At 42.6% G+C, this 124498-nt stretch overlaps 3 protein-coding genes across 5 annotated transcripts in view; 1 reads left to right on the top strand and 2 right to left on the bottom strand.

The window, feature by feature from the left end:
- Positions 1-49577: 49577 nt before the first annotated feature.
- Positions 49578-50999, top strand: FAM181A (family with sequence similarity 181 member A). Its single transcript, XM_008933602.3, has one exon. It carries the CDS (start codon positions 49612-49614, stop codon positions 50479-50481), a length of 870 nt encoding a protein of 289 aa, XP_008931850.2. The 5' UTR covers positions 49578-49611; the 3' UTR covers positions 50482-50999.
- A 2280-nt stretch (positions 51000-53279) lies between these two features.
- ASB2 (ankyrin repeat and SOCS box containing 2) lies at positions 53280-95508 on the bottom strand. 3 transcript variants are annotated; one of them, XM_018082402.2, is made up of 13 exons: positions 95426-95508; positions 93529-93640; positions 88379-88430; positions 85382-85704; positions 79228-79492; positions 77572-77676; positions 72183-72349; positions 71369-71524; positions 69093-69338; positions 66808-66979; positions 61469-62030; positions 57600-57753; positions 53280-56865 (listed from the first exon to the last, which is right to left on the bottom strand). In XM_018082402.2, the coding sequence occupies exons 5-13, from the start codon at positions 79470-79472 to the stop codon at positions 56729-56731; spliced, it is 1944 nt and encodes a 647-aa protein (XP_017937891.1). In that variant the 5' UTR covers positions 79473-79492; positions 85382-85704; positions 88379-88430; positions 93529-93640; positions 95426-95508; the 3' UTR covers positions 53280-56728. The 3 variants fall into 3 exon arrangements, with proteins under 3 accessions (XP_017937891.1, XP_017937892.1, XP_017937893.1); XM_018082403.2 differs by lacking the exons at positions 88379-88430; positions 93529-93640; positions 95426-95508 and having other exon boundaries at positions 85382-85790; XM_018082404.2 differs by lacking the exons at positions 77572-77676; positions 88379-88430; positions 93529-93640; positions 95426-95508 and having other exon boundaries at positions 85382-85702.
- Positions 95509-122477: 26969 nt separating this feature from the next.
- DDX24 (DEAD-box helicase 24) overlaps positions 122478-124498 on the bottom strand; it is a 16894-nt gene continuing 14873 nt past the window's right edge. The window contains exon 9 of the mRNA XM_018082141.3: positions 122478-123949. Coding sequence (XP_017937630.2) covers positions 123717-123949 — 233 coding nt within the window. The 3' untranslated portion in view covers positions 122478-123716. The remainder of the gene's footprint in view (positions 123950-124498) is intronic.

Genomic DNA, 124498 nt, shown 5'->3' on the forward strand with positions numbered 1-124498 from the left:
ACACCCGAGGGGATGAGCGGGCGGCCGGAAAAGTTCTGGGAGCGGGCGGCAGGGGAAAAGGGGCAGGCCGGGCGGAAGCCTGAGGGGCGAGGGCGAGGGAGCGGCGCGGCCCGCAGCCCGGGGATTGCATCTCCCCCCTGTCGCCCGGCGCCGCCGCTGCTGCTGCAGTGATTTTTCAAGCCCATCAAGGCAGTCCCTTCCGCGCACGGCTCCCCTCGTCTCTCCCTCCCCGCCCGGGCTCCTCCCGGCGGCTGCCCTCCGCTCAGCCCCGGCGGGGGCGGCCCCCGGGAAGCTCGGGCACCTCCGGCAGCCGGGTAAGCGCCGCACCCACCCACCGCGCCCTCCCCGCAGCCGAGAGCGGGACCGAGCCAAGGGGAAAGCGCGGGATCAACCGGCACCCCCCGTCCTGGAGGAGCCTCATCCAGAATTGAGGCCGGGTGGTTTTGCGGTTGGTGGTTGTTGGTGTTCCCCCCTTCGCTCACGAGTGATACAAGGGCTTGTCCTGCGACAGGCGGGAGCTGGGGCTGGGTCAGCCCAGTGTCTCTGGGATGTAACAGGGAAGACGCTTCATGGCATTTGTGTTTCTATGTTCTGAGAAAGCACGAAGAAATGTGTAACAGTGCTTGGGGGGAAGTGGATAGACCACCTTCCCCTTCCCCACTCCCCCCCCACAACAGCAAGGCACCGCAACCCGGCTTCCCCACAAGAAGGAAACAGTAGAAAATCAAGAATAAAGTGAAGCAGTAAATGAGCAAAACAACTGCTGTGTGAATGGTGGCCGTTGCTGGAAGTTGGGCTTTGTGGGTATCAGAATGACCATCAAACGTCTGTTGTTGGATCAATGGCACAGGAGTCCTGTTTTCAATGTTTCGAATGCAGTAAGCACGTGGGTTTGAACAGAATATTGAACACAGGGTTTATATTTCATATCCTGAGATGAATAGGTTTGAGGATACTGAATTTAGGTTTTTTTTGTATTTCTTGCACCCACTGAGTCAAGTTTAATAATCAGTTTCATAAAAATCTGCTCAGAGAAGTGGGAATGGAAATACATTCATTTCTCAGCTGATACACAGCTAAAATTTTCTTTTCATACCACTGTTACACTGCCATCTCCATTCATTTCAGCCCCAACAGGTGCTGTTTTAAATGTCAGGACTATAAGGCCCAGCAGCATCTTACAAATGAGAACAGCATACTGGAATGTGATGGTGTTCCACCTGAGTTGAGGTAGACTCATTGAACCTAGACATTTATTGTAAATCCCTGCCTTGTGGTTTTGTGAGGGCAGAATACCGAGAGGTAGAGACATTGTGGGCAGTAATTGTACAGCAAATATATTTTCTGTAATGATGCTGAAAAAGATGGTGTCCTTTTCTGTAAGCCTACTGTGTAATACACAGGGCTTAATATATTGTGCTCATTCAATTATAGTTTTAGTGAGCTGGAGTCACAAGAGACAGCAAAGCTTTTCAGGCTTTCTGGTGATTTCCTGAAGGTATTTCAGCACTTGGTCACAGTACAGAACATAATAAATTGCACCATCTGTATACATAGTTCTTGGTTCTTGACAGAATGAGAGATAAGGCTTTAGGCATTGTACGCCAAAAAAATACAACACAGATTTATTTTCTTTCAGTATTTACAAAGCCTTAATGTCTGAAGAACTGCAGATTTGCCTGCCATTAGCAATTGTCCAAGTAGCTATTTGTCCATCTCAAAGCACTGTTTCTGTGGTTCCAAGACAACCCAGGGAACTGAGTAGACAGAGCCAAACTCAACCCTGTCGCATAGAAGCAAGTGCAATCAGGGATATTGTTCTGACACAAAAAAGAGCAGAGTTTAGCCCAGGTAATCAGCATCCTTTCTGTTTCACTCTGGTAATTGACAATTCCCTTGGGAAAATGATTGGTCTGCAGATACATTAAATCCATCCTTTGGACCCAGTCATGTGGTCCACATACAGGCATATTTCCCATTAGTCTGAATGGCTAAAGAAAGGGCTGAATATGTGCCCTGTCCTTGTCCACATGACACCAGTGCTTTTAATTAATTACATTGGCTTCTCTTCTGTAGTTTCTATGGAGAGAAAATAGAGTCCAGGAATTTTTCCCACTTACAAGGAAGATAAATGATGTAATGCTTGCAAGACTGAATCAATGACAGGCTTGAAATATGTTTTGCTTAATAACGCGTTAAGTATTTTGTAGCACCAGGACTGGTGTGTGCAAGAACAGAATGATTTGTTTGTAGCAGTCACACTACTGAAGTGTTGAGCAGGATAATGGCTAGGGCTACCATCCCTGAACCAGAACCAGGCTTTCCTGGTTACTGCTACCAGCCACAACTTCCCTGCCACCTTGGGCATATTTTTAAAATTACCTACACCAGGTTCCCTGCCTGTCAAAACCAGCATGACCAGATCTAGCTACCTGAAATTTGTATTGTGTTTGGTGGGAAAAGCAGTAACAGGGTCCTGTCCTCCAAAATGTTTTTAGCACATCACAAAAATCATGACCAATATCAGTTCCTTTGCTGGTGTGATCAGCAAAGGTCCATGCTCTGGCTCAGTGCTCTGGAGATGAAAAGTGTGTTAAAAGTAAGTGTTACAGCTCAAAATAATAACTTCAGCTATTTTAAAAGGGGTTTTTTATTTGTTTTCAGAAAAAGACTGCACAAATAGCATCATTCAAGCAGGTTTTTTTAAGCTTTAAGTTGAATATTAACACTCGATAGAATGATGACCATTACTTTTTCCTTTTCATCTTTGGTTTGATTACCAAAGGAGTATTTATGTTTTTTACTTTGTGGCTTTTTTTCAAAACAATTGCTGATAATTGAAAAACTTGTTATTAACACTCCAGTGCAACAGCTACTCAGGAAACATTAGTAAGGACTGCTGCACTGATTACCTGTGCAAACAAATATTACTGTACTCCTTTAATCTAAGTAGCCATAACTTTATAATAGACTTTAGGAGGCTATTTATTTTGTTGGTATTGATGGAGTTTACAGCATGAATTCAAGTGTTCAGAGGGCACAGGAGTAGGTTCCCTTCGAGGCTGACTTGTCAAAACTTCATTAAAATCAACAGATATTCCCAGTCTGACTTTAGGCAAGCTTTGTCCCTATGTCTTCTGAAACATCAGAGTGGAGTTTTAGCTGGAGCTAGTGGCAGAGGAAGTGAAGGCGACCTCTTCTCAGGATCTGTGGTCAGTCAGGCCTAGGAAGAATCCACTTAAGCTTTTTTTGCTAATGACATTTCTGGATCTGCGTCAATGAACTGAAGAAGAGTGTCCAACCTGGTGAAATGCTAGCCAAAACATAAACAGAAAATATTTCAGCACTGAATTTTCAAAGCTTTCTGCAGCCTGAAAGCATGGTCTGTCTCAGATGAATTTTTGGGTTTCAGTCTAGAAAACCATCAGCAAGCAAGTAAATGTACAGCATCACTTTGGCTTGCACTGAAAATATTTTTGTTGCTATTTTTAAAATATATTTTTATTGCTCCATATATCTAAAGCAGTGCTTTCAACATGTGGAAAGCAAATTTATTGTTTTTAGATTGAAAGTCTCTGCCAGAAATCCACACCTTATTGGGAAGGTTTTAGAAGATCAGAAATCAATAAAGGTCACAGTGCCCGAAACAGTGGAGGAATTTGCATTTCTCCAAACACCGTCATCAGTTCCCAGGAAGGGGATAGGATTCTTCTTGATGATCCCAATTATTTGATAAAACTGAGGACCATGCAAAGAATAGATTTGATTTTTGGAAGATTTGATCATTTAAAATTTGATTCCTAACTTTGAGCATATTTAGAATAAACTGTTGTAACATCTGATTCTTTGATTTTCATTATACTTAAGGATTGGAAATGAGTTTTAAGTTTCATTAGTATCCAAATTTCAGTAAGTGCTCTTCAAGTTTTCTTTCACATAAATATGGGCTACTGCACTGCATCTGGAAAACAAAAGCAGGGTGTTTCCTTTTCTTTGCCATAGATCAGGAATACCTTAATCAAAATCGATGGCTCCATGTCAGTTTAGGTGAGGAGTGAATAGGACCAATGTTGGAGAGCTCCATCATGTCGTCTTTAGCTTGTACTCCATCACTTGAAATTACAGGACATAGCAGATTCATGGGCAAAAAAGCTGTGGCTATACGTCATGTAAGCCTGTTCTTGTCTTTTCAGTTTTCTAGCTCTGAGATGCTGCATTCGGTGATAAACAGGCCTCCTGCTTACTCACTTTCAGTAGTTTCTCACATTTTGTTCTCTTCAGCAAATGGATTTGCTCAGCAGTATCCCTACTCTTTGTTTATAAAGATAAAACGTGTGGGATTAGTTATTAAAGTGTCCAGAAGAGTCCTAGATGTGAGGAAGAGCTTGTATGTCCCAAGAATGTCTGTTTTTTTCAGCTTTATCAATTGCTCACACAACATATTACTACTTCTTAAATATATTACATTCTTAGTCCCTTATGGCTATTATAATGAAGTCCCTACATCCTGAGTGAACTACAGGTTGCAGGAATCACTGAAATGCTATATCACTTTTCGTTCATTATGTATTGCTGCTTAGGTCTCATCTGTCTTTACAGAAGATTAAATACTTGTTATTTGAATGTGTAAAAGACAGTATGAAAACACTGCCTTCACATTTACTCTTGGACTCTGTTTGGTTCCCTTGCAGATTCAATATAAAAGGCAGGGCTGGTTACACATTTCCAAGAGGAATTCCTCATCTGCTTTATAAGGGAAATCCAGTACAAATGTCTAATAGTTGTGGTCTGTAGCTGCTTCTCTGGAAAATGACTGGTCAGGTGATAAAATTTCAGCAAACCCTAGTAAGCCCTGAAAAGGTACCTTGTTGTTTATTCCATACTACTATTAAGGATGTGTTTCTGTACTATCCTTGAGATTCTTGTGGATGAAGAACGATATAAGACCAGAACCATGGTTGCCAAGACTATTATGGAAACAGATAGCAAGGACAGGACTGAGTAAACGTACAGGAGTCGAAGTAGTTCCAGATGAAAGGCAAGGATGGAGAATCACTGCTTCTAAAACAAAACTATCAGTTTAGCTGCCTTTTTTTTTTTTAAGTCCCCCTTCAAGGAGAAACGGGCATATATTTTAGTCTGACTGATATAATTTTGATTGTCAGTTTAGTGAATCCCAAGCATCAGAATATTCCCCAAAACTACAAGTCCAGCAGTTTCTATGCCTAGCAAAAGTATGATTGAATTGGGGACTAAAACTACTGTGTGCAGGTCTGTATATTTGACAGTGTTTCATTAAAAAATGCTTGAAAGATGGTCCATTTCACAGAACATTGCTTTCTCTTTCTTCTCCCTCTCTCTGTTTTTATTTGACATGATTCCTAGTCTGAAAAACTAGTAACCAGATTTTAGTAAGCTCTGGGTCTGCAGATCTCAGGTATGGGTTGTCCAACCTGTCTTGGTGGCTGTGAGCACATAGACCATCTAGGTTCATTTCTGGGTTCCAAGCTGTGGGGATGCTGAGAGGAAATCATGAAGGTGTTATTAATTGTTATAAGAAAATACTGGTAGAAACACACCCAAAGTAATTTTTGATTTTCTTCACTTACCCATATGTTCTCATTCATTCATTCATGGCTAGGCTTCACCAATGAAGATTTGGGAAGGGCTCTACCCACATTTGTTACAAGCACGTTGGTGGCTAAAAAGGCCAATACAAGACAGGCATGATCGGTTGCAAAAGGCACAGCAGAAAGACTCCTTAGATGGTGTATTCTGCAAGACACGATTCTTTCTGCATTGTCTTTTCTCCTCAAGGGTGATCCTGTGTGCTTTCTCAAAGGCATCAGCAGCGTTATAGATGGTGTGTCTCCAGACCTCCCGATTGGAAGCCAGAGTAGACCAGTTATGGTGATCAATATGGCCAAGGCTGAGATGTTGTTTCAGGGAGTCCTTGTATCTCCTCTTTGGGGCTCCTCTCTTGCAGCAGCCGGTGGCAAGTTCACCATAAAGCAGGATCTTAGGGAGGCGGTGGTCCTTCATCCTGGAGACGTGTCCTGCCCAACGCAGCTGTGTTCTCAGTAACATGGCCTCAATTTTCATTCATGGATCCATATGTTCTAGAGCAGTGGATTTTGGTAAAGAGCCATTCTGCTGTTTCTTTAACAACACATTTGAAAACGTGGCATCCACTGTGGTGAGGTGGATGAGATAATCTGTGCCACTGACAAATATGTGACATTTGTTAATGGTACGGAAAGAAATACGAGATTGTGCCAATGTTCAACACAGAATTTTGGTGAATAATTTATATCAGCCGAGGTTAAGAGTTAAGAGCCAGACTCTGAGCAGGTCACATTGTAATGGGCCCATCTGTCTCATAACAAGAGCTATTGATTGGTTATAAATCACAGCTGGTGGGGGACTATCACAAAGATACCACCGGCAGCAGAGCTTGCCACTGAGATCTGCTGCGGTCGTATAGCGCTGGGGTTAATGGGGAGAGTTTCTTTCCAACATCTGGATGCTGAGAACCAAACACTGCTCTGGGACAAACACTGACAGCTGTCACTGGCATTACTGGTAGCAGCTCCCAGCTCTCCCAGCAGGTCTTCTGGTCCATAATACAGGCTTTTGTTTAATATATTGATTCAAATCTGTCCAGCACATTTGTACTCTCCTGACAATATATTGCTTCTCTGTTTGCAGCTGGGAAGGAAGATCCAGCAGTTTGTCAGTGTTTTCTAGACTTTTACAGGGTGTTAAATCTCTCTAAGTCTTTTGCATCATCTGTGTCTGAAGTCACCCTGAGGCACACCAATCCAGTTGGCCACTGCTGTCATGTCTTACATCCTGTGTGGTCTCTAATGTCTGAAGAAAGAGAAGATACCTAAATTGGTGCCTACGCTTTTTGGTTTGCAGAAGATATACTGGGATCTGCCTGCTGATCATAGGTGGTAGGTTATCTTAGTGTTTGGTAAGATACTGCTAGGATCTTGTTATATTAGGTCAGTAGGTAGGAGGATGGTTCTTTGTGGCTTAGACTAGCTGTCAAAGAGCCACACACACATAGACTGCCTGACAGACCATGCCTCCTTCCTTGTACAGAAGACAGCCAAACATACAGGTGTTTCAGAACTGAAAACTGCACTAATCCTTGCTTGGCCATTGAAGAACAGATGAATGCTGGTACAAAAGTTAACATATCTGTATTATAAAATATTTTAAACATTGAGGTACTGTGGGTTGCTCTATGTATTTTCTAGGGTCAGAAGGCATTTTTCTGGCAGCAAGGCCCACTGCAGAGGTAGGCCTGGAGGCATACGCAGTGCAAAGAATTTTCTCAGCTAGACATAAAGGAAAAGCAACAATATGTTTAGGCAACAATTCTAAGAAAAAAGGTGTAAGTTCTGAAATCATCTCTTATTAATAAAATCTCAGTTATTATCTTTATGTTTCTGAGAGCCCATCTTTTTGGCAACATTCAAACCCTTGATATGTTCTTTTTCCTTCTTCATCTTAACAAATACGTGTTCTACCAAATACTAGGTAAAAGAAGAAAGTTCTCAACAGGGCCTGGCAGTCCACAGTTCCTCCAGCCAAAGCACTTACACCTTGGAGTGCTCTGTATCTTGCAGTTCGCTTTGTCTCATGAAACTGAGAGAGCTCTCAAGAGGTTCCAGGAAGACAGTGGTTAAGGTTTCCATCTTCATGTCCCCTAACATCAGTGCCTACACTCTGTTCCACACAGACTGAGGTGTACTCTCTCTTGCTTTAAAATGCCACCATCCTTCTCAGCCTACGTGAAAAGGGATGAAGGAACGTGCTGCAAAATTCCCATGCTGTCTTTGTTGTGATGAGTGATGAGCCACATCATGTTTTTTCTGGTACTAAGAATTCTTAGCTAGTGAGGAAATTTTTGGGGTATTTTTGTATATGCAACATATTTGCTTGCTGCTTACTTGTGGTATAATCAGAGAGATGAAAGAGGCTTGATATATTTTTAAGTACTCTATCACTGGATATTTTAAAGGATATTAGAAATGCATCTGTAAGGATCAACAGAGGCTAAACCAGTTTGAGGACTAGAGGATGGATCAGATCCATCTTTGTCAGCCCTTTCTGTTCCCCAGACCATCAAGTATTAGTTTGTGCCATATTTTCACAATGGTTTTATTTCAAAGTGGGCTAGGTTTTGAATGATGCTGCTTTCACTTTTTCCATTTTTCTTTGCTTGTTAGTTCTGCTTGTCTGTGCAGGAGGTGGAGGAAGAGCGTGTGTCTTTTTTTTTTCTTTTCTTTTTTAATTTTGCAATTTTTTTTTCTTCATTCTGATGTCTTGGAAACCCCTGGGAGGCCCTGTTTTGAGGAACTTTCCCATCAATTTATCTGATGCAGTGGTGGAAGATAACTAGTGTACAAGGTGTTATGAAGAGATAATGGAGGCAGCAGTAGCTGATCTTTGCTAATGACGACACATTTCAGCTTCTCCTGGCACAGTGTCCACCTAAGCACACAGCCACATGCAGCCTTAGCAGTGTTGGTTGGGGTCACTCACTCCCAGAGGAGTAACATGCTGATGTGTGGTATGTCTCACATTGCTGACTGCCCCTCACACCATTTTGTCTGCCCCCTTGTCTTGTTTAACTGACTGTTAGGCTCTGTCTTAAGATGCTTCCTCTGTCCTTTAGCTTATCCCTTGCTTCAAATCCCAAATGCAGGACCTTCCACTGGTTGCTAATTTGAGAAGAAACACACCTAAAGCCCCTCTGCAAGATTGACATTATTTTGCATTCATCTCAGTGCCACCTAAGCATTTTGAGATCCTCTGATGAAAGTCATTACATAAATGCAAAGCATTGTATTCTTCAATGTTTAAATCATGACAGATTTTGAATACAAATTTTTTTCGTGAGTCAGTCATGAATAATTACAATTTGCATTTAATATTTTCCTGTATTCAGCATACCCTCCTTCTCATTTAATCCTTCTGACTCGTGCTGCTGTAATAACTCTAAACCTGAATTACAGAAGCAATTGTGGATTACCTTGCTGTTAACTTGGTGATGAGTAATCTTTCTATACCTATAGGCAGGAATAATTGGCAATTGTCTGTATGAGCAGGGAGAAAACCCATAACCAAAGGAAACATTTCTCTGTTTATGAACTGGTGAATCCATTTTACTTGCTTTGTATCCAAAGCTATAGTGACTGTTTAATGTGAATATCATTTCCTTTTCCTTATTGCTGTAGTGCCAAGGGATGAACTAGTATTGGGCCTTCACTTAATATGGCCCAGGTCAAATGCTAAGGAATAGGCAGGGATGCCCCAGTGCACTTGCAGTCTTAAAGAGCAGAACATTGAGAAGGTATATATTTTACCCAATTGTATATGGTATTAAATTATATAAATTATATGGTATTAAGGGAAAGTGATAAGCAAACTGTCTTTGAAGTATCTTTGTTTGCAAAGGGCAGCTTATTTTTTCTTGGAAACACCATGTTATTTATCTAATCAGCTCCTTAGCTGCCATTTTCTGGTTTCCCCTAAAAAATTGACCAGGTGACAGCAGCAGTCCTGCTGAGTCCCAGCTGTGGGAGAGGAGCTGAAATGCCTGCAGCAGCCTGTGTGTACCCGTGCCTGTAGAACACTGTCCAATGAACTGGAAATCCACAGTCCAGCTCCATACATTTGTCCTAGACATATAGGAATGTAATTCTGCCATTGCATACTGGATATTGCAGGCAGGAGCAATTCTTTGTTGCTTTCAGGTAGCAACACGACAAGAGTTAGGACCTCCATGGGCCTGCCATGCTGCTTTCCATAAAAAAACCCCACTGTCCTTTTGAATGTCTTTGCAATGAGTCTTCCCACTGGGAAAGGAAATAGAGTCCTGAAGATGGTATATCCTATGGGTCTTTTCATTATGGAGGATTTTAAGACGGATGACTTCTTGCTCAGGGGAACAAATGTTTACTCTTGAGTTAAAAAATTGCCTCATAATAAAGCTGTTTTACCAGATGCTGATTTACCCTATCCTTCTCCTGCACTTGAATATATTCTCATAATGCTCATTTTTGCTGGAATAATCCAGCATCAACTATGCTGATAGTCCCACACAGAACAGTTTAGAACAGCTAAGAGCTGCTTTGGGTGCCAGAGCAAACAGGCTGGTTCTCTTTCCCCTTTTTCCTTCCTTTTTCCTTCTATAGGTTAACCTGGTGCTGATATCCTCTTCTCCCTGGCCCTGGTGGTGGTGGAGGGGTAGAGCCAGTCCCGGGGTGCAACTCCAGAGTCCCAGGACATTCTCTCCTGGCCATGTTGGTGGAGTTTGGCATCACTGTTCAGCGTGTGCATTAGTCCTTTTCTCTCCAATTTTATGGTGCTGGAGCATGATTAGCTCTCAGCTAGTACAGATCTTACCCCTCTCATCTTTTAAAACGTAACTCAGTCATCAGGCTGCTTCCCAAGCATCTCATATGAGCAGTTATTAGATCCCATTTTGGTGTTTGAATCTGGAAGCTGAGCTCTCCACTGCCAGTTTGGAAAATAAGACACCACGCAGATGCAGAAAGAGAATAATTGCACCAGAATGCATTTCCTGGAATGTGAGCCGGTAAACTCAGTGGTTGCATTTTCACACAGAGGCTTCAGTGGGGTCCCCTGTCTGCAGTGAGCCACCTGTACACAGAGGCCTCCAGGCACCTTCAGCTCTGATAACATCTGTCTCTCACAATTCAAACTCATTTCTGTAACTAGCTCAAGTGCACGAAAACACTGCTTCTCCTCTCCTTACAACCACTTTTAGTTAGAACCAGGTCAAGTTTCAGCTTTGACTTGATTCAAGTAGAGAGTTCTGGTGTGCCCTGTCAGATCCTACTGGCACCTACAGATTGGGAAACTCCGTCATCAACAGGCACTCTGCATATTTTCATTTTGGAAAAGGGGAAAGTTTGAGTCCAAAAGCTTTCTGTAGTGTCAACCATCTGTTTTCAAGAACATTTCTCTTTGTGCTATTTCCAGTCTGAACTGGGGGTGAGGTGTAGCCTTTTTCAGTTATCCATTCATTCTTCCTTTTCATTTGTTTAAATTGCTCATCCATCTTGTTCATCAATGTGTTGCTTTGCTCACCACAAAGACAATGAATTCCTGTGCTCATAAAAACTTTGGTGCATTACTTCTGTAACAGAAATATGCTTATTAACTTTTCTACAGAATGACTTCCATGAGGAAGATGGCATATGTGCACACTGGAAGGAAGATAAGAGTCTGAAGTAATTGGATTAGCTGTAATAGAAGAATGGGTGAGCTGCGGGGATGGAATTCACCCAAGACTAATTTGGAGCACAGAATATGAGAGTGCTGCAAATCTGATAGCAAATGATGCTTGCTTATATTGTAATTAAGGAGGCTTCGTAAGTGTATATCTAACGCTGCATCTGTGTATCATCTATAGGATGTAGGGTCCATGCACCTACAGATACTTGCATACAGTATTCTTTGATGAAAAGGGGCCCTGATGAATACATTTATTCAGGCTAAGAAAACGATAGGAATTTCGCCACACTTCATAGTCCAGTAGAAATAGCTACAATAGCTATGTATACTTCTTTCCTTCTCCTCCTTACCTTTAGCTCTCAAATCTGAAACAACTCCTGCTTTCTCCATTGGCATTAGCTGGAGGCACTGCTTGTAGGAAATCCTGTATGTTTAGTTATGGGGGAGGTTCCTCAGAGCTAGCTCAAAAAGAAGAGCATTGACCTTTCATCCAGAAAAGATAATTTGGAAACAAGTTTTATAGAAGGCTTCAATAATGTGATTCTCCCAGAGCACTGACTGCAGAAAGATAGAGCCAGGATAACTCACACATTGGGTACAAACACATGTGACTCATACACATCAACCGGAAACGGTGAAGTTTCTCTGTTCTATTGACCCATGAGGACCAATGTGACTCTGCTATGTTCTCCATGTTCCTATTCCTGCTCTCCAATTACTCCTTCCTCCTCCTGTTGACAAAAAATTCAGCTTTCCTACTGATCTCCTTCCTGGAGCAGAGGTAATTATTCCCCACAGTGGTCTCCAGGACCCTGCATGTGGCCTATGGAGACCTGAAGCTTCATGTTCAACCTTGCTGAAGGTGCCCCAAGAGTCAGTCCTCTGGAGCCTCCTGACAGCTGAACTCAGCCAACATTGCCAAAATGTCTGCTGAGGGCTGTGTTGCCAGTGATGGAGCTTTGTTTCCAAACTCTCTTTACCCTGTTTCACTTTCATTCAATTTATAGTTGTCTCTGATAGTTGAGATTAATGTAGATTTTGTTTTACAAGCCAGCATGGAGTTAATTTGCAGAGTATTTATTGCTCCAGCCACACAGAGGACATAAATCACCTTTGAAAGAAAATGCCCTGTTGCACGCAATGGGCTCAGTAAGTTTGTCTAAACCTGTAAAAAGTTGCCATTTAATCTCTGCCTGAGGTTAAATCCTGTGAAACTAAGACTGAGCAGTAAAACAGTGGTAAGCTTCCATCTTTCAGTACTCAGCCCTTACTTCTTTCCACAGGCTCTTAAGCTTTTATTCAGTGCTCAGTGGAGATAAATATAACATGCCCATAGCCCTCTCTTGAATGGAATAAATTAATTTATATATTTACTTACATGGCTATATATCAATGTATTTTAATGTAATACAATGTAATATAATGTATTTTTAATGTAATACAGCAATGTGTTTTTTTTAAAAAAACTCCTCACCTGCAAATGGCTCTCCACATTAAAAAATCAAGATCTCCAAAGGCAGTTAATGATTTTGAGCAGCATTGTTGAGTGCTCAGCCTAAGATAACAACATCAACTTCATTGAGACTTTTGGGATATAACTCAAGCCATTCACCAAAACATTTTTCTGGATATCATTCATGCCTTCTGTATTATACCAGGCCTGACCTCTTACATTTTCAGGTAATTTTCCACCCAGGCACATATGAATCTATCAAATATTCCTACTTCAACATTACCTAGGAGATGGCTTGATATACAATGACCTCTCAATCTGGCTAGGATTGGCCATTTTGAGACTGATTTATTGTAAAAACCTTGATTTTATTCTGTAGTATCAACCAGACTGTTCCATGTACTTGTCCTGTAGTCAGTTTTGGTGTTCATTTAGAAGTACCAGAAACAAAAGTGCCTTGTTACCTTTCTCAGTAAATGTAGTGAGATAACCAGTTCTGGGTCATCTTGAGTGGCAACTACATCCACTACCTGTATGTTCCCGTACCTATTTTGCTTTTGGACTTTGCAGTCCTTACTGATTTTGACAGACTTTCATACACAGAATAGTTGCTGTTACTGACTACATGGCATCCAACAGCTCCATGGGACTGTTTCTATGCTTATAAGACTTTCCATTATAATGCTAAGTAAACGCAAGTTTTCAAACAAATTTAACAGATTGTTTTTATTTGTCAGCAGTTTACAATGTAAGCCCAATGTTTTTTTTTATTTCTAAAATTTGTCATGTCTCCAACCCTGGCTATTGCAATATTGGGGAAAAACTGGTGTTTGTTTTCAGACATTCATTCATTCAACTGCTTTTGATGAATATCCCAAAATGTCATGTTTGATTTTGCTTTCAGCTTCTCACAGAAAACCTGCCTGTTCCAAGGGGACCTGTTTGATAAAATTAAATAACCATTATATGAGGGGTTGTTTTACTGTGATTTAGTAAAGCAGAGCAGGCTGCTTCTGCATCTCAGAAGAATAAGAATCAATCTCCTGCTTTCCCCAGCGCTGTGCCCATTCATATCTGGATATTTATGAACAATATAACTCCTAAAGAAGAGAACACTGTAACCGTATTGCTCAATACATACACATTTGAGATGTATATCGTTTCAGCCTCTCTGTGCTCAGCAGAACAACCAGAGAAGCCTGCTAGTGTACCAGATAGGAAAATAGCTAAACACAGGGACTGGAGTGCACAGATAACCATCACAGATCCAAACATCTGATGTGCTTACTGTATATCAGGAGAGAAAGGCCACCTTCTAAAATAAAACAAAGCAGAAAACAGAACAAGTGTGAGCTGAAGTGATAAATTATAGAGGACTTCATGCAGAGAAATCAAATAAATCTCTAAATATTTTTAGCAAGCTCACTTTCCTTTCAATAGCTCACCAGGAGGTTCAGTTGTCTCACCTGGCATCTTATTAATACTGCACTGATTGGTGAGCGTGCAGGGATGGAGCAGCACTGGTTAATCGCGTCTTCGAGGAAATTGGGAAAATAACACAGGAGATACTTCGCAAACAGTGAGCTGAGCTTTTGCTGTGAAAAAGGGTCTGTTTTCACAACAGGTGGTCAATAAATCTAGCAGTGTAATGGATCATAGCTATAAGTCAGGTTTCGAATGTTCCCAACTGCAGGGAGCGTCTGTCTTATTTGTGAATCTGATCACAAACACTCTTTGCTGCAAATGCAAGATGGAGTTTCTCCATTTGACTTGCTTACTTTCCTTTGTGTCTTTTACTTGGTCTCTTCTTTGGATCCTGATATTTCAGAAGACTATTTTTGATGAATATAATGCTAATGCAGTGCCTAGTGATTTCTTTATTTTGAACTAAAAATCTCTTTCATAAGCAATTCCCCCTAGAAAGGTTCCTTTTAGTATAATGCACTACTTGGATTTTTCCTCAGGAATGCAATGTTATTTTTCTTTTTAATTCTCTTTAAACTGATGACACTAATGCTCTCTATAAAACTTGTTGTGGGCCCTGCTCTGTATCTCGTATATATTTGGGATTAAGGAGAATTTATTATCATGTGGTCCTAAAGCTTTTTCAAAGTCTTGAGTAAACTCTCCTGTCAGGTGAGTGCCGATTATATATTATAGGGAAAAAAAATAGTTTTAGAAATAGATCCAAGAAAGATCTGAAGGCTTGAGATGAACAGTTAGGAGAAACAAGACTGGGAATTTTTATTCCATTCGAGGGGGCTGAGAACATTCACAGCAGAGACCAGAGTCACCTCCTCAGAGAGCTCAGTGCATAGGCACACATATTGCATATATAAATATATATGATCTTTTGGGAGACACTTGAAGTTTAAAAGCCATCCTTTGCATTGGGCTCTTTCCAGACACCCCAAATCAGACACCTAAATACAAAAACAACCACAAAGCCAATCTGTTTTGAACGCATTAGTCTGGCATTTCCAGTGTTTTTGGAAGAGGTATGTAAACTCACAAAGCAGTATTTCATGCCTTGCACTTACAGTGATTTCAAAGACAGTCACTCATTGAAGAAAAGAAAAAGGAAGTATACTGCTTCTTGATGATCTCTAAAACACAAGGAAAACTGAAGTCTTTGTGTTCTGTAAAGGGGAAATCTCAGAGGTTAAACATGCAGGTTGTGGAGGAAAATGCTTTTTAGTGCAAAAAGAAAGGTTATGCTGAATGTTATCATCCTAAAACTGGTATTCCTCACCACAAGCATGGGAACTGTTCGGAATTTATAACCTTGATAACTTCAACTGCAGCAAAGTATATATAAGTGGATCAATTTTTAATATGTTTAACTGCAAATCTGACAGTGACAAAACCTTCAATGAATCACTGGCTCAACTTCTGGTATGAAGTTAACAGAAATTTCATTAGATTTGACTGTAAAAAAACACCTTGGCATGATTTAATGTTATAAATTATGAACTATTCAAATTGCTCACTGAAAACATATTATTTAAAGATGTACTTTAAACGTAAGAAAATGTAAGTAAGCTGTATATTTAATGGGTTATACATTTCTTTTCCAGGAGACTATTTCACATTGAGAATTATCACACTAACTTGTCAGCATGATCTAGTGGTATGAGCAGGGGCATCGAAGTTGGTAGGTACAAGGCAGGCAGTATGTGGTCCTGAGAAAGACATTTCACTTCTGCATTGTTTTTTCACCTGTAAAATAGGGAGCGGGGGAAGAGTAATGAAGCTCTCCTGGGGTCTGCACGAAATTAATGTTTGTAAAACACTTTGAGGGTTGGTGTTAAAGAAGTGTTATAACTTCAGTTATTTCTAATTATTTTTTTTTTCAAGCAGGGGTCAGATCCTCAGATTTGGCTTTTTTAGGGATTGTAAATCTGCCCTCATGGTGCAATTAGTGTGAATCCTCACACACTGTAAAAATGCTTTTCTATTTATTTCTGCTGCAGCTTGGACATCCAGCTCCATTTTTTACTTGAAAATTTAATAAAGACATATGATGGAGGTAAAGAATTGAAAACTTTGTAAGAAAACTGGAGTTTCTCCATTCTTGCCTAAACCAACCTCCCAGGGTATCCATCATACTGGCTGCTCTAACCAACACTGTAGATCATTTGTTCTTTTTGCATTAAAAGCCCTAAATAATTTGTCTCCATTGCTGTTTCTTAACTCCTTAAACTAATAATTGGCACTAACAACTTTAACACCTGCTGCCTTCTTACTTGACTTTGATTTGTGTAGACCAACCTGTAAAAATATTAAATGTTTTTAACATCACCCTTGCTAGTCTTGCAGGCTCCAGCAATCATTTCCTTTCATGACTCTCCCATAAGCAGAATTTTCATCTTAAATGTTCTGCATCTCTGAAGCCATATTGCTGCACATGACATCTTCTGTTAATGCATATGAAATTTAATTTCACTTAAAAAATACCTCTAGAACACTTGTTTTTTTCACATTTATCTAAATACGAGGTTTAAAGCATGCAAAAATTTTTTTTTAATCATGAGAGATCAGACATTAATCTGAGTGGTTATCCAGCAGTCATCAAAAGTGTAGCAGGACAAGACTGTGGCATGAAGATCCTCCTAATAACAGGAATATGGGTTCACTGGCCCCTGTGATGTCTACTGCAGTGCTGAATCTTCATCATTCTCCTGGTTCCTCCTTGTTATGATTTGTTATGGTTACTGGGGACCTGGGGACCTGGCAGCATTCTGTGTAGTCCAGGATTTTGCCTGGTCAAGAAATATCTGCTCCCTGTAGAAGGGTCAATTCTAGCTCATATTCCCCTCCAAAGGAAAGCTACTGGTACATTATTTTAAAAAAATAAAAGTCTCCTGTGCTTGATTAGTGCTGGCTGTCATAAAACCCAGACTGCTGGGTCATATGCTTTGAGCATGACACCTCTTTTTTTCTCACAGTCATAAAAAGCCTTTCAGAGAGGCAAATTTAATAGCAAAACATCATTGAAACATGGGCTAACTCCCATTGTGTCATTGTAACCTCTGTCTCTGGGAGTTATTAGCTAGGGTGACAGGCTTTGCACTTATTTATTCTTCCACTGGCAGTGAGAACATCAGAGTGCAAAGGTCCCTAAGGGACTGCTCATTCTCATTCCTAATTGGGGTATTTAATAGTTTCTATCACAGTCCTTTTAAGGTTGAATGTGAACTGTGTCCCATTAGCCAGAAGACACTCTTCAGCAAATTGACAGCCAAATCTTTTAGAAGAATATTGTTATTTTTAATATACTATCCTAAGGCTTCTGGTGAGAAAAAGGGAGAAATAATTGCTTAGTACTGGGAGAGGCTCAGGCACAAGTTAGAATTCATCCCTATCTATTAAAGTAGAAAAATTTCTATATTGTATATCCAGTAGAATAACCAAAAATTAGATTTGTACTTAAAGAAACAAATGTCCTCTTTTCTGTAATTGGTTCCTGCTTGGAAGAAACATCTCAGCACATTCTGTGAATGTATTTCAGTCTAATCCACCATCCAGGTGTTTCAGCCTGGAAATACCTTAGTGATTGAATTCTCCCCCTGCAGTACTTGCTCTGCAGGGGACTTCCTCACCTGGGCACTAAACCTAACCTTGTAGTCTCAGAATTCAAAGCTCACTCCCATTCAGTGTATTGCCAGAATCCAAGAGGGGTAATGTTTTTACAAGATTTTTTGTTTTCAAGGATGCTGGCTTTTTGTTCTGATATGAAATATGCTGGAAGACCAAAATGAGAGGCTTCAAGTCCTCAGAAGGCCCCCAGACATTACCTACCTGATGCTGTTCAACAAATAGTTAAGACTTAAAGTTCAAATTAAATAGGACTTTACTCATGTGTTTTACTGAAACATGATTTACAAAAAGAAAACATATGAAAGAAGCTCATGCTTCTGTCTGCTTCTTTTTGATGAGTAAAGCTTGAGAAATATCTATTTCCATCATCTGGCATTGTCACAGTCAATCACATAACAAGCATGTGTAGACACTATGTCAGATATCAATCTATTTTTGCTGGTTGTCTTCCTTATAGCTCCCATAAAAGCTTTGCAAAGCCCAAGTTGCCAGCCTGCAAGGTGCTCTGTGCTGGTATTTCCACCAGATATTCTCTGGACAGGATAGGGTACATAAAGATAATGGACAGAAGGGACTACATTAAGACGAGAGAAAAAAAGTTACAGACATTCTGAAAAACACAAGGTATTTGAGTTATGGTTTGAAAGTACAGTAAATCAGAGCTATCCTATAGTCAGCATAGCATATTCCCTCTTCTAACATATATTCTACCATAGCAGTAACATCCAACCAATCACCACTATTTTTATTGTATTGCCTTTATTTGCCAGTGCATTGTGCCAGATTTTGTAGTGTTTCTCAAACAAAAGGTCAGGATATAGACATCTGATAAAGCAGAGAAATCATGTAAAGATCTGGTTATTATTTTTGAAGAATATATGCACATGGCAGGAACAGCCAAACAAGTGGATGGCCTTAGGAAAAGAGGACATATGGAGGGCCAGACCTTGACTGTGGTAAACATACAATCTGCATACAGATCACCAAGATCTGAAGTTAATTCTAATTAACTTCAAGAGGGAATGGGTTAGTTGTGAGTCTAGAAGGTCGTGGTTTAAGAACCCATGCTATTGTACAGCTGCTCCTATGTGAGGGAACACACAGACTAGCTTTATGTACATCCTCTTACTCCACTTCATATATCACCTCTTACTCATCAAGCACTCCAGAGAGACTGTACTCTTGCAGCTTTGTGGAAAAGAATATGAGAAAACTGGTACCCAAGCAAATTCCTGAAATATGTTCTTACATAAAAAAAAAAAAAAAAGTCTCTCGTCATGTTCAGCTCCTGTCTATAAATCTTTTCTTGGCAGTGTTATTAAGAACAACTGGCTGAAGCAGCACTGTTCTTAGCTGAGATTCTTGTTGTCCTACGAACCTGTCAGCCAAGTTACAGGAGTAAGTATAGAGAATCAATAGTCTTTTTGGCAAAGAGAAAGAGCTGACATTGATTCTTCCAACTCTGGCAGCTGCCTTTCATACTGTGCCCTTCAATGTGTGGTCAAGGCCTGTCTGTGGTCCTGTTGCAACCTTGTAGGGTGTTCAGCATAGGAGGAAAAAGGAGAGTCTAATAGAATCACATCTTCCCTAACTTCCACAAGTTAAGGACTGGGTGAATTCGATAGAGCTTCAGACCTTCAGAGGCATAGATGGGACTGGGTGATAAGGCTCTTCTCACTCCTCCTTGTCTTGGATGTTGGATCATCTGGCAATGTTCTGTGAGTGCCCTCAGTGGACTCTTCTGTCATAATTCAATATATCTGACTAGATAATAAGATATGGTCCAGAAACTACCATTAAATTAATAACTGTTGACTACAGTCACAGGCTATGTTACAGACATACAAAAGCTTGAACTTGCAAATGAGCTAGGTTACTGAGATTTAACACAAGCAAAACCAGAAAGGTGATCTATCCACATTATGATAATAACACTCACAAGGTAGAGTCATGATATAGTTCCTTTTTTCCCCCATACTTTCCTATCACTGCTCCTTAAAACCAGGAAGTAATACCACATTTGGCTGATGTTGCCTTGCTTTTTGTTGTATTTGCTTTTTCTCAACTCAACTGTTTTTTGAAATGCTGTGCACCTCTACAAGAGCCCAGTCAGAGGCGAGTAGAGGATTTATTTTGTAATCATTATTTTGAATCCTAAATACCACCTAGTAAAACAATCACTCATAATTGGACTTCTTTAAGCATTCTTTGTTTTACATCTTTAATTCATTAACCTTGGTATTGTCGGCATGTTGCCACAATCAAATACAACTTATTCCATGTTGTGCAGTGAGAGCCAAGGGCAGATCTCACACTGGGCTGTTGTCTAATGGACCTGGAGCGCCTGTTAAATGTAACAGCATCCTAAATATAGGTATCTAGCAAGGGGAGAGGATGTATGTGCTGGAGATGACTTGGTATACATCCAGGTGCTGAGCTGGGCAAACCCAGTCCTTTAATCACAGTTTCATCAAATACCTGACAAATATTTTAAAGCCCAAACTGATTTCACCCTTGAGCTACAGCTAAACTAGAATTCCTACAGGGCTGTTTCAATTTTTCTTATGGATGCTGTTCTCAGAGGAGAGAACTGACATATAGGCTTTGCTCAACATCTGCGGTACTTTTCAAACCGCAGATAATCAGTGGATAATGCAAAATGATATAATTTGCATCAGAAAGATAACTGAAAAGCCTCTTACACATATTAGTGGGCATAATTTAGCCCTTTGATGTTAGAACAACAAAAGAATATTAAGGGCAAGTTCTGCTTTGTGCAATATGTGCTGATAGAAGAGCTGAAGCCAATGACATCCTGCAGATTTCTGCCACCTTTTCTCATGTTGACCTGCCTGTGGCCAACTCCCAAAGGTTCCTGTAGAGCAACATGTGATACAAAAAGCCAAAGGCCCAACTATTTGGAAATGATAACTTCCTCAACTTAGGGAATCAAAAGACCTGCTAAAGCCAGGCATCCTCACTAGTGCTGCAAAGGGAAGTGATAAAAAGCACCCTGAAAAACTTCTTTTTAATCTTATTAGAAGTAAGAATAATTGAACAACCCAAAGTGTCATAAGCAATTTGTGTCTATGTGACAGACAACAGACCTGTTTTTCAAGGTGATGATTACACTGACTTCCCAGCAGAAGCTCAATCAAATCTGTGGTTATATGGTTTCCTTCCAAACTGGAAAACACAGCAGTGCTAGTGTTATCTTATAATGCTTTTATGCGTATGAATTTATCACGTGCCTCCTAACTGGGCTTTCCTTCAGTGGTCGTGTCAGTCCAGAGTCCACCAGCAGGACCATCCCATCTCAGCTGGTCATGTTGGCTTGCTTCAGTCCTGACTTTCTGCCTGATTTTGTCAAAGCAAATACCATACTCCACAGTATTTAGGCCACTTAATAGTTTTTAGGAGCCATCGTTTCCAGTACTATCTATGCTCAGGAGAAAGCATGGTGGGAGAAAAGTGCTGTATCTTGTAGTCTGTGGTGTGTTAAAGGAAAATAAAGTCAGTTACTGCCATGTGTGCAAACAGAAGAACAACCCTTAGCACTTTCAGCTCTATAAATCGTGGGTTTAGTATAACTTCTGCACCTTCTTTACAATGCATATTCCAAGAGATCACTGAAGAACCAGTGATCAGCTATTACTCTTCAAAGACAGAAGATAATTCTGTTTTAAAACATAAAAAAGCATTTGTGTTTCTTAAAATCCCCACAAGGGTAAGATGCTAGATTTTACTGGTAAATCTGATTGCTATAGGAATCAACAAGACCTTCTGTTACCAATGATATTTTTTTCCGGAACTCCAGGTTTTTGTCCATCCTCTTAACAATGTCATTTTATTACAGCATGTGAATCAAAACGCTGTGCTAATAGCAAGGCCTATTGCTTTTCCTGCTTAGTACCCATTTGACACCTATCTATTGACTTCATCTTGGTGCACGGTCAGAGCTGTCCTTAGGTATTCTTTACCTTTTTTTTGCATCAATTAATATTCAAAACTGCCTATCAGCTATCAAACTTTCATCTAGAGGCTTTATGATATTTTATTGCTAGTGATTTGCTCAGTTCAGGCTATTAACAAACAATGAGTGTTTTGATGAAAAATAATGCAGGTATTTTTCATTGTAAATAATGGATCTAAGTTGGACTTCTCCTACTTATCAGATTTTTGCTGAGCTATGCCAGTATGCACAAAATCAAATCCCCAGTCTTCTGACATCAGAGACTGATGTAACTTCCATGGATTTAGTAGATCTGTCTGCAAGTGTAAATTCACTGAATGAAGTGGCTTCTCCTGCTCTTGTTGAACTAACTGAGAAATACCCTAAATCAACAGGATCATGATCTGGTCAGCTGGGGAGTGTCTGTTTATAGATAAACCTATTCTTCTCCTATTACATGTGTTTAGAACTTCTCAAACTCCTCTGACTTCAAAGTAACTATTCTGGATTTACAGCTGTGTAAATGAGAGGAGAATCAGACTCAAGAGAGAAAGAAAGTGTGGTCACTAAGCTGGTTTGTGGATTTCCTTGGGTGAAAAAAGGAAGTACAGACAGTGGTGTTGGGGATTTTTTTCTCCCCCCCCAAGTATTTGTTTACAACCTATGTTTCCTTTATTATTGACTTTCAATAATACACCTCAACATTTTTTTTCCATGTGCTAAAAATACAGCTGGTTTTAATATTCCTATCACTGGCTTATAAAAACCTGTAAGTACAAAGCTTAAGTCAGTAGCAAAAGTCCCCTTCTGTCTCAAGAGGAATGACTGATGCATATGAAGACTGGAAAGCTGGCACAAATGTTGTTCTCAAGCATTTAATGAAAACATCTCCAAAGAATATATTGGGGGTAGGAGAAAGCTGGAGGAGATCAAAGATCCTGCTGTGGCTGGGTGGCTGCTGCTGCAGCAACCATGCCATAAGAGCCTGGGTACAGTTTTATCTGTTGTCTCTGACCAAACTAGGAGGCTTCCTCCATGGCTTGCATGGGAGCCTTGTGCACAAAGAGAAACACGCGCACACACAGAGCCCTCTCTGTGCACTAGGGAACAACACAACACTTCTTAAAACAAATATATACTCCTAAACATTTCTTTTTAGCAATAATCAGGGATAAAGTTTACTTTCCTGGATAGGCCTCTATTATTAGAAAGAACTCATGAAAAAAAGAGAATGTGGGTCTTCTTATCTCAACCATCCTCCCCTTCCTTTGCTTAGGAAAAGAGGACAGCAACAGAGAGCACAGACTCATGTGCTCACTGAGCCTGGGAACCCAATGGGTTGTTTTCATTTGTTGCTTCTTTCCATAATAGTTGTGATCATTACTACAAATCACTTTACTTCATTGTGCTCATCCTCCCTTATTTCTAGAGTAATAACTCATGCAGGAAAGGTCAATAAGGAAAGCATCAATGCCTGGTGGCAGGTATCACCTATCACTACCATAGATTGATAAATGGCATGAAAATCCTGACTTCTTTAAATGACATGGGCTTAACTAGACATAGGGTGTGGAGGTTTCTTGCTTGTTCATGCCTACGGGGTGCACTTACATATTATGGGGAGGGTGATCCTGAAAAGTCAGGTTGTTCTGCTATCTTAGTACTTCATCTTGTGTGTTTTGATGGTCTTTTGCCGACTCGTCTCAAGTAACACTGCAGCCTGACTGCAGTCCCAGAGTCCCTTCAAGGGAATTTAGAGTTTGTTCAGAGCTTTCCTTTCTTGGAAAAGCTAATATGAGTAATATAGGCTGGACTGCAACTGATGTATTTTGACATATCTTCTTTAATCACCAGGGACCTACACTGGCTTGGCCTGGTTACCAAACTAATTTAATTTACCTGATAACAGCATATTCACTTCCTTGGGGTGTAAGAGAGGTAAATACATAGCTCTGCTCCCAGGGAGCTGAAGCAGTATTGTGAGCCCACAGGTTCAGTAAACTGTGGAGCAAAGAGTGAAACAAATTGGTAAGGGAGTTTTGTGTGAGATTATTTTGTTGTGTTGTTGGGGGCTTTTTTGTTTTGGTTTTTTGCTTATTTTTATTTTGTTTCCCTTACCCATCCTCCCCATTGGTTTGGGACATGAAGCAACTGAAGTTGTAGTTGCTGTTCCACTGAATAATTAATAGCTATTTCTGAGTTGGGTATTTTATTATTTATCAAAAAACATCACTTCGTCAGAGCTAAGGAGTCTATTAAAAATCTGTTGCTTTTGAGAAAGCCTTCACTGGTGGAATTTGTTGCAGAGTGTAACAAGAACAAACTCCTGAACTGCAGCTGCTTCAGAGACAAGGTTCCCAGTCGGACAAAAGGCTATTTAACTTTGTTCACATCGGCAGTGGCCTTGGGAAACAGGTATTAATTACCCCAGCTATCTCAGAGATGGAGAAATAGGGTTGAGGATGCAGGGACAAGGAGGGGGAGACATGGCAAACACTCGCAGCAGTTTCAGAGCATATTACTCCCTAGGCAGCACCAGCAGGGTTTGCTCAGGTTGTAACAGGAAAGCTTTGGTAGTCTCATTACACCAGCAGAGCGCAGGAGAACAAGGACAGTCTCTCCCTCAGACTTGTGCTCTCTGTCCTTGACCTGGAGACCCCCTGCTTGGGTGCAGCTTGTGGTGAGACATTCTATCTGCTGATTGACTCAACATGCCGATCCCTCTGTACTGCTTAACAGGTGTCATGGTCCCTGGGAGAAAATAACTTGCTCTTTAGTCTTAGAGATACTTAATATTTGGAAATATGTCTCCTCCAGCCCTGCTGTCTGTCTCTGACTGCAAAGCGAGGTGGAATGCTCCCTTCTGCCTCCTGGCTCCATGACTTGTGTGCCAGTGGCCAGGCCACTGATGCTCTGCAAATGAATGTAACATGCAGGGACATCACTGAGTCCAGGGAGGAAAGGATGGCACTGATCACTGAAGGGTTTCAGAAATGCAATAAGTCAACTTTTAGTACAGTGCAGTATTGTTTAACTGGCAATATTTCTCTGCAAATGGATAGACCAGGCAGTTGTAGAGGCAATGGTGAGCCTGTAAATTGCTTGTATGTTTCTGCAGAATGGTTCACTGCTCTTTTATGGACAAAAATGTACTTTCTGCAGCTGCTCTCAGTCAGTGCTTCCGAGAGCTTTAACGTGGTAGTGTCTAGCGTCTGATTATTCCCACAGATTATTCAGGCCCTCTCTCCCCTCAGTTTTTGTTCTGGAGTCCCTAAATACATTTTGGTTTTACTTTGGATCTATTCTTTGAGTTTATTGGTTTGTTTTTTTTTCTTTTCATTTCATTTTGCAGCATTGAGCACTGTTGAAATAATCCTTTCCCATGTTGTTCCCGTGTTCTGTGCTTTTTAAATTATTCCATGCAGCTTCATATTTGTTCAAACAGAAATGCTTAAAATCCCTGGCAAGGGGTGTTGTTGTCAGGGGTAATCACCCTCCCGCTGAGATGAGAAGTACAAGGTGTAAATGAGTACCTCTGCTCCCAGAGGCAGTGTTAGCCAGCAACAAGCCACGCTCCAGGAACTGTCTTAGAGGTATTGTCTTGTTTTTCAGTATAAATCACTCAAATAAATTATCATGATGGCTGGAAACTGCTGGCTGATGCTAAAATGTCTTAAATGAAGACACAAAGATAAATCTTTTGAGCACTTACCATCATGACATATTCCATTAGTCCATTATTATTTAATTACTGGCAAGGGGCAGTGTCAGCGAGCGGAGCAGGAGGATTGCCAAAGGACTTTCTTCTTTAGACAGGAGGCAACCAGAGCATGGATTGAGGGGCAAGTTGAGGTCAGTACAATTTCAAAAGGATCCGAAGGATCTTGGCATGTCTGCCCTGTCATGTAAGGGTACCCAAGGTGGCTTTAACTAGCCTGCTAGGGCAAACTTGCCATCTTGCAGACTCCTGTGGAAGCTATTTTTTCTGCTGCTTTGCCAGCTCCTAGTATCACTGTCTCAGGAGACCTCCTGGCCTTCTTCCCCCTTCACATCACAGGGCAGCTGTCAGCCTCATCTGCATGGGTGAGGCTTCATCTGGGTCTGTCCCCCGAAGTGCATGGTGACTTTGGTCTGCTTGGGCCTGAGATGCATGTTTTACTTTTTGTACTTTTTAACTTAATTTTTACTTAATTTTTTTTTATGTATGGAAAAATAGCTCTTCCTGCTTCTCATCCTTCATCCTGGAGATGGCAAAAAGGGTGTTGAAAGACACTGGGAAGGTTTGGATGCCACTAGTTCAAAACAAGAGTAATAGGGCACATGTAGGGCAGGAGATCTGCTGTGCTTTAGGCGACCTCTTCAAGCTTGTTGCCTAAGGTAAAAAAACAAGCTATGGGCAACATGGCAAAATGATTGTGTTCAAAATGCTCCAAAGTCTGGATCTTCCAGGTGTGGACCCTGTCTGTGGGCTCACGCAGAACTCAATACTTGGCACACCTGGTTGTGACTCACAATTTACGGCTGATAAAATTACACAGGAAGGCATATTCTGTGAGTCATGTGCAAGACTGCATCCATTGCGCGTACTCTTGCAAATCAGCCACAGGCAGTGCATGATTGGAAGCACTCTCACTGACAGCAGTGTGCACGGGCCCTGCTGACACCTCTCTAGAGCCACCTCTTCCAGACAGTTCACTGTCCATGATCCCCACGGCACAGAGGGTGGTACTGTCAGCTCTCCATCACCCACAACTACTTTATCTGGATTGTGGATTAGCTGCTGCACAGAGAGAGACACAAAAAGCTAGTGAGGTGCCTGCTGGACCTGCTCAGGTACCTTTGGCACAGCCTGCAGCAGGCTTTTCCCCTTTTCCCTTTGCTGAAGTACTCCAGAACTGCACTCATGACCCCAGATCAGCAATTGGCAAGCCTGGTTGAGGAAGGAGAAGGGCTAGTACACTGTAGACAGGGTTCTGGAGAGGAGGGTGGCCATGGGCTGAAGTGTGCTGGCATAGTAGAGCAGCCATGGCAGGTGTGAAGAGGCAGTAGTGAGTCTGAAGTAACTGCAGTTTTCACAGCAGTAAGGTCTGGTGAGGTGCACTTTGAGCATCAGAAGCGTTTTGGAGGTAGAGAGCTTGGTATCTGGGGCCAAGGGTGGATTAGGTGCCATCAACTTCCACCACTTGCTGCCAATGATGGTAACAGTGTTAGGCCAGTCCAGGGTTCATCTGCAGACAGATTTCTGCGATACACCATGGCCATCTGTAACTCCTCTGGACCTGGCATCTCTTCTCCCTTGTTTTCTTCTCATTCTTCAGTACTTTCCCTACTGGGGAGAGGCCTGGATTGGGTCAGGTTCAGATGGAAAGGGAAGAGGAAAAATCTCTAAGGTCATATAACTAGTGGTCAGAGCTTCTTGAGCCAAACCAAGCCCCTGCCACTAGCATTACAAGAAACTCCATGCACCTTTATAGGCTGTCATGGAGGAGACAAGTTTTTTGTCACAGAGAGCTCTGTGTAGCAAGCTGGAAGCACACATCACGCTACACATTTGTGGAGATGCCCTTGTATTAACTAAAGATATGTGTATAAGGTGTGTAACTTGTGGCCTTCGTGTAAGGCTGCTCTGCATAGGCAGGGACAGTTTTCTTGCCATGTAAGCCACAGGTAAGCTTCTGTGTCCAAAAGCTATATGGGGACATGTCCAAGTCCACCACTGGGATAAGGAGGTGATGGAGCTGAAAGACTTATTTACATTAAAAAGTATGCAGATGGAAAGACTGTTGGAAGTAAAGCCACTCTTTCCTGGGAATTGCAGCAACTGATGTGCCTATCAATACACACACCCTCCTCCATGCTTGCAAAAGTCCTTCCCTCTCCCCCAACATCTGAAAAGCTCTTATTTTACCTGTATTGTCTGTATTATCTGCAGTAATCAGTCTGTCATCCCTTCCTCTGTTTGCATAAGGTTGATAGATGGATGAACAGAGTGAGAGATGCAGCTCAAGCCCCCTGCCCTGCCTCAGGGCTGGGACCCTCTGGGAGTTTTGGCACAGACTGAGGTGGGGGGCTCACAGGCACAGCCACACACTGCCCCTCAGCTGTGCTCTCCCCCTTGCCAGCCTGGCTGGGCACCAGGGGTCCTGGATTAATCCCTTGGATGCTGCTCACTGCCCGAAACACTGCATCCATTGAAATAGTTTTTATTCTCTCATAATGGCAGTGTGCACGAGGTCAGACTGATCCCAAGTACCTTCCTGTTTGATGTGCAAAATGAAACAGGAGAGCTCAGGATTATGCACTGAAAAATGGTGCCTCCGTGTATTTAAATTAAGTAGGGTGCATGAATTCATTATGATCTGAAAGCTCTTCAAACACCGCCTAAGTAGGTACAACAGCTTCAGATGAGCCTCAGGACTAGTTGCTAATGCATATACTTGAGAAAGTTTCCTGTTTTTTTTTTCCTGTGCCTACTTACATCCACAAAGCTCTGCTTGAAAAGAGTATCCATGCAAAAGGAGGTCCACTAAAAGAAGCCAAAAGCTGTAAAAATATCTTCAGTGTAATTTGACTCTCAGCTGCAGGTCTGCAATTCTCAGGACTTCCCTTCCACTATGCAGAGAGGAAACAAACTCTGCCTTGGCATAGACAGTAGTAGCAGTAATGAAAACAATATTTTTTAGCAATGAGCAGACATTTTTGTATTGCACAGAAAATATCATTTTTATAGTCTCAAAATTTTAAAGCTTAAAAGGTTCACTGTGATCATAAGAGTGCTATGATCATCTTCTATGACTCCTTGGTTCTATTTCTTGGGGTGGTTTTTTATTTTTTCAATCATTTAATACAGAATTGTATCTTGCTATAATTTTGATAAGGCTGCAAGGTACAATCCTGGCATTGCTACTTCCTGCAAGGAACTGGCATCAGACCCCTAGTTTGTCTTAAGATATGTAGGAAATTAGGAAAGAGCCTTGTAGCTGTGATTAAAACACCTCAACCCCCTTGCTCAGCTGTACATCTGTCTTTATAAGTCTGTGCATGGAGATAACTCATATCTTAAACTAATTTTTCATCCCTTCTAAGGAAGCCTTTTCATCTCTGGCACAATGCGCAGGGGTTCCTCCTCATGCATGACAAACTGCAACAGTTTGGTGAATCTGCAGAAAGTGGTTTCAGTTTTCCAAACTTCCTGGCAGCTCTAAGGGTTTCAAGTCCATTAGTGGGACAAGCTGTTGGCAGCTTTAACTCTCAAACTCTCTTAGTGGGTGAAACTTTTCCCACCACAAAATGGCAGCACAAGATACACTGGGAGGATAAGCTACACACTATCAATCACCTAGCTGGCACTGGGGCAGGTCCTGCCCTGTGTCCTGTGGTGGAACCTGCACTCAGGCTCTGGCATGCCTCCTCCAGCCAGCCCTACTGCCATCACCAGCCTGAGGCACAGGATGCCTCGGTGTTGGTCACAGCTGAGCAAGATAGAAAGTGCAACTGCCCACCCCTGAGCGCTCATGTGCATTTTCTTACCCTGAATAAGCAAACCCCCTATTCCCCTCCCTTCATAGGACCAACACCCTGGGAAGTGAAGTCCTTTCAAGTTCTGTCTTCAAGGGCAGCTCAGCTGACTGCACATCCCCAGACACAGGCGGAGCATGTTTTAAAGACAGTTCTTCACTTCTGAGAGGAAAAGGTCATGAATATCAGTCACTCTCAAATTCAAAAGGCTGCTTCATCCTAATCAGGGAGGTGAAATGTCGCTGGCTGTCTTCTGCAGCCAGTGCTTTGTCCCGAGAATATCAGAGAGGCTCAGTGTTATCATAGACACCCCTACATGCCCAAACAAAAGGAGATGACTAGCTGACCAACAGCCCCCACTGCCTGGCACCAGGACCCTTACTGTAAGTTGTGCTGAGCTGGACACCAGACAAAGGTGTGCTCATGTCACAGTGCAGTGGAAATCACTGGAGCTGAAAGACCAAGAGATGGGGGAATAAGGGACGTACCTCAGGTCCTTTCCTTATCCATAATGTGAACAGTAAATCACTGCTGCCATGCTGGCAAAAGCTGAGCTGTCACACTGGAACAATACAAATGGAGTGAGAGAGAGTCAGAGAGCAACTGAACCGCCTTTCATCAGCAGCCAAGGGTTTACAAAAACCTACCACTTGGGTCTCCCAAACAGTGGTAACTGGATCAACTTCAAGTTTATATTTGCAGTTTTTCCAATCGTTTCTCAAAGTTCAGTCTCTTCCTCCTGTGTTGTGGGGGTGTAACCATAGCTTTAGCTTTAGAAAGGACTTGACTGTCTTGGAAAGATAGGGGTAATTTTAAAGATAATGCCTAGTTGTGCAACTGGGATGGGACTCAGGAGACCCAGAAAAAGAGAGTTAGAGAAAAGATAGCTGTTTTCTGCTCTCCTCCTTCCAACCACTATTACATTTGTCTTCGCTGATGAAGTTGGGAGTCAACCATTCCCTCCACGGTCATTCTTCACCCTCCTCAGCAACCATTAACTGTCTCCTTTGAAAAGGATTTCCAACCAGGAGAATACAGAATCCCCTGGGACTCCTACCTACTAGACCTCAAAACACCACTAAATGGAACAGATGAAAACAAGGACATCAAAAAGGAAAAAGACTCTGCTTCCCTCCTGAACAGGCATCATGAGACAAGTTGTAACTGAGAGCCAGCCCTCACATCAGTGTGCACAGCAGGAGAGGGCAGTAGTGCTGCTGAGACCTGGGCAAGGCTGAGAGCTCAGATATATACAGTGTCTATAGTGATCCAGAGGCAAACAGCATTTTGCTTTCATCACTGTCCAAGAGCATCCTTAGGGTAATGCTATTTCCCCACACAACTAGAAACTTGAGAGACATGAGGATCCTAGTGCTCCCCTGGGTGCCCTACAGCCCCAGGATGGACTGTACCATGTCTATGCCCCAGCAATAGGTAGGGACTTGAAAACGGACCCAGCGCTTACATCGGGGCACAGAGGCATGAGGAAGAGATAAAGGTGCTCTATCATGTGTCCCCTCATGCTGCCAGGCTCTCTGAAATTGCAGCTGCACACCAGTATGTGACTGCTAAGCACAACCAGGTAACTCAGCATTTGGAGGTCTCTGGCAGAGGGTTTTAAAAAGACAATTTCAGTTATGTCCTCAGGATAATCTTTACTTACTTTCAGTTTTATCTGTCACAAACTTTGGTTCCAAATCGGCATGGGCGTAATCACTTTCTTCTCTTCATCTGGGAACAGGGAAGAAGTAAATCACAAGCCAGCGGATGTGGTCTTTCTGTACAGAGTTTTTTGTTGTAGTTAAACTTTGGAGATGTTCTTGAACTTCTTGCATTTTCCAGGCATTTAAAGGCATCATGAATTACAATGTAATTGAAAAATGGGCCTGTTTCATAAAAATGAAGTGTAACCAATAGCCCCAGTCAGCTGACTTAATAAAGAAGCTTAACATTATTATAACTATATTAATAACAAGGCCAGCTAGCCATTAGCAAGAGGAGTTCATTCATCGCATCTCTCTGACACTTTCCAGCTTGCTCTTTCATGGTAAATGAGTGCTGCTTGTGTTCATTTTCTATTCAGATAATTCCCATTAGCAAGATAAACATACGGGTGAGAGATCCTACTTTACTTCTAAATAAGAGCTGTTAGCAAGATGATGATAGAAATGATATGAATCTATGACAGAGGAAAATACAAAGAGGAGAAGGAATGATAGAGAAAGGAGTCCTGGTGCAGAAGAGCAGAGGAGGATGAGGAGGAGCAACCTGAAGCCCTGATCCAGAGCAGTCCAAGATCTTTTAACAACTCACCCCAAGCTAAAAGGGACTCGCTAATGGACAGAAGCACCGAAGGGCCTGGAACAGAGACAGACAGATGAACTCACTGGAAGCTTGTTGTGTTTAGCTTTATAGCAAGCTCCTAACTGAATCAATATGAGCCACATATATTCCCACTGGTCCTTCATTCTGCTTCACAATCTTGTTTTGAATAAACGTCTCAGCATTTCAGAGACATGTCAGCTTGGATGTATTTCATTGACCAGTTGCACTTAATATAATCTGCTTGATATAACACTGTGAAGGATCCGTTCCATTTTCCTTGTCACACCAGCAGATAAGGTGTACTCAACAGGTTAGCCAACCTACCCAAAAAATCTCTCTGCTGAAGACTAGGTATTACCAGCTCAGCAAAGACATCAGTTTTGTGCTAAAGAAGGGAAAGCAGTTGATGCAATCTTTTTGGATTTCAGTAAAGCTTTTGATACTGTCTCTCACAGGATCCTTCTGGATAAACACGAAGTGGGTGAGCAATTGGCTCACGGGTGGAGCACAGAGGGTAATAGTGAATGGGGAAACATCACACTGGTGACCTGCCACTAGTGGGGTTCTGCAGGACTCCTTCTTAGGCCCTGTGCTCTTCAACATCTTCATAAATTACTTCAACACAGGACTGGAAGGGACACTAAGCAAGTCTGCAGATGACACAAAACTCGGAGGAGCTGTTGACTCCCTCCAAGGCAGGGAGGCCCTGCAGAGAGACCTCGACAAATTACAGGACTGGGCAATCATCAAACATTTGAAGTTCAACAAGGGGAAGTGCTGGATTCTGCACCTGAGATGGGGCAACCCTGGATGTATGGACAGACTGGGGAATGAGATGCTGGAAAGCAGTGCCACTGAAAGGGACCTGGGGGTCCTGGTTGATGGCAAGTTGAATATGAGTCAGCAGTGCCCTGGCAGCCAGGGGGGCCAACAGTGTCCTGGGGGGGCATCAGGCAAAGCATCACCAGCTGGTCGAGGGAGGGGATTGTGCCACTCTGCTCTGCACTGGGGCAGCCTCACCTTGAATATTGGGGCAGTTTTGGGCACCACAATATAAGTAAGGTATTAAGCTATTGAAGAGTGTCCAAAGGAGGGCAATGAAGATGGTGAAGGGTCTTGAGGGGAAGCTGTGTGAGGAATGGCTGAGGTCACTTGGTCTGTTCTGCCTGCAGAAGAGGAGACTGAGGTGACACCTCATTGCAATGGAAGATGGGAGGCAGGCACTGATTTCTTCTCTGTGGTGACTGGTGACAGGACCCAAGGGAATGGCCTGAAGTTGTGTCAGGGGAGGTTTAGGATGGATATCAGAAAAAAGTTCTTTACCCAGAGGGTGGTTGGGCACTGGAACAGGCTCCCCAGCCTGTCAGGTGGTGACAGGACCAAGCCTGACAGAGTTCAAAAAGCATTTAGATGATACTCTCAGGCACATGGTGTGATTCTTGAGGATGGTTCTGTGCAGAGCTAAGGGTTGGACTCAATGATTCTTGTGGGTCCCTTCCAACTCGGCATAATCTGTGGCTCTCTGAAAGCTGCTCCAGTGTTAGATGTTTCTTTCTGGGCTGCAGGACTTCATCGCGTCTCCTCTTGCTCCGTTCACCTGTTCCATGAGTACCAACCAACCTTTGTACGTAATCAGTCAGAACCATTGTTTCAGTTACCATAACAAATTTAAACTGAGTTTGAAGCTTGGTACCTGTTTCAGACCTAAAGAATGATTTCTGTATTCAAAAGTTTACTTGTTTTTTCCAACTATTTTAGTTGCACTGATAGAACTAATTTCTACACCCCTTTGTCTTGCTTCTTTCTGCCTGTAGTAGAACAGTGTGAAGTCTGGTAAAAGGCAGTTTTTAAGGGAAATCTATTCAGGTTCTGATGTGTAAAATGCAGATGTAACTAAACAAAGTGCAGCCTTCTTTTGTGTCAAATGCACAGCAATCAGAATTTATTTTTTTCTACAAGCCTTCCTGAAAATGGATTATCTAAATCTTCTGTCTGCAAATCAATATTCCCACTACCAAGCAATCTCTCCAGAGCCAACAAGCATTCACACTCTTAGTGCTCACCACAGTTGCTAAACACTACGCTGATACGTCTTTTGTACTGGTGATTAGTGCTGCCTGCACACTGCAAACAGGGTTTGTAAATATTTGTGGAAACCTCTGAATGCTGCTGGATTCATCCATGTTTCTGATCCGTACAGTAGTTACCTTCACAGATATTTCTAGAAAATCCTCTCCCCCCCCTCTGAAATTGTTGGAGCAATAGATTTTCATGACTGAAGCTCAGCCTTTACAGAAGAGTAAAGCAAAGGACAATGAAGCCCTCTCATGTTGAGGTTTCTGTGTACTACAGTTGCAGAAATAATGCTGAGTGGGCGTGCTTGATGGGCATGCTTGTGCATTAATTTACAAAAACAATTTTAGAAAGAAACTCTTTTGAATTAGTTCAATTTTCAGTTGTTCACTTTGTTCACTTTAAAATTGTTTTACTGTGGTTTTCTTTATATTTACTCCTTTTTGTAACAGCTATTCCTGGGAAGTGTATTCAGATAACAAAATTAGACTCAGTCCAGTGGTAACAATACGCTTTAAAGGTTTTAAAAAGCCACTGTTAAACAAAAACAAACAAGCAAACAAACAGATGATAGTGCTGATCGTTTTGATGGGCCAGTTAATTTTTTTCTTACAAAAACTTTGTGAAAACGGGATGTTTCATTCACAGCATTTGGACCAGGTCTGCCATGACATTTTCAAACTCCACTTACTCCCTGTGCATCTGGCTTGCTGCATTCACCCTGTGGTGGCTGGCTGCACTGGCCTGGATGTAATCTTGTTTGCATAGTCAGTCACACACAAAACGAAGAATTACTCTACTGTATGAGCAGGGTATTCATTACTTGCTACATCCCGTTTTAAAGGTTTCATTCACCCAATCAAGAAACATGATACAATGTGACACAGCTGAACTGACATAGAATGAATTAACCCATTAGCTGAAACGTGGGTTACCTAAATGGTCCAGGAAATCATGAATGGATAATTAATGATTAATTCTTAGAAAGAAAAAAAATAAAAGCTTTATTTTAGTCTCAAGGAGTTTCTGACCAGTATGCTTGCGCAAATGTGAATTAATGTAATAGCAAGAAGGAAGAGACTAATGCATCTGCATCAAGCCAGTGAGGCTACCATGCCAGAAGCCCTTCTGGTATGCAACCAAGCCTGTCCTGAAGGTGGCAAAACTCCCACATGTTCAGGAATACTTTTGTTCCTAGATGTTGTAGGATCACATCAGGCCAATTCAGCTCATACAATAAGCTTTGCCAAACTCTTGATAGATCGCTCCTTCCCTCAAAACAGATTTAGCAGCATCTCCAGTTTGGTCTGCCAAGTTCCTTGCACTGGTAAAGACCCTGCACAGAGAACAGGGTCTGGTTCAGGGTATAGCACAGTGGGCCACCCCTATTTGAACAAATCCCACCTGACCACAGAGGTGGGACGCTCATGATTATGTGCTGCTTTTCTTAGTAAGCGTTTGGATGTGATGGCACAAAACACCAGGTGTGTTCAAAACTGTGGAATGATCTTCTCTGTCAGAAAGCTTTGGTCAGCTTTGTCCTTAGAGTGACATTACAGAATGACATTTGAAATCTTAAAACAAACTAGATTAATAATAGCAAATCCCTATAAACTATGAGTAATTCAAATTCCTGAATATCATGACAAATTCCATGGAAGATAAAGATTCTTCTGAAAAAGTATCTCCACCTGCAGACTGCTTTTACCAAGCTACTCAAGTGAACAACTGGTCTAGTGCTACTGTCTGGTCTCTTCTCAACACTTCCATACCTGGAAGAATGGCTGATAAAATTCCCTCCGTTCTGCCAGAGTTCTCCAAACCTTAAATTGTATAGAGAGATGCGCATTGTTTCACTGATATTACTTATAGATTTCTGTTTTCTTTATTTTTAGCAAAAGTTGTATCATTGCATAAGCATCTTTCTCTCTTGAAGTAATTAAGACTCTGCCGAAGTCCAGCTGCAGAGAAAGACAGGTTTGTAAGAGTGTACATGTGTTTGGAAGGAGATTTGACAGCTTGTGAGTTATCTAGGCTTGAAAACCTGACAATTGGATTGTAATGTTTGAAATTAATATTGCTGGTTTAATTACCAAATAAATCTTTGTATATGTTCAGGGAGCTGATGGGGTACTTTTTTTGGTGGACAATATACCTTCTGCTTTCCTCACCTTTCATTATTTATACCTGCCTGATACTATACCTCTGATGTTCTTGGTATCTATTCATTTGGAAAAAGGGAAAGGTTACTTTCCATAATAGCTTTCTCATGCTGCATAAGATAGATTGTAAAATGACTGCTTTTTGGCTGGGGAAAAAAAGGAAAGTTCCTCTATTGTCACAAATCACTGTCTGCATTTTACAATACTATATCTCTCTGAGCAGCTGCAGTTTAGTGTAGGGATTGCCCTTCTTCAGCAACATGAATGTGTTCTTAAACAGCTGGAGATAAGCACATTCAGAGCCTTACTGAGAACACACCATCACATTTCCATTGGTAATGAGTGAAACATCTACAGTACTTTCCATCTGAAATGAGCTTTACTGTAAGCTAAAGATACCAGCAACCAAGAAAAAATATCATGTCAGGTGGGCAGTAGTCTCTTGGAAGCATGGTGGCTCTTGCCCTTACACATTAGCAATAAAATTCATCCCTGTGATATCTCCAGTAAACACAAACGCTTACTTGCACGTACAAGGGAAGTTTTTCTCATTCTTGAAGTTATTATAGAGATGATTTTGAAACAAAGAAAGGTGCAAGACTGTAAACAGCAGGGTACTACATGATAAGGAGATTTAAGAATTATACAGTTGCAGATAACTATGGTTTGGGATTTTTTTTCCTCTCATTTGCTCAAGTTGTGGTTCCTATGTTTGCATGGTAACCTTGTCAAGGACTGCATGAGTCAAAATACTATGCAGCAACAGTGCAGAAGCATAGGCTGTGTTTCATGTTTCTGCTACAGGATGAGGGTTCATGACAGAGCTGGGATTCAAACATCTCCCCAGACCAGTGGGTTTCTGAGTTGCCCCCTCAGGTCACACACAGGCTCCTGTGGACAGCTGTGGCATTGCTCAGGCTCGCAGAGCTCCTGCTTTGGGCACAGAAAGAGGACTCAGCCACAGCTGGGCTGTCAGCATAAGACAGGCTGGGTTTGAGCCCCCAGGGATAGAGAAAGGACCTTGTGCTCACCTGCCCCAAATTTACCCTTTATGCAGGAGTATAGAAAAAGATGACAGACACTGTGGTGCTCTCCTGTTCCTAGGCCATTTTGGTATGAAAAGCTCCTGAATTTGCTTTATTTCACACTGACTGCAGCAATTTTGGTAACCACCAAAGAGCTTGCTGAGCAATTATGATGGCTCCTACCTCTTCCTTGCTCTGCCAGCCTCCCATGTGGAAATGGGGCTGGCTGACTGCAGCCACATTGCTGAGTCAAGACCCCAAAATGATTCTTACTAAAGGGAATTCTAACATGAGGCATCTTTCCCTCTGTTTTTCCATGCTGAAGCAATAGCAAAGCACCCTCCACTCTGTTCGTTTTGTAAATGTTCCTGTTGTGTTTGACTCACTGAGACAGATGAAGTGACCCTACAGCCAAATTTTTGGCTACACAGCCAACTCTCACAACTGCAGCACTGGGGCTGGGCTGTGGGCTAACCATGCTCTCTGGTTAGCTTTTCAGGTCAGCTTTTCAGGTCAGCTGATATAGGAATATGCACCACTAACCCCCTCTTCAACAATAATGTTCCCCAATCCCTCCATATGGGATCAGCCTTCACAGAGATGTGCAACAGGGCCAGTTGAAATGAGGTGTCTGGGTGAAGGCTTTGTTTTCTTTCTTGTGTTAAACTATCCTTGGTGCCCCATTGCACAGGGGTCTCCAGAGGCAGAGAGACACCCTGCAGTGGAGAGGAGACAGGTTGATGGTACATTTTGTATTTGTGACTCCATGAGATATATGTGAGGTAATAAAGCTCTATCTGGATTACATCAACAAGACACCCACTGAAATGCTTCAGCATTTTAAAAAAATCCTGATTAAAAAGCTGGCCTTCACTTCTAGCTCCAAGCAGGCAAGGACTGCAAACAAAAAATCGCCTCTCTCCTCTCACTCTTCTATTGGGAGAATTTTGCATAAATTAAAATTAATGCATTTTTTCAACTAGGTCAGTGGAATGTAAATGTTCTGTTCCAGAGAGGATTATACATGGTAACTCAGTTAAGGGACACACAGCACAGATCAATCCTGCTGCATTTATCAAAGCTGAGCTGTTTGGAACAGAAAGCAACCAAAGTTTTCCTACCAAAAACACTTCATTGCAGTATCAGAAGGCTCCTGGGGCTGAGGATGGGTATTTGTCTCACTCCTGGGAAATCTCAAAGTCTTTCACTTTTGCCTCTATGTCAGATATGTCCTCAAATGTGGTCATGAAATCTGTATGATAAAATGGGACAGCAGAAACATCCCCATCTCAGTGGTTTTTAGCTCCAGTGGGAAAATGCCTCCCTGTGTTTGCAAACCAGGCAATGCAACATGAGACTCAGCAGCAAGTTGAGCAAAATTGAATTTGTGCTGCCCCAGGAGCTTGTCTGCTCCTCCTGTCAGGCCCGCATCTGGTTGCTGCCAGTTGCGTGCTGCCTTCAACAACTGCCTACTTTGTTTATGTTTTAGACCCCACAGTCAGCCTAGATGCAGACACTGTGCCAACTGAGCTAGTGCATCTGAGCCCCTGGTAGAGTCTGCAAACAAGCAAATAAGAAGAAATATAATTTTATCTCTCTCTCTCTCTCTCTGGCTTGGATTTTCTCCCGCACCACAAATCTGCAAGCACACACACACTCAAGTGTATAGAAATGAATGGCCACCCTGACTTCCTGCCATGCTGGAGAGAGGCTCCAGAGGTAAGCAGGCATGTTGCTGCTTTCAGAACTGGACTGGGACTTTTGTTTTAATGGGCTCAGTACTGTATATTCCGGTGTAAGAAAAGATGCTATGACTGAGACCATAATACAACAACAATTCAAACAAAATCTTCACAAAAAAATAAAGTATTTTTTTCATGATGGATGACACTTTGAATTACGTTAGCTCCCTAGAACAACCTCGTCTTTTAAAAAAAATCCTAACTAAATCTTTCTGAGCTGCAGACGTCCTTTTATGAGGATCAAAACAAAATTGCTATCAATGCAGAATAGTCCCAAACAAACTTGTAAGTAGTGCGCGGAAGGAAATGGGACCTTGTTTTTCACATGGTTCCAGTACACACATTCCTTGCCTCTCACTGCATAATCATACCCAGGATGTATTTTCCCATTCCTTCAAATAAAAAATGCTCCTGTGAATAAGATGAAAAGTCTCTATAGCCCAGTATCTCACCTCAGATATCAGCTTATGTAGATATTTAAGGAAGGGCACAAGGACAGGGGCAGTATACAGTGATCTGCACCTGATACCCTCTTCTGGTTTTTGGCAATCGATAGTTTCAAGAGTCCCTGAGCTACAGGTTGAAGGTGGATTTTTCATCCTAACAGTGGTCCTATATGGCATGACTTTGTCTAAGTCTTATTTAAACACATTTGTGCAACAACAAGTTGCTGTTTTGGCAACAAGTCCCATGATTTAATGCATCATGTGGAAAATTTCTTCCTTATGGTTTAAATCTATTGTAGGATAATTCAATTTGTTATCCCTAATTCTTGTATCAGAGAAATACAAATTAACCTTGGTCTGTTTACCTTCTCCATGCCATTGGTGATTTTATACACTTAAATCTAGTCACCTCAGGTAGTTTTCTTTCCAAGTTGAAAAGGTCTAATTTAGTCTTTCCTGAAAAATAAACTGTTACAAAACTCTGACCATCCTTGTTACCTGCTCTATATCTTTTCTAAAGTTATTAGCTCAGTGCTGGAACACTATTTTCTGTTCTGTTTTATTGTGTTCTCTCATTTAGCAATTCCTACTATTCAATTTGCCTTTTGATTGTTGCAGGGCAGTAAGTGATGTTTTCAGAAACCTCAGTTTCAGTTACCCAAGAACTTTCTTGAGTGTTGCTATCTAGAGACCGTCACTGCAGATGTATAAGTAGAGTTATTTTTTCCCTAAGTGCCTTACTTTGCACTTGTCAATACTGAATTTCATCTGGCACTTCACTGTCAGTTGGTATTATAAGCTCCTTCTGCAAAAGTCAGCTTTAGCTTTGATTATTATGAATAATTTTGTATCATCTGCAAACTTTGCCAGTATTCACCCGCTTTGCCATGCCCCATATAGAGATGGTGAACAGCATCGATCCTAGCATAAGCCCTTTTGTAAACCTACCACCAATCCAGAGGAAATGTTGCTATATTTATTCTGTTATTCATACAGCTCCCTATCACATTACTCACCTTTGTTCCTTGAGGTGGTGGCTGGTGTAAGTTCTGCTTTGGTAGCTCAGAAATTTCATATTTGCTCTTTCAGCACACTGAGTTGAATGCTATCTTGTCCTTGTTGTTTTATCCAGGTCAATTTATCCAAAAGGGTCTGCTTTTCAGAGGCTGGCTGTGCTTCTCTTTGTCCAAAGATGTTCCACCTTGCCATCAAAGCTTCAGCTCTGGGAATAATGCAGATGTAATCACTTGTTTATCAGAAAATGTAAACCTTTTGCATTTTCCAGCAAAACTAATCCTTAAGAGAAGGGTCCTGTACATCTAGGTTAAGCTCTTAGACTGAGGGGGATTTCTCGACCAGCTCAGGCCTGAGGACTCCCTCAGTATCCAACATTTAAGTTCTATCAGTTGCAACTGGACAATTGTTTCAAATATATCACATTGTAAACCTGGACTGCTGGAATTAGCATTCTGTTCAGCATTGTCCAAAAGAAGTGGGTTAGGGAGAACTGATTGCTGCTAATCAAAGGTTAATTTAGTAGAGTCCATATAAATAAGAATATGTTGACATCTTTAGAGTGCACATAAGCTCGTGCTCATGTATTCCTCTGAACTGGGATCTACAGCAGCACACATATATGCTCATACCTCTTCCTGTCAGTGAGAAGGAGACTCCTAGCAGGACAGCAAGTTGCATTTTCACTCTTCCTATTTACTCTCAGTGCAGGTAGCTCTATAGTCTACAGATCTTTCTCTGACAAGCAGATGCAGAGGCAGAGCTCTGTTTTAGTCAGGCTGGCAAACTGTAAGTCTCCTCTAGTTTACTTTGTGTCACTCCTATCTGATAGAACAAACAGCAGTCACTAAGCTGACGATTGCCAAAGCTGTGCCAAAGTATTGCTTGTACCACTCTTTGCTGTCCTTGAGCCTAGCTTCAGATTATACTTCCATGAAGAAAAGAATACAAATTCTGCTAAGTATTTCAGGTATAAAAGCCTCCTCAGACATAAAAGTTTCATCAGATATAAAAGTCTATTAATTTCATTGCCAAGGTGCAAATCACACTGCAAGCAATAGACATTTAAGCTACTCTCACAAATAGCTACAAATACTTCTCATTCACCATGAGGCACTGATTAGAGAGTTTTGTGAGCGAAGCATTACTTAAAAGCACCATCCATCTGGATTAATTCCCCTGGTCCCCCATGATGGATCAGACCAGGCTCTCCAATACCGCTATCTCTCATGTGAAGCTCTGCTCGTGCCTGGCAGCTTGATGCACAGATCTAGCTTGTGCAACAGTGACAGGCTTTCCTATGTACTACATTCACTGGGGGCAGAAAGAAAAGAAGAAAAACGACAAACTTGGCATCAGACTTGGAAAAATTGGTTTGGCCACCCAATTTGGACAATATATTCTTATTGTTATTTGTTATGAGCAATTACACATTATTTTTTTCTTTATTAGCATTCTCTCTTCAAAAGATGATTGAAGAGATTGTGTTAAGGCAAACAAACTTTTTTTTTTTTACTTCAGCATATTGGTGTTCAAAGTAGTTTACATTCTGCAGGAGCACATACCAAACTCTGCTGCCTCCTGTCAGCACCCACCATAGAATCCCAGTGGACGTAAACACTGGGACGTAATATCCCAGAAAAGCAGAGTGCTAATGTGCTCCAAGTACCCAGCTCTTGTGTTTTTAATGGAAAACTCATGGTGGAACCTAATTTGGCACCTGTAAAAATCCACGCCCGGTTAAAATTTGGCTTCAGTGGGAGTACCAAGCCCAGAGCTCCTAGAGCAAATACTGAGCTCCAGCGGAGACTGATTCTGATCAGTAATGCCTCGATCAATATTGGCTCTGTGATTTGCTCGATTTCTTCACCGCAATATGTGCTGCAGACCCTATTTTCCTCAGAAAATCTTACCAATGCTTTATGAATGCAGGATTGGTCCCGAAGATTTGGATTCAAGCACCTGGAAGGCGCTGAGGACGCTCAGGCAGCATTGAACTGAGGGAGCTCTAGGGCTGTCCTGGGTTTTGCTCAGGCATCCTTGAACCTTTTGCCCGTGCAAGGGACTCCTGGATACAGAGGCTCGTTTGTTTCCCTGCGATGGTTTTTCCTGCTCTCCTGGTGCGCAGCGTTTTAGCAGCAGCAGCACAGTGTGGGGAGATGAGAGCAACTCCCGAACGCACCCCTCAGCACCGTCTGAAAGGGGATAAGGGGAGAAGAGAGGGAGGGGATTTGTTATAAATAACAGTTAACCCCTGATGTTGGCTTTTCTGACCGGAGTAAAGGCTGCGGCTTGCCGGGGCCGGGAGCAGCGCTGGGGGAGAGGAAGGGAAGGAAGAAGGCAGGAAAGGAGGAAAGGAAGCAGGGAGGGAGAAAAGGAAGGAAGGAAGGAAGGAGGGAGAGAGGGAAGAGGACGGACCACAGCAAACAGAAAACCCGGCGCGAACTCGAGGCGGGCCGGGCCAGCCGGGCTCCCGCAGAGGCGCCTGGCGGCAGCGCCGCGGCACGGCCCCGGCTCGGGCTGTCCAGCGCACCCCGGGAGGGCACGGGGGTTTACCTGGCTGTTCCCTGGAGCGGAGCGGCGAGGCGGACAGGCGTTTTCCCCGGTGATGGCCACGTACCTGTGCCAGCACAGCCTGGGAATCAAATGCGGCACGCTGAGAGGCAGACCCTGGCATACACACTTAGTCCCAAGGTGCTCAGCCCAAAGGCGCACATTGGGGCACCGTCAGGGTAGTAAGGATGGCAGCAGCGCTCCAGAGAAGTGTATGCTTCTCCGTCTCTGTGATAATTTCCTCTCCTGTGGAAGTTTCTACCCACCTTGCAGAAAAGCAGGCCCTGCAAAGCTCCTTGTGACCAGCTTGCTCAGCAAGTGCTGTTTGCATTTCCCGACACTCACCTCCCATGGACCCTTCTAGGGGTTCCCAGGGTGACTGACACTCAGCAGCAGCTACATCCCTCATCACCTTTCCACACTCCTTTGAAGCAAAAGGACAACTTTAGAGAAGGACATTTCCAAAACTGGGATGGAGGGATGACACTGAACTTGGTACAACCTTGATTCTACTTCTTTGAGAACTGCTGCCTACAGCAAAGGTGGCTGAACTCCCCAAATTATGAATTGTGTTAAAGTTATGAGATAAGATAAAAGATAGTGTAGCTGCATGGTGTGGTTCACCAGTGCTGGTGGGCAGATGGTCTGTCTGGAAACACAGTAAGGGAGGCAATCGGAAGGAAATGTTAGGGATGTAACTGTGCCTTGCTAAATAGATAGCTGCATGCCTCGTGGACAGACTGCCCTGGGGGCCAGCTCAGGGCAGCACTGCCTGGGGCTGTCTGCACCTTATCCCAATGCCAAGGGCTGCCCAATTGCACATGCAGCCCTGTCTGGGCTGTGGGACAGGGTCATGCCCCAGGGTAAGGAATTGCTAGTCCAGGAGTGTCAGGGGTGTGTTTCTGGCTGCACCCAGCACTGATTTCAGTGTTGAAACACTGATGTGGAGAAGCCTCATCCAAGACAGTGGAACAGAGAACAGGGCTGTGAGCCTGACCAAAATGTGGGTAGGAGGAGCACTACACTTCTGATCTCACATGGCCCTTCTGCACTGTAAGCTCAAGATCCAGACTCATCCCCTGTCCAGCGCCCATTGTGCATTTCTTATTTTGCAGTTTTTAAGAGAAAGTCTTCACCTTTGCACATGTTTGTTTATATGGATGTCTGTATTTTTTTGATCTTTTCTGCAGCACAGTTTCTCATCAACAGAAGCTCCACGTAGTGTTTGGTGTGGAGTTCATTACTGATCTTGAAATTAATTAATTCAGAATTATTTAAAAAACCCTATATTTGGCCCTGTTGCTTCTTCTCAGTGCATACCTGCTGTGTGGGGAGGTAGAATTTAAACCTCCAGAAGGACCAAACCAAGGCCATGCTCTTTTCTAAGCATTATCTTATTTACCAGAAAGAGACGCAGTGAGAGAGAGGCAGGATGAGCTTTGATCATGCCCAATTACGGAGTGTAATATTGGATACATGAATACAACATTGTCATGGGTGCTTTTCTTTTCTGCCCAGAAAAACAAAATTCTCCTTAAAGAAACAGCTGTGTCCTGCCTGCAGCCTGCAGAAGAATGGCATTAGTCACGTGCAGTCCAACACGTAGCACAATTGTAAAGTTCGCTCTATGAGACTGACAGGAGCTATTCATATCGGCCCTCTCCACCATCTGCCTGAATGGCAGGCTGTGGGGTAGCTGCAGCCCCCCCTCACCGTCTCTGCATAGCCTCAGCACTTAGTGCCTGCTCAAAGTCTGTCCCCAAGTGCAGAAAATCAGGGATTGAAAGCAAAGAGAGGATGTCACTCAGGTCAAAGCAGACTGTCAAGAAGGGAAAAAAGAGGAGCGGGGTGAAAGAGTCAAAGCTTTATCTGTTGGGAGAGCCAGGTTGCTCTTCTCCTGGGAGCAGAGGTGTTAGTTTCAATGAGAAGATGAGGAGAGAGAGTAAAGTGCACAACTGGACAGCAGGAATCTGGGAAGAAATTCCATATTCTCCTTCCCTGAGATTAGAGGACTCATATACTCCTTCCCTGAGCTCTGGGGCAGGACCAGGCTTCATGAGGATCAGTGCCAGGGCAGGACATCCCTGCTGCTGTCTGCAGCACCTGTGTGCTGGGGTGCAGGAAGGGATGCCAAGGGCTTTGGTTGCACCCCTATGCACACTCTGTCAGACATCCCTTTCATATGAATCCACAGGTCCTGAGTTGGCCAGGCTCACATCCCAGGCTGAGACCAGGCTCTAAGTCTAGAGAACAACCTGTTTGGAGGCCTGAACAGTATCAGTACCACACTACTTGTCTCCCTCACCCCATTCCCCCCTGCCACTTTGAAGGTCTGACTAGATGGAGGAGGTTTGTTTTCATCCTATGAGCTGTTGTTCCTTCTCATTTCCAGGCAGTGATATTTTTCCTCATGACAGAAATTCCTGCTATCAGTTCCTGAGGTGTGTGGCTCAGAGTTACTGCAATCCTTTCCTCTCTCATTGCATTTACTCCTAAGATTACCCAATTCTTGCAGTTTGATGTTAAATAACATCCATTTTTATGCCATCAGTGTGTCATTGACATCTTTCCACTTCAGTCACTGTCAACATGAAATCTAAAATCAGGATCCCTGAGTAAGAGTGTTAGTGGTCTTCCTCCGTCTCAATACTACTCCTCTCCAGGCCAGTACTTCTGGTTTCACATGAACCATTATCACCTCCCCTCTTTTTCAAGTGTGGAGGTAAAGCAGAGATTTAGGAAGCAGCAGGTGAGTGAAAAGATGCTATGCAACTGAAATATCTTTGCTTTTAACTGCCTGTAGGGGACAAAGTAAAGGAACAATTCACTGGTGACCCATCTGGAAATTTTCCAGCTTATTGTCTTACGTTTCCCAACTGTTGGAGCCCCATTTTCTCTTTGCTTCGAAGTGCACATCCACTAGCCTCAACAAGGAGTCCTCTCCTCTCCTCTCCTCTCCTCCTGACAGTAGGGTGAACCCTGTGACAAAACCTGTTACTCAGGTTAGGATGTAGAAAAAGCTTCATTTTAGTGGAGGAAAAAGAATTTTGAGTGAACTAGTGTCAGAACAGTGACGTCAGACATTTTTTTGCTGCTCATCTGTTTAGTGAACTGCCTTTTGCTTTACCAGCATGATTTGGGTGTTCCTGCTCTTTGAAATGCTTGTGACACTTAGGAGAGAGGGATCCCTGCCCCGGTTAATGGTGTGTGTTGTGGTTAGTGTGTCTGCTCACACGGTCCAGGACAGCCTGGTGCTGGAATACCTTTGCTGAATGGGCCCCTCAGCCTGGAAAAAAGCTGTGGGAGATTTTGATGTAGAATTGACTAAATATTGACATCACTTACAATGAGTGACACTTTAAAAACACTTTGCAGGTATTTTTGTGCAAGAAAATCTTCTTCATTCAGTCTTGAAGGAAATACTGCATTTTAGGAGAGACCTGGCTGCAATTTTCAAATGAACTGATTAATTCTTGTGCTTTACTTTAAAAAAGGAGTCAGAAAACTTTACATACCAAAAATTCCCAAGAAGACAGCTGTCAGGGGGTGACATGTCGGATATGAAGTGGCTCTCCAGCTGGTCCCTGTCTGCATGCTGGGAAGGCATGTGGAGACATTTTTTCAATTGCTGTACTAGTTTGACACGTTCACAGTGGAAAATGATGTATCATTCTTGAGCCTTTGGTTGGTGGACACTTCAAAGTGCATTGGATCCTCGTAGAGGAGTGCCCTATTGTTAATTGTTTCTTTCACATGTACATTGGGATGAACATGGTGAGAGCAGCGAGGAACAAAAGGGCTCCGGTGGCCTCTTAGAGAAAACCCTATGCAGCTCAACCTGAGTCTGACCTTGAAAGGGTGGGTTGCTCTGGTTTTTAAATCCTGCTTGCTGGTTCATTCCCCTCTGGCACCCCACTGTTACCCAGCTGCAGGAGAATGAGATTCAGGAGCACTGAGCATAGCAAGGCATGGGGAACCCCTCCAGCCCTGCTATGTGGTGCCCAAGAAGCCACATCCTGCACAAGCATCCTTCTGGGAGAGGATGGGCATGGCTGTAGTCTAGGAGCTTGGAATGGGCTTCTGCAGTAAGTATGTTGGAGGGGTGGTGGGTTTTCATTATCCCCCAGTAAGCAGGCAAGCCATATCCACCCTCCTCAGTCAACTGACCCCTTAGCCATCAGTCTCAGAGAACAGGGTCTTGAGCCTCTATGATTGGATGTAGGTCACATAATACATGGCATGAGTTTCTCAGGTCTCTGAGGACATAGTTCATTAAAATGCTGAGACAATCCTTTACTCCCAGGCATCTGTCACATGTCTCTCTGTCTCCCCCTCTTACCCCCTTGGGAGATCAACTAGCTCTAATGGGAGACTGCACTGTGCTTTGTGATGTCCAGACTGGGTTTGGAAGTTCAAGCACAGGAGGCAGTTTGTTCCTGCAAACAGAGACATGATCCCTTGGTGTACATCTCTTTCAGTGAGCTAGACAAAACCTCTCCCTATAGCCTCAGGTGCACAGAAGTGTCTGTGTCGGGCCACAGAGAGGGGCCAAGCTCCAGCTAGTGAATCCTGAAATAGATGCTCAAGTAGGTGACTGGAAATTACCCCCCACAAATGATCTGAAAAGAGAACAGAGGTTTGAATGCTGGCATAAGTAGATGACAGAGGGTCCAGACAGGTCTTACTGCCCCAGGTTTGCTAGGGAATGAACTGCTTCTGAAATAGAAGCTGGAGGAGAGAGGCACATCTGCAAGTAGCAAATCAGCCACTCTGTTACAGCCCACTGCAGTGCCATAAACTCTGTAGCACATTCTGTTGCAGGATGTCCTGACTCCGGTGTCTCCCTAGACCTGAAACACCTGAAACACCATCATATGTGGCTCAGGCCACACTGGAAGAAATTATGTGAATAGGGATGTCAGCACTGCGTGCACCAATACAGAGACACTGAAGAGTCATCCTTGAGGCCTCTGCCCAGGGTTTCGTATAAAGGCACAGTCCAGATCTTGACTTCCTCTGATGAAAATTGGATTGATAGAAATAAAGTAAAATAACTGTCAGTAAAATAATTGTAAAATATAGCTGTTTTCAACCCTTAGTGCTCAGGCCTTTGATGCCTTACATCAGTAAGGTAGATTTTACTTGCAAAACAGCTTGGACTTCAGTCCCTGCTTTCTGCATGGTATGTGTGTGTTTGGTTCAGAGCTGGCAGCATCTCCCTGACAGTGGGTGCACAGGTCCTGTGGCCCTCTCCAGTCTTCCCATCCCTAGAGTGCGGACTGGAGAGGGAGCATCGCTGCTCCAGCTGTGGAAGGCAACAAATCCCGGCTGGCATATAGGCTGCTGCCAGCTCTGTGTCATCAATGTGTCCAGTGCACATGAAGGGGAGCTTTTCTGCTCTCCTCTTCCTCCAGCTCTAGGTTTTACTGTGCTATTAAGTAATTGCCACCCCTTAGGGATAAGCCTGCGAGAAGGCGAAGGGCTCACATAACTCTGCATCAGTAAAGGAAGCAGCTCAATTAGCATTTCACACGCCTTTTCTTCCCTCTCTTCTTACCTTCCCTGCAGCGGGCATGCTTTCCCCTTAAAGGATTGTCCTGTTTCTGCTCCTTGCCAGCGTTGGCAGGGTGACAGTAGTCGAGTGTGCAAACTTGTGCTATTGTCCCCAGGCCAGGGGGAGTCATGGAGACCCACTAATATGACACAGGAAAATGTTTGCTGATGGCAATTCTATGGGCTTTGTCTAACTCTTTCTCCATCATGACGACTCGATTTAAGTCTCTAACTGTTTGACTACAGATGCAAGAGTACTATCCAACTCCATCCTTTTGTTCGGGTAGTTTGAATGGGTAATTCAGCTTTTGTGTAACTCAATTGAGGGGGTAAACATAAAGACAAGATTCTTGAGCGCTCAAGCTCCCTTTCCATGGATATCTGCACATCTCTTTAGAGATTTGTTCCTTTCCTACCTTTTTCTGACATCATCCTCCCCTTAAAAAAAAAAGGCTCTGATGGGGAACGGTTAAAAGTAGGCTAGTCCAGTCCCCCGTATTACATTGTCCTGTGCCAATGAAGCATGGTTAGTATCAGCCCCCAGAGAGCTTTGGGGAGCGCAGGGAAAAGGGTGTCTAAACTTTCCTAACTCGTCCTTATCCTGAAGCATTTTCTCTTAGATTGTGTTGTTTTTAAAAGAAAGGCTTCCGTAGGGGTGAAGAGGATGGGGAGAATGGTAGAAATCGTGGGGAAATGATTGTATTTATTAGCTGTCTTTCTGCGGCTGTCCCCATGGAGACAATTTGTGATGGCAAAGAATGCAAGGAGGGGAGGCTGATGCCTGATTGGGATGCTTTGTATTTGGCAAAGTGGCTTCTGATTGGCCTGGGAGAGCCCCGAACTCGCCGGAGTCGATATTCATTCAGCTTGCTCAAGTGCTTGCTAAACTGCATCCAAACACTGGCGGGCCCTGGCTGCCTCCGCCGAGGTTGGCGGTGTGTAACCTGCCTAACGAGATTAGCAGGGAAGGGGCTCTTCTCTGCAGCGACGCAGCCGCCAGCACCGGTGAGAAAAGCTGCCGCGCGCCGGGTGAGTGTCCGTGCTTGCTTACAGGGAGGCCACCCCGGCTTCTGCCCACTTCAGAGCTATCTAACAAGATTAGGCGCCGAGCTGGCTGGCATTCATGAGCCAGTCCCCGTGCCGGTGTGTGCTGGGGCAGCAGTGCGGGGCGGTGGGCTGCGGGCACGCGTCGGCTCCAACAGGAGTTTGCCTGCACGGAGGCGAGCTGACGGACAACTTGTTTGGGTGGCTGAGAAGTTTGACACGTCCCCCCACCTTCCCTCCATTTGCTTGGTGCTATTTGAACCAAAGCTTCTTGCTCTTAAGTCTGCCCGTCATGTTTTGCAGGTTTGCCAAGGTTTGTCCAAAGGCGGATTATAAACTTTCCATGAGAAACTCTGCACGGTGCATCCAGTGAAATGGCATCAGACAGTGAGGTAAAAACCCTGCTGAACTTCGTCAACCTGGCCTCCAGCGACATCAAAGCGGCTCTGGATAAATCAGCTCCTTGTCGCCGGTCAGTTGACCACAGAAAATACTTACAGAAGCAGCTCAAGCGGTTTTCTCAGAAGTACTCACGGATGCCACGGTGTCACCCCAGCAAACCCCCTGAGTGTGGCTGGCGCAGGGGGGCAGAGGATCGGGGCCGTGGCCCCCAGCTCGAGGCACCTGACCCCAGCCCCCATGGTGGGGCTGCCACCGAGAAGGTGATGCAGACAGCCGAGGCAGAGGAGACCCTCACTGGGGAACGGGTTTTGCAGGAGCAAAAACCTGAGGCTGTCCGGCCGGACCAGGTGCCCATGAGGAAGCGACAGCTCCCTGCCTCCTTCTGGGAAGAGCCACGGCCAGCTCAGAACCTGACGGCCAGGGCCTTTCCTGCCAGTCCTGAGGGGCTCCCAGCCCCCAGAGACCCTCCTCCCTATGAGGGGAAGAAAAGCAAATGGAGCCCAGATGCTGCTGGCCCAGAGAGCCCTCCTGACCCTGCACCACATGCCGGGGAGAAGGACCCTGCCGGGGTCCTCTCAGGCCGGGTGGGTGCCTGGACCTGCTGCCCCTTCCCTTGCCCCGGGACAGGGGTGTACCAGCCCCCGGGAGCGCTGCCCCCATCACCCTTCCCAGGGCTGGGACTGTGGAGGAAGAGTGCAGCCACACTGCCGGCGGAGGTGCCACACTTCTGCAAGGAGGCCGATGGCACGGGGCAAAAACTCTACAGGCCCATGGTTCTGAAACCCATCCCCACCAAGCCCACCATCCCCCCACCCATCTTCAATGTTTTTGGCTATCTTTAGCGGGGTGGTGTCGGAGTCATGCTGAACACGACAGCTCCTGAGGGTGAATTGAAACGCCCGGTCAGCCACCAGGCATGAGCTGCTGGCAGCGTGGAGCTGCAAGGGAAGGAGACCACTGATCACACCCTCTTCCTCGTGGGCGGGCTGGGGGGAATTAGTAACTGTTGGGAAGCTACTTGAGCTCCACTCTTCTCTCAGTACGTGGGTGTAAATCGGGAATAAACCTTACGAAGCCGGTGGCATGGAGCATGAGGCAAACCAGGGCTCTTTCATGGATGGGCATTGTCTGAGGCGCGGTGAGCGGGGCTGCAGGCCATTCATAGCTGCACTTGTAACACCTAGGAGACCTCCTCCATGTGGGAACATCTTTCTGGGGCTGCCCTGCAGCAGCAGCAGTGAAATGACATGAATTAAACCCATTCAAAAAGTTTTTGTACTTTAAAGTAATTCTGGAGAAGTCAAGATATTCAGGTCGCTTGGTTTTGCATGCAGGAGACTGGAAGGACAGTATTTAATGTAGAAACCACACTTGTGAATGATTTAAGCTCTTGTTGTATGTAAATACTGAAAGAATTAAAAGAAAAAAATAAGGCAAGAAAGGAGGTTAATTTTATTTTGGTGATTCTGCAAATGCAGTCTGTCTAATTTTATCGCACGGGGTCGACACAGGTTTTATTTGCAACTGGTAGGGAGATATGAGGGCTGAAATCTCTGCCTATGCAGATTGATATAAACTTAAAAGTAATTCTGATGCTGGGAAATTAGCTAGCATTAAGCTGGTGCAAATGGAAGCAGAATGAATTTCCACATCAGGAATTACTCTGCACTAACAGAACAAATGAAGAATTGTATTAGTTTAATACAAAACCATGAAGTATGATAGAAGGAAAAAAGTGTAAAGAACAGCCTGCCTTGATTTCTGGCTCACAGATGTTTTTTGTTTTGCCTGATTTTAAGATGCTATCCCAAGACCTGGCTGTAAATGTTTTGCCTAGTATTTTCCTAATTATTTCAACAAATTGGCATTGAAGAATTTATTACAATTTTTTTTTAAGTTAGGTTTCTCTTAAACCCATGGAGAAAGTGTTACTAAGACATGAGATCTGAGATGTTTAATATTGCAGGTGTATGTATCTATTCAGTTATACTGGAGTATATCACTGCAGTCAAAAGAAGAATATTTTGAGGGGTAAAAGGGCCAGAGAATGGACACCTGTGATATCCCGAGGCCTGAACCTGTACTGTTGCTGGAGCTAATGGAAACTTCACACAGATTCAATAAAAAGTGGCCTTGATAGGTTTGGTCTTTGACTAGTGAAGCTCTTTATGACTCCTGGTATCTCTGCAAGGGTTAAAAAACAGGCAGCATTTCATTCAAGCACATTGCAGTAATGAAAAAAATTATCATCTGAGGCAACTGTAGAATGCCATTTTGGATCTTCTGATGGGCCTTGGTGTTGTATAACCAGGTTGCAACTTTCGTTAGAATACGAACTACTCACAGGCTAAAGTATTTAGTTCTTTCCCCAAACTTCACATATCCCAACAATGTTCACTTTTATGGAAACAACATCTGTAATGTGTTAGTAGAGCAAGACAAAAGTAGAATTGGAGATGGCTTTCATTGCTTTCTCCTTGCTACCAGCACTTAATGTATGTATCAATCCTGCACAAACTATTCCTTTAGGAAGAGAGCAGGAGCTATCTTTGATAGCACATACCTGCAACTACATGCAAGGTGTGAGGTGGTAAAGAGCTGATCTAGGGGTTAAAGACATCAAGTTAGCTCTTGATCCAGAAGTGAAGATAGGAACATACTTAAATGCCTTTCCCTTTTTGGAAAAAAATCCTTGAGGAAGCTGTCCCTCTCCCCAAGGACACTAACAGAAACCGGAGGCAGTACCCCCATTGAAGTTAATTGGAGAGCAATGGCTTTTAATTTACAGAGCTGTAGGCAAGGAATTTTCTACATGGAAGTAGGGGTCCATCAATAGCTCTGTGTCACTGTTGTAATCCAGATGAAGCCAGATGCTGAACTCTGTCTCAGTGCTGTCAGTGCAGAGCAGCCTCCTTGGTGTTGGTCTGGGTGAGCAGAGCAGGTCATGGAATGAACTACAGGTATTGCAGAGATTGCTGTGCACAAGTGTTCCTGCTTGAATTCAGAAGGGAAATTTCACAGTGCTGTGTATCACACCAGAATATGCATATCTATCAAAATTAAAATACTTGGCAAAGTGGATAGCCTCTGTATAAATATTATTTCTGGAGAAATCCAGAGAAAGAAGGGAGTTAAAATCAAGTTTCTCTCTTTTGAATGTTAAATTCTTTGTTTGTTTGTTTGTTTTTTCTTTTAAAGTCTTTCTTATTTGAATGCATATTGCTGCACATTTTCCATGTAGTAGAATAGTGTTTTTTAAAGGATCGAACCAGATAATTCTAAATGACTTCTGACTCAGATATTTATGCTCTTACTCTCAGATTTAAACTAATGTTACTTTTTAAAATCCTTTGTGACATGGATGGCCCTTGCTGGGGCTTTGAACTGGAGCAGCAGTGAAGTAAAACATAAATGAACAGAAGACAATTGTTAAGTATATTCAAAATCACTGAATGGGGATGTGTGAGACTTTTTGAAAGGTTCGCAAAGAATAGCAACTCTGTCTCCTCTTTAGTAATATGTACTGTTCTCTTATCCCTGAGATTAAAATCAGAATTATTAATTGTTCAAACTGGGATTGAATCAGAATTTTCCTGGATATTTTTGTGTTTGGCTGTTGTTATCCAGGACAGCTGATAGCTCTTCAGAATCTACTTGTTTATTCATACTTTGTTTGAAAGATGGAAACATAACATTTGAGAGCTGCTATTTACAAAAACAATGCAAATTTAAACTTTTAAAACCACAATAGCTTTATAAATAATGGGAAGGGAGAGGTAAATGAAAAAGCTTTCATACAAAATGAAATTTAAAAAAAAAAATCAAAAAAAGTGCACAAGAACATCAAGTGAATTGCACATTTTGCAGTAAAAAAAGTACAGTAACCTGGTCGTGAAATATTCCTAGAACATTTCACATAAATTCATTGTCTTGGAAGGAGAATATTTATCACACTCAGTAAAAACAAGCCACTTTACTTTGCACTAGAACTACTGATCTGCTTATAAAGCCTGGTTTGGTTGGGTTTTGGGCTATTTTTCTTTTCACAGTAACTTCTAAGCAGATGCATTAAAGGCACATTGAATTTGTGCAGATTCATTATTTTGCACAAAATAGTATGTCAGTGACTGGAGCGGAGAGGTAGCAGGCTCCATTTCAGTGCAAATAATTGTAAACTGAGTATGTGAAGTTTTGCTGTAACAATCAAGCAGAAAGGACTCAATAACATTGTAATTACCAGATTCCCCCTCTAATAGACTCTTCTCACCTCAGTTTCTGTGCACAGCGTGCACTTATCCTTCCCACAATTGTGTTATATTCCCATCAGACCAGTGTTCTCCAGCTTAGTGACTCCTGCTCAGGACAGGTGGTTGACAACAAACCAGGACTTGGGTCTCCCTATAGAAATGAAGGGGTCTTGGTTGAAAGAAAAATGGGCTTTCCATATTTGTGCCGTTCAAACCTAGTTTCAACTTCTCCAAGGACATAAAAAGAAATTGCAACTTGCTAGACTGTTGTGGACACAACAATGTTGGCTCAGGGGAAATTCCCATTTTGGGATAGCTTATGAAATCCCACTTCTCTGGTTATACATGCAGTTGGTGATTGTGAATCCTTTCTATCAGCCAGGGTCTCCAGTGCTGTCACCGCACACCAAACAAACACTAAAGTGGTCTCCAGCAAGCTGTGTTTGTATCCATCACCCTCTACAACTCTGCTTCGTTACACTTATTTAATTTCAAGGACTTTTCTTCTGATTTATATCAACATAAGTAGGACCCAGGCCTTCGCTGTTCAGCCCCAGAAAGTGAGAGATGGATGAACTCCACAGGTGATTTTCTGTCTCTCAAAGTACTGCTTACCAATACAGGGCCTTCACTGGCAAAACTGGTCTAGAGATTTCCTGTACCCCATCCTTTTCTCTCCACCCAATATTTTTCTAACCTGATGAAATTCCCTGTTCACACTGGAGGAGACAAGGAGGTAGATCCTAAACTGACAGTAAAGGAAGTCACTGGATGAAACATCACCAGTGGAGGAATCTCACCTGACTTTCCAAAGCTTTGCAAGAAGATCATTGTTCAGTGGGAATTGAAACTCTGTGGGTTGTTCAACTTTCGCATTCAGGTAGGGGACAGCTGTGACAGAATGTTGTAGCTGTAACCAATTTAGTTCTGCTCCCATCCTGTCCCACAAGTGCTGAGCACATTTCATACAAAGTCATCACAAAATCTGAACTTGTGTGCCCAGACAGACCTGTATGTGTGCAACACACTTTAGTCCTGTGTTAAGGTATAAAACTCCACACAAATAAAAGTCAGTGCAATGCATTTTCCCTACTTACATTTCTATCTGATTCCATGCATGGTATGTAGACCAACAAATAAAACCAGATCTGCCATGTGTCTGGGGGGGACTCCAAGCAGACCATGATGCACAGCTCCTTTATCACCTAAGGAAAGAATGAGTGTGCTTCTAGCATAAGATCTGCATAGGCGTCATTCCAAATTTCAGTTCTTTCATACTTTCTTAGGTGCCTATTCAGGAATGAAGCACTCATCAAAGCAGTTCAGCAAGTCACACCTGTCAGCTGAGCCGTAGTCACTGCCAATAACCACTCATGGGCTCCTTGGCCTCGCCAGCTGTGAGGGAATGTGACTTGTTAAAAACTTCAATAAAAGAATTTCACGGACAATTATAGTTGTTCAGCAGATAGATGGTAACTTGTTAAGCTGCCATAAATCAGTTGAGGATCTGAGCTGTAAATAGGTGACCTAATTTTCAAAGAAGCTAAGATAATAACTTTTATCAGTTTCAAAGGGAGCTAATAGATATTTCAGACTTCCAAAGTCAGAAAATTCAGGGCTAAATCCCAAGGTTTTTAGTCTGCCTCACTAATATATGACACTAACTGTGATCCCCCTGGCTTCAGTGGAACTACACCTAGTGCAAACAACTTGACATTGTTTAGGCACCTGAATAAGGATTTGGAAACCTAATTCTGGATATTCATTTTCATAAATTTTGAAGTCTGACTTTAATAATTTTGAAATAATTTCTCTTTCTTCCATTGATAGTATTGCTATAGCCACAGAGGTCCAAGGAGTTAGGAAAGGTTGGGTTTTTTAGAGATAAAATCTTCTAGGGGAGGAACAGATTAAGTTGGTGTAATAGTGTTGCCTCTCTCCTTCACACCACTCTGTTCCCTGTCCTTTAGGGCTTTGTTTTGTTCTGACACCAGATTCATGACAGTGTAAACCTACTGTTTACAGTGCAGCTACTTCTAATTTACACCAAGAAAAGAAAAAAAAAAGAGCTCAGATTTACTTGCAAATCCCCAGTCTAAGAAATTCTCTCAGAATGACAGAAAGCAGAATGACATTGCAAATGTAATACAGAATGAACTCCATTCACTATGTGCAAATACAGTTCTTACTTCCTCCTTAAATAAACCTTTCCTTGATTTTTAAAGGATTCATCTTTTCTGGATTTTAGTCTGTTGAAGAAATCTGAGATTTGAATGTTCAGAAATCAAGTACTCTACTCAATAAGAAAGATACAAAAAAAGAAAGTAAAAGTGTTAGCAAGGTGGTGTAAAAGTATCAGAGAATTAGCTACCCGCACACTTAGCAGAAATCCAAACAATAAAATAGAAAATACAATAAAAATCTCAGTCAGTGAAGGAAATGTGATTGTCTTCCCAAATATGTTGACTCTCAACAATTTCTTAATTGTCATCACAGCAAGGATGCTAAGCTTCACCACAACCCCTGGATACCTTTGTATTCCTCTGCAAATATTGGTACGACTCATTTGTCAGTGTCAGCTTTCATTTCTTGTTCTTTGCAGAACAAGCACAGAGGTGAATCATATGTGTTTGCTCTTGAAAAACCTAACAACAGTCCTATCTTTAGCTCTGTCTCCTCCATTTTCTTCTCACTCACGCTTCAAAAGCATATTTCTCTTAGATTAGTCATTGGAGGGTGCTTGACCAAGCCAGCAGCAATTCCTCCCCGCTGTGGGCCCTTGCCATGCTGGTGATGCTGGGTGCCATGCCGGGAAGCCACTGCATATCCATCGTGCCTGGGGTCACTGTCTGTAATCGTGCTGTAAGTATCGGATCAGTCTGTCTGGGAGAGGCAAGGTGTCAAGAAGCTTAATGCGGTTTCTTCCAACCAGGCTTCGTACCTTGATGCGGCAAAGATGGGAAAGAGGTCGCGGAGGTTCTGAAAGACAGGCAGGTTAGAAGCATGAGCAGAACAGTTTTAACTTCAAATGGACAGCTCAGCTTGGCCAGAACAGTGTGAAGAGGAAAATGGGAGAAGGAATATAAAAAGGAGTGGTTCTCTGTAATGAAGGGATAAGGCGTCTGAGATTGATAGAAGATCATCTTTCTGGGACATGACACAGGGAAGAAAGTGGGGTTGGAAAGTAGGGTGTTGTACCCATCTCTAAGCTTTCTAGGAGGATCTGTATAAGCCACTTCAAAGTATTCAGCCTTCCCATTGAAAAAAAATGCAGTAGGTACCAAATTTACCTTGATACCAGAAACCTAATTCTAATACTGTCTATGAAAGACTTTGTATCCTGAAGGAAAGGATATTTAGGAGAGCACAATACAAATAAAGACTTTAAAGGCCTCTGGTCATAAGGCTGCTGTGGGGATTGTCACGCTGCCCACCTGTCCTGACCTGACTGCACCCCAGGTACAGCCAAATGGGCCTTTCTGCATCACAATGCTCATTCCCAGTGAGTCAAATCCGTGGCTGGTGTATGTTTCACATCACAGTCAATGACATCTCAGAAATTTCTAGTGCCTAATACCCAGTCCAAAGTATAATTCAGTTACAGTAAGGAAATCCTTTCCATTTTATGGGATGAATACTTAGGTGATGGTGACTGAGGTTTTGAATCTAACAATGGGACTAGTTGTGTCAGATTCTCTCCTGGGTGACCATACCTGCTTTTTCTTTAATGACAGCCCAGTCCTCATAGCTGTCAATATGCTCCTTGAGCCGGGAACAGAGCTGCACATTACCCACATAATCCAGGAGAACATCAATGATTGGCCCAGCCCAGCGACTTATCTCTGGAGTAGACACCATTTCACAAAACTTCAAGGAAAAACAGATTGACTACAGTCAATGAATGCACTTGTGGAAACAGCAACAATAACAATACCCCTGACAACTTCAATGGTCCCACCCTTCTACCAGCTGTGAGGGAAATCACCAGTTTCCCTTCAGAAAACTTAAAAGCCTATTCTTTGACAACTGAGATTAGAACCCCATCTTTACAATCCCAGGATGACACAAATCCCTGGTGAAGTCCTAGCTCTGGAGCATGGAAGAATGATGAATTGTTTACAAGTCCAAAGGTCCTACTTCCACAGAAGTGTGAGGGCAGGGGAAAATTGTCCCAAGTCAGTGAGGGGCTGCTGAAAGGTCCATGCAGTCCAGGGCACTATGACCAAGCATTCTGGGTCCCTTTCCCTTCTTGGGAGGGGCTCTGTGGGGCTACCGTGCAAAAGGAGGCTTAGGGAAAGAGGGAGATTCAGCAGAGCACAGCACCTCCTGCTTCTTGTGAACCCACTAGTGTCTGCAGCTTTTGGGGACCAAACACCTTACTAGAAACAAGCTGGGGGAATGGAAGAAGTCTCTACACAGATGAATCCCAGGCAGTTTTACTCACTTATGAGAGAACTATCCTGGGCCTAATAGAGAGGCATCTTCCTTACTCAGTCCTGGATCAGGCAAATTTTCTGTTGCCCACAGTGCAAGCTGCAGAATACTGAGGCATTACATGGTGGGGCTGCTTATGGAGATACTGCAGAATAGACTTAAGGACCTGACTTCAGGCAGTCTCATTTCAAAAAAGTGGTGACTTTTCGTCTCACTTTAATCTAAATATGTATATTATATCAGTCAGCCTCATCTGTCTCTTGTAGTGTTCTGCATCTGATGAAGATATCTGTGGACGTATCTTCATGTGAACTGCCAGGAAGTTTAACATGAATTAAATCATGCTGTGTAAGTAAGAATTCAGGCACAGAGCTGAATCCAATTGAATGATGGTGGCTTAAGCACCATCCATCAACTTAGTCACTGAAACTGTATGCAAACACCCTCCAAGCTCACACTAAATGGGAAAGAAAACACACCAGCTTAAACCTCTTTCAGTCTAAGCTCCTGTAACTAGATCAAATTTGATTATGAGTCCTAATTCAAAATGCATTAAACTGTTGTGTGGATACTCTTATTCAGAAATAAAATTATATTATCTTACCTAGTAAGGAATAAAGCTGCAGAAAAGGCTATTTTACTCAGGGTAAAAGCATTCACAGAGGTGTTTACTACTCTTCTCTTATTTTCCACTGAACATTACTGTGTATTGTTTCCCAGAAGAACTAGATACAGTGATGTCTGCAGGATCGCAGTGGACAACCCCCAGTTTCCTACCTGGACTGCTTATAGGAAGTTCAGTTAGTATAGCTGGCTGTCACTTTCCAGTGCATATGCCACTGCCATGCAGTTATCCATAGGATGTGCCAGCTGGGGATCTGCACTATCACCTCCATGCAGCAACTGCTTTATCAGTTTAAATGAAGATACATGTAGAGCAATAAAACACTGGATCTTATTTGCTCTGTTCTTGTCTCTCCCAGAGACCTTGCCTGCCTCTTTCTGTCTTCCCTATTCACAAGCTCAATCTACAAAAACATTTTCTGGAATAAACGTGTTTCAAAAGACATTGCAGGAAAATAAACAGAACAAAATGTAGGAAAATAATGCAAACCTGCAACTGCAGGCAATGGGATTGACTCAGGGACAAAGTGGCTGTGAGCCTTTGTCCTCAGCAGAAACCTGAATGCCCTCTTGCGGCAGTACGATACCGCTCTCCCCACCTTCATGGGTTTGACAGCAATTCTGGAAATGTAGAGGAAGGCAGCAACCATTTTTCTGCATTCACTTTCTCCAGGACACATTAATTTAGTGGCAACAGTAAGGATTTATAGTTATGCATTTTCCAAATCCACTAACAGTAGCTCATAGTCATTTAAAGACTAATCATTCAGATTTATTACCCTTACGTAATCTTATACAAGAAAAAAGAAAATGCACGTCCTTTGTGTGGAGAAGGCTACAGTTTCATAAGATCCTCTGTATTTCAGAATACAAACCCTAGCATAACTATATATCTTGAAGCTACACCACACATGCCTTACTTTTATTAACCAAAATACTAGCAGTAAAAGCAATTTAAAAACGGTATTAGAGGGAAAGAATTGCTTTTTTTTGTGTATGCATTTGTCCCTTACTGCTCTCTCTCTCTAGGCACAGATAAAATTTTGTACAGCTTTTGCTACCTCTACCTCATGTGCTCTGACCTTTGAGGAGATGACTGTGAGTGATCTAATATTTTGTTAGGCAATAGTTTTAGGTGAGATCCAGAGGGAACGGGTTTTGAGTGGCTAGAATACCATAGAGGGCTACAGACAAACCATCTCTCCCTGCCCTGGAATTCCATCTCTCTGTTCACTCTACCTGCTACCATATCATGAAACAAAGACTAGAGTTGATACATTCTATTAATTTTTCTTTGACAAAATAAGTGGAATCCTGGAAGAATTTTGCTGTGGCAAACATTCTCAGGGAAAAGTCAGCTCTGTTTAGGATAAAAGATTATTGTGATGGACTCTTATCATCCTCTTTATAAGATTTTTTTGTGTCTTTGTTTTTTTCTCCAGATGTTTTACTGGAGATTAATGTCTTTTGGAAGACAGGACTGATAATAAGATAAAGATTTCCTAGGATCTTTTAATATTTTCCTTTATTCTTTCTGCCACTAAAGAACATTTATTGGTAACCATGTCTTTGAGATTCTTCTGAATGCCTCAAAACTACACTTAAACTAGATAGAAGTTGATTTATTTCTTCCCTGATTCTTTGCAAAATAGAAAGAGTGCTGTGTTGAAATTTCTTTTTTGTGTAGCATGTTGAAGGATAGCAAATTTTGATTGGATGATCAGACTTCATTTGAGATATATTGGAAGGAGAGAACATACAGAAATCAGAAAAAAAAAGTAATCTGAGATTCTGCAAAGTCCATTAAGGTACTGAGAGTCCAATCCCAGTCCAATGGAAGCTGAGCAAGCTGCACTTTGGAAAGTACCGCAAAGATACATGTATGAAATGTGTATATGCAAAATCTGTCTTTGAAAATATGAAATCATGGATCTAAATCTCCTAACCTCTTGTGAAAACTTCAACTATAATTCACAGTCATATAGCTAATGTAATAATTTATGCTCTCTCTCTGTGATTGCTTAGCCAGTAAACTTAGAAGGTGCAAATATTTACTTTCACTAGTTTACCCTCATAAAGTGAAGCTCTAGACAATTTTAATGTAACCAGTAAATAAAATTCTGTATCAGACAAAACAAATCTTACAGGACATATAAAAAAAGCAGGTTTCTACTATCTGTATGCTACCACCCATACATCTGTCAGGAAAATATGCCTCACTCCTGCACCTCAGGCCCAGAGGAAAAGAATATTATAGAACTGTCAGTAAGGCTGTCAAGATGGCTATAATTCACTGTAAATTCAAGCTGGTGCCACAGAGGCTGTTGCCTACCTTCCTGCTGTCATTGAACATGAACTTGGAACATTCAGAGACACTTATTGAACCTTTTTTCTGTAAATAAAGTGGAGATATTGGCAACTTCTCTCATCAGAAAGTTGTGAGAAAAAAATACACTAAATTTCTCAAGATCTATAGGTAGGAGCTGTCCTCAGAAGTCCTACAGGTAGACTGGGCAGTGCTTACCTGTACTATGGTTGGTTCCTTAGTCAGCTGAGGATCATTAAGTCTTTCCCGTCTGTAATTTAATGCAGGATGGGGGCCATTCCCATACTGACACTCGAAACAGGAACTTGCATCACAGCCCAGATCCAGGAGATACTTCAGCACAGAGAGGTACTTCATTGAAAACATGATGGTAGCTGGAAATGTGGTGGGATGACTCGATATATAGGCATCAATGTTTGCTCCATGGTCAAGGAGCAGTTTCATGGTCTTCATGCAGCCATGACGGATGGAGATGAGTAATGGGTTGATGAGGTCAATATTGGGGTTGGCTCCGGCTTGCAGCAGGAGCTCTGTGGCGTAGATATTGTTGTTAAAAACTGCAAAATAGAGGGGGGTGGTGCGTCTGTCCTCATAAAGGTAGGACCGTTCATTGGAGAGGGCACTGTTGACCTCGTAGCCAGCATCTATCAGCTCTTCCAAGATGTCGTCGTTGTTCCGTTCGGCCGCCAAGTGCAGGGGGCTGATGCCACTACGTTTGACGCGGGTGCGGCTGGTCACAGGGATCAGCATGGAGACAATCCTGCCAGCAGGAGAGTCAGTGAATAGCAGTGAGCTCTGGGGGATTTACAAGCCTACAGCAAATCGTAGCTTTATGGCTGTAACCGTAAGACAGAGTACTTGGGTACAGGAACAACTCTGAGAGAAACCGGGGTGTAAACTTTAAACCTATCAACAACTCTCTCTGCTCCTACCTTGCCAAAAATGTGAGTTGTATGACCCCCTGTCTCATGGAGGAACACTTTTTTTTGATTACCACCCAGTTTCTGTGGTGTAATGGCAGCTACAGGCCAACATGCTGGCACTCGCCTACCCTCTTGTAACTTCTCTTAGGTTCCACAGCCCAAGTGGCAGACAACCAGCCAGGATCTACCAGATGTCCTGCACCTTCATCACCACGCTGTGGGTAGGACTGGAGGAAAAGGCAGACACCCCCCAGCCTGAGCTGCCAGCAGAAAGGCTGTATCTCCTCACCTTTGTAGGGATTGCTTTATTGCTCAGCAGAGAAGGGTGCCAACATGAAGCGCTGGTAGGTGTTGTGGGTCACAGCCACAGCAAAAGGCATAGGTTAAAATACATATTTGGTTCCCAGACCTCCCCTGGCAGATTTTACAATTCAGTTATTGCCCTGAATTGATCCCTATCCTGGAGGCCCTCACTGTGTGGCTTTTGGCTGTGGCAAATCCATGGGGCTGTCAATGTCCATCCCAGATCATGGGGAGCCAAAAAGACAATTAGTAAAGGGGAGAAAAAGAAATAAAAATATTCTCCAGTCTGGTTTCCATGTTTTAACCAAGGGAGAAAAAATGTACAGCCAAGTCCTAAACCCCAGTAGTGAGGGATTGCTATTGGAACGCATGATGTGGCCTTAAACACAACCACATAAATCAAGCTGCTCTCATTATGTAATGTGAATTTCAAATATATGATGTATAGGAGCCCTGCAGTTGCAAATCTGTGATCATTTTTATGTCTGCACAGGTGTCATTGGAGCTGCATGACCAACCCAATAGGTTAAACCTTCATTTCCTGCTGTAAAGTTGGGTGGTTTAGCCAAGGCACTAGGCTGATTGTGTAGATACAGATAAGTCACCTTTTAGTACTTTCAGACAGAGACTAGGGACCATCCAATGTGAGTCTGCCTGCTGTTTCCAGAGATGACCATGCTTCCTACATAATGTCTGTGAAGAGAGGGGTATCTAAATAGGAACTTGTGGGAGTTCAACAAGCCAAGCACACCTTCTTCTTTTTTTTTCCTCCCATGCAGATTCCTCTATCTAGCAGCCAACAGCTTTGGTAACACACAAACATGCAAAGCTCAGTTTCCTACTATGTAGAAAGTCTTCTTTAAAATGCTGTGTATCTTCAACTTGACTGCAATGGCTAGTCCCAACACTGGGCCCTCAAACATGTATTTACATAATGAACTAAGCCAAATATAAGTGCCAGTCTCAGTAAAACCTTTATTTGTGACAATCTGGTGATCCTGTGAAATGATCCTGTGAAAGATTGAGCCTCCAACGCTCCCAGGAGCTGAAATAAGAGTTGAAGATGCATTGCATTTTACAGGATTATGTTCCTATTTACATGATGGACTATTGATGTCTCCAAGTTACTTCTAAATCTCATTTTTAAACAAAAATGTTTTTCAAATTATGTAAATATCTTGGGAAATTAAGCACTTTTTTTTCTCTAAGCAGCTGCACTAGTTTTCCAGCACTGTGACACTCGCCAGGGAGCAGGAGGTTTGGGTGCTGGTGAGTTGGCAACTTCCCACCAGCAAATGTTCTGTAAGAGCCTAATAACAAAAAGGGCACAGAGCACTGCGAGGACACCATGCCAAGTACCAGCATTAGTCATCCCATGATCAAATGTTTTGAAGATTTAAGGGTCTGTTTTGTTCTTTCCCTCCAGCGTATGTGCTTCAGCCAGCTCTTCACATCTGAGTTAAAGAGGTACTGCATCATTTCAGTCTGCAAGGCGGACCTGAACCTCCCTGCAGGAGTGCCACACTCAGGCTCCACATCCAAATGCTGAAGTGTTCTAGAGGTCAGTACAGTCCCTGTACTCCACATTTGTTTTGGTATGATAAGCAGGAAACATCAAATTTGTATCAATTTCATTGTGTAGCTCAAACTTGTCTCTCTTTCTTGCCCTTCCAAGTGGATTGGTTCAGTAATATGGTGCCTCTATCTCTGCAGCCTTTCCTGTCCCTCTATAGGGAGAATGCAGCTCAAATGAAAGCAGCCAAGACCAGAGAAGTCAGACTACAGCCCATGTCTGTCACAGGGCTGAGCTTCATGTACCATTTTGAAATGGTGCCAAGTTTCTCCTTAGTCCCGACACCTGCTTCTGCGATTTCTATTTATTAGAAATTAAATGGAGCAGGAGACAGAGCGTCCTTAGTAGGAGTGTGCCAAGAGTTTACTGATTTCTATTTACTTTATAAATCTGCTCACATGTCAAAAAGTCTTCCCTTTTCAGCATCTCAGTTCTGAGGGGGAAAGAGTTAAATGACTGCTTGCAATTGTTCTACAGCTCATGAGATGACCCTTATGAATTTCTGGTCAGTATTGACAAGGTGTCATTTAAAATAAACAAACACCAAGTAACAAGAGTTGACAGTTGAGCCCTGGGACCACATTCTTTGCTTTTTGATGGTAAGGAGCCTTCATGCTCTGGCAAAAAGTTGAAGTGTGGAATTCCTGCAGAATTACGTACTAAATCTGCAGGAATACAGAGGTCACCGTGAAGGGTGTTATTTTACTGAATACCAAAGGAATTAAGAATGATCAGCCAATTGGGCTAAAGCTTTGTCATTTAGATAAATATTTATAAGAGAATATCTCTTTCTTTTGTCTTTCTCTTGCACTTAGTTTGCAGCAGTTGTGCATAAAAATTTGTGTTCAGTGAAACACAGAGTTTGGCCTAAATTCTGGTCTCATTTATGCTGCTGGTCGTCAGGAATAACAGATATAAGACCTGAATCAAGCCCTTGTTTTTATAATATATTATATATATATAAAATATAATATATTCATAATAATCACGTTACAGAGTTTCCATGTAAATTTCTTTTCAGGTCATAGTGTGGGACTACTGAGGGGAGGAAAATATTAAGAGAGCTGGGCTGGACTTTATATAAAAACTGGATACAGATCAACTAACTGTACTTTCAGATAAACTTTTTCAAAACTGGAGCTGGGTTCTGTCTCTGGTGCAAGGAAATGTCTTTGCAAATCAAACCCTGGAGAAAATTTTGAGTCATGCCTGCATTAGTCTGTGTGGGGTATCCATGAACATGCTGTAAGTGTATAAACCTGTTACATAAATCAACATTGAGCTTCCCTCTTGAATACACAGCTTGCACAGGGAAGTAGGCCTACTCCAACTACAGAAAATTAATATCCTCAAGTCTAACAAAGTGTTTGGACAAGCTTGACAGTCCCAAGCAAACCTAAACACTAGGATGAAAAACTTTATGGGAAGGTGTAATGATGTCAAAAGCTTTTATTCCTTAGAGATTGTGAAATATGTAAGAATCCACTCTAGCAGTTCTCTGCAAAGATAGCTGTACTGTCCAGAAACAGTCATTGCAGTTGGATAGACTCTCTCATTTGCCTGTTCTCTCATTTACCTATTCCTAGAAGCATTTTGATAGAAACTGCAATAATCAGAGGAGTCCTCTACAGTCAGAAAAGGGGTTTGTCACTGCAAGATGTGACTGTGTTTTGCAAAATTAGCTGTGGGTCGCTCACCCTTCCAGCAGCAAGGGGTTAAAGACAGGAACTAAAACTTACTGTAGGATAAGAAGTACATGCTATGGAGTCCAGGCTCAGAAGCATGCTGCAATGTCCCAGATTTTGAAAGAGCCAGGTAAACGCTATTTACATGACAGTGCAACAATCCCATCCTAGACAGCATCTTCTATTTTGATATACTTTATCACAGACTGTAGAGTTTGTCCCTTTCCCAGAAACATCTCTATTTCAGAGGACTGTAAAAATCTACCTGATTCCTGGTTATTTTTTCCATTAGTTACTATTCTCACTGTTTTAAAGAATATGCTCAGCTCTGTCCCAAACACATTTCATTTGAGACAGAAACCACAGGGTCTTTTTATGCATTTGTCTGCTATAATTAAGAGTTATTTAATCACTCAGTAATAAAATATATTTTCAAGACCATGAGCAATTCTTGTCCTTCTTTTCTGAAGCCATTCCAATTTCCTGAAAGGTTTCTGAAAGGGAGGATACCAGAACTGAACACCATATTCTAGCAACAATCTCACTAATGCCCTAGAGATTCACTTAACCACTTCCTGCTGTCAGCAACTGAATTATTGTCAATAAACCTGAACATAGCAGAGATGAATCCAACATCTTCTGCTTGTGCAGAATAATCACAATGGACTCGTAGGAAACTACGCTGCAAAAACTATTGACTAACACTCCCCACCAATACTTTTTTAATTTCATCTCAAGAATATTTTGAGGATCTCAGTTTAATCCACTTCCAAGATACATGATGTTATTTAGCTGCAATAGGTGATGTCTTAGTAAAGTTAAAGAAATCTTTCACCCTTCATTCCTGCTCACCCCATCCCATCCCACCCTGCAAACACACTCTTCAGTGTATAATTTCTGGCCCAAGCTCTGCAAGCAGAAAACCCCATCCTCAACTAGTAGCTCCCTTGCTCATAATGCCAAGAATTAGATCTGAAACATTACATTCTCCTTTTCATAAGAATGATAGATTCTTGTCTAAAAGATGAAACTATAAAATTAAATAAAACTTACTCGCAAATCCCTTTTTTGGCTGCTATGTGAAGAGGTAACAGGCCATCCTTATTGGCTTTGTTAGCATCTGCTCCTTGGGACAAAAGAAACTCCACAATATGTACATGTCCATTTTTACAGGCTTCATAAAGGGCAGTGGCATTATCACTGGCTTGAGTATTTATATCAGCGCCTAGGAAGGAAGAAAATCTTTTAGCACCAAAAGGTTAAAATCAAATGGAAGGAACATACTTTGAATGAACACTACATCTCCATAACACTGGAAATACAAAATGATGGGTATTTTATGGGGGAGAGTTTGTCATGGGTAGCAACCATTAGGTTCCAATCATGAATCCAGACTCCATTCAGCTATAGCTCAAAGGAAAAAAAAACTTTAAAATGGGCTGTTCTTTATATAGCATGGCTTTTCCTTCAAACACAATAATTCCACTAATATTTATATGTTTTCACTATGTATGTATGCTATTCCTGATCAGGAGTTTGGACTAGATGATCTCAATAGGTGCTTTCCAAAATTCTATGGATATGTATTTATGATATATGTTTATATGTATAATTCATACTCTATATATTCACACTATATTTATAGAATTTATACTATGTTTTAGTTTTAGCACATATCCAGGCTAAAACAATACTCTCTAAAAAGACATCTGCATAGTGCCAAGCAAAAATTCTAAACGGGCTTTATTTGGGCATGTCTTAATTGAGGAATATTGCATTTCAAAACTCAGCACCTGAGATCATATCTCTTCACAAGATCTGAAGTTTGGCTCCAGATAGTTTTACAAAAAAAAATAAAATTATTAATGAGCTACTAGATCATGTGGGAATTTTTCTTTCTTCAGCTCTAATGTGTGCTTGGCTTAATAAACAACATGCAAGTATAAATCAAGACAATACTTTTTTGTCATGAACAATTTGGAATCTAGCCTTTTCTGTTATAGATATTCAAGGCCCAAAAGCCTGGGTTTTGACTGTCATATACTGTACCATGGTGTTCTCAGGCAGGTTGCTCTAGGTGTATCCTAAATGGGAATGACATTTCACTGGAGTTTTGCTTCTAAACTCTAACAAAGAAATCATGTTTGATCATGAAACATTTCCCTGTGTTCTCACCCTAAGCTGAGACATCTGTGTTGTGTTTGGCCCTTTGAAGGTGCTGTAGCTGGAAACATCAGGAGAACTGCAGTGACAAAACATAATGAGGGACTACGTTCTTAATGAGAAAGAAGCCCTTTTTATGATGAACATTTCTTGTCATAAACAATGAATGATATCATTCCTGGGATTTTCAGAGGAGCTTTTCAGGCTTGATACAATTGGACAGTTTTATTGGAATTTCTCCTGTATATTTTTCTCAAAATTGAACTTCAAGGAAATCCTCATATCTATCTAGTTTGGAACACAAATCACATTCTGGCTTAGTTTCTAACATTGTAGGCAGCATGATGGACTAACTGGCCATGTAAAATTTTTTTGACAAGACTAGCTGGGCAGCAGAACACTTTTTTGTTCCCCGACTCATATCTTTCTTAGCCATACTAACTGTTTCAGAAGTTTTATTTCATCTGTGTTAAGCTCTTGTTACACAAGTGCAGGACCCAGATCTTACCTACATTGAAGATGTTAGCCCACTGTGAAAATAAAATATGCCTGGAATAATATTAAAGTATGCTGTGCTTAGTGTAAAGCTGTTTCACACAAGTGGAGCATTAAAAGGTATGCTTAGTATAAGTTAGATCAAAATTCACTGTTTATATGGCTAAAAATTTACACATAGGGAGAGGTAGTCTGCTTCTACTTGATGTAGACCCATTAACTCTACAATAGTACTCTATCTATTTTCAGCAGAATACATTAAGAGGAGAACAGCTAACATTGCCCATCACTGCACATGTTCATGAGCAGATGGGGTAGGCTAAAGTTCAACTTCTGCCATCTATTACCACCTACATCTGTCTTTTATGACTGATTGGATTTTGGGCTACATGTTTCAGCAATGTCAGTTTAGAAAGTTCAGGAAATGCAGTTAGACAGCACCATATTACTTCCCAGAGTAGGTGACCATGAATGAATGCTGAAGAAGTGTGCGTGTCTAGATCATGCTCTCTGAAAGACCCTACCCAATTCCACCATCTGGAACAACAGGGTTTTAGTGCCTCTGCAGGCTAGGTCTTGCCTCCAGAGACACAAAAAATGCACCAGGGAGAGCTACTGGAAACTTCTAATTATTAAGAATTAAATGAATAAAGGCATGTTAATGGCACGGCTGTACTTACCACATTTTGCAAGGTATCTCAAGGCTTCCAGCTGCCCACTCTCAGCTGCCACAAATAAAGAAGTGATCCCGTAGGCATTTGCCGACTCAATCTTGGCACCCCCTTTCACAAGAATATCAATAATCTCCAGGTCATTTCGGGAGACAGCCTCATGGAGAGCAGTCCATCCTCGATTACAACGATGGTTGGTATCTGCATTGTACTGTACCAGGAGTCTTGCGGCTTCCGCATTCTTACGCTCACAGGCTGTTTGTTTTGGAAAAATGGGAAGAGAGTAGGACAGGCTTTTGAAAATATTCTGGGTGTTGTATATTCACTTCATGTAGCCTAAGGCAGTGTGACACCAGTAAGCCATAGTAAGACTAAAGACCCATTGAGGTACGAGGGCCAAGGCTGCTGCCAAAAACACTGTCTGGGACTCGTAAAGGATGTGATAGTGAAAACAATCTTCAGCTGGGAGGTGGTGGGAGCTAAGTGTCCTGTGCAAGGGTTGTGCCAAGCCTGATACTGGGTGGAATCCAGCCCAGCACATTTGTACCAACTGGACACCACAGTGACCAAGTGAGGTGACAAATGTGAAGGAAATAATTTACGAAGAACAAATATGTTACATAAATCATATGACATGAACGCTTTCTTTCCAAATTCTGTGCAAACTGACCCTTTATCTTACTGTCCTGGACCGTAAGATAAAGCTCTATATAGACAAGGAAAAAAAAAAAAGCTCAAACTAATAGGACCCAGTAAAGGATCCTTAGAAAACAATAATTGTGTGAGTCAGTAGCACTTTCTCCACCTGAAACAATTTTTAGTTAAAGATCATCCTGAGCTAAAGAAAAGTTCTTAATCATTAATAGCATTTCGTTGATTTTTATTCTACCAATTTGTCCCATTGCTTTTTGAATCCCAAATCATCAGGTTTCCCACACACTTTTATGGTGAGATCCCAAACCAAAGGTACATAGGATAAGCAGCTACATTTACAAACTCCAATTAGCATTTGTTGTACAATGTACAATGTACAGAAGAGAGGCTGGCACATTTCATAGCAATTGGGTTTTTTTCTTTGAAATAATGGTGTCTTTTTTTCACAGAGGTGCCACCTTTTGGTTTTGATCCTTCCCTTGGGATATCTCCATGACTTCCTCTCCCATAAACAGGTGTCACTCGTGTACTGAAAGCAACTATGTAATTAGCTGCTTCTGTAAATACCTATCTATAGCTCTGAAGAGTTTAATTTGCTTCCATATGAGGGATGGTTACTTTGTTAGGATAGACTTTTTTAAATTTGTTTTTTTGTTTGTTTGTTTGTTTTTGTTGTTGTAAGATAAACTAGAAGATATTGCATCAATGCTAGCACATTGTTATTAAGACTTTTTCTCTGGCTAAAGGGTTTTTTCATATCATTGTTGTTGTTATTATTATTACTGTGAGCACTACTATTACCACCACTACTGTGTGTTGAATGCACAGCTGAACAGCTTTCCTTTAGCCAACTAAAAGCCAGAATTTTAAACCAAAAGCATTTTAAACTGAGCAGCTCTAATGACAGGCATCCAAAGCTGGATGTAAGATTGGTGTTTTAACCAGTAATATGTGCTTTTAACGTTTTAGAGTGCTAAAAATTGTCATGGCAGGAGCAAAGGCAGATTGACGTGAAGGTGTGAGAGATCATCTCCTTCTATGAATCTTTGTGATGTCATGGATTTATTGCTATTCTGCTAAAGAAAGAAAGTGTTCTCTCCAACTAGCAGCAAAGTAATATGTCCACGTTAAAGACTTTATCCACCTCACTGAATCGTTTATAATGTTATGCCTCGCCATAGGACACAGCTTGGCCTGACTCACACAGTATATGAATCACTGGCATGTCTACAGTTACTGTAGACATCGAACTGTAGACATCCCACATCGAACATCTACTTAGATCCTACTGTTTAGAAAAGCATACGTATTCCAGTACTCTTCGGCTTTTTGTAAGTTTGGGACATTGCGTAGACAGCCTGCGCTTGGGACCCCACTGAACCTCTCACACCCCACCCTCAGCATCACATCAAAGCTTGCACCCTGCAGGGCAGCTGCTAATCCTGTTTCTGTTACAGATAGGAAAAAAGGCCATGGCACGGCAGGTCAGACATAGGAGATAGAGGACTACTGCAGGGAAGTAGAAAACAGGAGCTAGTTGCTGAGTTTCTACCCTTCATCACAAGTGGTCCTGCAGTTCTGCCTTGGTGGCGCCAGAAGAGTTCAGCATCCCTGGAAAAGCAGCTACACACCTTTGTAGAGCGGTGTTTCTCTGGCCTTGTTGGAGATGTCGGGCTCAGCCCCAGCCTGCAGCAGGGTGAGCAGGCAGTCCAGGTTGCCTCGGCTGGTGGCCAGGTAGAGAGCTGTCTCCTCATTGAGAGTGCGTTGGTCGATGGTGCCGGGGTACGCTGTGGAGGAATGGTGAGCCCAAAGTCATTACGGCGTGTAGTGCACAAGTATCTACAGTATCATCACCTTCCAAAATCCTTGGAGTTTCAAGTAAGTTTTTATCGTTTCTTTTCCTTTTCCATGATCAATATAAGTTAGGAATATACTATAAAGTTACTATAATTCAGATTGAGTATCTAAATCTGTCACCAGTTTAGATTAAAATGTTCAGCTATGGCTACTAGTGATGCAGAAAGTTGTTGAGTAACTTCAGCAGCAATTTGAAAACAAACTACAAGAGTTAACTGCCTTCAAGCACCAGCAAAGAGGTGATCGGTTGGATCTCCAGCCAGTGGGAAGTGAGGTGATTCCTGTCAGCTTTGGCAGCTGAGCAGCTCATAATAGTAGAGAGCTCAGCTTCAAGGCTTTAGTGTGAGAAATCCATGGCTTGGCAGGATCTATCCCGATATCAGTTTCTCCCAAATATCCTAACTTTTAAGGCTTCAGTTTGGAAACCTATTTTCCAAGAGAAAATGAAATTAATATACAGTCAGAGAGGTTGGAAAAAAGTTTCACACACAGTCCCAGGCCAGGATTGGGATGCTGCTAATACTGCCTTTTAGTTTATTCATATTCTTCTTTTCCATTTTGTAATTAATTAGTTTTAAGTTCACTGACCTTTTTGCAACAGGCTCAGGCAACCCACTTGGCCGTAGTATGCAGCTTCGTGGAGGGGTATCCAGCCATCCTTATTAGGTTTAGAAAGGTTTTTTCCTGATTTCATCATGTTGCATACTGCTTTTTCATCTCCATCCTTGATCGCTGCCACTACAGGGTCAAGTTCTCTTTGAAACAAGATTAAAACTTGATTACTGCTTTCTTCATTACTGAGAAGCTTTTTGGAGCAACATTACTGTATCATTTGACCAAAATAGTGAACCCCTTCAGCCTATATACCAAGTATTTGTGGCCCTGAGGTGTCTTGCCACAGGTAAAATTTGTCTTCTCTAATTTTACCATTCTCAGTAAATAAGAAGAATCACTCTCTAGAGGAACTGATCTCTCTCCTCAGAGACTAAGGAAAGTGTAGATGTAACTAATCTCTGACATAAACACTTATTTTAAGTATCTGGATTTGGGGCAGATTTGGATTTTAAGTATCTGGATTTGGGCAAGCCCTGCCCTTGCTCTGTACACTGTGAATTGTCCATGGCTGTGATAATTACTTCACCTTGGTGTCCCATGTGGCATGGTGCTTCCATATGAGCTCTTTTAAACAAGATCAACTTTGAAGAGCATTGCCCCTGTTCACCCCTGAAGAAATTTTCAGATTTGCAGGTGGCTTTAGCAAAAATTATCAATAAATCTTACTCTTGTGTTTTGAAAATACTTCCTATTTCCTTACACAATCCCATTTTCAGAATTTAGCTGATCCAATAATCACAGAACCACAGAATATACTGAGTTGGAAGGGACCCACAAGGATCATCGAGTCCAACTCCTGGACCTGCACAGGACCATCCCCAAGAGTCACACATGTGCCAGAAAGTATCATCCAAATGCTCCTTGAACTCTGTCAGGCTCAGTGCTGTGACCACTTCACTGGGGAGCCTGTTCCAGTGCCCAAACACTGCCTGGGTGAAGAACCTTTGTCTTGTATCCAACCTAAACCTTCCCTGACATAACTTCAGGCCATTCCTTCAGGTCCGTGTGAACATTAGGGTGTTTGTCTTGGCTCTCTTTTTTTTCATCCAGGGATGGCTGAAAAAAAATACACCCACCTGAATGAAATCCTGAGCTGCCCTTCATCATGTCATCACAGAGATCCACAGCTATAGTTATTTCAACATTGAAACAAACAGATTTTCAGAAATAGTAACTACTTCAAACACTATTGACCTTAAAAATATGTCTCCAGTGTCTCAGTAAGACATATGACATGCTGGACACTTCTGAAAATCTGGTTGTTAGCTGTTAAGTGGTTCATGACTTGATCCATTCTAACCCAACAAACCACTCACAGGCTCCACAGGGTCAAATAACTTCTAGACACAAGGATTAAAAGGAATGAAAAACTATTAGGGAGGAAGTGAATATTTAAAAGTCTCTCCAGAGTTCAAAGTCATTGAAATGTGTAGAATCAGTGGATATATAAATAATATGTAAGTAATCTTTTATTTGGTGCTACCTAGTTCTGATACTTCCAAGAAGAGGCTCACTGTGAAAATCTACAAAAAGCATAAAGTGTGCTCCATGCCACCCAGCATGAGGCACAACGAACAGCTACAAGTGCACTTTGCCCTCACAAGCCTTCCCTCTGCCAAGGATGCATTCCACACACTCCGGGCAGTGACCCATTTCTCCAAGCTCTGTAAGAGTGGTTGCAGAGCAGGGCTGACCCAGGCACATGAGTCCTTCTGCAGAGCAACAGTGAGAGCTACTGGGAGTCTCCCCACAGAGCAGGGGTCACAACACTGCCTGACAGTCACCATGTCCCCAGTCAGCAGTGCCTGCAGCAGGGCCTGCTGCCCTCCTTCCACCTCATCTGAGGCTGCCAGGAGCATGACAGAGGCAGAGAGCTGGGAAGTGGGTCCTCTACAGCCAAGTCAGGCAGGACCCCTGCCTGTGGTGGACAGCAGCTCTGTGCATGATGCTGGGCTGTGCCTTCCAGTGTTGGCATCTGCTTGAGCTCCTGCTGAGCTGTGCTGGGACAAGGCAGTCACGGCTTTCTTATTTTGATGCACTAAATAACTAAGCTCTAGGACAGCTAACATTGTAAAGGAAGAAGCACTTTTCCGGTTCTAATGGGAACTTGCAAAAAATTAATGTGGGCTATACTTTCAGAGACAGAGAGCAAGAGGTTCATGAGGACATAGGAGCATTTGTGGTTTGAACTAACTCTATGGAGGAAAACTTGCAGTCCTGAAGCCAGAGAGATGTGGGAGACAGGTGCGTGTCTCAGAGAGACTGTTAGCATAGACAGGGTAAGAATACAGCATGTGTTAAAGGTCATGCAGGGTAGTGATTATGGGAACAACCTTAAACTCTAGTTATGACAGAATGAAAGTCTAAAATACCACAATAGAGTGAGATCAGAGACATAAAAATATGGGCAGGTTAGCACAGGTCTCCTCACAAAGCAGATTACTGGTACAACCTCTGTATTTAGTGTGAGTTACAGGAGCAACACTGGATTACATTGTCTTGCAGGGGCTGGGCAGACCAGCAGCCTGAAACTCACACAGGCATCACTAATTTCAGTTTGCCCAAAGGTACCTAATCTGTGCCATAAACATTGATATTAGCATTGAAAGAAAAGTCACCAAGCTGCTTCTCTGAGGATAAACTCGGGGCCTTGAAGTAGAACAGGTGAACTCAATACGTATGCCAGAGAATGCGAGAAAACACCATTTCCCAGGTGAAAAAGTGCTTGGTGCCTCTTACTCTTTCTCTACAGCTGAAAGCAGTGATTTCAAAACAGTATAGTCACAAAAATAGCAAGACTGGAATGGGGAGAGATATGGGACACGAGGTCAGGCGTTTTGCCTGAGAAGATAGCAGCTACAGCAGGCAGCTGTCTCCCTGGTCACAGCCCTCCCAGGAGGAATCAACTGACCTCCGATAACTGCCAGGCTAAGGTCTCAGGGACACTGCTGTATCTCCAGGCTGTTTAAAGTACCCTGGGGACTAAGCCTAAAATTGCTAATTTTGTACAGATAATAAACTTTTATACAGGTGTTAGAAACTGAGCATTTTGTTGAAGTCAGCTGAGAGCAACTATTGGCATCTCTGGCTGGGAGAGGAGGCGGAGGTGGGGGATCTTCATCTTTCAACGCCTCTGGCACCAGGCTGCTGAAACCATCTGTTGTTCTGTGCAAAAGTTCGTGTTACACGTACACTGCAACCTCAGGATTTGGGCACATGATAGAGTTACCGGCACATAATGAGTTACTGTGTGCCAGGTGGACCACGGCAGGAGGCTGTGCATGGGGCTGGTACACAGCAAATGCAAGGTGAATCACGTTATCTGAGACCTCAGTGAAAGCAGGAGGGTACCTCGGATTTGTGGTAGGGTTAAAAATGTGTGAAGAATCCGTTACTATTCTGCTTAAGCCCTCAGATCTTGAATGAAGCAAACTTCTGTCGGGTTCCTTGACCTTAAATGATTCCTGAGTAAGATGAGGGGGTTTACTGGATGAGGCTGCAGATGCTTTAGCCAAGCAAATTCCAGATCAGAACAGAAAGTTTAATGAATCTCCATGTGAAATCCTTGTTTTCTGCCTGGTTTATAATTGGCTGTTATAAAACCCCAGCATATTCTTCTGCCTGGATTTCATCAGATATAGAAAAAACAAGTATTAAAACTATGATGTAAGTCTTAATATCTGATGAAATCTTAACCTTATAGGCAACTCAAAAGAATTACTGCATTTCAAAGGCCAGTAGCCAAGACAATAAATACTCATTGCAGATGAGATATATGGTGAGGTCAATTTGGAGTGCTGCAGAAGAGGTTCAGTGAAGTATGGAAAAGTTCATGAAGCTCTTTCTTTTCCTGACAGCCTGGAGTGATGCAGGCAGCATTGAAGCAACAGCACTTCCCCAGGTGAAGCCAAATATCACCCCTTCCTGGATCTGAGACTAGGGTAAAATATCATGCCATCATGCTCTCCTGTGGCTTCCCAGCTATATTTTTGCTCTCACTTGGCAGAAGAGGAGAGCTGGTTTATCAGCCTTATCCCAGCCTTTTTGCGGGCTGAACTCAGTCAAGCTGCTTGATGCAGAACAGCCTGCACCCCACCCTGCTGCTGGACCCAGAGCATCATAGAGGCATGCAAGGAGTGCAGAGCACCTACTGAGAGGATGTGATTTCAGTGTGGCCAAGGGGAGCTGGCAGGTGACAGGGATAAGGCAGGTTTCATGCTGCAGCAGAAAGAGATGTTCACAATGTCAGGGAGGGTAATGGTAGCGGAGGGCCAGGAACAGACCCTGCATCAGCCAGGATGCAGGGGGAAGTGAGGAAGATTGTAGAGCTGGATGAGGGATGAAAGGAAGAAGAGTGTTGGAGGAGTAGTCCCTGCAACCAGGCATCCAGGGAGAGACTCGTAACACAGATAAAAAAAAGTAGATTTGAACTGGGTAGATAAAAAGGGCAGGGAATTTTTTTCTGCAAGGATACAGAGAAGTGCTGCCTACAACACTTTTCTCTTGTCATCTGATAGCTAAGGGCAGGTGCACGTATCTAGTCTGCCTCCAGAGAGCTGTAATAAACCCGTCACAGTCCAGACATTTCCACTACACTCAGGCACTGTGGCAGAGTTTAGGCCACCGCATTGCCTGTCTGCTTTCCTCATCCAAGACTCTGTTCACCTAAGCTTATTTGCAGCCCTCCCAACAGCAAAGCTCAGCCAGGAGGATCAGAGTCAGTCAAGCTAGTTTCCTCTTTGGGCAAGTAAGCTCTCTTCAGTGTGGCAGAACAGCACAGATATGGCTGGGAAAAGGCACAGCATCTTGGGAGCATTTATAAAATATTTACTTTGAAGGACTGCACTTTCTTATCTTGTTTATATATGGTGATACATTTTTTTCCCCATTCTTCCCTATTGTTGAACCCTGAACTTAATACCAATGCAATATGCAATTACTATCAGCACCTGCCTGCCTCATCTACCGTGTTGATAAGTGAGCCAGTCTATATAAATCACACTGCATTTGTCCCTTCCCTGCTGTCCTTGTCACCTCAGAGCTACTGACTGACCAAGAATCCCAGGACATGTGCACTGAAGGGATGAAGAGAGATGAAGAGGGAGAAGGGAACAAGGGAGTTTTGAGGTGGCTCAACTGCGAGAGCCTGGGCATGGTCTGGGGCAGCTAGGAGGCTGGAAGGAAGAGCAGGAGTGCAGTGAGGGTGTGGTGCAGGTGTCAGCAAGACCTCCTCCAGATGAACACACCATCTCCCCCAACCAGACACCATTGCCACCCAGAAGTGATGTCTTAGTGGGAGAGTGGGTAGCAAGGTTTGTTTTGACTGCGGGGTAAAGCAGGAGAGGAAGAGGGAGACACTTACACGGACTGGGATGTGCTGCACAGGTTGCTGTCGTACCTTCGCCTGACACCCCAGGCTGCCCCCGAGCTGGATGGCTGAGCACGGCCTGTCTGCTGGGCCGCCAATCTGGAGTGGCGATGACATGAATGGAATAAGGAAAAATACTCCGAATAGGAGAAACAGGTCATGCTGAGGCAGAAGGAGAGACACACATCCACAGAAATGGAGCGAGAAAGCCTGCCGGTCAGGGCGTTGAATAAAAGCAGATGGCCACGGCTTGCACTGCACTGGATTCAGCTGCTCACTCGGCTCGAGTTTATTTTTGGCCCTCTGAGGAAGCGTCAGGGGATTCAAATGACCATATAAGACAACAGTGTGGTTAACCCTACCACCACCGCACAGGAAGCAGGCATGAGGCGAGGTGAGGTGACATTCATCACCTCCACAGTGCCATGCAAGCAGGTCAGAGATGAGTGCAGAGGAGGACCCAGGGTGTCTGGGTGTCAGCTCCATTTCAGTTCGGCTCTCCCAGGTGGCAGAAGAGTTCAGCAGTGCTACAGATCTGGTGATACAAGCTGGAAAGATTTTCCCTCCAGTGGGAGGTCAAACTCTGCTGGGCTAAGGCAGGGGCAGGACAGGTTAATGCACAGAAATGCTAATGCTGCCTTTTGCCAAAATAGCAGTTGTCAAAGGATATCCAAGGAGGACAAGACCAAATGGCCAGGGAATCCTTTATTCTCCCCAGCATCGGGTCCCCACAGCACAGCTGACAGTTTAAGAACATAGTAATGACACTGAAAAGCCACTATCTTTGGTGGGGAGTAGGATTGCAGGCTATACTGCATCCTGATTCCACAGCTATGAACATGCTTACATTGAATTATCATTGAATTGTTCCCAGTTTCCCACCCTTGGAAACCAAACAACCACAGGTGTTAATGAGCAAGGCATCAGAGGGTGGAGTTATGACAAAGGAGGAGCAAAACTTTGGTTACTCCTAGTTTATTAAAAAATGAAAAATTAGTTTAAAAGGATATTTTCCCTTGTTTTGGAGGTGACTTTGGGACCTATTCCCTTTTCCCTTGAGAAATCTACCTTATATAAAATGAAAGGGGAACATGGCCTGTGTTCGAAACTGTCAGCAGGTCTCTGTGATGACAGCTCAGCATTGCAGGGGAGGGGGATGGTGCCACAATTTGGTATCTGGAGCTGTTCTTGGCTGAGAGTAGCATGTTTGAAATCTGACTGATCTGAAATAGCCACATCCTCTAAAAACTGGAGTATCTGAAAGGTAGCCAGCTCACATTATACCTATTTTTTGCATCTCTTTTATGTTTTCCCATAACAAATTCTGTCCTCCCTCTCTGGTAAAACCTAAGCTTGGCGTATAGTGTGTCCCTGAGGGGGAAAGGAGCAGGTAGCCTCGGGAGGGCTTCTGTGGCTCAGGAAAGCTTGTGCCTCTTTTTTTTCTTTTATTTGTTACTTAAAACAGACAACATCAAGCATATTCTCCTTTTGCTGTGAGCACATAAATTGTTGACCTCATTGGATTTGTAGCAGACTCCGGCTTTCGCACTAATGACAGGCTTGCGGAGGAGCCGCCTGGCAAAGCTAATTAGAGAGCACGTGGTCTGACAGGGGAGGCTGTTTTCCATTTCCAGGCAAGGACTCACTTACCTTTGCCAAGGGTAGATGCGGTAAGGTGGGTTGTGGGGGCTGGCGTGGCTGGGGGTGGCCGCCGCACCAGCACATGCCACCATTGACTTCTGGTGGCTCTGGGCACCTGGCTGACCTGCGGGGTCCTCCTCCAAGCTCTGCTGGATGGCCATCTTTATAAGCTCATCTTCACTCAGGCTGCTGTACAGACTGTATTCCTCACAGCCTATTGTTTGTCTTTGAGTATTTGCTGCCGTTGTAGCCATTTTTATTATTCTTTGCTTCCCTATAAAAAGAAATTGTGATCATCAAAATCTGGAAAATGAAAGAAAGAAACTCAACTGTCTTGTGCTCATCTATCATCTCTGCCTCTTGATTAGACTGACCAGAAAATCCTTCAGAAATCTTCCACCAGGGAGAGAATGTTACCAGCTAAAATCTGCATGTAAACTTAATGAACTAAGTCTTTTCTATCACACAGAAATAACTGGTTTAACTGGTGTTTTAAAAAGAGGAAGTGAGCTGTTGCACACAGGGCAGGTTTTTATCTGCTTCTTTTGGTTTCCAAATCTCAAGAGAAAATAGATAAAGGAAATCCCCGTAAGATTAAAGAGGTACAGTTTTGAATTTTATTTAGAAGACCAATGGATGTCTCTTTTTATTGGTTTTTTCTTGCTCTAATTGCAGGAAATTAAGGGAGGAGGTTTGTCTCTTTGCTGGTTTTCTGAAAGGACAGGTTCTCCACCATGAAGTGTAAAGAAACTGTTGAGCAAGTTTTTCCTCCATATCTGGAGATCTCTCGAGCAACATGCAAAGCTATGCTTTGAAGTGCCTTTGTTTCACTCAGCAAGGAAAGCAACACAACATTGCTGTTTCACTTCTGATTTTTTGCTTTTTCACAGAACAAAGTTCAAGGTCATGAGTGAGCTGGAAATGAGAGAAGGGGGAAACACTGGGGCGCACTCAGCAATCACAGAATGACTGTGAACCACCAATGCAGCATGGACTAAAAAGGCCAGGATGATCCAAAATACTGAAGAATTTCCAGCAGTGATAGGGAAGTGCTAATGGCATGAATGGTATGATGCTCTAGTAAGATCTCATTTGGATGCCAAAGAGCACTCTGGCCACCAGTGTTCAAGAGCCAAGGGATTATTTTATGGGAGGAAAAGGAAAAGCTTGCCTCAGATGACAGCCAACATGGAATAGGTTTACTTTTTATAAGCACTGAGTGAGAACTGTGTAAAATAATGGAGAACAGTGGGATGAGGAGCAACAGGAACAAGCTGCCCAGGAGGACATGAACATGACAGGGACCCAGCAGGAGGGGGCTGTGGAGGCATGTCCCCCAGGTGCAGAGAGGTGAGGCTGAGAGCACCTGTAGGGTTGTCAAAAAAGCTGCCTGACTCTACCCTGTGTCTGCTGGTCCCTGTCCCAGCGATGCCACAGCAGGGTTGGTCTGCAGCTCCACACAGCCTGGCTGTGCCCAGGTTCAGGTCCTACTGATCTGGGCCACCCGGCAGAGCCATCAGTATGAGCACCACTGTGCAGGAACAAGCCTCACACCAGGAAAGTACCCTGCTATGGTAGCCCTTGCTGCTGCGTGCATAGCCCAGAGATGGTCCTGACCTGGAAGAAATGGTAGCTCCCCAAATGGCAACAGGGCCATATCTATGCATGTCCAGATCCTCATGTTTGTTTCTTTGACCATAATTTAAAAAAACCCACCCCCTCACAAACTAATACAGTTTGAAGATATTGCAAGAACTTGAATTAGGCCATAAGTAACTTAAAATCTTGAATTTAAGGTTTTCACTTCAGACATGGTGGTATCTCCCACATCAATAGCCACCTCAGACTAGCCAAGCCCACCCCAGAAGTGTGAAGACTTCAGGGTAAAGGGAAGCCCAGCAGATTTCAGACTGACATTATGATGTTTAACAACAAAAGATGTATTTCACAGCCATGAAAAATGCCAAAATAAAACCTTCAATTGGCTCTAAACAATGCTGCCAAATTTTGATGGTTTTTATTTTTTTAAATTTATTTATTTTGTTTATTTTTTTATTTTCATTTTCAGCCGTATCTCTCATGGCTACAGTTAGTTCCCTTCTCCAGTGGGAGCTGGTATGCCCCAGCTCTGCTATGACCCTTGCTGTCCCAAAGATCCAAGCCCAGACACCAAGCAACAGATAGCTCTTGTATGGAGCTGCTGCCCATCCTGCACCCCAGCTGCTCCAATACCTGTCTTTGGCTGTGCTCCAGTGAGTGTCTGGCCAAGAACAATGACACAACTTTGTTTCTCCAGCAGCTGCTGCTGCTGTTTGGCTCTCTCAGCTCCTGAAATGCTGAGCAGCACTTGCATAGCTGCCCATAGGTACTCACGTAGTAGCTGGTGAATGGCAGATGTGTGGAATCCACGGGCTGGAGTCAGAGGGCTTGTCTGAAGCATCCAGCACTGCATCCAGCACTGTAATGCCTTAATGTATGGACCTGGCCCCAGTGGTGACTCAGAGACCTAAACAAAGCCGTCAGTGGAGAGGGCAGGATCTGATCATAAGCTCCTAATGGAGGTGATGCACAGTGACTCTTTGAAGGACGCAAGAACGGAGATGAAACTGCTCCTCTTTGAGGGCAACCTGCACCAGTGCAACATGGGACACAGATCCCTCCTCAATATCCTGCCCAATCCCATCACCGGCATCCTTATGCCACAGGAGGTAGGGCAGGCAGTGAATCCATCCTCACTGTGCTTCTGAGCTGGGTGTTGCAGTACTTTCAGGGGCAGTCAGGGCTTTGAAGAGTGTGCAGGAGACTACTGTGAACATGACACCACACCCTGGCACAGAGGAGCTAACTGATTTAGCTATCTCACTAAATTCCCAATGGATATAGGTATAAAAGCCATTTCTGCACATCTTCCCCTCCCTCCTTTTGTTTCACACCTCGTTAAGGCACAGAGAGTGAAAGGGAGATTTTAAGTTTGCATGGATCATTCCGATTTCACCCTCTTATTCTTGGTAGGGGTTAACTGGGTCCAATCCACTTGCAGAGCAAAGGGAGAATGTTTCCTGCATGTTGGTGAGCCTCACTAATCTAAATATTTTGACAAGAGTTCCACAGAGTGCAGAAACAACAGTGTTAGCTGCAGCTCGCGCCACTGACTCATCCTGCAGGGAGAAACTTTGTAGGGCTCAAAATAAAGCTTTCATGTCTGCTCATTGATCTGCACAAACATGATGAAGGTGTGAGGGTCATATCCTGGGGCTGCAGGAGCTTTTGGGCCCTTACTGAGAGCCAGAGATAGCCTTGGCTGCCCTGAAACCCAACAGAGACTGTTATAGTTGGGCTTGAAGCCATTCTTGCATACCCCTGCCTGTGTCCCCTTGCTCAGATTGACCTGTGTGGTGTGACTGAGTTTGGCAGGAGGCACAACACATGCCTTCTCCCTACAGCTCCCTGTGTGACAGCCCTGAGTGGAGTGGAGCAGAGCAAAGCTACCACCCTCACCTTCCACCTGGGGATGCTTTTGTTTGAAGCTGGAGGACCACAGGGCACCAGCACTGGTCCAAATTATGTCTATAAGAAGTCACAGTGAGCCAGCTGAGCTGCAATGACAGGCCGAGCACATGCCCTTGGCTAGAGGCTAAAAGCACCAGCACCTGGTTCAGTTTACCCTTCTTTCCCTATGGCTGAGCTTGGTGTGTTCCTGAGAGTTCCTGGCACTGCCCTAGTTCAGCTGATACAGCAGGGCTAAGGTTACCCCATCTGAGGCCATCAGTGAACTGCCAACCACAGCCTTATGAAAGCTCACTAGACTAATGCGCTGTAAGGTAAATATTTTCCACATCCTGTAATGAAGGTGTGAAAAAAAACCACAATCTCTGTCGCTAGAAATGTTTGAGCCGATTTGGAATAGTGAGATCTGGCCAAAGTGGTCTTTCTAAATGCAGCTTGAATCTATTTTCTTGCCCTAAGCCTGCTTAGCGTAGGTTTACAGCATTGGAATCAGATGGGAATTAAATGCTGGGTTTACTGTTCACCCTAACTTCAGGTTTTGGGGATGTTTTAAGGTTTGGCTGCACCCTGCATTTCTCTGACAGCCCAAGATTCCATCCTCACATGCAGGTAGCACACAGCATTGCATCTACTGGGATAGCAGAACCTGAATTTTGAAGCTGTGGTTTAATGCCCTTATTATTCCTTAGCGAATGCTTTGCCTTCAGGTCTGGATGGCTTCACTAGTGATCTCTCTTGGCAGAAACATATCTTAGGATGCTGCTCTCTGTGCTGCCACTTAGTAGTTCAGTCTGACAAGATCTTCAGGAATCTAGACTTACCACCATTTCCACCTAGAGTCTGATACTTATTTTTAATTTTGCTGTCCTGATTTCAGAGAAAGTTTGTTTATTTATATGTAGGAACCAGGCCTGTGCTATACAGGGGTAACTTAGCTGCATCCAGTGACCAGAAGACAAGGTTAGAAAGGAAATGCTTGTGCCAGGGCCACACTGCAATGCTCTGTCCTGAGTAGCTATACCTGGCAGATCTCTGAAACCAAAGGTATTACTCACAGGGTGGCTACTAGTAATCACCTGCTTGATAGCAAAACCCACAGACAAACACAATTAGGTTGCTATTATAGTTGGACGACAAGCTCTGTCAACATACAGTGTTTGGGAGAATGGGCCTCTGATCCCTGATGCAACATAAATAAACAAGGATTACAGCTGGCTTTGAACATGCAGAACCGTGCAATTCAATACCATTAGCATCTGAAACAACTGGTCCCCATTGATAGCACTTCCTTAAAGAAAAGCTTAGGGGAGCTGCCTGTCCTCCCTTAATAGATTCCAGGCAGCAGAATTACTTATTTCTGTCAAAGGAGGGTGGCAGGTGAATGACAAGGTCATTAAGGGAACAGAGCCAGACTTTGCCTGCCTTTGCGCTTTTATCCCAGTCAGCTGGTAACTCAATACAGGACCTTGGTATTTACGGCTCAAGGTGTGATAAACCATATTTCTAAAAACATTACCAAGTCTCTGGAGGCTGCAAAAGAGAGAGGAGAAGAGCAGCTTCATAATTTTGTCTTTTGCAAGGAATGATTAAGCCCCAGCCTCTGCAAATATGTTTGCCTTTCCACGTATTTGTCATTACTTCTGAAAGCAGAAGGAGCACGTGGAGGAAGGCAAACACTGCTGGATGTCTTCACAGCAAACCAAGCCTCCACTTCATTTCTTACTGTGGCACCTTTCAGGACAGATCCTCTGTGGGCAATGGAAACCAGATCAACTTGCAACACTCAAAGTACTCATATTTTTGCTGCATTTTAGGTCAGTTTCCAGATAAATCTTTGCAGTTCTCTAAGGATATTATGCTGGATAACTACTACAGGGAAGCAAATGATTTTTTAAAACCAGAAAGATTTCAGTGCCCATCAGATCTGCCAGATCTGAGACATCAGAAGAATGACACCTCATGCTGTCCGGCTGCAGCAACAGGCAAGGATTCTTTGTAGTGACAGCTTATGCAGACGGCTCAAGTTCTAGCCCAGTGCTGAAGGAGCAAAGCCAGGCTTCCCGAAGGAATCCTCTGAGCAAACAAATCCCCTTGTTCAGCCCCAGCTGTCAAAACAGGTCACCTATCAGCCTGGCATATGCTCTAATGCCACAAAATCATGATTTTGCACAAATTCTTTACTGGAAATTATACACCTGCAAGATTTTATTTCTTCTCAGAACACATTAATTCACACAGCAATCAGTGCAATATTAGCTTCTTTTCAAACCAACTAAACATTTATAAATTAAAGAAATCATTTGCCAAGGTAATTTTTCTCCTTCACACTGTGCCTTGTATGCTACATTTCACTTTAGTATATTGTAGCTACAGCACTGATTTCTGAGCAAGATATTCTAGGGACAAAGCATCACCTGCAAGTTAAAAAAAAATAAGGAAAAGGTAGAGCTACTGTTCTGTTTAATACCAGAGAGTGTTTTATGGCATATTTGAAAAAAACAAACCCCCAAATAAACAAAAGCAAATCACAAAACTTTTCAAGACTGTGTTAGGGTGTTAGGTTACAAGCTGTTGTAGGAATAAATATTTACATAGACACAGTAAACCGAGAAGTTGAAAATACTAATTAAGTTCAAAACATGCATATTTGCATTACCTTTTTGTTCTGAAATAAAAGGGTAAAAATACTGTTGAAATGGGTTATCTCCTTGATTAAGTCTTAATTCAGAAAATCCTTGCTGGTATTTGTCTCCCTGCTTTGCCTGGATGTTTCGATCAACTGCAGGACAGCTTGGAAACACTCTCGCTTTGAAGCCTGGAGTTTATTTCTGGATCACCCCATGATCAGCGAATACAAGCCAAAATATAAGTTGTTCCGAATCTCAGATTTCCTGTTTGAAGATGCACGGCAGAAACTTTTACTGATCCTGAAGTTCTTCCTTGTTGCGTTATCTGACAAACTTCACTTCATCGAGCATCCTGTAGTTAAATGACACAAAGTTGACCTTTCTATTACATCATTATTTATTGTCCCTGACAAGTAAACCATATATGGACATGTTTCTGGAACCTAAAGAGGAAAAAAAAAATTGCCATGTAATTTTGAAGTAAAATATGCTGTCCTGGAGAGTTTTATTTACTTGGGGGGAAGTGAGCTCCCTTACCTTTTCTTTTAGCTGATGCTTGTTAAACAAAACAGCCAAACATTACATGGGTATTTACTGATGTTTTAGAGTTGTTCATATATTTTTAAGGCTGCAAGTTGGAGACTTGAGGATTCCATAAGATGACGAAAGCAGTTGTGAACCTGTTGCAAGTAGTATTTGTAAGAGCTTACTAGTGGAAAAGAACTGCTCTTGTACCACCTAAATGTGAACAACAGACACTCTCTCAGACTCCTTGAGGCCATAAATGGGAAGTGATAGCCACCTTCCCCACATCTGGAAGAGGGCAAGCTGGCCAAGGAGGAGATTCTGTGAGATAGCACTGACCCAGGGATGAGTTAGAAGAAAAGAGTCAGGCACATATAGGAGAACTGACACTTGGATCGGCTGGAACGTTGGGATAATAATGCTCAGTTTGGGAAGGTTTCCATGTGTTTGTCCAGCTAACACAATGAATGAAGGGAAACTATAATACAGTATCAAAATGATGCCTATGCTTTTTCCTTCAGCTTCTGCTTTACTGATTGCCACAGCAAAATGTTGCATATAGAGAGAATAAAGCCTAGATTGCAGTGGGTCTGCAATCCTTTCTGAGTACCTTGTGAAGCCTCAGGCTACCTGTACATACCCTGTCAGTGCATAAACACCCCCATCTAAAATTTAGCAAGAACAATCTTGAAGGGAAAAAATGTAGCCAAACCATATAATCCACTAATATGCAATTCCTTCCAACTCATCTACTTCTTTTGTAGAGTCTTTGAGGACCAGCATGATTTCCCTCTCCATGCTTGATCCTCAATCCATTGTGCTCCAGCATGAGAGGATGGCCAGCACATGACACATCTCCCTTCCCTGCTGTCCAAAAAGCTGTGTGTCCCTCATATCTAGTGCTGGGGCTGTTGTTTTGTCCAAAGTTAGAGTCATTCAGCAGTTACTGTGACAGGCAGAGGAGCCCTGGAGGTCATCACCGAAAGTGTGTGAAATTCTTACGCCCTTGACAAGATGTCAGCCAACCCTCTGTGACTTTTAAACAATACCCAATGCTTTTTTTACCCTGATACTACCTCAAGATTGTAACTAGCCTTGACTTAAACCAAATCTGAATATCTGCCACTTTTAACCCTTCTGCTTGCTTTTTGGCAATCTCTCACCAAATTCACGCCCCTGTCACAGTCTGATTGATCACTGAACTCAAGAAAAAATGCTGATACTGTGATGCAGATTCACACTTCATACTGGCAAGGGTGTCTGTGTCTTCCAGGATGGACTGTTTGATTAACACAAAGATCCTGGGGCTCAAGGTCCTGTAAGCCATGAACATTGTAGGTGGTTGCCCATGACATTCAAAGCAAGCACACTCTTCAGCTCCCTTGCAGAGCTCTGTGCACCCCCTTGGTATATTTGAAACTTCTATAAATGCTGATGCACAATTTTCCAATAAAAGCACAGGACTCTGCTTCAGAAGATCTATTTTCAGATACCACTAACTCTCCCTTTTGTCTTGAGTAAATCATTTAGCTCCTCTGGGTATCATTTTCTACATTAGTGAAGTGGAAATAATCAGATGCATTAACTTCAGAGAACAGTCCAAAATTCCTTGCTGATGGGAAGCCAACAGGACTACTTATATGGATAGAGATTGCTGAATAAGGCCTTATTTAATTAGTATCTGTGAAATCCTCAGAGTAAGACCTCATAGAAGTTTGAAATTTTAATTACAGAAACAATACTGTACAGAAATGAAATCATACATTTGGGGGTTGGTTTTTTTCCCAATAAAACCATGTTGTGTCTTTATTACAACACATCCAAAGCATAATAATAACAATAATTATGATTTATTAGCATTGCATCAGATTGGCTAATATTTTCCCTGGGGCATGCAAAGTTACAGATCTGCATTTTTCAGCTTAACCCCAAGACATTCCAATAGATTACAAATGTCACCTGAAAAAATAAATATGTACATTTATACTATTTTCTGGAACAAATTTCAAGCTCAGACACTGCATATTAGATCCACTTGCTTTATCTTTAAATAAGAGTCATGGAAATGTCTGACATGCTGATGGGGGAGTCAGCTAGGGTCTCACAAACAGTGAAAGAGATTTGAATCTGCGAGAAGAAAAGAAGGATGACCATGTGAAAATGAATGGCAAAATGAACAGCAAGATAGCTTTATTCTTCATGTTTCCTCTAAACAGCCAGCAGAAGTCAGGTTAGGAAAGCACATTTAACATTTCTTTCGTTTTTGGATTTGTTCAGGGTCTCTCCTTCCTTTAGTTGAATTAAGTATTCTTCATCTCTACTAAGCTACACAGCTGAATCAGGCAGCTGAGGCTTGAGAAAAAACAGAGTTGATTTGTGCATCCCAGGGGACTGGTGAGCTTTTTACCAATCCATTCTGTATGCAGAGCTGCCGTAGATGTGCCATCACATGATGAAATGCATGAAGTTACCACAAATTGTATTCCATAGACTGTACCTACCTATGGTGACTAACTCAACTGCATCCAAACACTTGGCTCATGTGTGGCTGTTCTGAAAGGAAGAAAATGCTGATTAGTTTTGACAGTAACAGTTCCTGGACAGAAAATCCTCATAATACTTTGCTTCAGAACAGCATACCTCTTAGTGCACCAATTACATGGAACTGTTCCCTTGTTACTTAGATCTGGGCTGAACTTTTTTGCTTCAGAAGGGCAGCAAGGTGTTTACGGTGTCATATTTCACTGAGAGCATAGAGCTAGGGCATACATATTTTACCATCATATTCCAGCAAGCAGAGCTTTGCATTCAGTGTTGTCATGTTGTGCTTCCAGCGGACACTCCCAGAGTTCAAATGCAACCACTAGAACCACAGGGAACTCTCCTGTGCCTCCTGCTACACAACCCACATTCAAATAACAAGAACATAGAAACTCCCACAGGGGAAGATGGTTTCAATTTCCTTTGCAAGAACTAATGATTGCTTTGGCCACAGTATCCCAAGAGAGGTGAGGAGTGAGAGGCACTTGTATGGGAAAAGGTGCAGGATGTCACACATGCCCTGGGAGAATGAATATGATAGACATTATTCCTTGCTGACTTTGCTGCCTAAATACTTCATTGCTGGAAAGATGTAGGTGTTTTGAGATCACTCTACTAAGAATATAATTCCCCTTTCATGAGGAATTTATCCCACTTTAATGGCTGCTGACACACACCCCGAGTCAGAGTGGTCTTCAACTCAGTGTAGAATTTCCATCTCTGCACAGTGGCTCCTCACAGAATATTTTTCCCTTTCAAATCCAACCAAAATGAAGTCCTCACTCCTCTGGAAATATGACATGAGTACCAAGGGGAACAGCCAGTACCCAGGGTCCTAAGCCCCATTTCAGGTATCTGATAACTCAGCCCTGCCAGTGAGCTTTGGAAGAGTGTGCAGCTACTACAGTCACACCTCTCTGCAAATGTCACCATAAGGTCACATCCACTGACTCAAACTGAAAGAAGAATCAGTCAGAGGGAACATGAAATGCTAATATGAAGTGAGCACAACCCAAAGACTGTATAAACAAATATATGTTCCTTGGAGGAAGAGGGAAATCATAAACATTATCATTTAGTTCTCTTTGCTGTGCAAATATCATTTATCTTATTTTATAATGTATGTTAGTAAGAACTCTGATGAAAGACTCGCCTTTACCTTGACCTTTAAAAAATCCACAAAATTCAGAGATATTGCTGCAACCCCATTGCTTTGAGGCTCTTGGAGGATGAGAATGGCAGCCTGAGACACAAGCTGCCATGAATAGCAAAGGTCCTGGAAAAAAACAGTGACTCCAAACCAGCATTGATGGAAAGATGAAATTAATTCTTACAGAAAACAACCTTTTCACAGTTTTTTAAAGGCAGTCTTTGGAAATATACAATGGCTTTTTACCTCTCCATTCGGTCCCTTAGGCTAGTTTATAAACAAAGTCTCTTTTGAAGCTTTTCTCTGGTACCCTCTAATTCCATTAAGACTAATTTGTTTCTAATTATTGTGTCTGCTGTATGCAAAAAGACCTATTGCATTGCTCTCCTTTCCTTCCTGCAATGACATGAGAACAACAGGCTTACTATGTATGGATCTGTCTTTGCTTTACATGCCACAGATAAATAGACCTTGAAAAACAAAACACCTTAATTCCGCAGCTTGCAGAAACGTCCATAACTTTTAACACAAGGAAGTTCAAGGAATTACAACTTTCTATATGCTTGGAGTGAACCTAAGATAGGTACTAGTGGAGTGGCAAGGCAGAGCAGGGCCTTCCTGTGAACAGGCCCAGGGAAGACGTGGGTGGGTTGGGCTCCTGAAAGATGGATTCCAGCCTGGGATGGATGCTGGAGGTTGCTTCTGACCAACCCCAGTGGAAGTGGGTTCACTGCCATGGGGCTCAGAAACTCAAAACAGGGGGACAAGCTGCCATTCACATTGACTCCTGTCACGTTATGCTGGCCCACTACCCTGATGAGATATCCAGGCCTGGGGCACTGCTGGTTGCTGTGCAGACAAGAGCAGTGGAGGAACCAGAGCACTGTGCTAAAGGACACTGCACCACCATCTCTATTTACCCAGTGCTGGTTTTGTGTGCGGTCAAATTCGTATGTGATAGATACCATATCTGAAGCCCTTGTCAAATGCACTCCTTTCTATTGCCATGGAGAAAGCTTCACTATCTTGCACTGACTGAGCATGCAGGAGAGAGGATCAGAGGTTTATGCCTCCTTTATGTTCAAATCACAAAGCAACAGGTTTGTTTTGCAGGGCTGACATTTAATTATTTGCCCTACAACTCAGGTTAAATTCAGAGCTAAATTTAGGACAAGTGTCTGGACAGAATGTCATGACACCAGTGTATATCTGTTGCACGACATACCATACGAACGAGTAATTTTCAACTCAGTTAAAAATAACCATACACTTACCTAATTCAGCAGACTTCTGGGCTTTGTCTACTGAGCTGGTAAGCAGACAGTGCAATACTAAGAGTCACAAGTATACTGTGGGAAAAAACATCTCTAAAAGCAAGAAGACAAAAAATATCCTTCTGTGTCTGTTTTCTCTTTTTTTGTGTGTGTGTCAAGTAACAAGTACTGTCCCATAGTAACATAAGTATGATGTCCGGATTATCTTAAAAATTGATTTGAATAAGTAAATAAAAGTGGAATTGTGAAAAGAGTTTTTTCCCATTGAAGTGAGAGATCTCTGATTCCTTAAGGGCAGAGTCAAATGGCTGTTAATGCTCCCACCCCAACCCTAGAAGAGGACAGATTTTTTCACAGCAAAGAATTAGCTTGCTGCTACCTGGTTTCCTCAGCTACAACATGGCTATATAACACCAATTAATGTGGCTGCGTCAGGGAGACTCAGATCTCCAAACTAAGCATCATTAGCTTCCTGAGCTGTATTTGGAGATAATAGCTCCGGGGAAAACCTAAACACAGGAAAAACATACCTGTTGTACAAGTGTCAAAACCACAAAGGGAGATAGCAAATCTGTTTAACACCTTTACAGATAAGATGAGAACAGCACAACAGCACAGATGAATGCTGGAGTAAAGAGCTGAACTTCAGCCAAGCTGCCTTGATGTCACCGAGAGCTGTAACAATAAGCAGAATTTATTTTCTCTATTTGAGCTGTTGACATGCTTCTGTCCTTTGGCATTTATCTAGACCTACCTTGCTGATAAGGAAAGGTCGGGGTGTTTTCACCAGGCCTTGGATGGTGGGGCTGTGGGCACTTCAGCCGTGCGGGGGTGATAGCCATCAATATCGAGTCCTCCAGCTGGAGGAGCTGGCAGCCCCCATGGTTCCTTGCTGTGGAAACATCCTTACAGGTCCCCAGCCCCACTCATGTCCCTGGAGCTACAGCCTGGCAGAGGGAAGGTCACCAGGATGAGACAATAAATGCTGAATGCTGCTGACCATCAAATGGAGGGGCCCACAGCTGTAACAAGCAAACCAGCTGGTTATTGAGGTGCTTTGGGAGCACCAGGGCAGCTTGTGGGGCTGCTGAGCAAGCACTGATGGAGTGCCTGTGACAGCTGAGCAAGGAGAGGGTTTTGTTTCAAGGCAGTAGAAATGGGATACAAGCAGTTACCTGGGTCACTGAGTTAAGCTGGTCCAGCCCAAATGGAGGGAGCTGGTACCTGACAGTTGCCTCGTAGCTGATGGGAGCCTGTGCAGGCTCAGTGTGGGGGCAGGATGATCAGTCATGGGCTACAGAAGGTACTCCCAGGTATCCTCAGTAAAAAAATCTCACCCTCAGGTGGGACAGTCCTCTGGGAGGAGAGCAAAGCACACTACCATGACAGTGTAGGGAAATGTATCCATCTACTTTGTGCTTGCTCTCCAGATACAAAAGCACTTTGCTGTGAGGGCATGCCAGCATAACACCTTTCAAAAGTGCTTAAATCATGTTTACTGTTTTTTCCTTTAACAAGTGATTTCCTTTTGACCTGAGATTGTGAGACAAGATAATGTGCCAAACTATTCACACTATATATGAGTGAGGTTAGTGCATGCACAGTTTCAAAGACATTTTTCTTGAAACGCTGCAAAGACTGAGTCATTTCTTGGTTGGCACATTCTATTTTTCATGAAAATGATTTTGCTTTCTCTGCTGCAATTGTACATCATGTCTGTCACATTAGTTGTGGTCACTGTTACATATAATGGATTAACCTCTGATATAATCTTATTTTCTGTTGCTTGGCACCTAAAAATCAATCAGGCCATTGGTCAGCTTAGGTCAACCCCATAGGTTGACCCTGACAGTGGTATTTTAGGAGCATTTGCAAGAAACTTTGGTCAGGATAAATCATTTCCCTCAGAGACATTCTGCCAGTTCATGATGACTGGTTTAAATCTTCAAAACTTGGCACTTTGCAATCTTTCCAAATATTTTTAATTATTTACTCCTCAGTAGTCCCATTTTCATATAACACTGAACCCAGATTTGAATCTTGCTCAGTTCTTTATCTCCGTGACATTTTGAAGCCTCATGTCTCAGAGCTGCAAATAGCACATTCTTGTGCTAATGTTGTTCAATTTCTGTCAACCTCTTGCTGTGTACCAGCAAAGACCCACAGGTGGTTTGAACAGCAGGAGCAGGGACCTCACTCCTCAATGTATGCTGGCACTGTAAGTCAGGTTCTAGGGGAAAGCCAGGCTGCAGGCACCAACCTACCTTTAACACCTTGAGTCACACTGAAATGACACTGGGGTGTATGCTGGAAACACGGACTTCAGGTTGCACAGGAAACTGTGGCTAGCTTTAAAATACAAAGAAAAAAACCTCAAAACCTGATACATGCACCAAGGCTTCACTTTTGCAGTCAGCAGCTCTTAGTGAATGTGTCAGGAGACATACTGGGGCAGTCTGTGCAGCACATGGCAGCACCGGGGCTTGAGACACATTTGTGTCTGAAAAGATCCAAAACACTCATAATCTCAAAGAAAATGAAAGTGTAAATTTTCACCAGTGCTATGAAATGTTTCTGGCAATTGGTTCCCTGCTCAGGATATGAAGATGAACGGAGTGTTTCATAATAATGTTATCAAATTTTTTTAATTTTTTTTTTTTTAAGGGGAGAAAAAAGGAAGATTTACCAGAAACCACTGGAGTAACTGTAGGGTGCTGTCCTCATTACTGATCTTTGTAATCACAATCCATACCACATGTTTGGTCCCAGCATTGGTTTGTTTCTGCTCTGCATCGCATCTGTGTGACAAAGCATGGGAACTAATATCAGTTTGGTGGTATGTTCTGGTATGTTGGTTCAGTACCAGAGAAGATGACGGAGTCACACTGGAGTAAGTGAGGAGTCAAAATACCCTAGGGTCTTATAACACACTAGAAATAAGTAAATATGCAAAGAAAGAATAGATCAACCAGGCATTACCAACTTTTCTTTCTCTGGGGTAATTATATTTTGTTACTTATGAAAAACTAATATTTTCTCTTCTGAGCCTCCTGTCATGCAAAGCACACACATGAAAAAGGACTCTGTCTCTCTCTTCAGATATGTATATGTGTATATGAACATATATCTTACTGGAAATTTTGTATACTTGGGAAAAGACAGTGAAGTCCTTTACCTAAGGTATCCATTGCAGGTACAAATTAGTATGGCAAGAGAATAGCTGGGGAAAATATTGCAGAAGATGTGGGCTTTCTCCATCTTTCTTCATATAAAGAAATAGTTCATATAGTTAAATCTCCACTTCCAGACAATTTCCATCTGTCTTTACCCTCCTCACTGTATGCAGGAAAACTGACAAACGAGGGCAGGCAATGCAGACTTTTGCATTTATTTATGTACAGAACAAGCAGATTTTTAGATACTATAAATCAGTACATTCCTGATTATTTTAGTGGAACTGTATTTAATTGTTTCCAAAGTAGGAGCACAAGAACCACTTCAGGGAGAGACATGTATGTTCCATCAAGAGGTTTTTTAAAACTGTGCTTCAGATCCGTGAAACAAAGTAACACACAAATGGTGCACTGCAGGTGGTTATGCTGAATTGGAGTAAGCAAACAAAAGAGTTTATTGTAGGAAGTATATATCTTTACCATCCTGGGTGTACAGGTCAGAGTTCTGTACTGGCTAAGCATCCTCAGGAAAAAATCATCATACAGGTTAGCAGCATAGGATGCATATTAGCACAGAACCAAAAGAAATTATGAGAAAATAAATCTGCAATTACATATAACTAAAATGGCATAACCCAGATACAAGCATGGGACTCTGCACCTCTTGCTTATTTCATAGAGGAAAACCAGGCTTTGCTGTGCAAATGAAACAAAATACTGCTGAGACAACTGCCATTTAGAAGAAGAATAAAAAAAAAAAGATAAAAATTTTGTACCTCTGCACATGTTGCAGTAAATATGCACAGATGCACCACAGATGCAAAGAGAGAACTAGGAACCATGTGAAAAAAGGACAGCACCAAGAAAACCAAACAGCCTCTGAAAAATTAAAGACATTAAATCCCAACCCTCCAATTCTGTTTGAAGCATTTGTATTTTGATGCTATCCTGGGAACTGATTATATTGAATTTTTTGCAGTTGATTTTGAAGCTTTCAGGTTGAAAATTCCCCCTAGGTGTTACATGTGGCAAGGAAGGGACATTTGCCCAGATAAGGTTGTTAACATGACTTGGCAGATCTCTGCACAGTGGCAAGCAGTAGAAATATTTGCCAGGGTAAGCCTGATCACCTGGCCTACCATCCCTGCCTGGACATGGCTAAGGCTTCTGGGGGAACAGGGCTTACAGCTGTGGCCAGGAAGTGGCTCTCCACTGCTCCCCTCTGCTCAGCAGAGATTGGCAGGAGATTTGCATCCATCTTGAAATTTATATTTCTCCAAATCATAGTTTGGTATAATTAAAACAAATGGGGCTGGATTTTGTTGATGCAGCTAGAGGCTGTCAACATTTCCACCCCCAACTCTGCTCCCTTTCTTTTCAGCAGAAGTTATCAAAATGCATATGGCTTACTGAATAGAGCGCTGTGTGTTGGGAAAGGCTCCTAGTGTGCTCCCAACTTCATGTGAGAAACCAGGCGTCCCCAGCAATTTCAAATGAGGTATTTGCTGCAAGTGAAGAAAAGCAAAGAAATGTTTTGTGACCCAGTTGGGTGAATTCAGGTAGGTGACTTCAAACCCCACCACACCCTTGAATATAAAAGAAGAAACCTTGATGGGGAACATGATGCTTGGAGATTCTCAGAAACAACAGTGCTTCTAAAGAATTTAGGACAAAAGGGAAGAATAACTGAGTAGTAACTTTCCTGTACATGTAAAGCAGCTTTGTCTGTAAACTTAGTGTTGTACATTTAAGGATGGCATCCCACAACATAAAACCAAACTGGTTGATCTCAGTAGACACTGACTGAATTTAAATTTGTTTTGCAACATGGGGAAGGGATATTGTAGAAGACAGTGAGATGATTCATAATTGCAAAATCAGAATTTATAGCAAATAATATGGAGTCAATAAAAATAAAAAGACAGAACACCATGATTAATACAACACATATGTGCCCAAGTGGTTGACTCAGCCCCAGAAAAGCCTAGAACAGATCTGGGAAACTGAGTATGTGCAGCTGCTGCTCACATTAGTCCATCTAATCCATCCGTCATCTCTAATGTGCCCACCACTGTGGTATCTATTTGCATAGCACAGAGCTCAGGTAAATACATGTATTAACCTACTTTATCTAAGTTGCTGCACAAACCTACTTACATAGGTGCTTAGGGCTAGCTGAATTGCCCATCAGCCTTCTCAAAATGGTGCAAAAGGTCCAAAAAGCACAGTCCTTCCCACATATGTTGACAGTATTTCTTTCCAATAGAGTATCTCTTCAAAAGAATCAGCCAGAAATGCCCATTAATTTTGCACATTTCAAGACCATTCTCTTATAGTTTGCCTTCAAAGACCTCCAACCCCAGCAATAAAACTCTCCAGACTTCTAAAATTTACAACCATAAACAAATCAAATATGTAAGATCACATAAGACATTTTGTATAGCACTAATCCTGGAACAGAAGGCTCATTTTTCATATCATATCTCTCAGACTTATTCTGTGCCCAGTGGAAAATCTGTAGCTGCACCTGTATCTCACTTTCTTTTTTGTAAAACCTATGAGACTAGGCACTTTCTTCAGTATTCCAACAGTTATGCCGACTGAATTAATCTCTGCAGAGGTGGCAAGAAAAACTTTTCGCCTGAAGAAAATCTTCAGGAGCTGCTTAGCATCCATCAATACCAGAAGATTAATTCAAGAGACCATCACACTCTGAATTACACTGATAAATATATGTCAATCTTGCTGGGCAGGACCCAAGAGAGTGCCCTGAAGTTGTGTCAGAGGATGTTTAGGTTGGAAATTAGAAGAAGGTTCTTCACTCAGAGGGTGGTGGTTGGGCACTGGAACAGGCTCCCCAGGGAAGGGGTGACAGCACCAAGTCTGACAGAGTTTAAGAAGTGTTTGGACAATACTCTTGGGCACATGGTGTGATTCTTGGGGTTGGTCTTGTGCAGGGCCAGGAGCTGGATTTGATGATCCTTGTGGGTGTCTTCCAACTCAGCATATTCTGTGATTCTTTGACCTGGGCTCACATATCTATAAAATTTCAAATTTTTGGAATTAAACAGTGATTCCAAAGTGCAATTTAAAGGCTGTCAGGTTGGTAATTTTTAGGTTGACTCTTCCTGTTGGAAGCCCTGCCTGCCTCCTTTGTGCCCTGCCTGCCTGCCTTTCTCCATTGTGCAATATGATGCAACGTATTTGCTGCCTGGCCCCTGAGTGCAGTGCTAAAGTATAATCTTTGCACCAACTTGTCAGGAAGCTAGACAGGTCTGTTTTATGTTCCCTCAATCTGTATTTAGTCCACTTTGTCTTCATAGGGAGCCCTGCCCAGATAGATATATACATATTTATAAAAACAGCCATTCATTTTATACACAGAACATCTCAAAGTACAGTCATGTCTATAAACATTTGGGCCAAAACCCCTCTGGCATTGAAACCACTGATGCCAGAGCAATGAAAGAAACTCTTTTCTTTGTCTCAGTGCAACCCTTTCTCATCTTTGCTATGATGCACTACCGAGCAGAGCTGTGTGACCGTATGCCACGACAAAGCACCACATATCATTGCTATTAACAGGCTTAAGAAAGGTACTAGGAAGAAAATCTCATTACTGCAAGCTGATATTTCTCATACAAGGTCTGATTCCAGATGCAAATTCTTGATCTGTTTGTAAACATGAAGTGGAGTCTTTATTTCTTTTTACATTCCATTTAACTTAATATTGAACCGAAAAGGAATGTTGGAATAGCAAAAAATACTGGAATGACCTTGCTTCATAAAATAAAATTTTCCAAGTAGTGTAATTGTTTTTGAAACCAATCAAGCTTTATAAAAATCAGAATATTAAACTTCCTCTATCATCGATTCATAAATTTTTAAAGAACTTTTCAAACAATCACTGTATTCAGTATGCGAAGGACAAATCTACAAGAGATAAGGAGATGCATCCTGCCCTCATCTTTTCTAATTAACCTTATTGTGACACCAACAAATGCAGCTGATTCCCTTTCAATTCACATCAGCATCATTGAGCTTATGACTTGGCCAAAGAATTAATTATGTCTCAACATAAAATCTGTAACTAAAAATATCATCAAAAGAAATACGATGAAGGCTGTTGCCTGGTCTGTCTTTGTTGGTAAATAAGTTATTTTTTAAAAACATGTCAATTGAGTAATTTCCTGGCTGATACAAACATCTTGTCCCACATCAATGGTGTTACCTGCCAGCAGAGAGAGTCCAGGTCTGGAATGAAGACAACCAAGGTGACTTGTGATTTTGCCTGGCATGGCCTAAGTGATAGACAGCATCATCAGTACTAACATATGGACAGTCCCTTCTGCTGGTCCCCAGGGGAGGGGAGGAGAAATTATCACCTTCAACCCTCTCTGAGAGATGAGCTCTTGCTCTCCTTACTTACATACTGTGGGTATGAGATCAAAAAGACTGGAAGTCCTGTATGACATTTTGCTTTTTCTGCATATCCTTGGGTAACTTGATTCTTTAACAACTTTACACAGGGAAAGTCAGCTGTGAATTCTTTTCTAAGGATGAAATGTCTGCTGAAGCCAAAGGTCATTTCACGGTGTACAGGCAAGTGAACATGGAGTAAGAAATTAATGATTTTAGTGATGCTGTGGTTGATTTGATTGACTGTTGTATATTTTCCCATGGAGGAAGAGGACAGAGGTGTCACTCATGTCCCCATCACCCACGAGGTGGGACAAACCTCTTTGCTTATTCACATGTATGCCAGAGAATCTCAGGGAACAGCATTTTCTCATTAAGTCAAAGCAAACTCTTACCTATTAAATTATCCACTGCCCTCTCAGTGCACAGTGCGTGTCAGCTAAGCTGACTCCAGACGTTTCCAGCTAATTGGTGTCATTTGGATCCAAGTTTGGGCCCCTAGAGAAGTGAGTGCATGGCACTCTGTTATTCAGGAAAATTACCTTCTTATGGTTTATTGACACCCCAGGTGAGGTAGTGTCATGAGTGCAGGAAGCCAAGCATACAGTAGATTTAAAACGTCTGTTCAAATTTGAGCTAAGGCACATTTTTATAGGGAGACCTCCTGCAAAGGAAATTCTACATTTAAAAAATATGCTTTTTTTTTTTTTTTACATACAGCAACCCAAAAGCAGTTATTCATTATGAGAAAAAGGCAAAAAATCAGCAATGCAACCAAAAAAGAAAGACATACTCTGTTAAGGAAATAAATCTTACTTCCGAGTCTTCAACAATAGCATCTGTAGCTGTGGACAATTCCAGTTTGGAACGTCCAATTATTACATGTTAATTCTACCTCAGGTACTTCCTGCCCTCCTCTGTGCAGAAAGTGGGTTCTGCCCAGGTCCTGTGCTTCAATTTGCCCCATATAACTGTGAGCAATGAGCAATACTTCACAGTCTCATCACCTTACACCACCCTGAATCACAATAGAGAGAGATTAATGGCAGTAGACAGTGTAGAAATATCATTGGCCTATTACAGGAGATGGATGGTCACCTCACAAACAGAGACAAGGCAGAGGTGCTTAATGCTTTCTTTGCTTCTGTCTTCAACATAGAAGATGGGCCAAGGGGGTCTCAGTGCCCTGAGCTGGAGGACCATGACTGTGAGAATGATCAGCTCCCAGCTGACACTGAAATTGTGCTTTCCCAGTCTGGTTCAAGAAGTGTTTGGATGATACTCAGGCACATGGTGTCACTTTTGGGGATGGTTCTGTGCAGGGCCAGGACTTGGGCTTGATTATCCTTGTGTGTCCCTTCCAACTAAGCATATTCTGTGATACTTCCTTGGGCACTGCAGAACTTGAGAGGGCTACACTGACTTCTCAGGATATTTACTCTTGTTCATCAGCTTCAGGGTTGTTTAATCATCTAACTTTGGCACCTCTTTGAAATGCCTAGGTGCCCTAGAAGATCAGCAAGCCCTCTACTCAGTTAAAAACCCCACACTCGGTTACATTTTTCTGGACGTTAGGCCCATACGTAGCAAAATTTGTCCAACCCCAGCCAGTGTGGACAACTCACTATTTATTTAAATCAATATGCACCCAAACCAGCATAAATCCAGCACTATATGATTCAGGGCTGCACTCTGGGCATTTCCCAGCTTGACCTAGTCATGATTATACGAGACTCTAAGGACTGCTCAGACCCACCTGTCAGTGTCCTACCAGCCTCACTGGTCATAACAGTGTGAGTACAGCCCAGCCTAGCCCACCACCTTCTCCTTTGCTGCACCTTAACTGTACCCTGATCAAAAGGTGACTTAACTGCACCTTAACTGCACCTTAACTGCACCCTGACCCCCCACTTTATGCTTCTTGGGGGTAGTGGCAGGATGGGACCTTGAGTTGTGGTGGCTCCTTGCATGCTCACAGGAAGTCTCATGGTTTACTTCAACCAAACAGGGAGTTCCTAAAACTGTCGCACTCCTGTTCAGGTTTGGGATCACCACTGTACTGTGAGGGTCAGGAGTTGGAACATGACATTTTGACCAGATTTAGGACAAAGAGATTGTACTCTGAATTGGCTTTCTGCAGTCACAGGGGGATTTGCTGTGTGCCTTTACTGGCTTGCAAAGCTGATTTTCTTTGTAGGCCCCCAGCAAGACACTGAAAAGCAGTGTAAATATGCTCCAGAAGACTCTGCTTCTAAAGAGAGGTCAAAGTCATTTGTGTCACAGCAGAGTTTGTTGGCAAGTGGCAAGAAATTAAAGTGAGGATGAAATCTGTGTCCCAGCGAAGAGCAGAGCTGACCACCAAGTACATCAAGACATAAGCATCCTTCTCCACTGTGCTGGGAGAGGAGAGCCCTGGCATCAGGGTTTAGTCCTGCTTCATTCCTTTGTGACTCTCTTCTGGCTGTTCATGGCTAGTCTTTGCACATTTACACACATTGCAATCAGTAGGAAATTTAAGCAACAGGCATAGTCCATTAGAGCAGGGGAATTGCTGCAAACTGTAGTCTTTCTCCAAGGGAGAGGAAAGTGCTCGCCGTCTCTCTGGGGGACATCCCACATGCAGTGACAGGAGTGACTTTCATCATTTACCATGACACGTGACTCAGTGCTGCAGCCTGCACAGACTGCAGTCCAGGTCTTTGCTCGCGCTGTAAAATCCTTCAAGCTGGATTTAGCAATGGCACTGAGGTCAGTTATTACATGAACATCTTCCCCTGCGCTCCATTCCCAGTGTGAACACTTCAATTGTTTGGGACTTGATCCGATGGAAGCTAGTACATCTATCCATGGCACTGGATAATCTGTCAGTTTACCAAGTCCCTGTGTGGAATGTCTCATCCCCCTGTTAAATGCAGCATTTCACTTCTTTTGTGCCAGAATGCGAATCAAACTTTTAATTTTCATAAGCTTTTTTAAGACTAATGGGAAAAGAGGAAATGAGGCAGCACAAACTGCCAAGCAGAAGTAGAGTCAAATGAAATGACAGAGGGATCGAAAAATAAAAATAAACTTGTAGCAGAGCTGAAAAATTGAGAGTGAGGTAAGGGCTAAGCTTCCCCTGCCACAATATCCAACTGGTGCATCTCCATTGTTCCATCTATTCTGTTAGTAAAAAAAATTAGCACAACAGTACAGTATTGGTAATAGGAGCAAGGTACTAAAATGGACTCATTGCAACTTTAAGTCTTGTCCCCTGCTGTTGTTAGTAAACATTATGTACAATACTCATTCAGAATATAATGAGAGCCATCAAAAAGGAGTAAGGAAATCTGGGCTAAACACAGTAAGGGGCTTTAAGAACTGCTTAGCTTGACAAGATAAATGGTGTTTTAAAGCCAAAATGGACTCAAAATCTGGGAGCTCAGGTTCCTTTTGAAGTCAGTGGGGATTAAGGTCTGTTATCTAGCCTGTTTATCAATAAAGCAGCTGTGTAAAAAATGTGGATGATGGAGCACTGCCTTCCCCTCCTCTAGTCATGATTAAAATACAGTGCCTCTTGATCATGGTGAGAAGCTCTCCAGGTTTAAATCCTAGGACATCAGTTGGTGATCAGCTACTTTTGATGCAGCTGAGAGATGAGTAAAGAATGAAGCTGCTCAGCCTGAGCAGTGCTGGGCACATGGTGATGTAGAGCCTGCAGCTCCCAGGAGGCTCTCAATGCCTATGGCAGAGTGCTAAGTGATTTAGGCACCTCCAGCATTAGAGGGCTTTCAAGAGGCTGTAACTTGCAATGACAGTGTGCCAAGGGATGGTGTCCAACATGGCTGTAGCTCCTGTTAAACCCAGTAATATATTGTTCGAGGCCTCTTTCCTCTGATTACATGCTTTCTTCTAATTGACTCATGGCCCTTTATTTCTTTTGCTGCCAGCTCTCCTTTAGCTTAACTGGTTCTTCGTTCTCCCTAATGTTATGCCCTTGCTTTATTTATAGAAAGCACTGGTATCCACTCTGGGATACTTTCTCACTAGCGGTGAGCCAGCCAAGTTCCCGTTGTCCCAGACAGGCTCTCAGCTCCCCTGCTCTGCTCAGCTCTCCCTACGGCACCTGTGTGGTCCGAGTCTGCCTTTCAGGAACACTGCATGCAGCTTTTGGGAGTAGATCTCATTAAAGTCTAGTACCATGGGACATTTATACTTGCTATTATTAAGTATTATGATTATTAGCATTCCTATTATTTCAGGAGATCACCGGGAGGCTGAACAGTCAGTACTGCTGGATTTCCCTCTCAAAGGATAGTTGTTTTATATACTCCTCCAACATCATGGAAATCCTCCTCACGAGGCATAACACAATTAAAAGTTCCTTTGACACCAAAAGATCCTTTTAACAACATACTTCATTCTTACTGTTAGAACTAACTCTTCTGAAACAGTCATTTGTTTCTTCATTTTCTTTTCGGGCAGCAAAAGGTAGAGAGGAAAATTGCTAAATACGAAGTATTTGAAGGTTTTCTGCTGAAAACCAGTGACAAATTGCCTAATGGTGTTACTCTAAGGCACCTGCTGTTTCCTTTACTGTAATAACAGCAACTGACACTGCCTCCCTTTGCTCCTGAGCTGGGTCCAGTACTTGCAGCCAGTCACCAGCACTCAGCAGAGGTGTGCTGGGCTGTAGCTGGCACCTGATGGCAGGAGCAGCAGGTAGCTGCAGGTAGTCACACTGACTGGGACTGAGCCTGCATGCCTGGTTAGCACTGTCAAGTGGTAGGCAGAGGATGAGGGAGCCAGATCTCTTCTATAATAGCAGCATTCCAGTTTGACCCTGGGATCTACATAGCCTTACAACTGGGAACTAGGAGCACAAACTCCTCCAGGTGATATCAAGGGACAAAATTCTTCAACTTACCAACACAATCCTGCTTGTGAAGAAAGTAAGTCAGGACTGCATAGTGCAGCTTAGCAGCATCACCACAATTGACTGATAGACTTGTCTGCTTGGGAATTAGGTTAGGCCAAGATGACATGAAGTTGCTGAAAGGATTCACAAAGTATATGGTTCATTTCTGCCTTGTTCAGCTTGCTATTGAAGATGGGGTCTAAAGCATGCCTCTTGCACAGGAAGCTCTGAGACCTGCAAACACCAACCATGTACCACAGACAGCAGGTCTGAGCCCGCAGAAGAGGGCTGTGATACTTGGATGGCTCCACTACATTACCCCTGCAAGCACAGACTGGACTGAAAGTGACTGTAAGTATTCTGAGCCTCCTGAGCCCTGTTTCCCATTTCCATCATTGGCTGTTAGCTCTGTTTTGCTCCTGGCTCCACACAACCGTACAACACTAAGGTGGAGCCAACTTGAAGAAACCTGCCTGGACAAATTGCAGCCTGCTGGCCTTGCTTAGCACTTTTCTCAGACCACATAGGCACATTCTCAGGCCTCAGAATTTGGGTTTTGACTATGGTTAGATTACCCCCCTCCCAATGACTGTGGATCTTGCCCTGAAATGGCTCTACAGCACATGCTTGCATGGGAGAAATGTGGATAAGACACATTTCTGAACTTCTGCTTCCACCCTTTTGTGAGTGACACAGTCTGTATTTCTCCATTTCTTTATTAGAGGATTAGAGTTGCAGTAGAAGAGACTCCAGACTGTTTTATAGCTCAATATTTTTTAGCAAACTGGTTGTGACCCCTGTAGTCCCATGCAAGACAACCAAGAGGGCTGCAATATGTTTAAACTTTTATTACACTATAAAATGAATACAGTCCTGCTCCCTGACCTGCCCGCTCCTCATATCTAAGGTCAACTATGCTCTGTCAGCTTCTCCAAACAAGCAAATCAGTCCAACAAGCTTTGATACTTTTTTCTCCTGCTTTTATAAAAAATATACTGGAGTCAAGGGAATATTTGTGTTAGAATGAGGGGGGCAACCATCCAGTGGAGGTTGTTAAACATAGATCCAGTTTGCAGAAGGCTAACTGGGTGCAGATAAACCCATTTGTGTTTTAATGCTGTATTTAAACACTTAGGTGATTTTCTTTTAAATAAATCACTGTTGGGTTGTTTACATACGGGTGAAGGACCTGTTTATCATTACTAAAATCTCTAATCCTGCTGAGTTACACATACCTTAGAGATGACACATTAAATGCATTTTCATAAATGCGTCTTAAATCCTGTCCAAATACTTTCTAGCATTCCAGGTCTTTGGGTTTTCAGTCCAGTCTCAATCTGGAGTGATAATTTTGCACCAAAACATTTACCAGACAGAGCTATTTAACACCTAGTCAGGTGTTAAGCCTATAAATAGTTTATCTCTTGGCAAGATTTAGACCTTGAGCCATGAAAAGTCACTGCCTTGTTTTCACTGTGAGGTCAAGTCTCTTTAAGGAGTAGCCTGTTTAAAGGATACAGAAGCCCCCCTGCAGACTTAAAAAAAAAATACAAAACATAAAAAACCTTACAAAACCCAAGCCAAAACCCAAACCAAAGAGCTTTTTTTAAAAACCATTTCACTCATTGTTGTGAAATCTCACGCTGGATTGATTTCCTTGTGGGAATACAGAGTCCCACTGTATTCATTCTCTGCTGATGGAGCAACACCTTACTTGGTGAAATGTTTTCCTCCTTTCTGTCTTTATCACCATGTTTTCCAGAAATTAGATTCCCTGGGATTAGAATTTTAAAGCCCTTTGACATGAAATCACTTCGTCTGTGCTGTCTTGTTTTCTTACCTTTCACATTCTCTGAGAAGAACAGGGTTGTTTCCTTTTGTCAGGCTTTCACCAGCACAGGCACTTCACATAATTTTCTCACACCTCAATCTAGTCCATGCTTTGGACTCAGCAGATTAAGTAGCAGTCCCTCCTGTTCAGGTAGGGGTGAGAAAGAAGACACAGTGTGGTTTTGCCACAGAAGTCTATTTCAAGCCTTCTTCAAAGTTGCAGGAAAACCTGCAGGTGCATCTGAAAATGTGAAACTCCCACATTTGAAAACTGGCAATTACAAAGGAATCCCAATTTTTATTTTTGGAATTCTTCACTGTTGAGATGACCTCCAGATGTGGTAGAGGGGAGCAGGCTGAGAGCTGAGATACGAGTGCTCCTAATTAGTCATCTTGAATCAATTCCTGCTACTAGACACACTTCCCAGAAGTGAGATTAGGTTGTTATGCAGAAGTCCTGATTCTTTCTGGATTTTGTAAGGTGTAGTCACTTCCTCAGAGGTCCATGAGAATAATATATCCCACAGGAAGAAATCTGCACATCAGCAGGATTTAGCTCCTACCATGACAAGAAAGGACCATTAGGTATATGTGACAGATGGTAGGTGGCACCTCTATCCACTTTGTGGTCCATTTGCCTTCTGTCCTTCGACCGATTATTTGGTACTTGTTGGGAAACACAAGACTCAGCTACAAACCAGAACTTGATGAAGAATTTAGTCATCCTGTCAGATGACCACAAAAAGAAGCCAGTATGACCTTGAAGCCATGCTATGGGAACATGATAGCACAAAAATCATGATGTTACTAAGCATGTTATTTATGGTTTATAGGGTGGTATGTAGGTCAAGTCACACCACTTAAAAATCAAATACTTGCTAGTGAATTCCATCTTCTTGCAAGAATTCTTTAGGGCTCAGACTCACATATAGCAGCTGAGGAGGAGAATGTTTCTCCAGTTATTGCTGACCATAAATATAAAATATATCCCCCTCATTTGAACAGGGTAGGAAAAAAATCCCCTTTGTCAAATAGTGGTGTCAGTGGCAACTGCACAGCCTGGATACCCTCCCTGTTGGAATCTCTCATGGATATCAAGTGGGTTCCTGGAGGGAGGCCAAGTGCAATTCAGGCCACAATGATACACAAACATGGTGACTGAAGCCTATTTTTGAGCCATGTTTACAAAATATTGCTACTGAGGCTGATTTCTATGGTTAAAAGAATACTCACAATATTTTTGGTTAAACTAATCACCCTTATTCATTATTTAATTGGTATAAATTGAGAAACCATGCCCTTGCTGGGAGAGAAGGCAGTCCCAAAAAGCCTGTCTCCTAATATCATTGCCCTGGATCTGATCGATACTCCAGGCCAGGTCCGAGGGAGGCTCCAGTGGTGCCCATTGGGTGTGGGCTGTGTCCAGGTGGCACTGCTCCTGGCACTAACCTTTCTGCTCAGCAATGGCTGAGTGGTGATGCCAGAGCTGCTCAATGGTTACCTCAGCGTTGATGGTGAGAGAACGGAATGATCCAAGGCAAAGCTGCACAGCCCCTTGCAGAGCCTTGGTGCTTGGGGACCAGCCCAGCCTACACTCGTCCCTGCCCAGCCCCAGAAGCAGGCTTGGTAAATTCAAAGACTCTTCTAGTCACTAAGAAAGCTACTTGGTAACTGGAAGCCATTGCAGCCAACAATCGTTCTGCAAGCGAGAGACACAACAGTGGGTCAACTTTCTGGACTCTTCATCCAGATGCTGATGAGTGAGCTTTCCCACTCCAGATGAAGGGCAGCATCTTGTGGAAAAAAACAGAGGTGGAGCTACACACCAGCCAGGAGAAAGGTCACTTCAGACAGCAGGTGAGCAGGTTGCATGAGGCCAGACAGAGTCACAGGGAGGAAATGGGGACAGGGACAAAAGCATTAGTGTCATTGGGCAGCTGCCAGAAGAAAAAGATGATCTCCCAAAGGGATTTGTACTGGGATGAACCCCAGCGAGTTGCCCTGCTCACCAGGCACTCTGGCAAATGCAGTACCATCCAGGCCAGCAGTTATGCCAATGGCAGCAGGAGTACAAACAGCCAGGAACAAGAAGCTCCAAACTGTCTCTCAGCTCTACAAGCAAGTTACAAAGAGACTGGGAAAAGGTCACATAACACCATGTTTCAATTTCCCCACAAAGAGCAATATTTCTCTACCTCTCGCTTTTTTTTTCTGAAAGTAAGTAGATATATTAAAGAATTGAAATACTGGGGGAAAGGTTTTAAAAAGGGTTACATATGATCAGCAGCACATGCACCTATGCATGTGTGGTATGCACATTACACAAAGCATAGTCCCACTTGCTGCCAGTCTGCAACATTAACAGCATTAACGGATTCAGCTCCTTTTAGGTGATCTGACAACAGACAGGCTATAAAGCCAGGACAGGGAGACTTGTACTTCTTGGCCGAGATATGTCACAACATGTTCTTCAAAGCCGATTTCTCAGGATTCAGCCCCTGGGAATGTAAACGTGAGGAGCAGAGTATCATTGGAGAAAGCCATAGAGCATGCAGTCTGCTAGGATAAATAAATCCACTTGGAGACTGCCTAAGCTTAGCTATATATGGACATTTCTAGAAAGTGGGAACTGCCATGGTTTTACCATTAACATTTCAAGGGTTTTCTCCAGCCTTTTCCAAAGCCCTGTATTAAAGTGGTTTAGCAGAATAATCCTGTCTTAACAGAGTGATAACAGAGACATGGAGAAGTGCTTGGTCAGAGGAGGAGCCAGTGAAAGGGCCAATAATAGCATCCAGACAGTTCCCAATCTGTTACTGCTTTGGGTTTAACTCCGAACATTGCCTCAGATCTCTCAATCTTCAGTTGAAATCCTGGCCCTACTGAGACAAGACAAATTACTTTACCTTGCAAAAATAAAAAGGGAAGAGGAAATCAGTTGAGCTTCATGGTCTCAAATCTCAGATTGTGGACCTAGTCTGTATCTATGTGCATTTCTTAGCAAGGACAAGAAATCCTAATGGTAGTACATGCTAATAACAATATATAATCCCAGTACTGGCCAGGACTAGTTAATGATGTACAGAAACACACTCCTTCACTTATTCTGATCCACCCTGCCTGCATTCCTGGCTACAGCATGTGCCTGCAACGGACAGCATAGCCCCATGACAATACTATGGTGTTGGGCACAGGCTGAGGGCAGCAGAGCTCTAAACTCAAATCCTGTAGATTAGGAGGTTACTTAAGGCAATTAATGGTTTCCTGCAGAGGAATTCCCTCTTTTTCCTCACCAGAATTCACTTTTGAAAAAATTCATATCATACACTTAGTGACACAGACTGATGAATCTAGAACATTGCCATTTGGAGATGGAGACCAGACTGGAGACCAGACTCAGTGCAAGATGCTTCAAGGAAGGCACAAAACAAGCTGATGGTGGGTAGTGGTGGAATAATACAATGTGGTGATAAAAAAGTGGAAAGCATCCACATGGCACTATTTTAGATGAATGTACTGCTGCTTCAACCCATTAAAACTGCAAACCTCAGCATTAGGATAGCTGTTTTTTGTAACCAGTTCTTCTTCTAATGTTCCTTTTATTGCTTTTCCATGCATATCCAACTTTGTAAAAATAGATGTAATTGCTGCATAATAGAAACACACTGGTAATAGAAAATATTGACATTTCACTGGTTGTGCTAGGAATCAGTGGGACCAGTGCACACTTTGGTGCACTCTGATTCTGGGCATCCACTTTGAAATCAGTGCAGAACCCCTCATGTTAGTTCCTTCTTCTTTGGAAAAAAGAAGGTGTTACAAAATGGACAAATTATTACCTACCAGAACACTGTATGCGTGGAAGAGCAGAGGCTCTCCAGGGACAGGTGATGTGAGCAGGAATGGGGGAATAAGAAAGGGTAAGATGCAAACCCAGCATCACAGAGCTCATGATACCATGACAGTACTTTGGTACTGGCCAGTAACACACACACTGTGCTGTGTTATCACAGCATCCACCACTTTGTGATGGATGAGAATTTAATGAGAAGTTATTCATTACCTATGAAACACAGGGGCTCCACTGACTTATGCATGGTGAATATCTTACCCAGGATTTCCACTGGAATAACAGCATGTTCCATTCAGTTTTTCTGCAAGCTGCCAAATCTCTACACTAGGGCAAGCTTGCTAGAAAGCACTACCTAATTAGAAAGGAAGCATCTGACATTACTTTGCACCAGGCTGCAGTGAACTAGACCCCTGACTTCTTCCTCACACTCATCTAAACAGAAGAGCAGGTTGCTAAAGTTTTGTTTCCTAAGAGTCGTATCATTAGGCACTCCTAAGTGACTCACCAGCAGATGAAGCTGGAGGCACTAATTGCAGGCAGCATGAAGTTCTTTCAGATCTAGCATCAAACTTCTTGTCTTTTGTCTCAGTCCAAAGGTAGCATCAGTTTTAATAGCTCAAACCACTCCTCAAGATCAGCCCTCCTTGAGTCACAAAGAATTATCCAGCTAGTAAAAGCCCTGTGTGACAGCAGCTGAGTACTGGTCATGCCCAAAGTTTATTGCCAAAGTCAACAAGGAGTGGTACTGGTGCCAAGGATGCTAACCTTTAGGACAGGTAGGCAAGGAGCGGTAAGAGCTTGCACTGGTGTCTCTGGCAGGTGTGGAGCTGTGTCCAGAGTGCAGAGCTAGATTCACAAATGCTCTCCAAAACATCCCACCACCGTGCTGCAGATCCTGCTCCCCTCTCACCTTGCTCTCCAATGAGGGTGTAGTAATGATGGCTCTTCATCCAAAGCATGAGCCAGTGGGCTGGAAAGCACTGGGCTGCTCAGCGGACTGCACTGAATAATGTTTTGAATGAAAATTTCTTCTGATCACACAGAGGATGGAAGTAACACCTTTTCTCCAGTTGTATCACAGCCCCATGTGCAGTCAGTACACTAGTAAATGAATAATAATTGCTTCTTTCAGAAAAGAAGCAATTGTAAAAAGTTCCTCTTCAGCTCTCCTGTAGCCCCCTTTAGATACCGGAAGGTGCTATAATGTCTCTCTGGAGCCTTCTCTTCTCTGCCTGAACAACTCCAACACTCTCAACCTGTCTTCATAGGAGGCATGCTCCAGTCCTCTTGATCATCCTTGTGTCCCTCCTTTGGACTTGCTCCAACAGGTCTATGTCCTTCTTATGTTGGAGCCCCAGAGCTGGATGCAGTACTGCAGGTAGGGTCTCAAGAGAATGGAGTACAGAGGGAACATCACCTCCCTTGGCCTGACTCAGTCACCCCAGATTCTGCTAAGTTCCACATTTCAGATTTTTGGATGATTTTGTGATACCATAGTTACTATATATAGTGCTGCTGTATAGTTAAAGACCCAGAATAAGCCAGTACCTCTGTGGTTTCTACAGATATAAGTAAAAACCCGAACAAAATCACCAAAACCATATCACCTGTGCTTAGTTGGAGAAGGACATAGATTTTCCTTTGGTGTTGAAGGCTGAAATCAATAGTGTTTGGAAGCTGATGCTGTTTGATAAGTAGGAATTATCAAAGCTCATTTCACAGCTTTGAAACCTTTAAAAACATCCCCTTTATAACAAACGACCCTACAACCAACCAGGACCAAGTCAGAAGAACAATCAACAGCAAACTAAGTTGTACAGTAAAATAAAAAAGAAAATAAGAACGTGCCTAAAGACCTGAGGAAGGCAAGTGTTCCTGTTGCTGATGTGTTAAGAGAAATGATTGCAGAATAGTTTATGCATGTGAAGCATGACCCTGGTAACTGTCCAGTTCAGTCAGCTGAGGGACAGCATCCTTTGCCAATGGAAGGGACAGGCAGCACCACAGAGCTCTGCAAGATTTCATTTACTATGGATAGCACCATGAGTATCTTGTCTGATCAGCTTCACAGGGACTTAAAAAGCAGGATTTAGAAGTGACTGGATGCATCCTACACTTTCTGGATGCCTCTGCCCCTCTCTTTACTCCAAGTGTCCTCACCCAAGACTGCTACCTGGGTCTCTCCTCCCATGTTTATCATTGTGCAGAAGAGAGCCCAAAGCGTCAGGCACATGGAAAACGCTGTCATGCTCCAGTCCCAGAGTGAATCTTTTCAACTTGGTAACTGTTAATAGGCACTGCTAATGCTGAAACTGCTTCAGAATATAAACAAGACTTTCCAAAATTGTGGGGTTTGCTAGAAAATGAAACTGACCTCTGAGAGACTATAACAGATATGTAAATACCTGGAAAATGGAAGTCACAGGGTCTTTAGACTACAGTTGAACTTTGCTCCCTGTATTCTTCAGCTTTCCTAGAGGCCAGGATCACCCGCTCTCCCCCAAGGAGCAAGGCCAGCACCTCCCAGGGCGAGGAGGCTGAGGGGTCACCTCAGGATCTCAGCTCTAAGATGAGAATGACAGCTGCAAATGTAAAATGTGACTTTTCAGAGGCATGACAGCTCCTGTTTTGACTGCAGTCTTTCATGTTTTCGGAAATTAAGTCAGAATTTTCCACTGAATGAAACATTTCCATTTCAGCAACAATTTCCCTCGCTTCCCCTCTCCTACCAAAATGCTTGAAATAATTTCAACTAAAACTGTAAACTGCCACACACAATTTTTATTTTCTAATTTTTTCTTCTTTAGGCCACCTAAAGCCCCTTTTCTGTAAGAAAATCAAATGTTTGGAGTTGCTGTAGTCTTTCTTTCTGTGACAGGTTTACAAGGGCAGAATGGTGCCCATGCTGAACTTGGTTCCTCTCGTGGAAATCAGAAGCCCTGGAAGGACAAAACTCAGAAACGTTTCATTTCACCTCTTTGCACCTGCCTGTGCATTGTGTAAAATGCAACCAAATTGCATTGGCCTCAAGCAGCTCTGGGTGCAGGACAGTGGCAACCAGGTGCTTCTATTCCTCACCTACAGTTCCCCACCACCTTCTTCCAGCTACCATGGAGATTCCTGCCTTCAGCTGCTCATCATTGCCCACTGCAGGGACATGCTTTTAATGCCAGCCCAGGTCATTACCCTCTTGAGCAAACTGGGATTCAGCTGCTCCAGCTCCTTCAGGGCAGCCCAAAAGAGGGTAGCAATGTCACCCATGGGTCGTGCCTGTGGATTGCCCCATTGCAGCCCCATTGCACACACCCAGATTCCCACAGCCCAACTGCTGGGCCATGAAGATCTACAAACAGATAACCAGTATAAATGGAGAGTTGGTCTCAGCCTGCGTAAGCATCACAATTAGGAATCTACAGAGTGTAAGTACCAATGATTGAAGCATCTGAGTGAGCTTCCCAAAGGAAAAACCCAGAAAAAGCATTTGCTGAGACCATTTACCGACAAAAGCGTAAAGACTTAAACAATCCTTGTTTCAGGCAGGAGGCAAATAAGGAAAACAATCCAGAACTGCTGTGTCTGAACAGCTTTGGGACAGTAACAGGATTTGTCCATCCGAGCACAAAATGCCCATCCTTGCTGTCAAGACCCACATCTGCTTCCTTCACACCATGGTTTTGTCCAGAAGTTTTCCAGTTTCTTTCAGCTTGCTTCACTGGAGTGGACTTAAAGGACAACCTCGATCATTGTCATCCCCGGGACTGACAGATTCTGAGGATTTAAGTGAGGTTAAAGCCTAGTCTGCTTCATCATCTTTGTTGCTGAGATAAATGAGTTACCAAAAAAGTGCAAGTTCGGGCCAAGTAAAAGAGGCAACGCAAGATTTACAGATATGTAAACTTGACTTGGGACACCACTCCTGGAGGCTAATGGAATACAGGAAATTACATTGGTGGTTCACAATTACTCTGGTCACAGTCCCTTATGTTTCTTTGGCTGCAGAGGCCCAAGTCTGGCTCCTGGGAGAGGGGAGGATGCAAGAGGCTCAGACCAGCCCAGGCTGTCTCCTGCTTTCCCAGCGCATCGGTGCCACCCAGCGTCTGCTCCGCCTCACTGCCGACATGTCCCATTGGAGCAGCCCAGGGCTGCGGCAAAAACAGTCTGGAAAGTGATGAATTCGCTAACTGCACGTGAGTTTAGCTGGGTGAAGATATATGTGACACGGAAGACGCACAAACTCTATTGCATCCATAGGCATGCGGTCTTTGCGGCATTATACACCGGCGAGAGATGAATGCTGGTCAGTTATTTCATAGAATCATTAAGTGGCTTGGGTTGGAAGAGACCTTACAGATCATCTCGCTCCAGCCCCTCCTGCCATGGGCAGGTTGCTCAAAGCCCCGTCCAACCCGGCCTTGCTCACTTCCAGGGATGGGGCATCCACAGCTTCTCTGGGCAACTTGTTCCAGTGCTTCACCACTCTCACAGTAAAGAATTTCTTGCTAATATCTAATCTAAATCTATGCTTTTTCAGTGTAAAGCCATTATCCCTTGTCCTATCCCTACATGCCGTTGTAAAAAGTTCCTCTCCAGCTTTCTTGTAGGCCCCTTTAGATACTGGTCTTTGGAAGGTCTTCCTGCCCATGGAAGTGGGGCTGGAACTTGATGATCTTTAAGGTCCCTGCCAACCCAAGCAATTCTGTGGTTCTATGTTTTCATCTAAAAAGTCATCATACTCCACAGCACAGAGGAAAGAAATAAACTAAAACCAAAAAACAACCTTAAATAATCCCTCCCCAAATCCATCAATTTCATTTAGTCTGAATTTTACTATTAACTGTTTAAGCAAGACACCAGAATTTTGAATCCTTTTCCCAATCCAATAAAAGCAATAGAGCATTTTATTTGACATCATATCTGCACAACTTCAGAAGACAAAAAAAAGGTTTAAGGATTACAGAACAGGTCCTCTCTGATGTTTGCAGAGGATCAGTACACTCTGAAACATGGAGACTGCTGCCTCCTGCAGGAGACAGGATAGTGGCCTACGCAGGCCAGACACAGCCCTTGCCGGTGGGAAGGAGACGGGAAGAGCAGACAGCGTTTCGCTCTGCTCAGCAGCAAGGTATTCCAGCTGCCCAGGAGATAAATGTGGGAGGTTTCGGCAATATAAATAGCTATTGCGTTAGCACTGGATTAACAGGAGAAAGGCCAAGCTTAATCCCTCTTTTAACATGCTCCTGCATGCTGGGAAAAGGGCTAATAAAGAAGCTCTTTCCAGAGATGAAAATTTCCAAAAATGCTTTCCAGAGCATTTTGCTTGAAAGAGGAAGACACTGAAGGAAAATACATCACCCAGAGTAGGAATCTCCTAGCATTAGTGGCTAAAATTCAAACAGCACTGTCCTATTGTGACTTTTTTTTAAAATCATGTTAACAAGAAAGAGCATCTTAGATGTTGCTCCATTATTGCTTCCATGAAGCGAACTATCAGTAATGTAGATGTTATGAGTATTTATCATCTTTCAGGACCTCTCATTGTCTCCTCAATCACTGCAGTGCAACACCTGTCAAAACTTGCTTTTAGTGCAATAGTTGAATAAATAAATATGAGGAAAGCTGCAAATGAAAAGAAGAGAGAGTGATTGTTATTGTGATAATGCCTAGGGAAGCAGGGCACAAAGTTGGGTGGTAACTACATGCAGTGGCGAGAGACTTCGAGACACAAGATGCTGAAGAGGAGAGCAAGGTTCTTCCTTTCATCTTAAGGGATTTCATTTCCTTCTTGCAAGGAGAAGGCACAAGAAGGATAACCATGGCTTGTGCAGCAGTGTCACTCTGGTCAAGTTTTGTATATGGGACAAAACAGTATCTTCATAAGAGATCTCTGTGTGAAAGTAGTAAGGGAGTTAAATCACTGTACTAGATTTACCCCCCAATGCATCCACTGCTACAATGTGCTGTGCACTTTATAATCCAACAGCAAAGTGAATTTTTTTTCTTAAAATTCAGTGCTAGCTAAGCAAAAATGTACTATCAGACTTGCTAGGATGGATAAAGCCAGTGGCTAATGCAGAGATCTGTTTACTACTCACAACAGCTGCAGCCTTTTGAATTTGATGGTTTCCTCCTAAAACTTGAGAAAAGTTTTTGAAGGATCACGGAATTTTTGTGCAAAGGGCACACAAACACAATGCCTGATATTCACCATTCACCAGATAGTAACTGAGGAAGATGCCTGTCTATCCCCTAGACACCACGCAGCCTGCTGAACAAACAGGGTTTTAAAATGACGAACGATTTGGCACCCAAACAGGCTCAGACTTAGGGGACTTGAACAATCTTTTGCTCAATGCTTGTTAAGCAATGGCACACAGGAGCCTGGTCTGCACCTGGCAGTTCTGGCTGTACTAATAGTATTGGATCAGTAACTAATGAGAGCTGTCAGGAATTAGCAAGCACTGCTTATAAGGCTGTCACTTGAATCCAGTTCCCCCCCCACACACTCAAAGGTATTTAATCAATTTTTCTAAATGAGTGTTTACTTTTCACATTAACTCATCTGAAAAATTATGTTGATAGCTTAAAAACAAAACAGAGAGGGAGAACATGCAGTTCTAGCAATTGCAAGGTCACAAAAATTTTTTTCTTGAACTCCCTCCTCCCTATTTCCTCTGCTTTGGCCATTTGGTAGAGCAAAGCACATTTACCAGCCCTGCGTGTACCTGTGTCCAGCCCATTAGTCCTCTGTTGGGGAAACAATGCCATATATTCAATTGCCTGACTTGCTTTTCAGAGCATATGAAATGGTCATAAATATAAGTATGCTAAAGAGCAGGAATGTTTATTTATTGCATCAATTGCCCAGCAGTGGAACCAGTGTCTCATGGCTGTTTGTTCTTGCACCATAACCCAGCTCTGGGAGGCATCATTCATTGAGAACTGAGTTTTGGTTTCACCATCTGTGTATAAGGAATAGTTTACTTAAAACGCAGGAGTAACAAAGACAGTTTCCATTGATATACAGTAGATAAACCTTTCTCAGTCAGAATGATGCCTTACAAGAGGCAGCTTTCCCAGTCCAGGTTTTTGGTTCATTATTTGGTTTTTGTTCTGATAAGGCAATTGCAGTATAATGTGAATGCAGTATAATGGAAACTGCAAACTTTTTCTTTATTCCAAGCAGAAAGTTGTCCCTGGCTATTGTAACACCCAGATTTTTGTGTAGAGAGAAATTTTGGGATAAATGGTGGTACCCTTTTCTAATTAAACAGTCCCTGATAAATGTTACTCAATGTTCACCTTTGTTCTCTCATTGATCATATTTGAAATAGAAGAAAACAACAGGGAATTTTAACTTGATATATCAGGTCTTGATTCTCTTCTTTTTTTTCTTTTTTGCCAATGAATCAATTTAATTTTTGTTGTCCTTGGGTGGGCAATAGGAAAAAAAAAGGTAAGACCATATCAGGAATCTTGTTTAAAGGCTTAACGGAAGGTGCATTTTTTTTGGCTGAGATATAGTGGAGACAGAACACTGAGATTTTATTTCTTTTGAAATCTGTGATGGCAACAATTTTTCCAGCTCCCTTTTGTTTATCATTTGGTAAACAAATACTTCATTTCTTTAATGAGACAAAGAACTCCTGAGTCAAGGGAGCTAATGACAGTACTTGTTCTTATATATGTAGTTTAACTGGCTAAAAGGTCACATTGTGTCTATGTGTATACACACATATAACTGAACCACTAGAAAATAGAGTTTTGAAAGCTTCTGTGATGAAAGTGACATACTTTGCTTTTAAGTTGTGTTTATACATGTATATATGTGTAAGAATAAACTTTTTTCCCAGCTGGAACTTATGAGATTTTGAAAACCTAAGAAAAGAAAGAAAATTAGTGAGAAATATTTCAGCAAATTTAATTCTCACAAGTTTTTTTTAACTTGCCAAGAAAACAACACTGTGAGGTCCTCTCAGAACTGAGACAATGGCAATGACGTCACTTGAGCCAGCTTAGAAGTAGCACTGTAAGAAGCAGTAATATATTACACCTTGTACCTTATTCCTGTGTTATAGAAGAGATTTAACTATTCTCTCTAAATAGACTCATTTAGCATTAGTTGCTTAGCACTAGTAACTAAAGCACATGAAGCTCTGGGCTACAAGAGGCAACTGAGAGTAAGCTTTTTGAGAAAACTAAGGCTGCTAACAGAACTAGCTGAATCCAGCAGATGTGAGTGAAATGAAGAAGATAAGGATGAAGGAGACAATTTCAAGAGAATGAGGTAACTTCAAAAGAAGACCAGGCCAGCAACAAAAAAAAACAGTAAGAAATCAAGAGACCACCAACCAGAATTAAGTGACTGGACTTGTGGATTGAGCGATGGGTGGTACAGGTGTAACTGAGGGGCATGATCTGGGTAGGGGTACCTCCAGGTTTTGGTATTCCTGCAGTAGAAGACAGCCAGTATCTGTTTGCTTTTATGTGGAAAGGTCAACAACTAACATGGACTCTCTTGCCCAAGGGTTCACTGGGTCTCCTATAATGTTATCCTATTTGCTTAAAGATGACTTGAAAGATATTGTGAGGATTTTCAGGCACAGTAGGATACTGCAGACTCTGGGTCCTGGGGCAGAAGCTGCCAAGGCAGAGGGAGTGGAGCCTATACAGTGGAGTCCCAAGAGAGAAAAGGATTTCCGAAGTATAAAAGGATCTTTAGCTTCTGCTCTGGCACTGGGATTGCTGGATTAATCCAAATCTTTTGCACTATGGGTGCGTGAGAACAAAGGAGTAGTGAGTGCAGCCCTTACTCAATAGCACGGGGTCACACTGCCGCCCTGTGGCTTAGCACTCAGCTCAACTGGATCCTGTAGGGGCGGGAATAACTTGCGTGAAAGCAACAGCAGGAACAGTGACTATCACAGAAAGAAGCAGACCACTAACCCCGGGTCACCCAACAACCCTGTATGTCCAGCATGAAGTAAAACTGATTTTTAAGCAACATGTTATGCAAGCATAACATGCCACAAAGGGCACATCACTATGTATTAATGGTTTTAAATTAGGATAATATTACTTTAAAAAGATGTAATATTCTGAATCCAGCAATTTTACTGTCTGTTCCTGACAAAGATGAGCCCCACTGGGACTGTGCTAAGGTAGTGTTTCACTCCAACTGCATACAGGAAGATCTGCAGGATCAGCCTCTAGAGAACTCAGATCTAACCCTTTTCACTGACAGATCTTTACACTATGTGAATGGAAAATGATACATGGGCTACGTAGTATGAAGAAACCTAGAAGTACTTGAAGCAGAACCTCTACAAGCCTTGATGAGTACCCAAGGGTCTGAATTAACTGCGTTAGCAAGAGCAGCCTGGTGGGGACATCAGCCGCATTTATTATTATTGCAAATAAGTTTTTGGAGTGTGTCATGCAATGGGTATGCTACGGAAAGAATGGAGTTTTCTTACCTCAGCAAGAAAGAGTATTCCTAATGGAACTGAAATCTGAATGCTGTTGAGAGCGATTCAGCTTCCAAGGGAAATTGCTGTACTACACTGTCCAGCTCATACAAAAGGATACAGCAAAAGGGGAACAAATAATGAATTGGCAGCTAAAGCCACTAAAGCTGCTGCCCACCAACCTATAATGAGTGTGCCACCACAATAACTCCCTCTGCTTATGGTTGACCAGAAATCAATAATCCAGCCCAAATATAGGCAGAAGATACCCTGGAAGAATGGGCTCAATGGAAAAGTTGTGAGGCTGTGAAAGATGAAACTGTAATTTGGACTACTGGGAGACAGTCCATTTTACCGAGAAAGTATTTAATGACTTTGGCTATGTGGCTTCACGATAAAACACATGGAGAGATGATGGCCTCTAGGAATAGTGCTATGGGGTATTAGAAATACTTCTTTCCACCCTCTGGGGTTGTCACCAGCAGAAATGTTTTGGCAGGCACTTGACTGTATCTGCAACCTTTGTCCCTGTTACAACCAGACTTAGATGAACAAGTTACCAAATTTGTACTGGGGATAAAAAAACACCTGCAAGAAGAGGGCCAGATGATTTCAACCTTTTTTATTATTGGATTGTCTTGTATACCTTAAGATACTAAAATGGTTACTCCAGTTCAGATATTAAACCCTTTCTTGTATATATGTTTTGGTTCCCTTTGTTTTCTAGAACACAAGGACCAAGGAAAAAATTCCAAGAGAATGAAGTAGCTTCAGAAGGCCAGCCCAGCAACAGTGAAAAACAATAAGAAATCAGGAGACCACTAACCAGAATTAAGTGACTAGATTTGTGGATTGAATGATGGGTGGTATGGGTATAACTGAGGGGCATGATCTGGGGTAGACACCAAACTCAAGCTGTAACCTGAGAACTAACAGAAGAGGAATTGGAAACCATCACTTGGACTTTATGTTAATCAGTGGATCCTAGAGTCATACATCCTGTTACGGTGGCCTGTGTGTGTAAATCCATAACACCTGTCAGCTTATACTGCTCAAGGTATTGTCATGAGGAAAGGAAAACAAACTTTACTCCTAAAAAAATCATCCACACTACTAATTAGACTGATATAATTATATCAATATTAAAAGAACATCAGACCTCTAATTAGCCCAATGGTACCAAAGCCCATAAGTAATTTGTAGTGCCCGTTCTGCTTTTCCAACTCAGGTTTTGGGTCTGTGTTCTCTAACTGCAGCTCTCACCTACAGAAATTTGGCAATTTGTACCATCTTAAGTTGGTTGCTCTGGAAACTGGCTACAATTTCTTCCAGTTTCACAGCAAGAGATGCTGAGCTCCAAGGCAAACAAGCATAGCAGCTCTGTTCACTTGCTTCCCCAGGCCAATGAACTTGCCGCAGGAGCGACAGATTATTTTTCTCTTTTTTACTCACTCTGAGGCCAACCCCAGGAGGAGCTTATGACTGACTCGCGAAAAGACTGAAGCCTTGAAATATCTTTCACAAAAAGAAGGTGAAATAGAAAATCTCTCACAGGCCAGAATCAGACAACATCTGCCGAAGTATCAAAAGGGGGCATGTAAGGGATCTAGAGGGTTACAGAACCCTCCCACTCCCCGATCCTATGACCACTGACATCATCCTACTTTTCTGAAATGACTATTGGGTATTACTTACATATTGTTGCTTGCCACATTATCAGTCTGTTACTAGTCATTCAAATCATGATCTTCTGAGCTCCCTCCTTTACCAAGTCATTCATCAAAAAACCTGGAATAGCTCAGGCACCCAAAAAACCACATCTTGCTAGCACAGGACAAGCAGTGGGTGTTTTAACACCCAAGAAAGCACAGGATTTCTTACCAGATTTTCCTCCTTGTGTAAGGCAGTATGAAGTGAGATGGTAAAAAAGTGTCCATTTCCTGTCTACTCTCTCCCTTAGGGACCTGGACACAGGGACTGATTGCATTAAGCACATGATACCTGACCCTTTCTGAGGAAGGTGCAAATTACCTCCCCTGTGCCACATGGCCAGTGTGTGCCTGGGCTCCTGGCATATGGCAAGGCAGCACTCCAGCTTCTGCTTTGCTAACTTGCTGTTTTATTAACACAGGGGAGGAGAGAAAGAAAAGGCATGGGGGATGTCAGGAAACTCTCCTGTCTAATATGCGAGATCCTGTCCAAACTATCTCCTCAGCAGATGCCTTAAACTGCAGGGACTCTTCCTTCTCTTGATAGAAGTATGACAGACCAGGAACTCTGTGACAGGGATGAGGTCAACCAGCCCCATGCAGTTGGAAAATAAAAATAAATGTTCACAAGCTATTAGGGTTTCAGTTTTCTGTTAGGTAGTACTGGTTACTCTTGCTCTGTATCAGCTTGTACCCTACCACTACTCCGCTGAGCTCATGTTTTTATTAATCTGCTTGAAAGTTGCTGTGACAGCTTAAATAGACTTAGTAAGTCCTTTAATTAATGGGTGTTTTAGCAGACATAAGCGGCCACAAAACCCCAAGATTACTTGTTTGAAGCTTCAGTGTAACTGCTGTGCCAGCAGAGCATTACAGAAACCATTTGATACTACATGTTTCATTAAATACTAAGATTAAGCTGCCCATATGGACTTGATGTAAAATTCTTCATGTCTAATTTGCACCAGTGGTACATGTGCAAATCAGAGCTGGGTAAAACATTCTGCCTTGCCTTCCTCTCTTCCTGCAATAACCTAGTTCACATGGGCATGGGACAGCTACGGGGTAATATTTTCCAATTTATTGTTTAATAACTTCTTCAAATTCACTAACGCAAATATGAGGTTTTTGATCTAGGTAGAGGACGCAGGGTGTAAGAAAACAAGGCAAAACAGGCAGTTGTAAGACAGCTTTCAGAGTTCGAGACAAGTATTCTTTTTAAGACACCGAGATATTTTTAGGTTCCAAACTCTGCTTGAGCTCCTGTGGGGGGCAGCATCAGTAGATTTAAGCATCCAGAGTTCATGCAGAGCACTGAACTCAGAGGCTGCAGAATAAAACTGGCACAACAGCATGTCCCACAAGCAAACATGAACCATCAAGCACTGGAACAGGCTCCCCAGGGAAGTGGTGGATTCACCATCCCTGGAGTGTTCAAAAAATGAGTGGACATGGCACTTCGTGATATGGTTTAGTGGGCGTGGTGGCATTAGGTCAAAGATTGGACTTGATGATCTTGGAGGTCTTTTCCAACATTCATGATTCATGAAGGCTGTAAGGAGGGCATAAGTGCCATGCTCTGTCTTGGGGAAGACTGTGAGTGTGAGAACTAGATTGTTAAACACGGGGAAATAGAACCAGCTGAAAAACTTCATGGCAATAATAGAGAGGAAATAACAATACTCTCACTGTCCCCCAACTCAGTTCACCTCACAATCTCATGGAATCAAAACCTGCCAAAATTCCTACCTCATGCAGATTTTCAGGCAGGCAGGAGATGCTGAGCTGTATTGTCAGGATCCAGACTTGATTTTGTTGATGAATTGTAAACAGAAATATATCATAAGACACAGAAAAGGTCCACCTGGTCTTCAAACCCATCAGGGATGCAAAACCAATGCAAGTTGCCTTTTCATAATGTAAAAATGTGATTAAAATGGCACAGAAATAAGGGCTTGCTTGTCTTTTCAGTTCTTTTTTTCAGCTTCCTTACAAGGAACTGTCTTTAAATTGCTTTTATTTTTCAGATGTCACATTACTCCAAAAATGTGCCTCTTCACATGAGTGAGGAAACAGAATCTTACCATCTCTTCTCCCTCAAAACATCCCCCTCTGCTCCCAAGGGCGTGCGACAAATAGTGCATTGCATGTCTCAGACATAACTGATAAGCTCTGTATGCTTATGATTAAATTGTCACGGCTCTTCCTCAGTAATGCATGGGAGCAAGAGAAAAGCCCTCCAAAGATGGGGATGGGGGGGCCTACAATTACTTACATAGATGAAAGAGTGAAGACTTTGTTATTCTCACGTAACCTGCAAGTGGTTGGAGGGGGCACTCAACTCCACAGACAAATTTCTTTAAGTAGTTGAGTAAATTGGTGCTTCCTATCATGACAGTAACACTGGTTCCATACTGCCTAAGACACAAAAACTCAGCCTTATCCACAGCTGGCAGGTGAGGGTGACCTGTCCTCTCACCAATACAGATTCCACTGTCTTACCTTTTGGGTGCTTTTCCCCTTTCCTTGCCTGCTAAGTGCAGACAGGATCAGCTATGAGGGATTTAGAAATCTCAAGTGACTGAAAACAGACACAGACTTAGGGTTTTATAGCAGATACAATTTAACAAAAATTCACAATATATTCTTCTGACATATTTTTAAAAATAATTTTAAAAAATACTTGCCTGGGTCAGGTTAAAATGATTTAAAAGCATAATTATCAGGAAGCAATCTTCAAAAGTGACATTTCATAACATAATCTTTTCTATTAAAGCAAAGATCGTGGTTCTAACATGTTTTCAAATACAGGCTTAACTCCAATATTAAAAAAACACTGAGTAGCAATGCTTATTCCTCAAAAATCTACACATCTTCCAAAGTCTGTCCTGGTCTGTTGCCCTCTTTACTTTTTTTTGCACATTTGAACACATAAATTAATATAGAATTAAGATAATTAAACCCAGTGGAGAACAGAACAGAGTATTATCAGAGGAGAAAGAAAATTGGGAGACATTTCCATAAGCAGAATTGTAGACTTGCTGGTAACACTAACTCTATTTGCTGCCTTTCTCACTGAGCTGGCTGCAGAAAAAGCCAAACCTCCCATCACCACCAGCTCAGATTGTACTCGCACTATATACAGCTGACCTTCCCCTGTCCTTTAAAGACATTACAATTCAAATCAAGTTTTATCATTAGACTATGCCCACAGTGAATTCTACCCACTAACTTTTACCCATCTCACAAAACGGAGTAATTATCAGAACTATGTGAAAAATAATTAACTTCTATTAATATAGAGAGTTAAGAAAAAATAAGAACATAGAAAAACAAGATCCAAGACAAGATTCAACAGTAACTAACCCGGTGTTAACTGAGCCCTTTAAACCAACATTTTGGTTTGTACCTGCACAACCAATACACAGGCAACATTCTTATACTATCTGTTTTCTAGCTGAGTTCCTCCATAAGTACTGACAGCCTTGAGGAGGATAGTTCTTGCTTCTGTCACACTGAGTGATCTTGCTCAGTTATCTAATTTTATTGATTTCTTCTTCTTGGCTTGCTTTTTGGACACAGTACTCAGAGCTGAAATGCCCACTGATGTCTGAGGCAGGAGCAGTCTTCCAGACTGTGTTGGGTACTTGGTTTTCATAAGGACTTTAAAGAGTGGTTGGGACAACATATGTTTCAGTTGTTTTTTCATTCCCTTCAGCATCTTTTGCTTCTGGCTTTCTTCTTGCTCATTAGCTTTTCTTCCTTGGGGCAGAAATCAAAGATACAGAACGTTACAACAAGAGAACAACTTGCATTGCAGACCTTTGTAGTGAGAAGTGCAGATGTTAATCTCAGCTTTCTCTCTCTAACAAGGTCACTCCCACACAGTCTTCCAGTCATCTGTGTCACTTTCAGATCACCCAGGTTGTCCACAGGATAACGAGATCAAGAAGAATCTCGACTACTGAGTAACCATAGCCCAGGTATCATTCTACTAAATCATTCAGCTGGCTCTCAACCCTGAACAGACTGAGGAACAAAGGGAAGGGGGCCCCAGAAGATAAGGTATGCATTCATCCAGGGCTTCTAGCTCAGGCAGGAGCTTCTTCTTTGTATTTTGTTACTTTACACATGCCTCATTTCAGCACCTGTAAACCAGGAAGTCCTTTCCTCTTTATACATAAAAAGCAATGAGGTTCTCAGATTTAATAACACAATAAAGAAGGGCATAGAAAAGATTTGAGACAGTTAATAGGGTCAGAGGTCTGAAATGGAGAGAAAAACAAAATCAAAGTTGTTGTAAGGTAAAAT

This window comes from Manacus vitellinus, unplaced genomic scaffold (assembly GCF_001715985.3).
Source record: "Manacus vitellinus isolate BGI_N305 unplaced genomic scaffold, ASM171598v3 scaffold_6_pilon, whole genome shotgun sequence".
NCBI lineage: Eukaryota > Metazoa > Chordata > Aves > Passeriformes > Pipridae > Manacus > Manacus vitellinus.

Bases quoted from the DNA above. Each gene is read 5' to 3' on its own strand.
- ASB2 (XM_018082402.2), bottom strand. From the start codon at position 79,472: ATGGCTACAACGGCAGCAAATACTCAAAGACAAACAATAGGCTGTGAG. The intron at 77,677-79,227 runs GTAAGTGAGTCC...TCGCCACTCCAG, and splicing joins CGCATCTACCCTTGGCAAAG to ATTGGCGGCCCAGCAGACAG. The intron at 69,339-71,368 runs GTGTGTAGCTGC...CAAAACAAACAG, and splicing joins AGAAACACCGCTCTACAAAG to CCTGTGAGCGTAAGAATGCG.
- FAM181A (XM_008933602.3), top strand. From the start codon at position 49,612: ATGGCATCAGACAGTGAGGTAAAAACCCTGCTGAACTTCGTCAACCTG.